Below are 137,724 nucleotides of genomic sequence, written 5' to 3'. Positions count from 1 at the left end.
TGTTTGGAATGTAAAGACAAGAAACTAAGATGCACTAAAAAGATAAAGAAAGACAGAACATTGTCATTTGATCCTCTACTTTGATACATTTTGCATTGTGTAGCAGGACAAGTGATGAGGTGGTGCAAGTCCAAAAAGAGCTGGGGTGCCAACCCTTCAAACCCTGTTTAATATGAACAAATAAAAAACAGAAAACAAAAAGCATGCACTTGATGGCACTATAATAAACTGCTGGCTTGATGCTTTCTAAGCGGCTCTGGCGGTGCTCTTAATGACTTTTCATCTGGTGTTGTCCCTGCTAGTCACACTGTCAGGTCCAAATGACCTGCCATCTTGCTGGTTGAAAAGTCTCCTTTTTGAACTGGATGGACCAAAAGCTTCGCTGGCTCTGTTGCCATCAAAGGACAATTTCTTGATATTGTGCGGGAAAAAAGGAGACAAGACTTACGTAGGTGGTACAACAAGGTGATTCCATGCTTAATGACTGGTGTAGATATCTTGGTTCTCACCACCTCATCTCCATTCATGGCTGAACTCCATGCATCTTCCTTCTATTTCTTAATTCTTCACTTTTTCATCAATCATTTTTTTCTTTTTGACTATTACTGCATTTTTTATACTTGATTAGTTTAATTCACTCACTAATTCCATTTCCTGAAACTTCAAACCAATATTCATATTTCCTTACCCTTTCCAATCATTGACTAATTATTAACACTTCTATCACAAGTCTTTGTGGTATATTCAAGTTGCTTATTAAATTCTGCAGTGCACATTAACAAAGTACAATGCTTTATTTTTTATTAATATAATAAAACACAGTGAAGTACAATTTATTCAAAGATGCAAATGAAACAGTACTACAGAGACTTTTTTTCATATAGGAGAGCCCAACCTGATGGCAACAGAAAAGGTTAGCAGCAACCTGACCTGCTTATTCTAGAACAACAATAATCAATATGCCAAATTTAAAAATCTAGAACTGTTTCTTACAAAGAGAGCTTAATTTCTTCCTGTTTTAGATAACTGAAATTGTCACTTTTCTCGTGAATTTTGGTAGGTGTGGTAGGATCCTTTCTGCTAAACAAAATGTGTTTTCGTGCAAGCAATGTAGTATAGGATGTCATTGTAGATTCTTTGTTGCCTAGTGTTATCCCGCCTGTTGTCACTCCAAATATTATTGTGACAGAATTCTTTTAGATCCAAGATTATTTGAGGAATATGAAACTATTTTGACCCAAAATGATTAAAGAATGGAACATTCTCAAAACACATGACCTAGTGAGGCAGGACCCTTGATTACTACCATTTGGATCTTGTCTCAAATGCTTTTCAAATAATTTTAAATGAGATTTGCAATATTTGCCATGCTTTGCACAGATTTGCACAGATTGAAGAACTTGTTTTATCAATGGCTGAATTTCATTCCTTATCTGAAATTCATTACAATGTTTTCTTAAACCACTACAAAAAATTGAATTATGTCCTTCATTTGTGACCTTTATTTTTAGTCCTCTTGCTTCTTTCTCTCTAATGATTTTCACATAGACCAAGTCTCTGTCTGACAAAATAATAAATACATGAATTTCACCTAAACAGTCTGAAGAAGGCCAGAAAAAGCAAGATTACGAAATGACCTTAAAACTTGATTCCATTGAAAGAACTCAATGGCAATGGGGACAGTACAATGAAAAGTTTCAGATATATCAGAAAGGTGGTAGAGCATCTTCAAATCCACAAGTGGTTTATAGAAAGTGTGACATAAGCTGGAGTCTCAGCTGGAATTCTACTACTTAAGTTTTCTCAAGTCAGAGTGTTGGAAACCTTTTTCAATAACATATCAAAATGTAGAGAAGGGTTTGTTGAATGTCTTATTAGAGAAAAAAGCATGTAGTGAGAAGTCAAACAAAATGACACCTTTTATTGGCTAACTAGAAAGATTACAATATGTAAGCTTTCAAGGCAACTCAGGCCCCTTCTTCAGGCAAAATGTAATACAGGAACTGAAGTTCCCTGTGTTTATATGCATACTAGAACAGGTATAACATTGGAAAACCTTTAAGTGAGAAATCTTAAATGTAAAAAATTAATAGACCTTTTCAAGCTAAGCTTGCCTGAAGAAGGGGCCTGATTTGCCTCGAAAGCTTGCATATTGTAATCTTTTTAGTTAGCCAATAAAAGGTGTCATTTTGCTTGACTTCTAAACTACATCCATAATGACTAACATAGTACAACATCCTAGTACTATAGAGAAAAAAGGCAAATATTGCAAGAAAAACAAAAGACAATGGTAAGTTTCATAATTTAGAATCTCTACCTCCAACTAAGAAAAAAGAACACCCGACTAAGTCTTGGCAGATGTGAACAACAGACAAAAAAATGATGGGAAACACATTATTTTTGTCCTATGTGTGAAGAAAAACCATCTCTTTGAGTGAAAAGTTGTTTAAATCATCATTCATAACATATAGTGTCAATATATTTGCATTAATGTTTGTTCTATTTCGCCAATAAATATTCTTTCTGTGATACCACGCTGATTTTTTATTCTTATTTCAGATGCCAGCTATCCTCTGTTTACATCTGCTACCCACCTGTATTTAGCACAAGATGATTTATGAGATAATTTGTAAGTGGCATCCATCTATTGATAGACTACTATGTGTTACCTTGTATTTAATAGTCAACATGTTAAATTCCACTATCTGTGTGCATCTGTTGCCACTTGTATTTTACCTGCATTGGAGCTGTTCATATTGTCACAGGAGGCTGGGGGCCAGACCCGGCTGGGACGCCTGGAAGGACTGGGAGGTGGTTTATATGTCCCCCGGGCCACGAGGGGATGACTGCCCTGGATGTTGAGGGGACCACGGGGAAGGAGCAAGGAGGCTCAAACCCACTGGGGCCCGTGGCCACCGCCAGGGACCCGAGCGTCGGGGAGCCCGGGAGATCGACACTTCCACCACACCTGGGAAAGTGGAGGAAGGACCTTCCAGGGACACCCGGAGTGCTTCCGGATGCAAGGGCAGAACTTCCGCCACACCAAGAAGTGCTGCCGGAAGAGTGTCATCAGGCACCTGGAGCACATCCGGGTGGAAATAAAAGGGGCCACCTTCCTACAATCGAGGAGCTAGAGTCGGGAGCAGGAGCAGGACGAAGCTCCCGAGAGGAGAGGAAAGGCAGCCCACGGAGACTGAGAGAGAAGCCCGTGAGGAGGGTGATTGGTGCTGGGAGCACTGTGTGCTGTGTGGAACTTTGCTTTAATAAACGTGTGTTTTGATAAAGAAGTAGTGTTTGTCTGATTATGTTTGGACCCAGGCTCACAATGTATATAATATTTTAACAATCCCTGACATGATAATAGTCACACACTGTCAATTGTGTACACATTGGGAACAGCTTAAGGGCTCTGGTGATTGTAATTCTCTGCTGTTCCAGGGGTTGTCGCTGTGTCCTAATGGCTTTTCTCCTCCTCCCTCTGCAGACCAGAAGATTAACAGCTGTAACACCCCTAACATCACTTCATGTGTCCGTCCTGCTTAGACCTGCCTTTTTGTGCTGGAAGGACTTAAGACCAGAAGATCCGCCATCATGAGACGGTTCAATTGGGAATGTGCATCTGGAAAGATGTTTCTACAATTATTGCGTATATACAGTATTTTGTGTTTAATGCACTTCAGTTATATGGGGTCACCAGGGTGGTGTCCCACTTCTTTATCATGGTCTGTCTACACCAAATGTAGTTAAGCTCCAAACCTGGCATACAAAAAATGTTTAAAGGTTAACATGCCTACTGCCCCTTTAAGGTTGTTACAAACCACAGGAAGCACCTACACAAACAACAAACACTGGTATGGACTAGTACCACGCTGATCCTGCATATGATTCCCCTGCAAACTAACAATCTAAAGATTCCCGTACTCCTGTACTAACTTCTACTTATTCTCTCCATGTGACAGCATCCAACGACCATCCTTCCTTCTCTCTAAGGCTCTCAAAAGAATTTCTTCCTCCTCTGCCAGTTCAGATTGCAGCCCTGGAAAAACAATCTGTTGACCGCTACAGTATCTACATGAAGAAGAACTGATTTAGTGCTCAATAAATGAGTTTTCAATTTTGTTTTCCTGTACTTTGTTGAGGTTTGCCTGTTTTTTGGAATTTGCTGTTTTTCTTTAATTTCTAGTTTTGGATGTGATTTTGTGTTTTTTTGCTCTCTAAGAAGACCTTACATAACCTCGTGTTTTGTTTGTTTTTAGCTGTTAAGATCTTGGCTTGGAAATAACTTTTTATAATTTGACACATAGCAGCTTACTATATGGCTAATCTCATGTAGAAAAGTGCTATAAACTGGTGGATTCAGGGAAAGTTGACATGGAAGGAAAGAATATTCTTTTTTCCTACAATCGGCTTGCTGAGTCCTCATCCTTGACCTCTTTTAGATAGACCACCAAGGGAAGCGCTGAAGTATTTTTTTACACTCTGTGATTAAAAATCTTTGCACACATGAGTTTGTATTATCACTTGTCAAGAGGCACATACAAGCTGACTAAACCACCCTTATAACTAGAAATGGAAGTTAACATGCAGGGTTTTCATTCATAAAAATATTTTTTCCGTAAGGATGTCCTAAAATAACCCAACAGAAGACCGATTTGTAGGACAATATGTTTAATTGGAGAAAAAACAGAATCCAAGAAAGACCCTTATCTATTTCATGACCTCAAGTATTAGTGACATCCACAGTGACAAAAGGGAGCAGCTGCTGCATTTCTGTGGAAATACTCTGTCAAGCTTTCATGACCTCATGGGTGGATTACAACAGTCATCTCTTTAAGTTCTGCTGCCAGAGGACTAAGACAGAGCAAATGCATCAACCATGTCACCTCTCAAATGGCCCATCTAAAACAGCTTTTGTCTGTTATGCAATCATTTTCAAAACTCTGCTACTGACATCCAAAGCTATAAATTCCAACAGAATATCCATTATCACAGCTTACCCCACATAAACATGAGAGACACAGTGCCTGAGATCTTCTGATTTGTGCATTCACATCATTCCTCCTTTAGATTTGCTCCCTGTGTGTATTTCTTTTTTTTTATTTTCTGGTTATCATAATAATGTCGACTCCACTGTCACATAAGTTTATGCAAACTAACCCTTAAAGGGACATCAGTAGAGCATACACTCACATTTGGATTTAGTCAGTCTGAGCCATTCATCAAACTAGTGTGTGCAATAATGGGATGTGGAACGAAACTGGAATAGCTGGCAAAAAGTATATATATACTGAAACAATGTGCAAGCTCCACTCCGCTCCACACCATTTCATGGACTGACCTGGGTGTCCTGAAGCTTTGAGGCAGCAGACCTAACAACTGCACTTTGATCCCGCCAGGCTATACAGTATATCAGATCAATCTATTTAATGTACATTCAGTTAGTTGTTTTATTAGGAACTGATAGCAGGACATTAGCCATTACCCAAATGTCTCCGCTTTTTACTGTTATTTATCTTACATTTGATTTTATTTACATTCTGCTTTCCTACTTTGTTAACTTGTACTGCTTGCCAATAATTGTTCTATGTTTTATTAATTAATGTGAAATTAATTAATTAGTGTGGAATGATCTGCCTGCTAACTTTAGAAATGCCTCTTTCATCTCAGCTTTTTCCAGGCTGAAGACGCACTACTTTAGTCTAGCATACCTTGACTAGAGCTGCTGATTAGCGGTGTATACTTCATTTCTGTTTGTTAGGCATTTGTACAGAAATGTAAGTACAGTAATCCCTCCTTCATCGCGGGGGTTGCGTTCCAGAGCCACCCGCGAAATAAGAAAATCCGCGAAGTAGAAACCATATGTTTATATGGTTATTTTTATATTGTCATGATTGGGTCACAGATTTGCGCAGAAACACAGGAGGTTGTAGAGAGACAGGAACGTTATTCAAACACTGCAAACAAACATTTGTCTCTTTTTCAAAAGTTTAAACTGTGCTCCATGACAAGACAGAGATGACAGTTCTGTCTCACAATTAAAAGAATGCAAACATATCTTCCTCTTCAAAGGAGTGCGCGTCAGGAGCAGAGTCTGTCAGAAAGACAGAGGAAAGAAAACAAATCAATAGGGCTGTTTGGCTTTTAAGTATGCGAAGCACCGCTGGTACAAAGCTGTTGAAGGCGGCAGCTCACACCCCCTCCGTCAGGAGCAGGGAGAGAGAGAGAGAGAGAGAGAGAGAGAGAGAGAGACAGAGAAAAACAAACAGTCAAAAATCAATACGTGCCCTTCGAGCTTTTAAGTATGCGAAGCACCGTGCAGCATGTCGCTTCAGGAAGCAGCTGCACAGAAGATAGCAACGTGAAGATAATCTTTCAACATTTTTAGACGAGCGTCCGTATCGTCTAAGTGTGCAAACAGCCCCCCTGCTCACACCCCCTACGTCAGGATCAGAGAAAGTCAGCGCAAGAGAGAGAGAGAGAAAAGTACGTTGGGTAGCTTCTCAGCCATCTGCCAATACCGTCCCTTGTATGAAATTAACTGGGCAAACCAACTGAGGAAGCATGTACCAGAAATTAAAAGACCCATTGTCCTCAGAAATCCGCGAACCAGCAAAAAATCCGCGATATATATTTAAATATGCTTACATATAAAATCCGCGATAGAGTGAAGCCGTGAAAGGTGAAGCGCGATATAGCGAGGGATCACTGTATCACAATATTTATAAACAATTACTAACTCTTCTCTATTCTTTTTCTGTTATTGGCATCTGGATGTTACACTTGGTGCCACTGCTCTACTGCCAGGCTGCTCTCCTGCATATGGAAAAGGCATTTCGGATAAAGGAGCGTTGGAATCATTAGATGGAAAGATTCTCTCAGCAGATTGGGCATCCAGCACAGACTCCATAATAGAAAACCCAAGAGCGGGTAAGGAGCCAATTGGCTGTGGTCTCCAGGACTGTAATGTTGTTTTTGACTTTCTATATTACAATTTTAATCTCCTTCATTGTCAACTGGCCATAGTTCATCTGTTAATAAATGGACAGATGTCATTGGTTTCCATTTATGATTAATTAATTTCTAACATGTTCCCCATGCATATTAACAAATCTGTATTTAAATGTGTACCAGTTCTTTATTTGGTAATTAGTATAATCTATACTTGTATGTTAACTGAGAATTGTTCACCACTTGCACTTAGTGAAGAATGCTATACATAAAGTAAGTTAAATTGTATTGTATTGTAATTGCTTTGTAATTGTGCTTTCTGGGTTATATGAAATTAATGTTGGCTAATTTATTGAGAGACTTTAAAACCAAATGTGATTGAAAGTGAGAAGGCAAGCATTCAGTATAAAGTTGCACAGACCACCATCTGATCAAAGTCCTGTGCAGCCACCTGTGATGAGAGCAGATACCCCAACTTATCACAACACAAACTGCATTGAAATACCCTAAGACGGACCCTAATAAAAAACATTAGAGAACTAATGGGTGGTCTTTTGACTGGGAACCACAGGGATATTTGTTTGCATTGTTAAAAGAAGTTTTTCCTTTTTTTTTCTGCCCAAATTGGTTATCTGACCTTATCATTGGATTGTCATTTGGAAACCTCAGCAGTCCTCTACGGATTTTCCTCTAAGGACTCTACTGTTAATTATATATCTTTCATTTGTAAGTGTACACAATTTATTTGTTGTATACTGTATATTTAATTTGGTTCTCTTTGCATATAACTACTTCTTTGACATTCTGTAAAGCACTACATCCTTGTCCAATATAAATACATGTTGCTATTGAATAATAATACTGATGACAAGATAACAAACACATAGAGTACAAGTTCAGGTTTATTGTCATGTGCACATAGTACAATGAAGTTATTACTTGTATGTCTCCTCAAAAAAGTGACGCTAATACAATACCAACAATATGACATTACATATACTGTATATACTATAGCATCAACAGCAAACAAAGATCTTTTCCTTTAGGAAGCCCACTTTTTTACAGCAAAACCTCTCACTTCAAATTGACATTCAAAATTTGCAAAAAACGTCGTATCTTAAATGGGTAGAGAAAGTTGAAACACTAGACTTGAGAGAGCAACTCAGAATTATGGCAACAAGAGAACTGAAGCTGTCATCCTTAGTGGTGGTTCGCTTTAGGAGAAAGCCAAGAAAATCATTACTTATAACTTTAACAAAAGCTGCTGTCCAAAGTGACTTACAAAAATCAGGTTACTTTAACTACAGGTTGACCCCAATGTGTAACTGAAGGTAGAAAATCACTGACTGAAATATCAGCCAATAAAGGCGCAGATGACCACCATCACAGGAAAGATGGGTCATTGGGACTGAAGCCAGCAATCAAGATGGGCTTAAACTTTCTCCAATCCCTTAGTCTTCAAATGAAACAATATTAGTTAGAGTACAGCAGAAGATCAAGATATTTAAACTCAGTTTGAGAAGTTTAAGAAGCCGAAGACTGTATTTGTGAGTTTTATCCCACTCTTTATGTCAAGTACCAGGTATGTCAAACATACTGGAATCTGCCACTGGATTGAACATGGAGACAAAAAGACACTAAGAATACCTGCGCAAGAAAACAAAGTGCGTATATATAGAACATACAGAAGCTACATTTAGCAGAGACTTTTATTCAAAGAAGCTCGTGATTCTTTAGCAAGAATAAAAACATCAAGTAAAAATAGGCATCATTGTAAACTGATCAGTAAAATAAAACTTTTAATAATGCTCTCTAATGCCCCTAACATCTGTGCTCTACAGTACTTCTTAGCTACTGCCCCTTGTGCCATTGTGCCACCCTACTTTCTTTTTTATAATCCAACCCATGATGCCTCTCGTAATATCAGTATGACAAACACAAATATTTGTATAAAATGCACAAGATGTGCTGGGAAAACAACCCCAACGTTTCATTAGAAGAAGAACTTGCATAATAATAACATTTCTTTAGTCATATGTTGAACGCGATAGCTAATAAATTAAATAATAAAAGATAAAACTCTTTCAAATGTCAGGCTTAAAATGAAACATCTGCATGTTCATGTAATGTTCTGCACTAATGTAGCTGTATCAATAACTTCCTGCACAGTTTGAACAGCTTGCTTATTCGCGCTGTCAACTTGTTATCCAACGAACGGTCATTTGAGATTGCCCATCTGACTTTCTGAAACCAGGAGCAGCTGGACATCGGTACGAGCAAGTGAACCAATGTTTAAACTTGAAAAAAACATCTGTTAAAGAAAAAAACTGGAATACGGTGGATACGGCCGCCAAATAAGAATAAACAAACTAAATCATAGATGACAGAAATGTAATAAATACCATTCAATCAAACAATATGGTGGTCTGTATTGTGTGATAATTATTCATTAGACATATGCTTTTTTTCTTTGTTTTCCTGCTAATTATACATAATAATATCACATTTTATTCTTTATGTCAAATGTTAATCCTTTCATTGGCCATATGATAGTTTCCCTTTAATGTTTTTTTTCAGTGCTTTTCAAATTCATTCACAGAGGCAAACTTGTACATATTAGTGTTATGCTATCTTGGTGACAAACATATGGGTATGTACAGTATAAATAGGCAAAAACTAAGAACCAGTCACCTATATAACAGGAAGACAATCATTTCTTGGAGCATTAAACTTTCAGACAGCGAATAAACTTATAAAGCCAAATAGGCCATTTATACGTTCTGCTTCTTTTGGATGTTTTACAGCCTTTGTGTTTTTGGCTAGAGCCCATTCTGTGCACAGTTTTCCAGTGTTAGAGTGGGACTTCTGTTTTCCCCCACAATTCAGGGTAGATGTGTGACTGGGGGGTTATGCATTTCATCACTGGTGTAGGTTTAAACTCTCAGGGATCCTGCACTACAAAAGTGAGTTATCCTTCTATAAAAATATATCAAAAACATGTTAACAGTTGATGGAAATATTTTGTAAAATTGTTAAGAAGAAAACAGATTTTGACCATGCTGCAGTAAATAAAAACAAATCTAAAAAGGCCATTACAAGCTGCGGCTAAGCCATTGTCATAATGAGAAAACAGAACCGATTGAAGCAGCAGCCTTTGGGAGTTCAATCAAGTAACTTAGCTACAGAGATGTGCTGCTTCCTCATTATCGATGTAAAAATCCTGTGACATATGCTTAGATTTTGTGTAAAACATGAAAACAAAATCAAACTAGACATTAAGTAGACCGCCAGGCATGACGATGACTTTAAAGAGCTGACATCAACCTCAACTGCCTTTGAATGAATGGCAAAGACCACACAACAGCACAATGAAGTATTAACAAAATGCAGACAGGCCCTCAAAGAAAAAAGGAGGAGAACCTACAAGACAAATTGGAAAGTGGTGGAAGATTTGGTTGATAAAACTTTTTACAATTTTTTTAAATCAATTAAAGATATCAAAATAAAGAAAACATGGTGAATAGCATTAATTTAACACATTTCCTTAAACCTTTCAAACCCAACTTACAACAAATGGACAAAATAATAACCGTGAATGGCAGCTGACAAGCTCCCTCCCAACAAAAGCGCAGTTGTCCTGATGATTTCTAATTAGTCACCATATCTCAATGGTAGATCCCTTCTGGAAAAATAACATTCCCAGCTCTTAGTCAGTTTCTTCTATTCTTTCCCACAATGAAAACTCTGTCAGGAACAAAGCTATATGTATATTCATTAAAAATGGTGCATGCCTGTACTCTGGGCAAACATTATCTCCTTCATGCACTTCAATTCCATCCTTGTACTTGCTGCATACTATCATACTTTGCTCTTTCTCCTGATGATGTTTAAGGAATGAGTGTAGGAAAACCCTTGAGCAACAGGTGAAGAACTCCAGATAACTCAAAACGTGTTCTTTTGTTTTCTTAGGAAAGGTAAGATAAGATTTCCAGAAGGACGTGATTAGTGTGGGAACCAGAGGTGCCTTTTAAGGTACCGGTAAGGTCATGGATAATTATAGGAGCCCTGATGGAGAGGCAGGGACCTGCATCATAAATAATACAGGAGGGTACTCCACGATTATTGAGTGTTTCACAACAAAAATGAATCCTAATGCTGCAAATGGGGAATCCTGTTACAAGCATCATCTATAGGCACCATTCTTAATATGGTCTGAGAGGTCCACAAAAATTCTTAAGGAAGCCCAGAGAGGCTGTAAGAGTTGTAATTTACTATGAGTTAAAGTAAGCTACAATGACACTGTTAAACTCTGTTAGAGTGATATGATTTGGTAAATCTTACTCATTGGGATGTTCATTTTTACTTAATTTAACCTACACTTTAATGATAAATCACTTTGTGTGTTTATGTTTGGATTAGAGTGTCTGACCTTAATCACGATACCCAAATTTTGCATTTACTTAGATGCTCCCATGTATCCATAACTCTGATCCCTGTATACCCTTAAGCCACACTGAAAATCCAGTACCTAATGGAATTATCCTGACAAATGGCTGTCATAGCCACTTTTATGAAAACTTACCTCCTCTTTCATGTAAAAACATTTGTATAAGTACACTTATTCCTGGTACTAAAGTATCCCTCACGTAAAAATACTAAAATATAAAGCAATTTATTGATTGGTCAGTTTCTTAGTCTACTGAAGGAAACTCTAATGGTTAAAAATAGTGTTGAGGACTCAGATGAACACTCACCATCACTCCCAGGTCTGTTTATCCACTGATCGTCAGGAACATTCCTTTGCCACTTTCACCACAGTATTTTAGACTAGTAAACTCTGCTAAATTATCTTTTCACAGCAAAAATGGCCCACTATCAGATTTATTTATTTATTTATTTATTTATAAAGCACTTTAAAAACAACATCAAGGCTGACCAAAGTGCTGTACATTAAAAACCCAACATATCAGACACACAATAACCAAAGGGTAAAAGAAACAGAAACACATAAACACATAAGAGCTGAAGAGATTCATAATAAAAAGTATACAGATAGCCAACATATCATACCTGGTTAAAGGCCAGGGAGTAAAAGTGTGTTTTTAAATAAGATTTAAAGACAGCTAGTGAAGGAGCCTGCCTAATGTGCAACAGCAAATCGTTCCAGAGTTTTGGAGCTGCAGCTGAAAAAGCCCGATCACCTCGGAGTTTGCATCGTGTCTTAGGAACTGGTCTGCTGACCTGAGAGAGCGAGATGGTACATAAGGGTGCAGCAGTTCCAACAAATAACATGGGGCACAACCATTAAAGGATTTAAAAACAAATACATGGACCTTAAAATGGATTTGAAAACAAACTGGAAGCCAGTGAAGGGAAGCCAAAATCGGGGTAATGTGCTCATGCTTTCTTGTATCAGTTAAAAATCGAGCAGCAGCATTTTGCACCAGCTGTAGGCGAGCAATGGAGGCCTGGCTAATTCCAAAAAGAAGCGCATTGCAGTAATCTAGACGAGAGGTTATAAAAGCATATATCACTGTTACAAGGTTGTGTTTAGACAAAACAGGCTTGATTTTTAACAGCCGCCTCAACTGGAAAAAGCAAGGTTTTACCACTGCGTTCACATGGCCATCAAGTTTTGAAGTGGAATCCGTTTTCACACCTAAATTTGTGATCATGGATTTCTTAAATTGAGCCAAAGTGGAAAGGTCGATGCAGGGGGGTCTCGCTGATGCCATTGGGTCTAAATAGCATGACTTCTGTCTTGTTCTCATTAAATTTAGAAAATTTAATGCCATCCAACTTCTTATGTCAATAAGGCAATCAAGCAGGGACTGGACAGAACATGGACGTTGGCGCTTCAGAGGGAAATAAACCTGACAGTCGTCTGCATAAAGATGAAAGGAAATACCACTAGGTGCTATTTTCCGGAAACACGGTAGTTATTCATGATGAGACAAGGTACTCTTTATCCGAACACACAACAATATACAGTAGTAGTGTAATTCATGTGCCACTTGAGATCCTTAACAGCTTAAAATGTTATCACTCTCATCATGTTGTGGCCACCCAGTCATTCACTGCCAAAAGACAGACTTGAAAACTCTTAAAATAAGTTCATTGGAAAAAGGACCAAACTTTATTACATCTGCCATAGTTACAACTACTTACAGTGCTTGATGATTTACCTTGTTTGACAACCCCTTTTTGTTTTCAGCTTCTAGTTTTTAAAGAGATGATTTTCACTTTTAATATTATATGTTATAATTGCAAAAATATTTAAGTGCCAACAATGTGGGAGTCACATGTTAGAAGCATTTTAGCTTCATCTTCTAGTTTAATGAGAATTAGGACTTCAGACCTGTTTGGCCAGCGTCCTTCACACACTACAAGAGATCAACAGAAGATGGCAGCATCACAAAAGAATTTAGAAATCCTAAACAGTACTTAAAATTGGTGCTTAAGGCAGCTTTAAACTTTTAGAAAACAACCTCTGTTAAAAAACAGACTGCAAATATAAGCAGTATATGAATCATAAAATATTCAGAAATTTATTATAAAGAAGGATAGTCATTCGTTCCCTGTGACTGTGACCTAGACTACTGGGTTTGAAAATAGATGGATGAATGCAATATCATAAAGAAATGAAACACTGTATGAGTATTTTCCTGGATATCCCAGTAACAATACACCAGTAAGCTTGATATGTATCACAGGTAAATTAATTGAAGAAATTATAAAGGAAAGGATCGAGTACTACATGTCTAGAACAGGAATCTTAGTGAACAGTCAACATGGCTTCAGACTGCGGGAGGCTGTGTTTTACTAATATGCTGGAATTCAATGAGAAAGTATAAAATGTATACGATCAAAGAGGGTCATATGAAATTATTTGTCATGATTTTCACAGAGCTTTTCAAAAGGTGCCACATGAAAGGCTTTGCATCAAATTGAAAGAAGTGGGAATTCAGAGTGCAATACGTAGGTGGGCGTACCACTGCCTCAAACACAGGAAGATCATATTTATAGAGATGGGGATTGTATCAAAATTAACAGCTATTAAAAGTGGTGACCCTCAGGGATCAATCCTGTGGCAATTTTCCTCTTTAATATATATAAATAATCTATATAGCAACAAAAATAACAGGCAGAAGATGACAAACTAGGTGACATGGCAGAAAGGGACAAAGGGATTTGGACAGCATAAAGACTTAAACAGATATATAGTATATAAGGTTTAATGAAAATACATGCAAGATTTAGGAAGTAGAAATGTTAGTTTTGAATACACAATGGACATCTGAAACTTGAAGTACTGTGCCTCTTTTGAGAAGGAATCATCACTATCTACACAGTGTACAGAAGCCATTAAGAAGGCTAAAAGAATGTTAGGTTTTAATAGCATGATGTGCAGAGTACAAGACAAAGGAGATTTTCCTTAAGTTTTATAACGCACTGGTGAGGCCTCTTCTGAACTACTGTGTACAGTTAGACCTCCACATTACAATAAAGACGTAACAGTGCTAGAGAAGCTTCAGCGATGAGTGACTAGCCTGAGAAATGAGGAATGACTGGAGGAGTTGAACCTTTTCAATTTAAGCAAACAGAGTGTAATGAGAAAAATGATTGAAGTTTTTAAAATTATGAAAGGAATTAATACAATGGATTCTGGCTGTTACCTAAGACTGCTATATCAGACAATTGTAACTGCAGCCCAGATGACCACAACACCTGAGCATTCTTGTCCAAGACAAAGCTCCATTCCTGCTTGCTTAGACCACAATTGAGAACAATGTTACTGGGGGGAAATACAAAAAACAGGGGGTGTTTTTCATTGTGTCTCTATGCAAGTCCTTAGTTGAGTTTTGTTCCTGGTGTTTAGTGCTTTGATCTTTTGTTTGTATCTTGAATTTTCCTCTTCTTCAGTGATTTTGGCATATGTATGTGTTTACTGTATATATCCTTTTTCATGGAATACTCTCTTTGGATTACAACTAATGAAAGATATTTTTGCCTTTCATCCCTGCTTAATGCGGCCTGCTCATCCAGTTCTGTTCTCACTCTTTGGCTTACATAGCCGTAACACGTAGTTGCTTTGCCCTTAAGCTTCATCAGTCTAGAGATACTGCTGACAAAACTGTTTAATGAGGTCAGCAGCATTCCATCTGTTAGAGCTGATATCATTATTATTTTGTAATTACCTCTGTTCTTATGTTAAAAATACTGTGATGCAAGTAATATCAAAAAAGCCTAATTTAGACCCTGATTGTAGGATAATTTTCAACTAATCTCCAGATTTCATTTGATGGTGAAGATCCTACAGTAATTTGTATCTAATCCATTCATTAAATGAATGAATTTAAATAAGTTGTTTGAAAAGTTCCAGTACATCAATATAATTGAGAAATTGCATTGACGAGGGTAAGAAATGATATTTGTTTGAAGATTTATGTAAATGAGTACCGTATTCTTATACTGTTTTCAATACTGTTGACCATCTTGAAGTCTTGTAGATATCTTTGGAGCAACACTACCCTGCTTTGTCTTACCTACATGAAAGTTCAGTTTCTATTGGTGAGACTTGATCTTATATTGTATTCGTTATGTTTGGTGCGCCTCAAGATTCAACTTTGGAACTTCTCTTGTTTTCTTTTTTAATGTTAACCATTGAGAAGCACAATCAATAATATAATTTTTATGCTGAGAGTATTTTATTAAACTTTATCTTTGACACTGGGTTTTAGATGGCAAGCAATTTTTAAAAAACTTAGTCACAGTAAGTCCAAGGTACTCATTATTGAGTATTGAGTTTGGATTAAGAGCCACAAGATGAATTTAGTAGGCCTGAAGTCAGCCACTCAAAATTTAGTAGTGAGCTTTGAGTTTGAATATATCTTTGTATATCATTTGAAAAGGGCTACTAACACTGCATTTTATCATTTATAATGATGATAGTAGTGATGTCTTTACTATCATTTATAGCAGGCAGAACAGCTAGTTCCTGCTTTCGTTACTAGTAGAATTAATTATTGCAATGCACTTTATAGTAGCCTGCCCAAAAATGTATAGAATATCTGAAAAATGAATCAAAATGCGGACACAGTGTTCTTGATGATGGTAAAGTGTATATCTGTACTATTCTGGAGAAATTACATTGGCTTACTGTGAATATTTCAATTGATTTTAAGTTATCCTCTTTAATAAAATCCCTTTGTGCGTCCAGGTGTCCGTGTGTGTGTGTCTTCTGGTGAAGTGCGCATGCGCGGAGCACGGTGTGATGTGTGATATTACTGTCAGAGAAAGTTACAGGTGTTTTACGGAAATACAAACCAGTATTACTGCAAGAGGAAATTAAAGGTACACAATACAGTGACGCATATTACAGCCACATACAAGTCAGTATTACTGTCAGAGGAGATTAAAGGCATATTACTGACGCGCACGCCTGTATTACCGCCAGAGAGTATTAAAGGTATATTACAGACGTAGAAGCCAGTGGACGTACAAGACAGTATTACTGTCACAGAAAATTAAAGACACACAATACACGGCGGAAGCCCATGAAGAACGGTCAGCTCAGCAAGTAAACATCAACAAAAGAAAGGCTGAAAGAAAGAAAAATACGACCAACAAAAAGAATGAGGTCAAAGTCCCTTGCCATTTAATATAGACTGTTCCTACTAATGTTTATGCACTACTGTTCTAGCTCCCGTTATTGTAATGGGCTAAATGACTAGTTAGATTATAAGTTCCTACATAGTTTACCTCCTGATTATAAGAAGGAAATTCAAAAAGTTTCCACACTTTTTTTTAACTCTATTTAAGATTTTCAAAAATAAATTACATCACTTTTCTACATAGTCACCTTTGTTTACGATGCATTTTTCCCAGCGTCATACCAACTTTTTAATACCCAATTACTACTCCTCCCACCTTCAATGTTTCCAATGAAAATATAAAAGTGTGGAAACTTTTTGAACATCCCTTGTATTAGAGATTGTCTAACTTAATGTTAACCAAAAACAAATATTCATTTTAGTTTAGTATCTTTTTAGCAGTCCCCTCAGTTCATTGAACATTTGTTATGCACCACGAATGTGGAATGCTTTGCCACAGCAGGTCAGAGATTCTCCAACATTTACTAGTTTTACGACTAATTTAAAAACTTACTTTTATTGAACAACTTTTTAATTAATTCAATTCAAATTTTTTTTTATTTTGTATATTTTATTTATTTATAATTTTTTGAACTCATTCTAAATATGTTATTGTTTTTATTGTCTGTGAAGCACCTTGTGATGCAATATACATTAGGATCAATTGAAAAAAAGTTTTTTTTAAATTAATACAGTGCAATTGATCTTGTGCTTTGCTAATTTTTCTAATAAAATAATTTCACAAAAAAGGTTCAGGCATCTGTTAAGTACCCAGAAAACAAAAAGCTGTAGACATATACTTAAATGTTAATAGTTATACTTACCAGAAAAATAAAAGCTGGTTTATGAACAACAATTAAAAAGTGGACAATTATATAAATAATCCTAGTTAAGAGTAGAATAGATAAACTTGTTACTTTAAATTATACTTGCTGTAGCATTAGACAGGACATATAACAAAGGTGAACTGATGAACCTTGAAGTCATAGTAATGATTTATGATATCCATCATGAGTGCATGTGGCATGGTGTATAAGAAATGTGCATGGTTTGTATAGTGTAGTTTAGAAATGTTCTAAGGTACTTTTTAAATATATGTAGTATCTCCCAGAACACTAGATGCCATCATGCATTTTCTAATGAAGTTCTATAGCATGCACTGTCACCACTAGTGGGCATACCAGCACCCTAAACCACCACCCCATGACTCAAGTCCAGGGTTTTATTATCACAAGTACCTCACAAAGGCTTCAAAAGTAACACAAACACAAGTCTTCTTCTCCTTTTTCTGTTCCCTCTCCTTCCACCCCTTCAGGGAAGCGTTGTCCTTCTTCCACCCAACTGCAGCTCACCTGGACACCTGGGAGTACTTTTGGTGCTGGAGCATAGCCTACTGGAAGCACTTCTGGGTCAAACAGAAGTCCCTGAAAGTAGAGTTTGAAAATCCCAAGAGCTCTCCCTGGCAGCCCCCATGGAATCCAACAGGATTGCCCCACAGAACTACAGGTCCCAGTAAGCACTGCAGGTGTCTGTGTCCCATTGTTTCTCACTGTCTTTCCATTGTGCTGACCACCCAGCCAGATAAATGTTCCTGTTTGATACCAATACCAATAACACACTTTCATATTTAGGGTATCACTTCACAATCTCCTGAAAATGTTCTGTTTCTCCTTCACTCTGGTTTCCCAGCCACGTAATGGACCAGTGACAATCCTGCAAGGGGTACCAGCCCATCAAAGCACACTTTTATAGTATATGGCAGAACATACAGTTTTAATTAGTATATTTTTAAATAGTACCGTGAGAAAAAGTAACACTCCCTAATGGGAATTTGTTTTTTCCAGATATGTGCAAATATCCTTACTTTAATTAGTGTGCTCTCACCGAACTTCTTATCCACATCCTTGCTGTAATGTTTAAACATAATAATAATAATAAATGTTATTTACATAATAACTTTCCAATACTCAAGGGAACATAATATTTTTGATATTCATAAAATAACTTAATAAGTCTGTTGCCCTTAGTAATTGACTTAATAAGAAATGTACCACTTGTTTAAAGACAAAACTAAACTTATTGAGTAGTCAACAACACTGATGGCTACAGTATTTAAAAACAGTGTACAAATAACTGCTAAAAGGCAGTGCATACCGTAAATTTATACCAGTGTTTCCCAAACTCAGTCCTGGGGAACCCCTGTGGCTGCAGGTTTTTGTTCCAACCGGATTCCTAATCAGTGACAACACCTGATAGCACTGAGCTCATTTAATTAGCTGGTATTATTTTTCTTTTATTCGACTTTCAGAAAAGCACAGCAGCATGATTTTTACATTTATAAGATATTTAGAAATATTTCTGCTTTTGCTATAGATTTAAATGCTTAACTCTCTTTTGTTGATTTCATTATACTTTGCCCTTTCTCTGTGCAGTTTTTCGCCCCTTTGTTGTATCCTAATAATGACAATTTAAAATGAGCAGAGCAGACACGCTGGCAAACAACACACTGAATAATCAAAGGCTGCAGCAACCGACCCACTAATGAGTAAACAATGGATTAATTAAACAATTAGAAGACCTAGAAAAGTAGAATGAAAATCAAGATGGAAATACTGTTAAAAAAAAAAAAAACATACATTATTCCTATATAACTGCTTGGTACATTTAAATTTTTTTTTTTTTTTTAGCAAACTTAGTTTTCTAATTTCTATATTGTTCCCTAAACACAGAACTTGGGAAATATCAGTTCACTTAATTAGCCCAGGAGTTCAATTAAAAACAGAAGCTGGTTGGAACAAAAACCTGCAGCCACAGGGGGTCCCCAGGACCAAGTTTGGGAAACACTGATTTATACAGACATGTACTTTTTGTTTTACATATAGATATTTTCATAGAGGGGGCTTGTGATAATATTTATAACTTTAAAGAATCATTATGGTCACCTGCATAGAGCTCAATGACATTCTTACTTCCATGTGCTAATCAACATGCAACACGCTGCCACTTTCTGGCTCCATGATAAGTGAGCAGATCTAACGTACCTTGAAACTTCAGCCTTTCATGTATTTAAGACATCAAGCACACCCCAGCAGGTGGTGCTGCTCCCACTACAGCTGAGTGAGATGGATGAAGATGGCCTGGAAAGATCAAGCCTGCTTCCTTGTTTCAAAGAATTCCACTAGTTTATCACGCTGGCATTGTAGATAACATCACTGCTGCATCATCATGGCCTGACTGAGGGCACTCGGTGTAAAGCCTCATTTATAATATATTTTTTTTGTAATTTTTGAAGTGCTAAAAATAAAACAGTGGTTATACTGTAAATGAGAAGAGTATACACACATATTCCACTAAGAAGCATTTTAAAGGGAATTACTAGATTTCATTTATAAAACACCTCTCACAAAAGGCACCACAAGAAATTGCTTTTAAAAGAAAGAAAAAAATCTACAAATAGTTTAGTTTCCATGAAACTGTTAAGAAGCAAGCAACTTTGGCCAACTAGCAAAGGCTTAGCCTAAGAACTGATTTAGGTCAGAAATTGACTTGCGACACTCAAAACTGAAAAAGTAAAAGTTAAGATCTGAACTGTTCACAGTTCAAATAAACAATTTAGAAACTAATAAAGAATGTTGAGATAAAATATTAAGAAGTTTCTAAAAATTGGCTTAGACAAAGTATCCAAAACCATAGGGATAAGTTCCTCTGTCATGAATTGTAATATTTTTGAAAGCTTTGGCAAAACCTCATTCTAGAAGCAATGGATGACATGTAAAATGTTCAACTTATTCTGCACACTAATAAATATTCCTGTGGATGCCAACGTGGCTGCACTTGCCAGAATTTACATAGTATGACAACATAATTTATTTGTAAAAGATGAGATATGTATGGCTAACTTTCATTACTCTTTCTATAATAATATCTGCATGTCAGCCTTTCTTATCTAGTGTGGCTAAATTACATGCTGCAGCTTGTGGCTCTGATTAAGAAATGTACATAGTAACTTAAAACTGAGCAGAAGGCTACAGGTTGTTCATATACCATGCAGCTTCATTATGAAATTTAGTCTTTGATTTCCTTATATTGAGATCAACACAGCGACTAGACCATGAAAATTCTACCCTTTTTCTGGATATATTATTTTGTTGCACCAGGTATTTATAAATATTTATGTATCAATATTATCCTTCCTGCAGTAAACTGATTTCAAGCTGGAACAGTAGCTAAAGCTTCTGACTTACAATTGCAAGGCCCTAAATTAGACAATTGATTCTATAACAGATGAGTAGCTTATTCTGATTGCTTTGCATTTATAAATATCATTTTTTCACTAATTCTCTCTGTGTTGCTTTGTGATTTACTTATATTTATACAATATTTCAATTGTATCTCTCTTCTTGTTGGTGTGTCTCAGTTGAGTAAATGAGTAAGATCCTCCCTTTAGCAGATTCAAAGGTGTTGAGTTTTCTTTGAGGTTCTGGTCCAGAAATTCATACAAGACTATAAAGACTTCAGCATTTAAACTCTACTTTAAATATCGAAGGAAGATGGTGTGGTCTTGGGGTTCCTTATTCTTCTCCAGTAATACTAATATCAGACTGACTCGAGTGCTCAAAGTAAGACTCTTTCAAAAGAAAACAATGAAATAATAGCATGTTTTTTGGATATTATTCAATCTTAAGGACACCAATGGACCAACAGGAAATAAAACGAGCTTCCAGTGAAAAAACGTTGAGTATTGTGGAAAAAGGTGGAAGATTTGGCAGGATTTACCTGAAATGACAAAGGAGGGAACACCGTAGTTTTATTACCCTGTGCTTCCCATAAGATATTATTATATTATATTATATTATATTATATTATATTATATTATATTATATTATATTATATTATACCAGTAACGGCATACTGCATGATAACATGCAGTGAATACACTTGACTTGAGCATTCTTAGTTTTCATCCTCTTTCTCTGTCTCTGTTTAGCATTCATTTGCTCAGAGGTTGATGCGCTTGCTGGTTCCTGAGCAGCTCTTCTTTACTCCACCCTAGCGGCCCGCTGCTTCTCTTCTTTCATCGTCATCTTTTCGTGTTAAAACTAATTAAGTTAGTTTTTGTGTTGCAATTACTTAGTACTTTTTCTTAATTTTTCACTTAAGCTGGCACTTAAGTGTTCAATCTGCCTCAGGAATGATTTAAGATATGAAGAGGTAGGGGAAGTGACCGCGAAGGTGGTGGGGAATGAGAACGGTGCACATACGCATGCACCACACAGCCGCCTTGCTGCGTGCTGCCGAGAGTTGATTCTACAATAAAATAAAATTAAAATAAAAAGAATAATAAAAATCATTACTCTGAAAGCGGGTAGTAGACATCACGTAGTATATATGTACCAAATTTCAGGACAATAGGTGAAACGGTTTGCGAGCTACAGGTGATTTAAAATCCTGGACAGACAAACGAACAGCCACGGTAGCGTATTATATAGAAAGATTATATTATATTATAAGCTACTTGCCACAAAAAGATACGATTTATACTTTATGTCTTTGTGCACATGTGTGATTGAGTGTGCATGATTAACTTCTCTATGTTGTTGATTATGCCTTCTGTATCTCAGTAGATATAATTTTACTCAATGTTCCTCCTACTGTAAGCAGTAAAATAATGTATATTTGCTCAAAGCAGGATAGAAGACTTTGTGAAGTTATTGATGTTCCCAGTTTTTACATACTAGCAGGGGCTAAATTAATTAAGGCTTTTATGCTTATTTACAGAGCATTTATATACACATTACATATAGTATGCAGAATTCACAAATTGAAATCTCTGGTATATGAAAAGCATTATACTGCGTCACACTTCCCAACCTAGTAAGTATTTGTTTGGGTGTACAACCTCTTCTTATGACTGTGTCGGCATTTCCTAGATATTCACAAGATGTACATGGTAGGTTACTTGACTAATCTTGTACGGTTGTCTATGGGACTGTACTTGTTTGTGCTTTCAAGGGATGAACTAGTTGGTTCTTGTCTTGTTTCCAGAGCTGATCAGTTAGGCTTCTGCTCCACATAATTCCAAAATGGATGAAGGGATTTTGTTGTGATTTATTTGTCATAATGCGTGAAACCTCATTGTTGTTTTGTCGTTGCTCCCCGGTAATGTTAGTGTCTAAGAGATTGTTGTCTGAGTGCTGCTAGATGCTTGCTAACAGCACCCTCATTTCAAACCTTTTTGAAAATGTTTTTGCTTTGTTTGTCTGTTTTTTTTAACTCTCTGAAATCCTTCTGACTTTTTGTCTCACGATTCCTGGCGTTGGTTAGTGATAGCTGTTCTCCTGGTTCTGCCCCTTGCTTTGGTTTTTTGACGTCTTTTTCTTCCAGTTGCTCTCTGAAATCCTGTGCCTGCTGGGCATAACAAGTTACATATGTTTACACCTACTTATTACATACTGTATATTGTGGAACACTATGAAACTATCACTATCATAAGCATATCACTGAAGAAACCAGGGAATGTGGTTTAAAAAGCAAATCATCCATTAAAGTGCATGTAGTGTTTTAATATGCTCTTATATTTTAAATATAAGAAAAGGGATGTACTAAAGTCAATTGCTGAGTTACCATAACATTTTTATAAAAGAAGCGTTGTTCTTTTAAGAATTTATGAATGTTATTAAAGGCAAAAAGAGTTAACAAATATTGTTCAGAATGTGTGTATAAAAGAAGGGAAGGTTGTTAAATAGATTCTTTCCTTGATGGCAGAAAAGAAGGGTACACTTTTCATAACAGTATTACAGAACTATAAGACCTAGTTTCTTCATTACTTATATGTTTATTACTGTATTTTACTGAGTCTATTTATTAGTGTTTTGTCCTGTCAGATCCTATGGTGACTCTATTTTACCCTTTATATTTTTTATTGTGTAGACCCTAATAAAATGTTTAAAATCCCATATACTTACCACTCTATGGTCAGGTACTTCAGCACTCTCCCCTCCTTCCCTTTTACATCTGTAAGATCAAATAATTAGGCAGAGTAAAGGAGCAGTCAATAGTTATGTTACACCTTTAATAATATATTATTGATAATATGACCAAAAAGGAAGCTCAATACTATGTGAATATTGTCAAACCACACCCTTACAGCCTAAGTATCAGTACATCTTGCATCCATTGGCAGCTTTCAACTTACCTTCAGCATAGCTTGCTTTGTTACAACAAGGCCTTTAAAAGAGTATTGAAACAGGCTCAATATGGATGCTGAGATAAAGTTGTCTTCATCATGGCCTTCTCTTCATGGCCAGATACTATGTAAGAGAGAGGTAAAGCCAAAACGACCAACTTTATACCATTCTTACCACCAAACAAGAAACAATGGGGTGTCAATGGCCTCCAAAACTGGTCATAAACAGCCATACTTTAGACCAGTAGAATTAGTTTACCTGTTACTCCCTGGGCCAGTTGCAAATGAAAGCGCTCAGATACAACTGATCCCCTAGTTGTTTCGTTTAAGCAGTTAATGGCCTTCCTGCAGTGGCTGGCTTCTGGGCTCTAAGCCAGGGGTCTCCAACTCTAGTCCTGGAGGGCTACTGTGGCTGCAGGTTTTCATTCTTTCATTCTTTTCGTAATTAGTGACCAGTTTTTGCCGCTAATGAACTATTTCCCTGTATTTTCATTGACTTTTCTCGAGACTCTGACTGCTGAATTGACTCTTTTTTCCTTAAGCAGCACCTAAACATAAATATGAAGTGAGCCAACAGATGAGCAACTAAGTTAGGGCCTCAAACTCCAACCAACTTCACTTCATTCAGTTTCTTAATTTGAAGCCAATTCTCTTTGCTAATTAAACCCGTTATTTAATTCCATGGTGATCATTCTGCCATGGCAGACATTTCCAAAACTGTTGATTTTCTTTTTTTAAGAGCGTTATCAAAATGTTTTGTGGACCTGAGCAGATCAACATTACTGAGGCCTTCACCTTTCTTTATTTTTCAGTCATTGTGTGATGGATGCAGGTTGTTGTTTATGTGTTGGTTCATTTGGTGTCTTAATATTATTTGATTGCTAATTAAGTAAAAAAGAAATAATTAAGGGGCCTGAGTCTTAAGATGTGCATCATTTAAAATTAAGACAAAGGGTTAATTAGCAGCAAAATCTGGTCACTAAGAAAGAAAAGGGTTAGAGTGAAAACCTGCAGCCACAGTAGCTCTCCAGGACTGGAGTTGGAGATCCCTGCTCTTAGTCCTAACACAGTCACCCTTGTCAAGCTGGTTTGATAGATGCTTTATCAAACGGCCATAAATTTCACAACTTGAGTCAGTCCTAAAGACTGGAGGTGTTGGTTAGGTAAACATCAAAGCACCGCTGTTATCAGTAAAACATGCCTTCTGAAACACCATTGAATATTACATTTGCTTTGTCTATGTTACAAATAAAGTTGTGTAAAATATTTATTAACTTATATGCTAGATATCACTCCACCACAATTAGATAAATTAGATTATTGTTTTACTTGGACTTTTATATTCAAATAAGAGAAATGTTTTGTAACATTACTGTAGCATTAAAGTTTAAATGGACACGGTGTCAACCTAGGACTTTATTAAGGGGTAAAAGCTGGGATAGGGGCAAAAGTTATTGGAAAACAGGGTCTTCAGGCCTACAAAAGATAACCAAATCTGTTAATCCCCAGTCTCTAGGTTTCAGGTTAAAAGGTCATGAGTGCCTGCAGATTCCCACCCGGTGCCTGGGAAAGGGAGATGGATAACCTAAGTGTTCCTGCAGGCTCTGCTCTAGAAACTGAGCTTGGAGAAAGGCCTTCAAAGAGGCTACAAAAAATTAGTCAGATTTAAACTTTTAACTTTCAGTACTAAACAACATTCTGATTAATTCCCTTCAGTATGACAGATTTTCTGTGTTTGAACTGCACATTTAAAGACTTATGTTTCATCTCCGGGCCATAGCTACTTATGCCCACATAGCCTGCTGTTCTCAGCAATGGCAGTGCAGGAACAATTCAAAGCTTTTTCAGAATTTGTCAATATTTTTTAAAATATTGTTTTAAGATATGTCTGCTTTGCTCTGTTTACTTTGTGATTTTATAATATATGTGAAAAACTATTTTACAATGAGCTTTAAATAGGGCATATGTGGTGTTTTAAGTGTTAATAAAGATATAATGCATCTTTATTTGCTTTTGAAAATGCTGTGTTGATTGTAGTTTTGAATAGACTGTGTTTTACCTACTGTCACTTAAGCATTAAGCTCAATAAACATTTTTTAAAAATAACAAAAAAGGTCTTATGACAAAACCAAAGTGGAATTCATTCTTCTTTTTTCTTACATCGAAAAGGTATGTTTTGCACAAAGCCAACCCATCTCATTATCCAACACACACAGTATCTACTGCCCAGTATGGTGGTGGTGTCAACATGCTATGGAGCTACTTCACTGGGTACAGAGCCTTAGGTCAGGAGAAAAGTAAGGAGTTCCAAATGACTTTATACTGTGGCACAATGTTTGTGGTCTTCTCCTCTGCCAGGAAACTGAAATTAAAGAAGAATTTAACCTAAAAAAAACCCCACAGTGATCTGATCTGATTTGATTAATGAGCGATCAGTTGACAGGGAGTCTACTATTAGGTGCTGTGGGAAGACTCACTGAGAGAAGAAGTGCAGTTAGGTCTGAAGACAGCAGAACAAGAACAGATAAGAAGTCATAGGTTATACCACATTTCAGCTGAACAAGTAGACAAATCACTGCACCTCGATATCATGTGGAAACAACACGTGTGGAGCTATTCCAGCAAATCAAAAGAGAAGAAGCACTGGAGCTTTGAAAAGTATGGAGAAGAGAACATTACTTAAAGCCATTGCTAGGATCCTTGCCATTTAAACAAGTCAGAGTGCAATTTCACAAAAGAGCTGGTAACATTTTTGGCTTAAGGACTGCAAAAATGCATTTGTTACTCATTTACTTCTATGAAACAAGACCTTAAGAAACACTTCTTTGGGTCTTTGTAAGACTTACAAAGCATTAATAAAAGGTTTATTCATCTCTGCATTGTGACCTACTAACAATACGTCACTTTGGAGTGGTCTGAGGTGGTTAACTGACACTCATTTCTCTTGATATTACACGTTTAGTATAAGACCTGTGAATCCTTGATGTTAACAAGTAGTTTTGCCATCTTGTCAATATGCCACACTGCATAGACATGTGTAAGCTATCTACTAATGTTTTATAAGTGTTAGGGGCACCAAAAGAAGCCTTTATTGAGGTCTTGTTACATACTGAAAGAGTAAATGAGTAACAGATATTTGCAATACCTAAACTAAAGTATGTTACCAAAGAGCTATCAGAGAACAGTGTTTTGAGATAGACATCTGTTTTTGAGGATGAACCCTGAAAGTTACCCCAGAGTGGGGTTTAAAAGGCAGTTTTTTTGTAAAAGTAACCTTAGACTGGAGAAAGCAACAGATCCTGAAAGTAGAAAAAGAGAGGAAGAATGTTTGGATGTGGCAAACTGTAGAAAATGCCAGTCACCAACTGTGACAGAGCAAGCAGGTCTGGAGCTAAGCTAGGTGGGCACATTTGTTAGCTGTTTAGCTATACATTAACTATTTATGAACTGTGATAAAGCTTAACCTTGTGTGTAACTATTGGTCTATAATATTCAATGTTCAGTGATTTGTCTGATTTATTTGTTTGAAGTATATTTATATGGTAAACTTATTCAGCACTGCAATTGCTTTTCTTTTTAAACTGTTAACATGCACTTTCTAAATGTTATGTTATCCCTGAAAAAAGTAAATAATTTAATATGTAAACAGCTTATAAGTACAACATTAGCAGTATATAATACAATGTTTTTACTAAACAGAGAGAGTGTCAACACTGAGTAAAGAAAGCCATTCAAATACCACTACTACAACTACTACTACAGAGCTCTCCTCATCAGTATGTAAGTATCTGCATTGAACAGTACCATGTATGTATTGATTCTAAATTTTAAACTGAGTGAAAAATTGATTCAATACAATTATACAAAGACCTATCCTGATATAAGCTAACATCAAATAATTCTCACTTGTCGACACACTCACAATGGCAGTGTGCTGACATCACACACAGTTAAGAGAACGACGTACTAAGCTTGCATACATTCTCGGAGTGAATACCTGCCAGAATATTCTAAAACATACAGCCAATCAGGCAGACACTCTTTATTGTATTTGTTATACATGAAGCTGCTCGTCTGTCTAACCCTAATAACTAAACCTTCAGCTTGTAAACCTTATGGCTGCTGATTCAGTTCCCACCCTTAGTTTGCTGTTATCTTGGTCTTGGAAGTTGCCTTGGGCAAAGGCACCTGTCATACAAACATGAATAACTGCAATTATTTACACTTGGGAAAAAGGAAAATTCAGTAATGAACCACTTGGAAAAAATTGATGGGCACTAGTAGTGGCATATCTTTGTAGCATAGTGTCATATTATTTGCCAATGTAATATAAATAAGCTATAATGCATCATTTTAACTGTTTTTAATTTTAAGTAAAATCTTCTCATCCTGTCCACTTCAGTCTGCTAATTACTGCACAGTATCATTTGTAATCTCCTTCGGCCTTTACCTTTCACTGTTATGTGTTTGTCTTTGAGTGTCTTGGGCATCTTCTGATTCTAACTCACTGTGAACCGCCATGATGAACTGTCTATGTGGTATCCTTTATCTCAGATGCCACACAGGCAAAGACGCTTCTCTCACTAGTGCAGCTTGACATGGAAAGCCAATTATCAGCTTCATACAGGAACTGTTTTAGCTGCACTGCTTTGTCTTTAAATACTTTTAATTGAGCAAGTAAATACAATATTATTAATACAGTAGGTCATAGTGTGAAGAAAGAACTATAAAGCAAAATGGAAAAACACTCAGCAACAGAATATTATAAACATCTTTGGATTTTATTCAGGTTCATCCCATATGTACTAAACTGCTGTTTTCTAAGGAAGATTTTTTCTATAACATTTTCCTATATATATGTTTATAAGACGATTAATGTGTTTAATCAGAAGTTCCGGATATTTTTGTGAGGCTTTTATAGAGTAACTTAAAGAAGAAAACATGCTCAATTATTTTCTGTTAAGCTTTATTTTAACTCAACACAGAAGACCACAGGATCACATATGCTGTATGGAGCCATATCAGAGTTTCACATTTAAAAAATGTATATGAAATGTGGTGTTATTGACCGCACCTTTATGACTTAATCTGTTTTCTAAAACTCACTTAAATATATATTTATACAGACTTATCAAATACAGAGAAAATGTATTTTTCTTAATTTAATATTTTTGTCTTTTTTCTTTTTGAAACATCAAAATGAAGCTCCAGAAAAAGTAAGTTTAATGAAAACTTCTGAATTAAATACCCGAGAGGCATGCAATTTCATTAGGACAACTATAAATCATGTATTACATGTTTAGACTTGTTATTTTTTAATATTGAGTTACAAAAGGCCAATTGTGTCTACAATGCAAACCAGCTACCTGCTTTGCTTAATTAAAATCTGTTAATATGGAATCCTACAGAAGATATTCATAAGCTGTATTAGATCTGGCAGCCTTTATGTTTGTTGAATGTTAAACAAAACAAAACATGGAACTTTCTTTGGCTTGGCATATCCAGTCAAAGTAATAAGAAAAGAAACAGTAAGATGGATAGACAGATTTATAGATTCTTGTCTTATTATTTCCTTCTTGGCACTTATAACATGTAAAAGTTAAATTCAGTACTCACGGTAATATCTCTCTGGGTGACATAGTCTCACAAAGGTTAGTTAGTCCAGTATTTTTATATCTGTTCATTGTTCATTGCATGTTCTATGTATCTGCATTGGTTTTCCTCCAGGTATTCTGCTTTTCTTTCCACTTCCCCATAGACAAGCAGATTAAACAGTGATTTCAAACTCACCCCTGTGCAAATTAGTGAGTGTGAACAGGTCCTGCGACAGATTAGCACCCTGTCATGGCTTGTTTCCCTGCCTTGTGTCCCGTACTTCTGGGGTAGTCTTTGGTTGCCACACTACTCAATTGCATTAAGTGGCTTTGGAAATGTTTTGTTATTTGGTTTTCCTCCAGGGGCTTCAGTTTCCACTCACAGTCCAAAGACAGACAGAATCTGTGACACTAAAATATCCCTACTGTGTGTGTGTGTGTTCACTCTGTAATGGACCGGTGCCCTGTGCAGCGATTGCTCCTGCCTTGGGATAGGTGCTATCATCCTGGAGTGGTGGCTCTGAGGCTAGGGATTTGCACTGGCAATCGGAAAGGTTGCCAGTTCGAGTCCTGAAAATGCCAAAAAAGGGACTCTGCTCTGTTGAGCAAGGCCCTTAACCTGCAATTGCTGAGCACTTTGAGTAGTGAGAAAAGTGCTATATAAATGCAAAGAATTATTATTATTATTATCCCTGCAACCCTGCTCAGGATAAGCAGGTTTAGAAACTGGATGGATGTTATGTTATGCTATTTATTAATGTCTTTATTTCTGCTTCCAGTTTACCTGCTACAGCTTGTTAACAAGGCCAGGTAAGATACACTTTAACTTGATTAATGGGCTAATAAAATAATTGTACCATGTGTCATCTACATATACTGTACAAACATAGAAATAACATTAAACACATAGTAAAACTGAGGAAATGTCAATCTAATGAATCTAAAATTATGATAAAAGAAATCCATTAATATTATTATTGTGATATGGCCAGTTGACAGCAGAAGAAAGAAGAACAAAAACTGCAGTTAACAGCATTCCTGTAGAACTTAATATCTGAAGAGTCCATGGTTAGTTAAAGCAGACAAAGCCATGGTCAAAGTGAGACAAAGCCACAGTTCTACTGACGTAAGGCCAACCTGCCACCCATTCTCACCTTCTATGAAACTAATGAAGCTTAAGATTCAGGGCCCCTAATCCTGCACATTTCTTCACAATTGTGGGTGTGTACTCTATGAGAAGGTGTTTTTGAAAAAATAATAATAATAACAGTGTAATTCAATGAAAAATAATATTTAAAATAATAATGAAATGGTAATTAAAGTTTCAATAAACATTTGTGGTGATCTGTTGTGGAACAATCGTATTGAAGAAGATAACAGTGGTTACCCAGACCTTGTTGCTGGTTGCAAAGGGGTCTCCATTACAGTTCAAGTTTCATGTCCCTAAAATGTAGGTCTGCCACTGCTGGGTATTCTAAGATATAAGTGCTTACTCTGGACAGTCAGATTTACCAAGAAATTGATATCTATATGCAACCTGATGTTATGAACTTATCCACATATATTTTAGCTTTTATTAATATAGACATACTTGTACAGTGCAAATAAATCCCACATGGATTTTTATGTGGATATTTTTACTCTCCAGATGCGTTACTGCATCCCAGTTTCTGTCAACCAAGTTCATGAGTGTTCGCGTCAACGTAGCCACTAGCAGTGTTGTCTTACTGAATACGAGATGAGCTTTTTAGTATCACCTTCTGAAGTACCTTACAGCACTTGGAAAATCTGAAAAATAGTGCGAAATAAACAAGCTACTACTACTACAAGCTACTACAAGCTACTACTATAGGAAATGTTATCCTTTTAAAGTTTTAAAAAGACTGAAGAATGTAGAAACTACATCTTTAACTTCCTTTCTTAGCAATACTGAAGCTCTCATACCAGCTCTGAAGCCATGATCTTATTAATAATGCCCAGTTTGTGTTAGACACTGATAGCAGCAAGTCAAGCAGCTCTTGTGGGAGCCAAAAAAAGTCTTTGATATTTCTTACTATTGTTTTGCAGTTGATTATTACAAATTCTCAGTTGTTGGATGTTTATTGTTGCCATGTTTTATTTAATAGCATGTTATTATACAGTGGAAATGTGCAGATTTTTCTTATTGCACAGTGAGTGTTTGTTGTAGGGGACACTCACTACCTCCATAATGAAGAGTGATAAAGTGCCAAATGTATATTCTGTTAGCTCAACAAGCTGACCACTATTTTTACATTGCTACCAAAATCAAAAAAGTACATGCAGAGCAAATAGGAATGAACATTTTACAATATTAAAGTTTAATGGTAGGTAAGATATGAAAGATAACTAGTAAGTTCTTTATATCATATTCAGTGTTATGATGAAGGATAAGACTTGAACCTTTTTTTATAGGTTGTGACACAATAAAAGTGAATGGAAATGTTCTACCTCTCACTTCAATTTATACATTTGTCACAAATCCCAGGATTGAAAATCTGCAAGTAAGTAGACTTCAAATTATATAGTTAGAAGTTGTGGTATCACACTGACTTATGGTTTTCATTGCCAATTGTTTTTAATGTCTTGGGACACAAGCCCACTGGTGTGCTTTCAGACTAACTCATTTGTTACCATTTTCTCAAAATATGACACTAATGTTTATTGTGTGTCTACAAGATGTAATTTTAATTTAACCTTTGTCAGTATGTCTAAACCTTTTGTCTCCACAAGAAGAACTTCAATTATTTATAACCAGAAGGGTGACACAAAATACCATTTATCAAAAATGAAATTTAGAATAAAGCATTGAATGAAAAAACAAACAATTCCATCAAATTCATCAATGTCAAAAAACCCTATAATGATATTCAGATCAATACTAGAGCCAGATAATAATCTGTAAATAATTCACAAAAAGTTCCAGTATCCTGATAAAAACAAATAGCATAAGGAACTAAAAAGTCTGGAAGGGCACACTTTATCTTAAAATGTCTTAGTAAATTAAGCTAAATTAAAGAAAATAAGACAAATAGAGTTTAATTTGCTTATCTGTCCCTTCTTAGACAGATGTTGGTGCCTGCCTGAGCTGACTATCTCCTAATGAGGAAACAAAGCAACACAGTACTAAGTAATGAACTGTCACAACTGCTTCACATATTCTTTCTATAAAATTTCAAAATAATTTCTTGCATCTCTATTAAAGATCAGAAAAGCTGATAATACTTTTAAATTTCCAATCCACTTTAATAAGGAAAACATTGCCACAGTAACAATGCCAATAACTCTACACTGGACTGTGGGTACCATCAGCAAATATCATAACAATACAAGAATCCCAGCAATGGCAGACACTAAACAATGGTGCAGCCATTCCAAAAACACCAGTATTCTGTGAGTCAGACAAATAGTAAGAAAAGTCAAACAGAACAATAAAAAATGTGCATAAAAATGAAAATACCGTCACTTAACTGTCAGTCCTAACAAGGGGTCAGTATAAAGCTATTCCATAAGATGTGAGGTAGTCAGTACAGCCCTTTGTGTATTATTGTCACTTTGAGCCCAGGTGCTGTAAAATTAGCTGTGAACCAGAGTAGGACATTGACTAACTGTATTCCTACTATGGCACTAATTATTAACTATTGTTATTCCTCTATAAAAGAAATGAATGATGTGCTGAAAAAATCACTTTGTTTGTACTGGTAATTCAAGAAGATAATTTGTTATAAAGTAGCATTTAAATTTCAAGATGTTTAGACAAATTAATCCATAATACGTACATACTGTGAGCAGCATTACTTCAATCAGTTGTTCAGTCAAACTCCAGTGATTTAAAGCAGGAGTGTCACAGCAGTGCAGTGTTTAGGCTGCTGTCTCCCAGCACCAGGAGCTTGGGGATGAATCCAAGCCTGGCCATTCTGTGAGTGGAAAATACAAGTTGTTCCTGTGTATTTGCTCTGTTTAATGCAAATAAACAATTGTGCTTTCGATAGTTTGTTAAATGCCATTTGTCATGTTTTATTTGTGTGAGTTTTTATTTTAGGATTATTTAGATATTACATTTGAGTGAATAAACAGGGAAAACTATTGTATGTTCTGTAACAGAAACAGGTGCAGTTCACTCATAGCTCACAAGAGGACCACTTGGCCAATGACTTATTGGATATTTGTTAAAAATTAGGTTGCTGTGGTGGAGAAGTATGCAAATAAGATGAGTGATTTGCAAAAGTAAAAGAAAATACTAAAAAGAGTCTTAATATACAGTCATATGAAAAAGTTTGGGAACCCCTCTTAATTCTTTGGATTTTTGTTTATCATTGGCTGAGCTTTCAAAGTAGCAACTTCCTTTTAATATATGACGTGCCTTATGGAAACAGTAGTATTTCAGCATTGACATTAAGTTTATTGGATTAACAGAAAATATGCAATATGCATCATAACAAAATTAGACCGGTACATAAATTTGGGCACCCCAACAGAGATATTACATCAATACTTAGTTGACCCTCCTTTTGCAAATATAACAGCCTCTGGACGCCACCTATAGCCTTTGATGAGTGTCTGGATTCTGGATGGAGGTATTTTTGACCATTCTTCTATACAAAATCTCTCCAGTTCAGTTAAATTTGATGGCTGCCAAGCATGGACAGTCTGCTTCAAATCATCCCATAGATTTTTGATGATATTCAAGTCGGGGGACTGTGATGGCCATTCCAGAACTTTGTACTTCTGCATGAATACCTTTTAGATTTCGAACTGTGTTTTGGGTCATTGTCTTGTTACAATATCCAACCCCTGCATAACTTCAACTTTGTGACTGATGCTTGAACATTATCCTGAAGAATTTGTTGATACTTGGTTGAATTCATCTGACCCTCGACTTAAACATGGGCCCCAGTCCCTGAACTAGCCACACAGCCCCACAGCATGATGGCACTTCCACCAAATTTGACAGTAGGTAGCAGGTGTTTTTCTTGGAATGCAGTGTTCTTCTTCCGCCATTCAAATCGCTTTTTAGATAGATAGATAGATAGATAGATAGATAGATAGATAGATAGATAGATAGATAGATAGATAGATAGATAGATAGATAGATAGATAGATAGATAGATAGATAGATAGATAGATAGATAATTAAAGAATGATAATAATGCAGGTGAAAAACAGACAATAACTATGTATAATGTTAAATATTAACGTTTACCCCCCCGGGTGGAATTAAAGAGTCGCATAGTTTGGGGGAGGAACGATCTCCTCAATCTGTCTGTGGAGCAGGACAGTGACAGCAGTCTGTTGCTGAAGCTGCTCCTCTGTCTGGAGATGATACTATTTAGTGGATGCAGTGGATTCTCCATAATTGATAGGAGCCTGCTGAGCGCCCTTCGCTCTGCCACAGATGTTAAACTGTCCAGCTCCATGCCAACAATAGAGCCTGCCTTCCTCACCAGTTTGTCCAGGCGTGAGGCGTCTTTCCTCTTAATGCTGCCTCCCCAGCACACCACTGCGTAGAAGAGGGCGCTCAGCACAACTGTTTGATAGAACATCTGCAGCATCTTATTGCAGATGTTGAAGGATGCCAGCCTTCTAAGGAAGTATAACCGGCTCTGTCCTTTCTTGCACAGCGCATCAGTATTGGCAGTCCAGTCTAATTTATCATCCAGCTGCACTCCCAGATATTTATAGGTCTGCACCATCTGCACACAGTCACCTTTGATGATCACTGGGTCTATGAGGGGTCTGGGCCTCCTAAAATCCACCACCAGTTCCTTGGTTTTGCTGGTGTTCAGGTGTAGGTGGTTTGAGTCGCACCATTTAACAAAGTCATTGATTAGGTCCCTATACTCCTCCTCCAGCCCATTCCTGATACAGACCACGATAGCAGTGTCATCAACGAACTTTTGCACTTGGCAGGACTCCGAGTTGTATTGGAAGTCCGATGTATATAGGCTGAACAGGACCAGAGAAAGTACAGTCCCCTGTGGCGCTCCTGTGTTGCTGACCACAATGTCAGAATTGCAGTTCCCAAGACGCACATACTGAGGTCTGTCTTGACCAAATAACTCAATTTTTGATACATTAGTCCAAAGCACTTTGTTCCAAAATGAATTTGCATACAACAAGCGAGTCTGTTTGTGGCGTGAGTGCAGAAAGGGCTTCTTTCTCATCACCCTGCCATACAGATGTTCTTTGTGCAAATTGCGCTGAATTATAGAGCAATGTACAGATACAGCATCTGCAGCAAGATGTTCTTGCAGGTCTTTTGAGATGATCTGTGGGTTGTCTGTAACCATTCTCACAATCCTGCCGCTCCTGTATTTTTCTTGGCCTGCCAGACCTGAGTTTAACAGCAACTGTGTCTGTGGCCTTCCGTTTCCTGATTACATTCCTTACAGTTGAAACTGACAGTTTAAACCTCTGAGATAGTTTTTTGTAGCTTTCCCCTAAACCATGATACTGAACAATTTTTGTTTTCAGATCTTTTGAGAATTGCTTTGAGGATCCCATGCTGTCACTCTTCAGAGGACAGTCAAAGGGAAGCACAACTTGCAACTGACCACCTTAAATACCTTTTCTCATGATTGGACACACCTGTCTATGAAGTTCAAGGCTTAACGAGCTAATCCAACCAATTTGGTGTTGCAAGTAATCAGTATTGAGCAGTTACATGCATTCAAATCAGCAAAATTACAAGGGGACCCACATTTTTGCACAGCCAGTTTTTCATATTTGATTTAATTTCATACAACTAAATACTGCTTCACTAAAAATCTTTGTTCGGAAAACACCCCAGTACTCAGATGTTCCTAGGAAATGAAAGACATAGCACTGTTATCTTTTTGTTGAAAGTAGAGTAAATTATTATGCAGGCTGAGAGGGGTTCCCAAACTTTTTCATGTGACTGTATTATCTTAATATATTATCTATGTATGTGTTTAAGTTCAGATAAAGTTACCAGTGTGTATATGCTCATAAGAAGAAGTGAAATAAGGACTTGGAACTTTGTAGTTGTAGTTAGCTAAAAGTAACTTCACTGATAAGTGACCAGAGCATAGAAATGTATGAGTCAGTTGTCCAATTTCAACTGATGCAAAATCTATATAAGCAGCCAGCAAGGCATTGTATTTAAGAAAGAGTTATGAGAGTACTTGAAGACACGTAACTTTTCATGAAAGAGGAAAGGGAGACAGAGAGATAGACGAGGCACAGTGTTTAGTATGAAAGTGAGAGGACATTGGAGATATGTGAGAGACACGGTTTTGAAGTATCATGCTGTCAGAAGATGAAAATAAAGTGTCACCTATAAAATAAAAAAGGTCCTAAATTTAGATGAGTATTAGTCATTAAAAGGCTGAGCAATGGGTTGTAGTTTTACAGGCTGTGTTCCCATCAGAAGTTAAAGAATATAGGTTTCTGGCCTTTGCTAAGTTCTCTCTGAAGCAGTCATCTCAAAGGAACTGAGGGATATAATTAACCAGCAGAGGTATTGTTAGAAATAGATTTTTGTATAATTTTTTAATGTACTTTTCTCCATTGTTTTAAGAGATCAAGTACTTGTTTGGGTTTTTTTCTAGTCACTGATCTCAATTCTGAATTCAGTTTTCAATTATTTGGTGTGTTTTTATTTTTGTTAAGATATTTTTGGTCCAGTTCGGCTGCCAATTTGTTTTTTCAGAGCTGGTTGTAATTCTTGCTCCCATTGTTAGGTTAGTGTCCTGTGATGTCAGGGACATGCCCTCCCAGGTCGTGACTCATGGAAATTGATGCAGTGGGTTAAATGGTCGCAACAGGGAATCTCAGTTTATTATGGTTACTATGAAGCCACTAGTGTGCATGAATTGTATTTTATCACGATCAGACTCTTTTGGTATTTCATAAAAAAAAAATGGAATGAAAGACTATTGGAGCAATTCAACATTATAGCTTGAACACTCAAACACGTCATATCAGGCTCATTTAGTTAAGCCCAATTACAAAAGCTACTGATGATTTTGATTAATTAGTGAAAGCAGAATAAGAAATGTAACAGAATAATGTATCTTTATGAAGTAACACACAATAAATAATTTAAATATTGCAACCAAGACTGGGTTTGTGTTGACTTATCTGTCCATAGATAAAACTACCCAACAGCCTAAGCTAAAGATCTTTGGAGTTAGCATTTCTGATATCTGTGGTGCACTGATGTCCTTAGATTATAGCAGACTTGCATGTTCAACACTGTTAACACAATAAATGCCATAGTTTAGGCATTACAAAATGCATCTATTACTTATTTACTATTTTGAAAAAAGACATTAAACACTTCTTTGGGTCTTTATAACACTTACAAAGCATCATTATAAAGTGTTTATTCATCTTTACAGTATCACCTGCTAATAAGTAGTTTTACCATCATGTCAATATTTCACACTGCACAGACATGAATAACCTATCTACTGATGTTTAATAAGTGTTAGGAAGACCAAAAGAAAGCTTTGTTAAGGTCTTGTTACATAACAGTAAATGAGTATTAGATGCATTTTTGCAGCACTAATGTGCTAGAAATTTGGTAAATTGGTGGAAGAAGTGGATGGTAGCACATGGAATAACCATACAGTTTAATACCTTCTTTTCACAGATGCAACATGTAAAAAATGTGAAAGTTAAAAATTACAAAGGAGATCTGTATACTGTAATGTGGTCCTACTCTGTTTGAATTTTTTTGGTAACCTACATCTACCAAAAATATTTTTCTGTATTTAAAAAATATAAATCACCAAATCTTTTCTATTTAGATGTTAATACAGCATTATCTGTTTTCCTTTGCTTAGTATAGCCTTGCCAATGTGGAGCCAGCGTCTGCATCATCCTTGTTTAATTTAACACAGTTTGGATCACTTCTGGTTGCATCCAGGGGCTTCACGGCAAAGGATTCAAATAAGGTATTATACTAATCAAATCAAATTTGCACAGTTACTGTATTAAATATACTCTATTTGTGACTGTCTTAAGAAGACTGTTCCTTACACAGTGTTACATAAAAAGCCATTTTACAGAAATTTTCTGATCTTTGCAATCTTTGCAATAATTGTTAAATTTAATATTTGCAAGTGACTTCAGTTCATTGAACTATTTTCTAACACTTTTATTCAACTGGGGGTTATGGAGATATTTTCTATCATGGCAGTGGTTTACACACTCTGGTTGGCATGCCAGCCCATTACAACTTTAATATAATAGATATGAAATGTCTTTTTAAAACAGATTTACAAGGTGAATGTCATTATTAAAGGAAAAGAAGACAGCTGCAAACAATGTCTACTTATCCGAGTGCAGCCAAGATACTTTGTAAACTTCACGTAAGTTTTAGATCATGTATTGCATTAAAAAATTGATAAATTAGACTTGATTTTTAAAATGTACTATATCAATTGTTAAGAACTTGCAACAAATGAACGTTTGGGTTGGGGCACAAGCCAGATTCCTTATTTATTGTAATTAGCTTGCAAACAATAAAGCTAGCACAGTTCTGGTAGCTGGTCTTGTGCCATCTCTGTAAATCTCTGGTACCACTGGAGTAATGGGGGCACCTTTTATTGATATAGAAATTCATGGTGTCAGGATTTTGATTAATTCTACTTTGTTGCCTGGAGTTGGAAGGTTGATGATAGGATAGACAGACACGTTACCTTACATGTCAGAGTGTTCACCAACTCCTGTGTACCCATTAAGTCGTCCCCTGTCATGGTGACCCTGTGATCGCACTCCTGGCATAATATTTAGCCTTTATTTGCCTCCATGCATTCTATAAGTTAGTCAGATGAGTAACAATTTCTTTAGCAAATGAATAATACACCTTTAATTTTTGCAAATTTGGATAATTTTTTGTTTAATGATGTTACTGTTTATATGAATACAACTACCGTTCTTGCCAAACAAACTTTCTTGCAAACATTTTCAATTTTTGCCATAGGTGCTTTCCGAAGGATTATCCTGGATAGGTTAAAATTTTACTGATATTGTAATTTGTTTTGCCAATGACAAATCTTACATAGGCAAGATGTAGTGACTATTAAGTGGTTAATGGCCACTAGGTGAGCATAATTGTGTGAATTAGAGCTTATGGCAAACTGTGTTATTTCTCCAAGCAACACTGTGTGAATCCCAAGTGACACATTTCTTTTTTTGTCAGCATTTATATAATAGTTTTAAAACACTGTTTTAAAAGAATGATGGACTATAAACATCGGTTTCAGAATAATCCAGTGAGTTTCAAAATTACCCATTAAATTTAAATTACGCTTGCATTTGTAAACTTGCTTGTTTGCACCAATCATGCACATATGATGATTATAAATAACAATTGTATTGCTTTGGAAGAAGAAAATTGGACAATATTTTGGATCCCAGTACAATTATAACTGCCATCATCACTAGCCCTAACCCTAAGCCTAACCCTAATCAATTTGTAAACCTTTCTTTAGTTCTGAAATTGTGCCTCGCTAGCTGTTCTTGAAGTTACTTACTTATGCCAGCATATCCAACACTTCCAGAACAATACATCTTACAGTAGCATGCTGTGCTTGCAGTATTTTTATTTTCTCGTTTATGGAATATGGGGAAAGTATTGTAATCGTCCAAATATTTGATATTGAGATTTTGATGAAATCTTGACATTTTAGACCTCCCTGAGTCCGATTTACTTTCTCGTAGGGAAAGTATTTTAATCGTCCAAAAATTCGATGTCGAGATTTTGATGAAATCTTGACATTTTAGACCTCCCTGAGTCCAAAAATACCATTTTTGGAATTATGTCTGTGTGTCTTTCTGTGTGTGTGTGTGTGTATGTATGTAAACACGATAGCTTGAGTATTCTTTCACTTAGGTCAACCAAATCTTGCATACAAGTTTTAGGTACAAAACGTAGATTTTGAGCTATTTCTGCTGACTGGAAGTGGTACTTTTTTATTCATGCAGCTGATTTATTCAACTTTTGTAATAATTTTTCAATGTATTATTAATTTGATTTCATTTGTTGTTGATGGTTCTTTAATGCACATAATATAAAAAATATAATCATTGTCTTGTAGTTAACTCCTCAAATATCCATCCCCATATCTGAGTATACAAGAAAGTTTTTTTGTTACAGAGGGGCAGCCGTGTTGTCTAGTAACCAGAACTCACTTAAAACTAAGTTGAGATACTACATCAGTGATTCTTAAATTTAGTGTTGGGATTCTGGTGCAAAATTTAGAGGATTCCAGGATGTCTGGGACATCATCCCCAATTAAACTATTTGAACTTCGTGAAAGCTTAAAAAAGCAAAGTCACCTTACAGATTGGAAGGGCAGGTCTCTTCAAACTCATGGCAGCACCCCCACCCAGCAATTAGTGATTTGCTTGTCTTCGTCTGAGTGATGCAGAACAGTGTGATGGTAGATAGCAGGAATTGATGAAGACTGCTGATACCATGACACTAAAAGTGTTCACGTTGTTGTTGAACGCTGCTGCATCCTCAGAATGACATGCCTTCGCTGCTCGGAACTATCTAGAGCTATCACCTTAAACCGCATGATGAAATAGTCATTTCAGCATTGCACACATGGGAATGTCTCATATAAAGTGTCTGTTCTGCACAATGCTGTACAAGGGGTTATTGTAATTTTATAGGATCATGAAACTAAAAAAAGTTTCACCTTAAAACACTAGGTCTAAAGGCTTCAAAGACGGTCTTGAAAGCCAGCAAGCCCCATCTCAAACTCTTCTCAGGCCAAATTATTTGCCAGAAAGGCAAGCCAAAGGTTAACGCATTTTAGTCCACAAACTAAAATGAAAATCTAAAAAAAACAAGAGCAAAGTTCATAAACTAGAGAATTCAAATAAGAATACAAAATCTCACAAGTTAAATTTTCAAAAAAGAGCTGAACAAACATGAGCAATCATCAATGCCTCACAGTATGGTACGGCAGCTGCACCATGGCAGACATGGAGAAGCTGCAGAGAGTAGTAAAGGCAGCACAGAAGATCATCAGCTGTCCTGTCCCCTCCCTGATGGACATTAACACCTCCCGCTGCCTCAGCAGAGCAAAAAACATCATCAAGGACAGCTCCCACCCTGGCTCTGATCTGTTTGACCTTTTGCCTTCAGGGAGGCTCTACAGGTGCATCACAACAAGGACAAACAGACTCAAGAACAGTTTTTTCCCAAAAGCTATAACCATTCTAAACTCACACATGTACTGACTACACAGTCTAACCCCCCAACCCCTGGACTTCCTTCTATCCATCAACTGTGCAATATTCAATATCTAAATGGTACTGATAATAACAGTGCAATATCTGTATACTGTACAATATCATTATTTTCAGGGTCCATCTTCACTGAAGGAGCTGCTTTTAATCTCATTGTACATGTGTATAGTGCCAATAAAAAGGCATTCTATTCTATTCTACTGGCCCAAGTCCCTTACATACTTAGATAAGCCTGGAGACAGCCGACAATACACCAAAACCAAGATGAATAAGACACAGAAGTAAAAAACACATAACTAACTTAATACATTAATAAAACGTAATAAAGAAATCAATATTCATTGAGAAATAATCAAAAGCAACCAGAAAAAAACACAAGAAGAATTTACAAAATAATATGTAAAAGACAAAAAGAGAATACATAAACATTTAAAAAGACACTTGAGCCAGGGGTGAAACTCTGGCTACTCAGTAACAGGCATTGTTTTATCTGCAAATTGTTATACTTAATTTATACAATATTCCAAGGTACTTGTGTAGGATTTCAGGGTTTAGTCAACACTGGACAACACAGGACCTCTCGATTAACACGATTAACATAACATGGCGAAGGCTGCAGGTTTTCATCCCAGCCAATGTCTTCTAATTGGATTAATTCCTTATTTAGCCAAACTTATATTTTCCTGTTTTTATGTTTTAATGTCAATCAAGAATTACAAAACTGGGTTTGCTACACGTTTATTTGAACATGTTAAGCAGTTAAATAGGGATAAGTTTTTGTTTTTCACATTTTTCACTCCACATTTCCAGTTGTTCAGATTATTTAAGATGTTACTTCTTATTGGAAACATTAATGAGTCTGATGCTGGAGTAGTTGCAGCCTGTAATCATTGTTTGCCTTTTCTCTGTGTGCCTGCTCTGCTCATGTCTAATTGTCATTATTTGGATACAGCTAAGGGAGCAAACTACATAGAAAAAGGGCAAATTAATAGGAAAATGACAAAGAAAGCTATAGAAAAACAGCAATATTTTAAAATTTCATATACAGGTAAATCTTGCACTACCATGAATTTCTGAGTACGGGTAACAGAAGGGAAGAAAAGGCCAGCCAATTGAAAAGAGATCAATTGGAAGTAAAAAAGACTCACTGATTGTGAAACTGGTTAACCTGCAGCCATAGGGAGCAGTCAGGACTGAATCGGAGAACCACTGGCCCATACTATTTATATTATAAGAAAGCTTTGGTTACCATCTAAAGCAAAACGCCTTGTCAGTAGAGCTAGTCTGATAAAGAGTGTACTTGTAAAGTGCTAAAGCGATATACAAAGAACAACAAGGGGAGTTACATTTGCTAAGAAAATAGTAGGGAAAATTCTGCATCTAAATCCATATCACACACTGGACACCTCTTCTTAAGCTTGTCAGTGGATTCCAAGCAGTGCTCCAGGAAATCCACTACATTAACGTATTGTGTCCACTGTTATGGCACCCTGTCATGGATTCACAAGTTCCTGTTCTGCAGTCATTGTGCCATTAGTCATACACAAGTCCCACTGGCTTTACTGTATTACAAGTTAATGCTGTCAGATTATATATTTTACTTATGGTCTAATTGATTTTCTCCTCTATACTTTACAGTTAAGTCAAATTATCATGGGAGGCTTATGTATGAGTGTATACTTTATAGTTCTACTCTTGAGCTTTCTCACTAATCCAAGTGAAGCTCTGACTAGCAGATTGCACTACAGGGATTAAACAACTGGGTGCAGATGATTTTTGGATGAATGATGTGCTGTTTCTTCCTAACAACTGCAATAGCACTTTAAATATTATAAAATGATCATCAATAATGTGTTTCTTTAAAAAAACAATGTATTAGAAATAGAACATGCATTAAATTAGTTATGTGAAAGCTTAATATACTCTGGCGAGCATGAAGATGGCAGTATTGACGCCTACACACTGAATGACTATCTAAAGAAGGGGTAGACAATATCAGTCCTGGTGGGCCACAGTGGCTGCAGGTTTTCATTCCAACTATTTTCTTAACTTGTGACTAGTTTTTGCTACTAATTAACTTCATTTAATGTATATGCAATTTAAGACTCAGCCCCTTTAAATCAGGGCTGAGCAATGTCTGTCCTGGAGGGCCGCAGTGGCTTCAGGTTTTCGTTCCAACCCAATTGCTTAATTAGAAGCCAGTCCTTGCCAATCTCAGATCTTCTTATTTAATTTTTTAGCCTGCAATGTTAGGTTCTTCCATCATAGATTTTTTCCTTTCCAAGGATATCATCTAAATGATGTGAAGCCTAAAATGGATCATTTTCAGTTTGTCACATTTTACTCATAAGTGTTTTATTAAACCAGATGTAAATGGAAAACCGTTAGATGGAGAACTGCTGGCTCCCTTGTCATTTGCATCTTACTGCTAACAAGGAGCAATTAAAACAGTGAATGTGGCTGTTTAAAATTAAAATAAATCAGTTAAGGGTTCAAAATCTTAACAAGCATGACAACTAAAATGAAACATCAAAATGTCAATTGAGCAACAAGTTCTTCATCAGCAGTAATTGACCTCTCATTAAGAAACAGGGTTGGAGCAAAAACCTGCAGTCACTGCGGCCCTCCAGGACTGACATTGTCTACCCTGATCTAAAGATATACCCAAATCCTACCAAATCTTACTTCATATTTTCATTGTTAAATGCCACAAAACAACAATTATGAATTGGGAAGAAGATGCTGCTAGCCTTGCACTGATCCCTATCAGCATGAACACTGCATACATCTCTCTCGTGTGCTCTCTCTTTTTCTATTGCTGTTGTCCACCATCATTGTCAAGCACACCTCTCAGCTTCTACATGGTCACAAAAAGGCCCTAAATTCTGCATGGGCTCTAATTCCTTCTTTTTTCTCTGAAAGTGTCTGTCATTTCCCAAGACTTGTCAAGGGAGTTGCTCCTCTTCCCATCCAGTCAGGCCTCTGTCACTAAAGCATGTAGCTCTGCTAGGTCTGAAGAGCTCACAGATTCACTGCCCAGTGCATGAAGAGCAGTCCTCCTACTACGATACAACACATGTGCTGATTGTGATGTCTGATAAGTTATTGGTATGATTTTCTCACAGTACTTTGAATAATGTGGTACAACAGGTCTAAAATTAAAAATAGTAAAGGTAATAAACAAAAGAAATGAATGAACAAAGACAGTAAATAGACCAAATTAAATGAAAGAAAACAGACAAAAAAATGGCCAACAGGAATCTCAACTTAAAATGACAAATCATTTATGACCCTTTCAATGTCCTACCATTTCAGTCTTTCACTTCTGATTTTGGATTGACTACCATATAACCCTTTCTGGAATGTACAGGAGTTCCCAAAGACTGGATGATATGGTGATTGATTGCTTTTTTTTTAAAGATGAATAATCCAGCAAAATCTCTTTCCTTTAAATGCAATAATGTTCCTCATCTAAACTGCTTGATGCATTCTTTTACGTAGCGTGTGATCTCCCGCTGCACCTAATGGCTTCTAAGCAAAGTTTAGTTGGAGTAATGCTGGAAGCTTTTGAATGTAAAATGATGTAAAGGCTGATGTGCTTGAATTGAATAGTTGTAAGGCTAAGGTTGAAATGGCGGGCATTAATAAATATTGTAGCTGATGAAGATTCCTGAGAAGAGCTCACTGACAGCCACCTCCATGCCTGCCTGCCTGCTTGCCTTTGAAGAGCAGTCATGCCAGAATGCTACACACATGCATTTACATGACGCATGAGAAGGAGATTAACAGTGGTGTCATGAAGTACAACTGAACGCAAAAGATGGCACCTTTGAGTCCCAATTGAAAAATTTGCACTCTGTTTGTTATGATGGGTAGAAAACATCCGATGAGAAATTAGGGGAAACTAACTCTTCAAAAGATTTCAGTCAGGGATTGGGAGGCAAGGAAACTGCAGCCTTTAGAAAGCACTCTGTTACGAGGGCTCACAGCCTTTCTTCCACACACATTGACCCTGGAAGCGACTTCAGGTTTGTTGTCTATGTTTGTGCTAGAATTTGTATAAATGACCAACTACGGTCACAGGCCATACAAGTTTAGAGTCAAGAGGTAGGATGGGAAGAAGGATTAATGGAAAGTAGTACAGTATGTCTAACAGTAAGCGAGAAATAGGAGAAATGAGAAAGGAAACTGGAGGAAAAATGGTAGCTATTGTGGTGTTTTCAAATGTGGAAAAGAGTTACTTAGCCAAAAAGTTGGAGAATACAAAACACTTGTGTAAGTATATTAAAATCAACATAAAAATAAATGCATGAACAGTGAAAAGAACTGCTATTACAGGTATGTTCTGAGATGTTCTCTTCCTTCTCCCTGGTGCTTCCTGCTGAGGCCTCAGCTTCATGCAATCTTGAACTGAAATAATCAGGAGCAGGACATGAATAGGGATTAGACATGAAATATAACAACTTTAATAATATTTCATATTGTTTTAGATTTTTTTCTCCCTTTGCAGTGTTTTATTTAGTTATTGACATTTTTGCCAGTGCAATCAGGCAAACAGAGGATGCTTTTCCTTTCTAATTGATTTAATGATCAGTTTAAGACAATGTGGCTTTATCAGCAGGAAATCAAAAAATAACATATACAGGGCAATTAATGATTTATTGTATTGATTCAGTAAGAAAAATGTAATTACATTTGTTCTCTCTCTTTCTTTGGAAGTTTCCAAATGATTACTTTTGCCTAAATGAATTTATCTCTCTTCAGAAACAGTACATATTATGCTCGGATTAATGCAAACACTGGCCCGTTATCATATGTCACCAACGTCACAGCAAAGGGTGTACAGGTGTTTTATGAGATAATAAATCCCAACCGAGCTTTTCAAATCAATCAAGGTAAGACCTTTAAACAAATGTTAACCGCAAGGTATTGTCTGCCTTTTCAGTGATACTGTTGCAAAGGCTCATGCGCAAAAGTGGGCAACATCTCAGTTAAGTGACTGCATTATTAGGCACCTATTAGGCATTTACAATAGTTATATATTGTAACATTAAGTAAATAAATGCAAAATAACAAAGGTATCATGTTATCATTGTATAAGTGATATTCTAAAAAATAAATTTACAGAAAATACACAGAACAAACGTGTAAGTTTGTTTCTTTTTAAACAATTTTAGTAAGCAGTTAGGACACATTTTCACATGAACTGCATATAATGAATGATCTCTTTAAAATCCAACTTAAATTACCAAAGTATATGATGCACAGTACATGCAGCTAAAGCATATAGGAGCTTGTTAAAGACGTATAACAGCAGTTGGCAAATATTGTAAAACTGATTGGTCTGAATTGAGACATCTTTGTGTAGCTCTCTACCTAAATGACTAAAGGGTTGTTTTGACTTTCATTATCTCTGAACCTAAAGAATAAGTTTGGTATTTATCAAGTCAAAGTTATTTCTTCACAATCATTATATATATTAAATTTCCATATGAAACAGTGTTATACAGTGAAACATTTCTTATAAATTTTAAAAATTCCTTGTCTGGTTTTGCAGCTTACAATGGGGCTGAAGGGTACCAGGGCCATATGTGAATGGAAAAGCCTTAATACCCACTAAATATGTCCTCTTTTAAGCAGCACAGATTTTTTTAAGAAAATACTAGGGGGCTCTGCCCCCTGCTCGCTTCACTTGCCCACCCCCGGGTTTGGTTTACTGGATATACAATTTAAAGAGATTGTTATTTTTATGGGAATTGTTACATATGTATTATTTTCACTTTTACTTTGAAACTTTTGTAAAAACAATACTGTACTTGTCCTTTATTTCTGGCCTCGGGCGTGGTTACATCTCTTTCTCACAGGACGTATAACGCTGCTCGCGTTGTGAAGGGGGTGGGGGGCCGGTGAACGCACACTAAGGAGAAGTGGTTGGATCACCTGCTGGCTTGCTGCTACTGTTGGTGAGCTGCGTATTCTACTTGTTGTGCTTTGCGCGTCAATCATTTAAAAGCCTGTACAGTAGCTGTCCTTTTGCCACTTTGCGTCTCTGCCGCGCGCGTTGTGAGGGGGGGGGGGGGGGGGGGGGGGGGTGGGTTTTGGCTGAACACATGCTAAAGAGAAGCGGTCGGATCATCTGCTGGCTTACTGCTGCTGGTAAGCTGTGTGTTCTGCTTGTTGCTTGTCATTGTTTTAAGAGCTGGGAGCACATGAAGTGTGTCTGCCAAAAGCATTCCAACAACTGCTAGGTTAGATGTCCGTGAAGTTCTTTTAAATGCTGTATCACTGCCTTGTCTCGTGTGATGTTAAAGTGTGTCTCGCGGGACGTCAGATTGTCTTCCGAGAAGATCACGTCTCGTCTCCATAGTCTCCCTTCCAATATTTTTTTTATAATAGAGAGATGTCTTTTGCGTTTATGAGGCATCCTTCTGAGAATGAAAGGAAACTAAAAACAAACATTTTATCACACATTGTTGAAACTATTTTTCACGAGGTAAGAATACATTTCCTGTTCGCTTGTCTGCTCACAGCTACCATTGTCAACCCCAACAAGCCTCCAGCTCCAAGCTATATTTTGTTTATAATCCTACTTTTGCTTCTGCAATTCTATTTTTTCAACAGTTATGTCCTACCATGGCTTATAATAACAGACTGATGTGCATGCAAATCATATAAATATTTTTCATGCTTACCTTTTGCCCACTGCATCCTGTGTTGTTATTTTACATTGCCTACTGAAGAAGTTTTACGCCGATCGATAGCACACTGAAAAGAGCAAATAAGAGTTTCATTATACTTTGTCCACATAACAATATTGTCTTGTAATTTCAATAAAAGACTAACATTATTGAAAGGGCTAAGCCACCTACCTACACGCTGCATTTCTCATGGTGTGTTTAGCACATGTACGATAATAATAATGAAAAAGGCAGAGTGTCCGACAGAGCAGAGTGAAATGCCACAACCCAATTATCTAATTTTTAAATGCATAATGAGGTGCTGTTGTTGAGGAGATGGTAATGTAAAGAACTTAGGACAATGTGTTTTAATGAATAAACTCAAAGACACTCACTCATATCAATCAATCCACAATTACACAGGGAGAACATGCAGACTGTGACGTTGTAAGGTGTGAATGATGGCCCTGCGCTATCTGGAGAAGCCAGCAAAAAAGAATAGTCTTTGGGTACATGTGCAGACTCAGCACTTAGAGAGCACTTCAATTGTGTCTCCTGGTGACTACAATCCATCAACTCTGATGCATAACTGCCAGCGGGGAGCCGAATGGAAGAGTGGCATATGGGTTGCCTCTGACCTTGGCTAAATGTGCATGAGCAGTCAAAAGGAAGAAGCAGCGGGGAGAGTGTGTCACTGCCGAAACATCTGGGAGGCGTGGTGGAAGAAACTGCTGAAGAAACCAAAAAGTCATTTTTAGGTCCACATCACCAGCAGTTGCTATAAAATGACTAATTCTATTCTTCTGTCTCTTGTACCCCCTTTCTCAATGAAGTCCAGGCACGCTTTATCAATCCAGTAACAGCAGGTAATATATTTGCAAAATAATGAACTAAGCTTCCATATAGTGAAAGAATGTAAGATTGTGTGTCTTTTTCAGTTATTATTTTACACTTGTCTTCAGAAGAGAGACAGCAATTCACATCTGTGCATCAACACTCAATGTCAATAATGGCACATGGCAACGACTTTCCAAAGTGAATCAATGCCCCTGGCCCCAAAAGACGCTGCAGAAAAAGACAAACAGTGGAGTATGACATGAATATGCTGTTTTGCAATATGCTGTATATACTGTATAAGCTAAAGACAGAAAGAGAGAGAGGTTGGGAGCATGAGCTGATAGCGTGTCACCGCACCCACCACACCACAAGCCACCACCTGAATTGGGACCCGAGTGCAAGGGGTGCAGATGCAGATCAATACTCTGTAACATTTTTGGCTTCAAAAATGGATGTATTCAGTAAAGTTTTCTTAATAATGGAACTCCAGTAGCCATAAGCTGCATTATTAAACGCAAGAACAAGTTATTTTTAACAACACATAAAATATGCTTCGCTTTAGAATGCAATGTCATGTGGCAAATAAATATATACGTATATCACGATTGTGAAGAAATAGCTTTGACTTGAAAAATACTTAAGTTATCCTTTAATACCTTGCTTTTAATATAATTATTGCCTCATGTTTCTATGTTTTTCTGAATAACTTGTGTAATGTATTACAAAATATGATCTGTTAGTCTGCTGTATAAAGATGTGTGTGTGCTGATTAACTGAGAGGTAACTGAATAAAGGGTCACCATTGCAACACTTGCTGTCAGCTGTGTTCTTGAGTGTTGATTCTGTAATCATATAATTGTGTTTTTACATATTATATTATCCAGGAAATACAGTAACAAATTGTATATCTGCAAAACATGAATTATAACATTTTAACTCACAAGCTTGAATACACAAAGGTTAGCATTTGTTTATTTTTGCTTCATTCATTTTTTGTAATTTCTTTTTACTTTTATTTCCAAATTTTGATTTTATTCTTTTTGCTTTCTCACTAGTAACTGGGACAATAAGAACAACATTCAACCTTGTTTTTGACTCAAATAAAAACCAAAACAAGAAGTATGCAGTGACATTACTAGTCCGAGCGTACAATAGAATACATGAAGTCAGTGCTACTGCCACCGTCAGCATCACCGTCTTGGAGGCCAATAACCTCCCTCCCATCTGTTCTCCAGACCTTGTTGAGTAAGAGCACAAGACTGAATAATTTCATTATAATATATTTTTTAACTGCTTTATTTAACTTTTATTAATATTTTTTTTGGTTCAGCCCAATCACCATCTGTGTTCAGTTTGCACATTATCTGTGTTTGCATGGGTTTCCTTAGATTCTGCAGTTGCCTCAGACAAAGATGTACATGTTGTGTGGATATGGCAGTGAGTGTTCCCAACAAGTCACTGATGTCCTATCCTGCTTTATGTCTAATGCTGCCAAGATAAGCTCTGACTGTTTTTATATTCTTTTTTAAACTAGTATGGTTAGTGCTGTACACATATCCAAATGCAAATAGCTAAAACATTACACAAAATATCATTACCAAAACATGAAACACCATGAAATATCTACATTGAAATATATACATATATGTGCAGCACATACTGTATATTAAATTCAATTTAATTGTTTTCAAGCATAATTCCATTCAATACAGATTCAAGAGAAGCTAAACCTCTGGTCCAGACAAATCTCTCTGAGACAGGCCCAGTGGCCACCCATTCTCTCCCTGGGCATTGGACAGTGTGTTAGAGAGCAGAATTGTGCCCATTATTTTGGTTGGTACAGTGGTATGTTCTTGTCAAGCCTAATGTTTACCATCTGCAGATTTAAGTTTAGGAGAGTTAACTTCAGAGTGACACTGATGTTAAAAACGTCTACAACATAAGGAGGAGAGAAGAGAATGAAAAAGAGAATAAAATCTGAACACAACTACAGTATTGTCCCAGTGATTACAAATTAATTGAACAGTGGAAATGGCAGCTCTAACAAGGGAGACTCCATGCTAGAATTTAATTGCTTCAGTCTTTTTTAAATGCTGAGACCAGTGACATATCTTGAATATCAGCAAACAGCTAATTCTCCAGTTTAGAGCTCCTATGGCAAAGGAATTTGCCTTTACTTCAAGTTTTAAATAACCTAGAAATTTAAAAAGGCTTGTGCTCTCAGTCAGTGGTGTTGAGTACAAGCTTTGCCACTTTTCTCTCTATTATAAAAAAAATCTTGCAACGAGACGTGATCTTTGGAAGAGAGATCTTTGGAAGACAGATCTTTTGAAGAGAGACAGAGAGACACTTTCACGTCCCACGAGACGAACAAGACACGTCATACTTACAACTTTTGGAAGCAAGTCCCGTGATACACATGCAGAGCGGGTTAGAGATAATGGAAGTTGGAAAATTCGAAAGTCTCAAAAAAATGAGAGTAAAGATCGCATTAGCACAAACAAACTGAAAATATTACTTGTTGAAATAATGGAACAGCGAAAAGAGATTGCATAGTGTTAAAAGGACAGGTGCTGCACAGGCTTTTAAATGTTCGAAGTGCCGCTCGAAATGCAGATCACGCGGCACAACAGCAGCAGCAGTAAGCGAGTAGCTGATCGAGCAAAGAGGAGGTAAAAAAAAAAGTTTTTGTTTCCCATTGTATCACCGTTTAAGAGGGGTTTCCGAGAAGCAGCCGCGTCTCGTTGGGGTGTGTTCAGCCCCCCTCTTCACAATGGCATGTAGAACTGGCGGAAGGGGAAAAGGATTTGGCGAGTGATGCGAGCAGGGGGCAAAGCCCCCTAGTATTTTGTTTACATTTAGTGATTTATGCAGTTTTTTTTTCATATTCACAGATTCACTAAATTCACTTTGATAGTTTTATTTAAGAGTTTTGAATTCTAAATTGCAGTAAATTATTAAGCATTATAAATAATAACCATAACTAAATAAACCTATGGCACAGGATCAAATGTGGGTGAATATCTACAATTTGGATGCATTTTATTTTATAAGTACCACCATTTTGTATGTCTGCTTGTTATGATACTATGTGGTTTCTACAGAAGGCACATAATAAATATACTGTAATGTTAGTGCTGAGCACCACAATGAATGGAATCTCTAATTCCTACATGGCTTGCTATTCTAAATAGGTCTATTCTCTTTTTGCTGCACTAATTGGAAAAGCATGCAACTTTTCAGGCTTTCTATTTACAGAATGTAGGCACCCCTGCCACCAGTGATTAATGCCAGCTCATACTTGGGTGACTCGCCCATTGCTAATGTAATGGGCTAGAATTCAGTATTCTAAAGAAAATGACATTTCTGTGTGTTGCTTAGTGTAATGGGCTATAAACCAGTGTTTTAAAGAAAAGGCAGAATTTCTGGAAAATTCTGCTACAGGTTATTGTTGATGGCTATCTACAGGACATAAATATTTACCTGACTTGCTATAGTCAGACTGCTTTGATTTAGTATCTCATCTACACACAATGTAGGGATACAGAACTGTCTGCTTCATTTGAAAATTAATGAGTTCTGGGGACATTGGTTTCTAATCAAGTACTCAAAGTAAATGTGTTTACACTATTTGTTATGCAGAGGAAATTGGCTTGCACCATTGTTTCACTGATTGCCATGTTGATCTATGCAGAAATTGAAGCATTTATATATTTCTGGGTAAAGGAGAATAAAACAGGACAGTTTTAGTCCACTTGGACACAATTCTGGGTTGAAACTAATCTGTCCTTTGATGAAGGACACCATGTCAGATATCCACTTAGTGGAAACTAATATGTCTAAAACCCAAATGAAGTCCAACCACAATATACTGCAGAGTTAACAGCATAATTTAAGGCCCCCTGCTGCTACCAACAGTGGATTTTAGAAGTCTTCATACCTATATTAAAAGTATAGGTTTTCTTGATGTAAAGGCTAAAATCAACATAAATTACATCAGACCTTCGTGCACCATAGTGGCATGGTGGTGCCATTGTAGCATTGCAATCTTACAGTAAGGACATCAGGATTCACTTCCTGGGTGCATCCTGCATGGAGCTTGCATGTTCCCCTTGTGTCTACATGGGTTTCCTCCATGTGCTCCAGGTTTCTGCCACAGACATGCACATTAGGTGAACTGACAATTCTAAATTGTCCCTAGTGTGTGTGTGTGTGCGCGCGTGTGTGTGCGTGTGTGTGTGTGTGTGTGTTAGGCTCCAGCTACACCAAGACTCTTACTTGGATAAGCAAATTAGAAAAATGAATAGATAAGGTCTTGTATACATCCACTTTATGTGAAAGCAAAATGATTATAAGAAATTAATAGTTTTTATTATTCAATAATGGAGATTATAATTTTATGTTTTTATTTTATTTTTTTTGTTTATCATTTTATTTTAAAGGAAAAGTGTTCCAGAGACGACACCGCTTCAGTCAGTGCTTTTCATCCTAAAATGCAAATGTTATGATGGATCAAATTCTTCACTCTCCTATCAAGTTGTAACTAATAAGAACTCTAAAGATAAATTCTCATTGGAGGATGGACTGTTTAAGGTGAATAATAATGAGTGTTAAGGTTTAAATGCATTACTGTGTTTTAAAGATTTTAGATTTGTATGTTCTCAAAAAGTCATGTGATTGGTGTTTTTGTATATATGATAAACTTGTGTGAACAATTCATTTCAATGGTCAAAACATAAAATGAAAGGTCTGGGTTGTGAAGCAGCTGTAGGCTCTAACTTGTGTATAAAGTATTTCAATGTAAATGTAGTATGAAACCAAATTTACATCTGGTGGAAAAGTGGTTTTAACTCCTTTTCTTCTTGTTTTGGTTTGTTTAAAATAATGCTGATATAAACAATGGTATATATATATTGTGAGGTTTTAGATCCTATTGTTATCACATCAGCATATAAAGATGGAAAGCTATCTTTGTTTTAACAGGTGAAAAATACCCTCACTTATGACTCTGCAGAAATGGCGAGTGTTAACTTTGAGTATACTGCCAGTATCATTGTAAAGGATGTTAGATATCCTGAACTGTCAGGTAAGTACTGCCATTCTTTTAGCATGCAAATTAAAATCATAGATTCATTTAATTATTTATCAGAATAAACTTTATCATTATAAATAGACACAAATACATTTCCTGAATAACCACTTAGAAAGTGTCACCCCAGTACTAATCCTTGTATTCCAGAATCTTAACCAGTATACCTCAGTGGCTCTAAAGTTCACTAAACACGGATTGATGTTCTTATGGCATGTGCTCCTGCAGACGAGAATAGAAAATGCAGATTTGGATTAATTAAAAACTAGTAAAGCTAAAATGTTATGATTTTGCATTGTTTCTGGGGGACATGGTAACACTGGGTGATCACATAACAGTTCTCAACAGGTTGAATCTTAATTTTTTCCTTGTTAAGACAGCGACCAGTCCAAATTTTAAGATTAAGATTTCCCACCATAGATTAAGGAAAGTGGATTTTGGCCAGAGGAGAATGTTTCCTGATAACTGGATTTGCTATATGCTATTGCCTTCTGAAAGCAGACTCATAAATGTCAGTGCCCAGGAGTGTGTAGTTTAATGGGTACTGCCAATGTGGGGTACACATGAAATAGCAGGACATGTTTTGTTTGTTTCATGTCCTTCAAGCCAATAGATAGAAGAAAGATTTACAGAAGAAAGCTATTGGAGCTGAGCCGTGGGTTGGGAGGTAGGCAGTGTGGCATAGTGGTTAAGGCTCTGGACCGTAAACTGTTAATTTGAGGGATCTAATCCCACTACTGACACTGTTTGAACATAAGCAAGTCACTTGACCTGCCTGAGATCCTGTTAGAAAACCAAAAAAGAAATGTAACTAATTGTAAATGTTGCAAGTCACATTGGATAAAGGTGTCAGCTGGGAGTGCAGGCAGCATGTCTGTTCCTTAAAAACGTATATTACTGTTCACAGATCAAAACTTCTATTATAGTCCCATAATATGCATTTCATGGACTTAATTTCATAAATACAGTATGACCTAAAATTGTCTTTCACTTTCTGTATAGTTTAATTTATACTAATTTACATGCTTAGTTTCCTCAAGGTCTAGATTCCTTTTTTATAATTAGCTGCTTTTCTATTTTTTCCTCATATACAATGTAATATTACAGAATCCTTTCCTGGGTATCCCAAGGCTGTGGTTACTCCGACTGCACATGGTCTACAGAATAATAAAATACACCAAATTCAGCCAGTCTCAGAATTGAGTCCAGTGCAGGGCTGAGAGGTGTTATAGTCTATTGGGACAGCTTGATGTGTAAACAGAAAACAATCCAGAATTGTTGGCGGTCTATAAGGGAGTACACTCACATACATACTCACATTTACTTATCTGACTAATTTAGCATTGCCAATTAAACTAACACTCATTTATTTTAGATGAAAAAGAGTGTCTGAAGAATGTTCAACCTCCACAATGGCAATAGCTCAGCCAAAAATCAAACCCAGATATCAGAAGCTATGGAACTACAGTAGCCCTTAAGTGCAAGTTTCTATAAAACTTTTCCCATATATAAAATTTGCTGCCACCATTTTTAATCATCTGTCACTCACACCTCAGTTCCATCATAATGGGACAACATAGCCTGACCACAGCATGTCTAAAATATGGCAAAACAACCAACACTGATTATTTTAAATAAGTTGCTAAAATCTGTATAATTTACATACATTTAGTATTCACACTAAATGTAAGGGATGTCTATCTGTCTTTTGCACAGTATGACTTGTTAAATAGTCTTATTCTCAATCAACAAAGAATACCACCAAACCAATCTAATTCCATATTTTATTTTGCCCACTGGGTGGCATGGTGGCACAGTGGTAGTGCTGCTACCTCGCAGTAAGGAGACAAAGGTACTTGCCCTGTGTCCTCCCTACATGAACTTCCCGTGTCCATGTGGGTTTCCTCGGGGATACTTTGCTTTCCTCTCAGTGTCCATAGACATGCAGGTTAGGTGAAATGGTGAATTGCTAAATGGATCCTAGTGTGTGTTCAGTATGTGTGTGTGTGGTGTTTTTGTCTGCCCTGCAATAGACTAGTGCTATGTCCAGGGTTTCTTTCAGCCTTGTGCCCTCTGCTGGCTGGGATAGACTCCAGACCCTGGTCTGGATTTAGCAGGGTTAGAAAATGACATGTTGCCCACTAATTTGGACAGAAGAAGGACATGCCAGCTTGAGGCTAATTACTCTATCTTTTTTTTGGGTCACTCCTTGTTTATATACCACTTTTCTATCCACAGTGCCACCCATGAAGTTTCATGTTGAGATTGAGATATTCCTGTTCATGTTATCTCATTTTCTAAACCAAATTACTAAAAAAAAAACCTCCTTTATTTATTTCAAGGCAATTAAATTTAAACCAATTTATTTTTGCATATAGTTTTATGATTAATTTCAGTATCATTGACACAAACAAATTACGACAATACAAACTCATTAATATTACAATTGAGATATGGCCATTTGACAATAGAAGAGAGAAAAATAAAAACTCTGATTAACAGCATTCCTCTAAGTATTAACTTCTAAGGTGGTCCACGGTTGGTTATTACAGATACGGTCAGTCAAAGTCAAAGTTCTGATGACCTTAACCAACAATCTGCACACATCTATGAGTATGTGCCAGACAGTTTAATAAGAAGACTAAATCTTTTCATTTTGGATCCCAACTCTCCCAGTATCCCTAGTGTCACTTCTCATAGTCAATATGGTAATATCTTCAATTGTATATAAAATCTGTCTCTATTATCTATCTTTAATAAAACCAAAAGCAAATATGTATAAAGTGGCCAAATGAAATCAATTTTAACTTAGCTAATTCCCTTGAAATGTAAGACGCAGAACTGTGAAGTTTTGATTAAAATGTTTGAAATATCTGATTATTATAGGATCGGCACAATTTGTTTTCTCAGTAATCTTTATCGATGTATTTCATAATAATCTACTGCTTTTCTTTTCGTAGCTGTTGTGAAAGTGTACATTACAGTGACACCAGTCAATCAGTACTATCCACAATGCCACCCTCCTTTCAGTCATAATATAAAAAAAAATTCCCCACTGAGTTATATAGTGGGGAGAGTGAATGCCACGGACCGTGACTGGAGATTTAATGATCTCCGCTACAGCATTATTGGAGGAAACCCCTTCCCACCACTGTTCATCATAGATCCACATCTGGGTGAGTTCTGCTTTATTTTTATCAATTCTGAAAGAAAACAGAATGCATGCAAGTATTGTGGAAGTAAAGTGAAAATGCAATGCAAATGTAATGCCCAGAGCTAAAACAATTATAAAAAATACCATTAAGTTTATTGGCTAATTCAACACCCTTACACTTTACCATCTTGTCTGGAAAGGTAAACATACCACTTCATTGACGGTGGAAAGTATCTACAGATGTGTGTGTGTGTGTGGGGGGGGCTTGTCTGTGGATATGAAGGGGTGTTTAGGGGGTAATTGTATGAATTCCAAGAAATACTGAAAGCAATCTTGGCATTTGGTAATTTTATAAAGACAGTTTAAAGTTGATTCATTCAAAGATAATAACTTCTACAAATCCAGACTCTCAATTAGCATTAAAGACTAAAATTGGTACTGTCTCATTATAGAGTGTGTTTGAATAAATACCTACAAACAAAAAATAAATAAAAGTTACTAATTACTCTTTTGCTCACTCAAAAGTACTGTTGTCTGTTGTTCTCTTTCTATAACATTCTGAAATACAGCATCACCAAATTAAAGCTGGTTGTTGACTGGTATTGAGAACATAAGGATGGAATACCAGAGAACACTTTCTCAAATTGCAATTCTATGCATTGATAAAAAAATGTTGTGTAATCCCATGTTCGTCAACCTTTTTGGTGTTGGGACACACTTTCTCTCCTAAATACATTGTGGATCACCAGGGTGCATACAGCTGCCCTAACCCGAAACAGACAGGCAGAGATACGAGTTGCCACACAACACATGTTTTATTTTCAGTTCTCAGTACACAATGCTCACGGGGCAAAGCACAACAGAGTTTGTTTTCCTTCTTCTTCTTCTGTTCCTTCTTTGCCATCTCCACTCCTTTCCCAGCAAGCTTTGTCTACCTCCTCCTGACTCTGGCTTTTCGAAAGGAGTGAGGTGGCCCCTTTATATCGGAACCCAGATTCTTCTTCCGGCAGCACTTCTGGGTGTGGTGGAAGTGCTGCAGCCCAGGGCTCATTAATTGTCCAGGTGCCACCTGGTGGAGGCCACAGGACCCAGCAGGGTTGAGTTTCTAAGCTCCAAACCCGTGGCCCTGTTGTGAGCCGGGGGGGTTGCCCTCTCATGTTCCAGAGAAGGTATTTTCCCGAGAATGTCCTCTCCCCCATTTACCGGGGTGTCCCAGCCATCTGCCAAGTCAAGTGAAGTCAAGTTGGGGAGCAGTGTGTTACCGTACCCACCACACGACAAAACAGCTCGGGATCCCGGTTGGCAACCCCCCAGGCAGACACGTGGTCCAGTCCCATCCTCTGGAAATGACCCTCTATCTGCTGCAGCCAGGAGTTACATGGGCGACCCCTTGGTCTGGTCCAGCCACTCTGGTCCCAAACAATGAGGATCTTACAAGCTGGATCACCCTCGGGGAAACACGCCACATGGCCGTAGTACCGTAAATGACACTCCCTCACAATGCAGGTAATGTGTCTCATTCGGGACTCCATGAGCAACCGCTCATTCAACACAAAGTCAAACCAGAAGTACACAAGGATTCTCCAAAGAGACAAAGAACCAAAGGAGTCCAGTCTTCATCTCAGGTCACTGGCCGTCCGCCACAACATTTTTTTTTTTCATGTAAGTCGTTTTAATGCTGTTTAAACCACTTTTCCCAAGAGGATCATACATCAAAATTAAAATAATTACATATTTTAATTATGATTTATTGAAATATTTAAACATTTCAATAAATATGTAAATGTGTGTAATATGAAATTGGGAAATTATTACCAAGAGGGAGGCATTACATCACCTTTAATATTTAAACATCATTGAGCCCGTTTATTTGTGTGCTGAACTTCTGTTTTCTCTAGTCCCTTTTGTTTATGCCCTCTCCAGCATATTTGTGGTCCATTAAAAATACTATGTGATTTATTTGTAATTCCGGATGGAATTCAAATGTTCTACAAAATCACATCATTCACCATTACACCACTGCCATCAGATTTCATTGTTCACCCCTTACCAGGATGAAGCCCACCCATCCATCCATTTTCCAACCCGCTGAATCCGAACACAGGGTCACGGGGGTCTGCTGGAGCCAATCCCAGCCAACACAGGGCACAAGGCAGGAACCAATCCCGGGCAGGGTGCCAACCCACCGCAGCAGGATGAAGCCATCATGTCCTAATATTTCCATTAAAGGAAATATGAGGTTATTCATCAAACCAGCCTTGTTTTTGCTGTCTTTACGGTTGAGTATTTGTATTAATTACGCCACTGAAACTACACCTTCTTTTTTTCACAGATAAAGGTGGAATTCAGGTGTGTCACCAGCTGTCATATTTCATCCCTAATGCAGTCTGCGTTGACCCCTTTTACCCCACCATTGAAGTCAGACACTAATTGTCTGACCATTGGCATTTTGCATGTCAGCCTCAATCAACCCACTCCAGATACATTTATGACACTGTTTTGTGGGAAGGGCTGTTTGTTGTTCATGTGTAGTTGCAGTCATCCTCTTTTTGAACTGCATACACTTGTGATTCATTTGTCATCAAATTACCGTCAAATTCTATATGCAGCATGGGCAGACATGACTGAGAAGGTGGCCATTTGGTGTACCTCAGTCATTGTGCTATAAAAATAAAGAATTCAGACTGCTAGTTAACTCAAAAATGCAAATGAATAAAAAAATGTCAATTTCGACGTATTTTTGTATTGCACTCTTTGTTGAATATGGGCCATAAAAAGTTTCTAGGCAAAAAAAAAACCAAAAAGAAATTATAGGCTATAAAAATCCCATAATGCACGAAGATAATATTTCACACTGATTAATATGAACTCAACAATGTATGCCCATTAATCATTGAGATATGGCCAGTCGAAAACACTCGACAAACAGCATACCTGGAGAAAATAAACCTTTGATGACTTTTATACATTTTATATGTATGTTATACAATTATAACATAAGTCACAGACACAGTCACAGTGCTGGGGACCAAGGCCAACTCGTCATCCACCTCCTCCCACGCTTCCTACAGTACTTTATAGGAATATACTGGGCAGTTTAATCAGAAGATTAAATCATTTCATCCTTGGATTCAAAAGTTCCCAGTATCTTTGGTGTCTTACCCATGAGCAGCAGAAGAGCATGACACAAAGGGCATGACCAAATGAATGCAATAAATAATTAAATAATTCAATTCCACTTATAATAAACATAGAAATATCCAGTGGACCATATTACAGGTAAATTGCTGCTGCTCAGCTTGACTCATGATACTGTTTCACTGTTTCCACAAGTGACTTGAAGGGTTCACACTGACTTATGGGATATTATTAAGTGCCTTCTAATGGACTGCTCATCGCTGATTATCGACATATAGTTTAGCAGTTATATTTATTTTAGCTTCTCCGTGTATTGGGTAATATGCTGAAGTTGTGCAAGTGCTCGTGTCTGTCAGAGATGATTCTAGACGGGTTTATAGAAGTGGTCTGCTGCATTTCATTTCAATATAATATTGAAGCATGTGCATTAATGCATACAGAAAATTTCCTGTACTTCTTTGATAATCCTCTACTACTAATATTTTACTAGTATCACATTAAAAAATGTGTGAGGTATCAAATTGCTAAATTTAAAAAGTCTGCATACTTATTAGTCCCCCACTCTACCACCCATGGTATTACTTAAAATGTGTATTCTAATAGTGATATTTGCTTCATTGTAAAAAAAAAACCTTTTGGCACATGCACTTTATAACATTAATGGAATCAGACCTCCAGTATTTCCACTCATGCAGCTCCCTTTTAAGCCATAAGTGCTGCACAGCTTCATTACAGAAAGTGTTTAATTCAAACTCTGCCTCCAGAGGTTGACTACATTCCTGTTCATGTCTGTAAGTAATCACAATACAAGAAAGATGAACTTCAGCTTCACCGTCCTCTGGTCATTGTTGCGTGTAATTTGTGTAATGTGAACTTGCTACACCTTCATAGGGTGGAGTGGTGGCTCTGAGGCTAAGGATCTCTGCCGGTATCCAGAAGGTTGCCGGTTCGATTCTCCGTCACTGCCAAAATAGATCCTACTCTGCTGGGCCCTCGAGCAAGACCCTTAAACTGTAATTGTTCCAGGAGTGCTGTACAACGGCTAACCCTGCGTTCTGACCCCAAGGGGTCTGTGAAAACTAACAAATCCTTAATACAAGAAATTGTATAAGGTGATATAAAGAACAAAAAAACTGAAGCAGAACTTTTTTAACTTACCTTTTCGTTCATTTTACTTAACATCTGCAGGTTTTATTCAGCTCATCAATACCCTTCAATACGAGAAACGTTCTGTTTATAAGCTGGAAATTCTTATTGTGGATGTGAATCAGGATATAATTCCAGATCCTATAAATCAGAAAACGACTAATTGCACCATCACTGTGAATGTAGAGGTAATTACTTTATAGCATTTGAGTAACAAATATTATGTAATTAAGCCTTTTTTTGGTAATTAGTTTAATAAATGTAAATAGCAAGAAATGTTCATTATTATTTGCTTATAAATCAGTGTATATTTTTAAATTACATTCTGTTCACTTTTAAGACATCAGTGGCCTCTGTATTTCCTTGGACAACCATTTATATAAACTATAGTATGCAGTATAAATAATATTGTAAATGGATGAAACCACCTTACATTATGACCATTCAAGTCAATTTTATTTTGATACTGTTAACATTAAAATTTCTAAAACATAACTTCCCTAAACAGGAACAAAGATTCATGAATACTAGTAATAGTAGTAGGCTTTAAAGAAGGCTATTAGTAAAACAGATAGATAGACAGACAGACAGACAGACAGATTGATAGATAGATAAAATTTTATTTGTCCACAGAGGGTAAATTTGGCAATTTTCAGAAGATCTTTAAATAAATAAATACATATATTGACTGATAAATAAATAACACAGAAATAATACTATTTTCAGGCTTCAGAATAAAGTACAGCCTTTCTTATTTTGTTCTTGATATCTTAGGACACCTCCATCACATGTTATCCATGGTATATAAGGACAACCATTTGCTCTACATTGCCTACACGTAGTTCAGTGGCAAATCTTAATTGCAAATCTTGGAATTCAGATTTCTCGTATGAAATCACTGGTGGTAAGTCTGCTAAATACTGAACTCTGGTTTTAAACTTAAATGCTATTTTTTTTGTTCCAAATTTTTTCCTCCTGGAAACTTTATTTAGTGGCACAACCTGCTGAAGTTCAAACCGAGCAACAGAATGGGGAAGAAAGGTGATTTAAGTGACTTTGAACCTGGCATGTTGTTGGTGCCAGACGGGCTGATCTGATTATTTCAGAAACTGCTGATCTACTGGGTTTTCATGCACAACCATCTCTAGGGTTTACAGAGAATGTTCAAAAAAAGGGAAATATCCAGTTCTCTGGATAAAAATGCCTTGTTGATGCCATAGGTCAGAGGAATATGGCCAGACTGGTTCAAACTGATAGAAAGATAATAGTACCTCAAAAAACCACTCGATACAACCGAGGTATGCAGAAGAACATCTCTGAATGCACAACATGTCAAACCTTGAAGCAGATGGGCCACAGCAGCAGGAGACCACACCGGGGGCCACTCCTGTCAGCTAAGAACAGGCAACTGAGGCTACAATTCACACAGGCTCACCAAAATTGGACAACAGAAGATTGGAAAAATGTTGCCTAGTCTGATGAGTCTCGATTTCTGCTGTGGCATTCAGATGGAAGGGTCAGAATTTGGCGTCAACAACATGAAAGCATGGATCCATCCTGCCTTGTATCAACAGTTCAGATTGGTGGTGGTGGATATTTTCTTGACACACTTTGGGCCCCCTGGTACCAACTGAGCATCATATGAATGCCACAGCCTACCTGAGTCTTGCTGCTGACCATGTCCATCCCTTTATGCCCGCAGTGTACCCATCTTTTGACGGCTACTTCCAGCAGAATAACGCGCCATGTTACAAAGCCCAAATCATCTTAAACTGATTTATTGAACATGACAATGAGTTCACTGTACTCAAATAGCCTCCTCATTTACCAGATCTCAATCCAATAGCGCACCATTGGGATGTGGTGGAACAGGAGATTCACATCATATGTGCAGCTGACAAATATGCAGCAACTACGCAATGCTATTGTGTCAATTTGGACCAAAATCCCTGAGGAATGTTTCCAGCACATTGTTGAATCTATCCATCCATCCATCCATTTTCCAACCCGCTGAATCCGAACACAGGGTCACGGGGGTCTGCTGGAGCCAATCCCAGCCAACACAGGGCACAAGGCAGGGAACAATCCTGGGCAGGGTGCCAACCCACCGCAGTTGTTGAATCTATGTCACAAAGAATTATGGCAGATCTAAAGGCAAAAGGGGGTCCAACCCAGTATTAGTAAGGTGTACCTAATAAAGTGGCCAGTGAGTGTATATGGCTAAATATAAATGTATTTAGAACTTAAATCTAAATTTTGTCCAATGTAAATTCAGAGCTGTAGTCTCTACCACATCAAAAGCATAATGCTTAGTTTTTCTTTTTTTTCATCAATAGGCAACACAGATCAAATGTTCCTTGTTGACCAAGGAAACATCTTTACAAAGAAGACTTTCAATTTTCTCTATCCTGGTATCATCACTCCTCCAAACTATGAGGTCCTCGTAGTGGTGTCAGATAACTCACAGCCATACACCTCTGCAACAGCAACAGTGGCGATCCAAGTGGTGTACTGCACCACCACGACTGTGACAACTACACACACGACCACGGTATGATTTCTCAAGATGCACTTTTGCACAGAGAGATGGAAGACACCTATTTTTGGAGATCAGTTGCCTTTTGCTTGTTGTCTTTTTAATATAGTTTATATTATTATTGATCAATTACAGAGAAAAACCCTAAAAGTGAAACTATGTTCGAAATTGATTCATAATTCAATCAATGAGTTTAGTCCTTCTTTTCTAGCTTATGTAAATGTTCATCCATCTTTCCATGTCTTAACCCATTTAATGCATTAATTCTGATGGAGTGCTGAACTATTGTGGCAAATACAGTATATGCAATAATTAGTCCAAGTTATCCTGAGGATTTCTGGGATGAAGCCTTTTGAGCTGGACACTGCCTGATTATGTCAGAGATTCCAGCAGGGCTGTTGCTTTCATTTTAAATGCTGAATGATATTGTAATTTTACTATTAAAACAGAAAAACTCCAATAAAAGTAAACATCTGCCAATAGGAGAAAATGTCTTGCTGTTCTTGTTCTCAGATTCTCTTTTCCTTCCATAACATCAGAACATTTTTTTCCAATGAATGTTAATATTAAAACTCCTTTTTTTAATTGAAATTAGTAAATTTGTAATTTATATTCCTGTCATCCAGCACACCACCAGAACAACCCGAATTGCAACAATGGTGGATTACTACTGGGCTCCAGACCCATGGTTTGTTGCTTTGATGACAGTGACTGGAGTGCTTCTCCTATTGCTCCTGCTCTTCATTATCTTAAAGTTGCTCAGAAGGTAAATAATCAGATATTACTTACTTTGGGATTTGTTTACTAGTAATTTTAATCATACCATAAACCTCTGTCCATTTATAACATCAAATGCTGACTTTATTGGAAGCAACCTGTTGTGACAAACAAATTTTCCCCGTCACCGCAGAAAGCACGTTGCTGGAAAATTTTGTAAATATCTCAGTAATTAAAAACCACCAACGTATCCACATTATCATTAACAGTAGGGTAAACAATGCACTGTCTTGGCGTTGCTCAGTAGGCAATATGTCATATTTTTAAAAGTACAACAGATTTGTATTTGTGAAATAATAGCTGCACACTTTGAGTTAAGATGTGGCGTGTATTTTTGAGGCTGGATTTCAAAGTCACCATTTTCTCCTTTTTGCAGATGTTCACTGACATACAGTAGCTCTGTATTCTGTTCATTACGGGTGAGCGCAAGCACAGAAGCAGAGCAGGCATGTTAGGAAGCATTTCTTTACAAAGAAATCAGTAATGGTGTAATTGACAGAAGCATTTTGAAAACTTTACTTAAGGATATTTTAGAAATGTTGATATGTAAATTCAAAGCAAGCTGTGGTGAACTAAAAACCCTATTCACATCAAAACATTTATTATGTTCATACCTTACAAATGAGATTAGCATCCTGTATAGAGAGTAATTATGTTTTCTTGTGATTCTATTAATTTGTTATGATGTTGTGTCTAATTATTTGACCCTGGAGTATTTGGACCTTTGTATGTTTCACTTAGTTAGGCTCCTAACAGGCACATGAAAACAGAATGACATCACTCCAGTCTTCTCTTCACCGGCTCCCTGTTTGCTACAGGACTGAGTTTAAAGGTTTACTGTTTGTTTTTAAGTCCCTAATTGGTTTAGCCCCCTTTTATCTTACTGATCTCTTACACCTTTACTCTCCTTCACCAAAACAGATGTCCTCTGACCAGAAGTTTTTGGTTGTGCCAAATTCTAGACTTAAGCTTAGAGGGTACAGTACTTTTGCAGTAGCTGCCCCCAAGCTTTGGAACAGTCTACCTTTTTTATATTAGGTCAGCACCAACTTTGGTCACTTTTAAATCCTGCCTGTTTTTGACTTAGCTTTCTAAACTTGTATGTGAGTATTTATTTATGAAGTATATATATATATATATATATATATATATATATATATGTATATATATCCATCCATCCATCCATTCTCCAACCCGCTGAATCCAAGCACAGGGTCACGGGGGTCTGCTGGAGCCAATCCCAGCCAACACAGGGCACAAGGCAGGAACCAATCCCGGGCAGGGTGCCAACCCACCGCAGGACACACACAAACACACCCACACACCAAGCACACACTAGGGCCAATTTAGAATCGCCAATCCACCTAACCTGCATGTCTTTGGATTGTGGGAGGAAACCGGAGCACCCGGAGGAAACCCACGCAGACACGGGGAGAACATGCAAACTCCACGCAGGGAGGACCCGGGAAGCGAACCCGGGTCCCCAGGTCTCCCAACTGCGAGGCAGCAGCGCTACCCACTGCGCCACCATGCCGCCCTATGTATATATATATAGTCAATGTGCATATGTCATTTTCCATGCAAATGTTAGGATTTATAAAAGAAAACTTGATAGGAGAATATGCATACATTTAAGGCAACTCTGATGCATCTGTATACATTTTAGAGAATCTGGGAAACTGCAACACTTTTGGTCAAGTAGGGAAATGCAGCAAAACCAGCTAAATGATGACTCACATCTATATCAATTCATATCACTGAGCCATTATTAGAATGTGTATTGACGTGAAAAACATAATACATCTCAAAGTGATAATTATGACGGATAGACTGCATTTTAGTTCCCTTTAAAAGGGCCAATGGCACTACATCTAGTTTTCGTATTGTGTGGGTACACACACATAAAATAGAACATGTTTTGCCAACTTAAAAAGGCAATTTGCAGCAGTGTTCTGCCAATGTATTCTGAGCAATTTACTACACTCATGTTTCTATAAGGGAATCTAGTGAGAATGATGCTGTTTTTGTTAGGCGTGAACAGTTACATTCTGTTACCACACAAGTCATCTGTGATGCCCAGATGAGATTGACAAACATCGTAGCTCAGTTGCCTGTGTCGACTCACAATTCATATATTTTGAGGCAAAGTAGCTTTGGCAAACATGATGTTACATGCTGGTGGGCTTGTTGGTAAGGTAACTGGCTTAAATCTCATTTTTTCATATAGCCAGATAATATTGGATATCTGCTCAGACACTGGCAACCCGCAGAACACAGAAAAGAGATGCTAGTAGCAGAAGCGGTCAAGATGAAGTTGAGGATTAAAACACAACTGAACAATGCTGCACATCCTCTCCCTGACACACTAATACTGAGGACTGTCAGCCAATGAATTATTCAGCAGAAGTGGGTCAAAAAACACTACTGGGGCTCCTTTATACCAAAAGCAATATGTCTACATAGTGCCTCACTAGAACTGTGACAGTCATGTCAGTTTTCTTTTCTTTTTTAAAAAAGTTTTTCTTCCTTTTACGTATTATGTTGTGTGTTTAGACCAAATTATATGTGTATTTGTTTATTTATCAAACTATATGTATTTATTGATTTAAAGACCATCTGAAAATCGCCAAATTTACCCTCTGTGTCTATCTATCTATCTATCTATCTATCTATCTATCTATCTATCTATCTATCTATCTATCTATCTATCTATCTATCTATCTATCTATCTATCTATCTATCTATCTATCTATCTATCTATCTATCTATAGCCATATTGTTGATGGTTGCAACTGTGTACGATCACTTAGACAAGACAGCAGGTGTGGTCATATAGCAGCTTTATTTTCTCATCATCACAGTAAGCAGGTTTCAGAAAAACAGGCAATCAATATTACTTGACAGCGCCAGGGCTCTTCTGAATAACTGTTTTTTGGGTGGGGCAAAGTTCTTATACCCCTAGAATGCATGATTTAATATTCATTATGAAAATGCAACAGTCAACACTTTATTATACACAATCCTTGAGCCCCTTCAATGCTCTTTGTGCAACTTGATTCCTTGGCTCCTTGTTATGGCGTTCAGATGTAAACTAAGGGAAAAGTGATAAGGCAGTCTCAGTGTGGAATGCTTAGACCTTGAGTCCTTTGAACAAATATTTTTTCTGTTTGCTCAGCAAAGCATGTTTTTAAAGCTTACTTCCGCTTAACTCCTTAGACAAGGATTAGTACAAGGGAACGAAGAGAACATTCATCTTCCACACAACCACTTTACTACCATGAGATTTGTTCTTATGTGCTGGTGTCACCTTATTTAGATTTGCCAGCACGCCATTTCAAGTATTCATGTATTAGGTCAAAGACAAGGCCTTTTTTCCATGATTATTGTTTGTGTTAGGAATTTGGGAAAGGCTATTAGACAACCTTTGATTTTTGCTTGTTTTGCAGTTTTAGAAATACATTTTTTATGTTTTGTGATGCATGATTGTTAAATGACTAGTTTTTGTCTCATCCCTTGAAAGAATTTTCATTCCACAGACTTTTCACTGTCTGTAATTTCCTCTGCCCAGACATTATAACAGGAGGCTTTTGAGAGTCGGGCCTTAAGTGCTAGAGGTGCTGCCAAGAAGTACACGAAAAAGAATGGATAATTGTAATTTATAATTAAAGAAAAGTGGAATCAAAACTCTAAATAAAGCTGAGGTCGAAGAGTAAAAGAATGTTCTGTGCAGAGTTTACTCCAGCTTTATTGAAGAAAACTTCAATATCTCCTGTGGCTACACTCACTTTATCTCGTTGATATGTTATGCCGTTAAAAGAATGTTAAAATGCAAAAACCCAAAACTTTGAATATTATCTTCAGTATTTAAGCATATTTTAATGGTTACAAGTTAATATTAAATAATGCATCTATCTTTAGTTTATATAAAACTTTTGCACAATACAATTTACAACATATCTATAAAATTAACTGGAGTTCCCAAAACCATTCAATAACATATATCCTGCATTAATTTCAGTTTATCTCTTTCTTTTTCAAAATGTTTGCTAAATTAAATACAGTAATATGACAATATAAAATAGCACAGCTACACACTGAGTTATTGATTACAATGTCATATTCATGGATGACTGGAGAGAATTTTCACTTTTATTTTAAAGGTATGGCCTCTGTCTGCCACCTCCTGATGAAGCATGTAAACCTCTGCTTCAAGAAAAGTAAGTTCACTCTTTACATTCCATATTTAGTTTTTTATAAAAAAAAACTGTTATTGGTGAAAGCTGCAGCAATACATTTAATAGAACATTTTTTCAAGTAAGTAGCATCCAGCTTTTTGTCTGTTACAATCTTATTTATTACAACTGCGATTCTCCCGTTCAAAACTTTTTCTCAGCATGTGGCACTTTTAACCATGAACTATAACATATTTATTGTATACATACAATATGCAGGCGATATAATATCTTTATCAAACCTTTGGATAATTACAGAGCAAGCAGACAAATAGCAGAGCAACATATTAGTTTGAACTTTTAACACATCTGGAATAGTTTTTGGAGCCACATTCTTATCAAGTCAGCCTTGGATATAGCTTACATTAATTATTCAGATAATTATTACTGTATCCGAAATAAATTTCTTTTTTAATGCCTAATCATGCCTATTTTCTATGCAATTCATTTCTTGTCTTTTAATAACAGTTCATTCACTATTATAAGAAATGAACCAAAAATTGAAAGCAATGAGTCCATTGAAACAGGGGTACTTCAGACAATTGAGGATGAAACAACGATGATAGTAAACCAGATTCCCACGGTAAGAGCTACTCTTCCAGCCTGCTGTTATCTGACGTATGACTAGTTTATAATTTTTTTCAGGTACAAGAAATTTTTAATAACAAACTAGAGTGTAGTTGTTTTGGGTTTGTTTATTGGCAGAGGGTAGCCAAGAAAATGTTACTTGACAAGCGGTGATATTTTCTCTTGTGTTCTGTCCTGTAATCCCTTCCCAAGTCACCTTCTAACTCATTGGCAGGGAGTGGCCTTTAATCCTTACCCCTGAGGTATTTCTGGGACAAGACCGTATCCCTTTATTCCTTTAAATCTGGGGTAAGGAGGAACTTCTGAAAATCATGAGGCTTTCTCTACAGAGTTCCCTCTGGTGAATCCAGATACCCCTGCTTTGCTAGGTCCCAAAGAACGGCTAAAAGGCAAAGCACCTTTAAAACACTGCCAAGTTGAACGCAGTATAATATATAAGCACCTGCACCCTCTTCCTATGCAGCAATGTCTTTTAATGTGTGCAGAATGTAGTTTGTATTGTCTTACTGAAATACTCATGGGCTTCCATGGGCAACATATATTGCTACAAAATCTGTGTGCACTTTGCAGCATTAACGGTGCCTTATACCATCACAGACATTGGCTTCTGGACTTATATCTGGTAACATTCTGGATTGTCCTTTTCTTCTTTCATCTGGAGAACACGACATGCATTTCTTCCCAAAAAAGACCTGAAATATTGATTTGTCCAATCACAGTGTACGTTTCCACTGTGTGATGATCTATCCCAGGTATTTCAGGGCATGAGAAGTTAACTGTGCTTTCACTGTTAACATGCTGCTTCATTTTTGCCCAGTACAGTTATAATTGGCATTTGTGGATGTAACTATGTATTGTGTTAACTGATAAAGGTTTGCCAAAGTACCCCAAGCCCATGTTGTTATATCACTGTAAAACAAAGTGGGCATTACCCATTCTGCTAAGCTTTAGTGGCACACCAATTCTGTTAAGAAAGAAGATTTAACAGGGATGCAGACATCCACCTGCACAAAACCCCTACTTGCATTTCAAACTAAGTGATTGAACTCTAGCCTGTACCAGGATCTGCCTGGAATTCATCTGATAAGAAAGGTGTAAATCAGAGGTGACCTGACATCTCTCCAGAGGCCCCTCTGCAGACCTCTTGAGCTAGAAGGAGTGAAATGGACTCAAGAAAGAACAAACACCTTTAATTCAAGGAATGAGAACTAAGATTGACAGATGAACCCATCTATTACAAGACACTGATTTATTTTTAACTGGGAGTGACTTTAATCCAGTCAGAAGAAGGTTGAACCTTCATTTAAAACCACATACACCATCCTGAAGAAGTCCTCTCTGTGTTAATCGCTGGACACTCACTGAACTCCCTGGAGATTCTCTTGGGGCACTTTCTCTGGGATTCTCTAGGGGAGGAAGAACTCTCCCAAATGACTGAAAACATCTGAATCTGACCTCTAAACCTAAAAGCTGTAAGCCACTTCCTTGGAGAGCTGAAGCTGACAAACTCTACCCTTTGTGAGTCTGACCGCTGACATCCAATCTTCCAAGCTAAGCACTGAGCTCTGTCGGCTTAGGAGCAACCATTACTTCAAGAAGGGGAGTTCATCATCTAAACTCTTGGGCCAGAATGAGTAATGCCTTTTCTCTATGAAGTGGCAAAAGACGAGCTGAGGAAGGAGTAATACAGCACTGACAAGGATCACGCTGTAAAGAGAAAGAGTGTACTCCAACGCATCTTTCACTTGAACCAGGAGCAACAAAAAAGCAACAACTCCTCACAATATTGGACATCATCCATAAAGACCTGGTATAATAAAACTATTTATCTGTGCCAAGATAAAGTAGAACTCTAAATAATTAATCAGCAGCCAGCATATATGTTGCATGTTTGTCTAGTCTGTTTGCGATCAATCTTATATGTCTATATATATGTATTTATTATATTTCTATAATTGTTGTGTTTATCTATAAATTGTAAAATTCTGTTTCTTAAAATGAGTGGGCTTCAGTTACCCTGGTATAAGTCTAAAGACTGAATACCTGCATCCAACAAAGGAGAAAAGTAAGGTAAATAAAGTTGTAGCCTTGCTGAATTATCTGACTAATTACCAGTATTGTTGAAGGCAAAACTGATAATTACTTAACCAAGTTAAAAAATTATTTTTCAAATCTCACATTATTATGGCATCCTCCTGGATGGACATTTTATTAGTCATGCAAAATTCCTATATCACTTATTGATGGATGATGGTTTTTGATGTAGCGCCATCTGAGGGATTGGAGATCATGAGCAGTCAGCTTAGGCTAATGCACTTGCCATTTATGTACCAAAATTTCTCCATATTCGTTGAATCCTTTAATTATATTATACCCGCTGAGGGTGAAATACCTAATTCCTTATTATTTGTCATTGAGAAACACTGTTTTTAAACTCTTGAATGTTTTTTTTTTATGGATTTGTGAGCCAATTGGTGACCCTTATCCCATCTTTGCTCCTAAAGGACTAGGCCTTTCCTGGATGCAACTTTTACACCAAAGCATAATTGCAGTCACCTAACTCATTACTGTCCCTAAAAGTATTTTTAGGATGTGTTGCAGGCCCTTAACTGGAAGAATATTTATGAATCAATGAAGTTAACCAAACTAAACTTCAAGTATCTTGGCTCTATACTGTCTGTAATGGATTACATGTAAAAGTGATTTATGAAATTACTGGAGTGGAGAAATGTTCTACCCACCAAAATATTCTCCTACAGCCTTTCTCTCTTTTTGGTGCCCACAAATCACTTACTTCCAGCACTTTCTTCAACTAAACATGTTACTCCACCCCGGTAGTACTTTGCTTTTAGTTTTATGTATTTTTATGATGGTATGCATTGCCGCTGGCAGTGTCTCTGTGTCTAGATAGATAGATAGATAGATAGATAGATAGATAGATAGATAGATAGATAGATAGATAGATAGATAGATACTTTATTAATCCCAAGGGGATATTCACAAGTCTATCTAAGTCTATGCTTACCTGGGTAGAACTTCTGCCTGTGTCACCTTTTCTTGGATGTAATACCCTGGCCACCCAGTATAATATTATAATGTGTTTCTTGTGAATTTTTTTCTACCATTGGCAGGACAAGTCTTTTCAAGCAGTAATAAATATTATACTTTCTTCTTAAAGTTCATTGAACAAGCAGTGATGTAGTTTAAATAATTTGAAGAATTTTTGCTTTAATTCATCAGTTAAAATAAAAAGCAAGGAAAAATAATAATTTTCTCAGTCACCTCAGCCTGCTAACATAACTAAATGCCAAACATTTTCTGTATTTTAGATCTTGATCAGCTTTTCTCTTTAACTTAGTGATCAGTTACTGCATTCATTTCTGTTACTGTTAACAAAAAACGTAAATTGCAGCAGATGCTACTAAAGTAATTTGAAGTTAAGAAATAATCTAAAAAGTTGGAGTGGACTGTTTCTGTATGTTGTAGCAGATACTGTTAATTTTAATCATAATAATGGCACCACTTTTTTTTTCTTTAGGAATTTGATGGAAAAGCAGTTGACCCTCGTAAGTACTTAATGTTTTGTAACCTCTTAGTGTGCTACTCCTCTTCACTTATGTGCAAACATAAAAAATACCTCTTTTTAAATGCAGAAATATTCATAATATAACAGAATATCATATTCAAAAACCCTTTTAATAAGTTCAGGGTCCCTCTGGCTGTCCTGGTAGCATCTGAAACAAGACATACACCAACCTTGGTCATGGTGCCATTCCATCACAGGGCGCACTTACACATGCTGTACATGACCAGTTTAGAATAACACAATAATCCAAAACACATGTTTTTGAGCTATGGGAACTAAAATCAAGAATACTTGGGAAGAAAATTTAAACATCAAACAGACATGACACAGGCATGGGATTCAAGCTGCTCTGTCTGTCCCAGCACCTCACAGGCTTGTCTGTCTTTCCCTTTCTTTTATGTATCTTACCTATCAGTTTTCTCAGTTTGATTGTTTGGGGTGGTGGTGGTGGTATCATAGGGAATATTCATTATGGTTTGTACCATACGAATGAAAGCTGTCTGTGATGCATCAATAAATAGTAAATAAATACGTGTAGTGTACTAAACAGAAGGTGTTATATCACCAGTTCCAAAATGTATGCTTGGATGAATGAGGCTAGTTTTACTTCACACTCATGTGGCGACCCCCAGTTTAAGAATCAGTGACTTAAAGTGCACACATGAACACAATCCTGCCATGTATACATTTTAATGGTTACTTCAACACTTAGAGAGTTAGTTTAATGCTGGAGATTGTGCTGTACTGGATGCCTGATCCATGATGTTTTTGTGCTAACAACCACGTCGCTGCACTGCCGTGTATGGACTGACAGTATAAAGTTATTATACTAATCCTCAATTTTAATTTAAATCTGTAAGATTAAAATAAAGTATATTTATTACAACCTATTAGTGAGTACATTTTAAAAGGTTGTAATTGCTGCAGAATATTAGTTGACCTGTTTGTGAGGATTTTATTTGAAGTGTGTAGTAAACTTTAAGCTGATCAGACACAAATGTGAATGAAAGTTTTGTAAAAGACTCTTAACATGTTGCATGGCTGTTTAGTCAAAAGCACAAACGTGTAAACGCACTGGCCATTTTAGAAATGAACACAGTTCTAAGATTCAGTTATTCATTCTGATTTATATGACTGTACATTTGTTCTGCACTTTTTCTGTTATTCCATATTTGATAAAGTTTTAATGAAACTAGGCACATTCTTCAGTACTAGCATAGCATCTCATCAACACTAAATTGTCCAGCATTTCATTAGACTTCTCTAACCCTAAGCCTAACACCTAATCCTAACCTTAAACATAACAAAGAAAACTAGCAGCCATACTCTACCGGATCCTCCATTGGTCAGCAGTTAACTTGTTACAGTAATGGTAAGGTTTGATGGAGTCAGAAATAAAAGCTTTCCATGAAGAGCTGAACGACATAGAATTGAGCCAAGGAGATCTGAAAATGGACGTACCACACGGGGCTCATTGACAGACACCAGTTTAACAGACACGTCTTTGGAGGTGAGAAGGTCGAGATTTCACACATGGGATTTGAACCCAGCATTACCAACCACTCTGTCAATGTGTCTGTCTTTTATCAGAAGGGAGTAAAATAGTAGATTTTCATCATTTTAACACGTTTGTATATTTTTAAGTTACAGGAAAAGAGTATCTCTACAATTCAGTTACTGGAGAGCGTCGCTGGATTTAAATATACAGCTTTTTTTTTTTTTTTAATTGCTTATTACTGATATAATTTGTCATATAAATATCCATGTGTGTTTTTAAGAAATGCCAAGCAACAGTTGTCATTTATTTAATTTATTTTTGAATTGGTTTTGATCTATTTCCCTAAATAAATGTATATTCATTGGCATGAACGTATCATTTTATGTGGATGAAGAACAATCAAGTAAAAGAAGCCAAACTGCCAATAAAATGCATTGCTCTGCATCTGATTCTTAAACAAAAATGAGTACATTTGACTCTTAATAGACTTTAAATTAAAAACACTTGATCCAGGCTGAAGTATTATAATTGAGCAATTTTTTTCTTGTTAACTCATTTCTGCAGAAATTTAGAACAAATATTACTATATACTGTTTTCTTTTTATTTTAGTACAAACTCTATTTTAATCTTCAATAACAACAATCATGTTTCTTTTATTTTTATTGCAATAAACAGTCATTACATTTTGGTGAAATATCAGAAGTTGGAAATTATTTTTTTTCCACACAGGAAGTATTCCTTTGACACATTTTTTTTGTTTTTTGACATTTTTAAGATTAAAGAATTCACTGATTTTATTAGTATTCATGGAATGACCTATGGGATGGTGACATGGTCTGAAGAATTTTCTTTTCAAAATTACAGTTTATTTATGGAACTTTTTAAGTTCTCATGTTATAACTATAGGAAATTCTATACCAGTGCCACTATGACTATTACTGTTTATTCTGCTTTTTGAAAATGAAAAAAAAGGGTAGGGTTGGAGTTAAAATATTTCCTTTAATTTGCCATGTTTAACCTTAAATTGAAATCAAAATTTCAAATGAACTTTGTTAATACCCTTTAAACTGTTAACTAACTAAACAGGTTTGGTGAACTGAACTTTAGTAATTTTTAATTTGTAATTACCTTGAACCTTTCTACATTCTCACCATGGTTAATTCATCTACTATGTACTTACATCTTTGTCTGTGATTCCCAAGTTTGTAAACTGTTATGAGACAATTAAAAAAACGGTTTACATTTCAGATGACATGCACATTTTATAAGGTTAGTTTAACTTTAAAGTGTGCCTGCAGTATGCTGCGTCTACTGATATGGTGTTAGCAGTTGTCCTAATGGTGGGTGTGCTGGTGCTTGATGTAATAGAAGGTGTGTGTCACACTTTGTCACAGAGTCCTTCCTTACTGTGTTATCTACAAATCTCTAGGCTATGGTCACAAGAAATCCTATAAGAACACGCTGAACATACAGCATCTGTTCTTACTTGTTTGGCTAAACAATCTTATCAATGTTTCTGTCTTGATAACATCTTGTTGGTGCTTTAAACAAATATTACCAACACAGTAACAACTTCTTTACAAATTGGAACTGTTTAATATATGAAAAAATATTCTACATGAAACCTAGAATATGCCAAATAAATACAAAACAAACTGTATGCTTTCAGTATTTGTTTTTCCTGTATATTTAATAGTATTGCATTGTGCTATGACTTGTCTTTTCAAGACTTTTTATTTACCATTATATGGGTTGCTGATTTCAATTCTGATATTAATTTTCTTGCTTTGAAGCTGTTTTAGTGTAGTTACAATTTGTTCACATCTTTTTCAATGTCGTTTTATTTGTTTATATATTTTGTATTGCTCAGAATTCCAGGTTTTGACCCTTTTGCTTTGGCTTTGGCATTTGCCATACAGTAATTGACTGCCTGGTTGTGACGTCTGGCCGTGTTTCACCTTTTGGTCACAAATCAATCCCAAGCTGCCTCCTGGTTTCTCTAGGCTGGACAGTCCAAAACTTTTGAAAAGGTGCTGGACTTTCCTGTCTGAAAAGTCATTTTGGTCCACAAAAAACAAATTTTATTCACAAAAGTCTCTTCAATGCATTTAATTTTCAATACCCTTTGAACAGCCATGAGTACCTGGAGTCCATCCATGCCCCACTGGGCACAAAGCAAAAGCAGCGTTAGACGTGGTGGTGGTGGTCCATGGCTGGTCACACTCATGCACACACAAACACTCTCACTCACACCTGACCAATTTAGGTAATTAAAAATGCCAATAATGTTAATTGCCTGCCAAGCATGTGACCTGTGATCTCAGTCCTTTATTCTTCTGTCAAATTTGTGAACAAAAGAATAAGATTGTGCCTGACCACGTAAACATAATTTCTGAAATAATTGTAAGATATTCAGAAATAAGACCTAGTTTCAAAAGGCACGTGAGAACCTTTGGGGATACATGTTAAAATATTTTTTACGTGAAATAAAATTAGTTTATGCATCATAAATATAACTGATAAAATTCTGTATTGGATATTCAAGACAATAGAAATATTAAAAATAATGAAAAAAAGGTTATAACAATAAAAAGTTAGCCAAGTATACAAGATTATTAAGAAACCTCTTAGGAATATTTCAAATTTTGTGCAAAATCATTACATTTTTATCTACTGGTTACACTAAAAAAGTCTTCTGAGAGAACTTAAGGACCTAAGTATGAGTTGCTTTAAACAGAGTGTGGTCATGCGAGGTACAACAACAGTCCAAAGGATAAATATTGGGGTGATACTGGGTGTCCCCTTTTTATAGTGCTGTAATAATCACTAACATGAACAAGTGCATGATGGCACTAAAGCAGAACAAGGAATTCTAGGCTGCACGGCCTTCTCAATAACTGTACGTAAGCTCACGTGAGTGGTCTGGCTTTATTTAAGAGCTCTCTTCTTCAGCTGGCCCAAATCCAAAATGAGACGCCACCTTCCAGGAGCGCTTTGGCTTTATAGTCCCCTGGCTGGAAGGGGCAGAGTCAGTTGCCATCATTGGGCATCTTCTCTGAGCTGTGGATGGAAGAAGAGACGATTCTGTTAGCGACAGTGACCCCTCGTGTCCCGGAGTGGTATTGCTTACCTCGGATGAGCCAAGAAGGTAACCCTCTGACATGTATGCGTGACAAGTGCAAACAAAGCTACAAATGTGCAGAGTCATGATGTCTGCTCCTTCTGCCTCACTTTTGAAAAGAGAGTGTAGATGGATGATTCTTAAACACCTTAAAGTTTTTAAAAAGAAAACTTGGGTAAATTAGTATAAATTTGTATTACACTGTTAATATAAAATATAGCATGGGTACTGGGTATATGGCAGATTACAAAAATACTCTTCTCTTAGCATGGTTTGGTTACCGAAAAAAGTTTGCAGGTTTGAAATTACTACTTGCATGTGTACTGCAAATCAATTTACCCCCGAAATGACTATACCACCTACATCCTGTACAAAATAATGTTATCTTCAGAACTCTGCCACAAACTTAAAAAGGAATTGTCTGTAATCTTTATGTTGTATTTTATCAACCTGCCAGATATTCACGGTTCTCCATTGCAGGCCTTTTCAATACTCCGAAGGCTTATTATGCAACAAGCCCACTTATCCCACTGTTTGAAACTCTTTCTAGGCCTTTCTATGAGGCTCTGCAAATAGTTTAAATTCAAATCACACCTAAAAGTTCACCTTCTTTCTCTCGCATTGCACTCGCCTGTGGCTGGTGCTGCTTTCTTTGATTGACTCTTTTGTGCTGTCAAGCCATATCAGCCTACTCCCATATCAGTTCATGTTAACTGATGGGGACTCTTCAAAGATTGTTTCCTTGTAATTTATCATTTATTGACTAATCTTGTAGTGCACATTATCTTGACATTTTCAAATATACTTCTGTTTGCTTTGTAAAGTATCTTGTGGTGGTGTGTGCTGTGAAAATTAAGGAATGTGAAATCGATTCTTCTTCAAGTTTTATGTGAGAAAATGACTAATTCTTCTTTATTGCAATTAAAACTATGGAGTAACAGTTTCCAAGCAATGATGTTTAAAACAGCTCTTATGCTCTTTTAAAAAAACTCTTTGGTCAGAAAATCTTTACAGGAAAGTCTTCTGTCAAGATAATGGCAGGTCATAAAGAACAAACAAAAGGAGCAGGAGATGAAAAAATGAAATGTTTATCAGAAGCAAGCTGAAGCCTAAACGGAAAAGTCAAAAGTTCATTTCACCAGAATCCAATTCCTTAACCAAACTCAAAGGCAAACACAAAAAATACACAAAACATTTTAGATTGCCTGAAATGTTTAACACTACCTGCACACACAAGATGTTTCAAATATCCACAAACGTGGACACTGAAAATAGAGAGCCAGCATCTTCTATAGATGGTAAAATGTCAAGTGCCAACCATCAACAACATGGTTGGAGCAATGCAAAAACACACAACATGTTAAGTGTTTCTGGAAATAAACCAAAAACCAAATGCGAACACAATAACATTATGGTAATAAGGAGAAAAAAAATAAAAGTTCCAAATCAAAATTTGAGAGAGAGGGAGAGGTTGGGAGCACACGCTGATTACAGCCCACCATGAACCTCCAGGTGGGACCCAAGAGAAACTCTGCAACAGGTGACACCTCAGCACCACACTGGCACAGTGTGAGGTTTTTACAGTGGCTGGAGTGCCAGTCCTGCCACCTACCACTGAGTTTTCCCTGCAATTTGGAGGACCTGCTTTCAGGGCTGGATGCAGTAAATGTGTGTGTTGGGTCTCAGGCAAGGTAACTCTACGAATGGCAGCACTCACGAGAAAAAATCAACGGGAGTCTGCATCCCAGTTGATAACTGCTTTATTTCAAACATGGACTTCAATATATATAAGAACAGTCTGATGCAATCTAATTAACATTGGATAGATGTCTTACTTTTATACAGATATCCTTCACACCAAAGTCTGGTATAGAACTGGAATGAACAACACTTTTATTGCCTAAATACAAGTACCTTTTAAAACTGGCAAAATAACAAGTAAGTCTTAACCAAAAGTGAACTGAACTTTGAACTGAATTTAGCATTCCACACTGCCATGACACTTTATATCTTCATCATACTGGCTAACCCACCAAAATACCTTGAAAAGAATCGCATTCTTCTGCCTCACTCCTTATTTTTATTATTATTATTATTATTATTTTTTTCTCCAGCCTTCTGGAGTTTTTTTTTTTTTTTTCTGTCCACTCTGGCCATCGGACCTTACTCCTTTCTATGTTAATTAATGTTGTCTTATTTTAATTTCTTATTTTGTCTTTTATTTTTCTTCTCTTCATTATGTAAAGCACTTTGAGCTGCTTTTTGTATGAAAATGTGCTATATAAATAAATGTTGTTGTTGTTATTTTTAACCTAGCACAGCAGTGCAGTCACCTCACAAGCCCGTTTGTCTCTCCCTTTCTTATACTGTATGTATCTGTCATCTCAGTTTGATTGTTATACAGCTAAAAAATAAGTATAGAAATAAATTCAATTCATATGAAAACCCTAAAAATCACAACAAAGCTGTCTTTGTCATATGCAATGTCCTGAAGCTTATGAACGTCTGACTTTCTCTGGGGCCAAAGATGGAATTGTCTCAAAATGCACGAATATGATCATCATAACAAGCAACTCAATGGTGATCCTCCATGCCATAACCACACCAGTAGATGATGAAATGCACTTTAGAACTACAGTATGTTGCTAATAGTCTAAAATATTTAAATTCAGGCTCTCCATCCACCAGGACTGGTGGAGAAATTTTTCTGCTCTAGGAATTAAAACGAAGAGGTTATAGTTTAAGAATGGATTTTAAAATGAGAAGAAAGGCCAGTTTGTATGTTACTAGACCAATTTGTTTGATGATAGATTAAGAGCCAGTCCTGGAACTGTTTTGTTGATTGTGCTACAAATCACATCTTCAGTCTCAAGGAAAAACTCGGCACCACTTAATGAGGTCTCCGCCATCTCCAGAGTTTCCTAGTTAGTCTGTGTTACATAACCTAGGAAGGAGCTCTGCCAATCCATGCACCAAACACGATACTAATGAAAAATCTAACAAGGAAGGTTTAAAAGAACAGAAATGTTTAAATGGTGACATTCTGATGGCCAAATTATTTAATGGTGGCAGAATTAACTTCAAATTTTTTTGAAATGTGTGTGCCTTAAATCTCTATTGACTCATTCTGTCTGCCCATTAATCTTGGAATAGTTTCCAGAAGATAAGTTGAGTTTAAATCCATCTCTCATATAAAAAATAGCCAGAAATCAGAAATAAATTGGGGGGATTCTACCTGAAATGTTAGTTCTCAGAACACCTTGGTGATGAGAAATCTTTGCAATAAATATGTCCACTAATTCAATAGCCGTGAGTATATTTTTCAAAGGTAAAAAATGTACAGCTTTGTAAGGCAGACAAAGGCATCAGTACAATACTGAGATGAAATGAGATCAGTTATGAAATCCATGGTAATAACCTGAAATGGTCTACTAGAAGAAGAAACTGTTGACCCTAAAGGAACCTTTGAGAAGATCTGGCTCTACAGCAAACCTCACAAGGCTGATTTCCTGATGTCATGAATTTGGGTGGTAGAATCTATTTTTGCTCATTTTTTTTTTCTTTCTTAAAATATTTATCTTTTATATCATTGTCTACAATGTTGAGGTTTTACTTTTATTTTGCTTACTTTTCACAAATGAAACATTATACAGTATTTTACTTCCATTTTGTTCACTATTCATGTATGACAAATTATATTTGATAATTTATTATTTAGCATGCTTGCCATCATTTGTCAAATTTTTTCTAAGTTGCTGCAAGTAAAGCCATCCACTAAATTAACAGTTATAATGGGGAAGATTCATACCCCCACAATGAAAATGAAAACTTCAGGCTGCACCCATCCACACCTAAGCAAAGGTTTGCTGAGAACGCTGCTGTGTCCAAAGGTCGGCCCAAGCAACCCAACAATAGGCTAAAGGCAACAGACACAATCAACACTTCACATACATTCACGCATAGCTTTCTAGATAAGAAATTAGAAAAAAGCACATCACGATTACTAAGCTGAATCTGCTATAAATATTTTAACTATACAGTATATTCAATTATTGAGGAGAATTTACTCTTTATTATTTTTTGGCTCAACAGTGCCATCTACATGGAGTTGGTGGAGCAGTGTCCCACTTGCTCAAAATGCGCTGATGCCAATGCACTTAGAGCTTCTACTGGGCATTACAGTATGACTTAGCGAAGGCTCTGACTGTTTTTCAGTCTTTAATGAATAGTATTGTGAAATCTTGGGGGTGTATTTCCTTCTTTACACTGGTAACATTTCATTTTTTCAATAGACGTGGAAAAACCATATCACTCATGCAAGATTCATATTCAATTGCATCAAAAGAAGCCACACTGCAAATTAGAGAAATGGGAGTTTCATTAACCGTCTTATCAGATATTGTTTAAATATGTACCAACCTATAGTTAATTTAGTTTTAGACTGGAAAAAAACAAATCTTGGTTAAAGAGGTGCAATGCTTTTGGGTTTCACAAATTATTCATAATTAAAGGAATCCTTCACTTAAGCCCCAGTTATCCATCATTTCAATCCTTCTCTGCAGTTTGAGTTTTAAGGTAACACAGTTTTTTTATTTTATTTTCCAAAACCAGAACATAACAGTGGCATTGAACAGACTGAACATATTATTCATATGTCTAATACTGGGGTTGAAGTAATATTATTTTTCCCTGACACTGGAAAATTTACCCCCTCCTTTAACCGTCACCTTATCGTGGTGGAGGGGTTTGCGTGTCCCAATGATCCTAGGAGCTCTGTTGTCCGGGGCTTTATGCCCCTGGTAGGGCCACCCAAGGCAAACTGGTCCTAGGTGAGCGGTTAAACAAATCTCCTATGAAGAAAAACCATTTTGGACGGCGTTTTCCCTTGCCCGGACGCGGGTCACCGGGGCCCCACTCTGGAGCCAGGCCTGGAGGTGGGGCTCGATGGCAAGCGCCTGGTGGCCGGGCCTGCACCCATAGGGCTCGGCCGGGCACAGCCCGAAGAGGCAACGTGGGTCCCCCTTCCCATGGGCTCACCACCTATGGGAGGGGCCAAGGAGGTCGGGTGCAGTGTGAGTTGGGTGGTGGCCGAAGGCGGGGACCTTGGCGGTCCGATCCTCGGCTACAGAAACTGGCTCTTGGGACGTGGAATGTCACCTCTCTGAAGGGGAAGGAGCCTGAGCTAGTGCGCGAAGTTGAGAGGTTCCGGCTAGATATAGTCGGGCTCACCTCGACGCACAGCTTGGACTCTGGAACCAATCTCCTTGAGAGGGGCTGGACTCTCTACCACTCTGGAGTTGCCCCCGGTGAGAGGCGCCGAGCAGGTGTGGGTATACTTATTGCCCCCCAACTTGGAGCCTGTACATTGGGGTTTACCCCGGTGGACGAGAGGGTAGCCTCCCTTCGCCTTCGGGTGGGGGGACGGGTCCTAACTGTTGTTTGTGCGTATGCACCGAACAGCAGTTCGGAGTACCCACCCTTTTTGGAGTCCCTGGAGGGGGTGCTAGAGGGCATACCTTCTGGGGACTCCCTCGTTCTGCTGGGAGACTTCAATGCTCACGTGGGCAATTACAGTGAGACCTGGAAGGGCGTGATTGGGAGGAATGGCCCCCCTGATCTGAACCCGAGCGGTGTTTTGTTATTGGACTTCTGTGCTCGTCACGGATTGTCCATAACGAACACCATGTTCAAGCATAGGGGTGTTCATATGTGCACTTGGCACCAGGACACCCTAGGCCTCAGTTCGATGATCGACTTTGTGGTCGTGTCGTCGGACTTGCGGCCACATGTCTTGGACACTCGGGTGAAGAGAGGGGCGGAGCTGTCAACTGATCACCACCTGGTGGTGAGTTGGCTTCGATGGTGGGGGAGGATGCCGGTCAGGCGTGGTAGGCCCAAACGTGTTGTGAGGGTCTGCTGGGAACGTCTGGCAGAGCCCCCTGTCAGAAGTAGCTTCAACTCCCACCTCCGGCAGAACTTCGACCACATCCCGAGGGAGGTGGGGGACATTGAGTCCGAATGGGCCATGTTCCGTGCCTCTATTGTTGAGGCAGCTGACCGGAGCTGTGGCCGTAAGGTGGTCGGTGCCTGTCGTGGCGGCAATCCCCGAACCCGCTGGTGGACACCGGCGGTGAAGGATGCCGTCAAGCTGAAGAAGGAGTCCTACGGGACCCTTTTGTCCTGTGGGACCCCGGAGGCAGCTGATAGGTACCGGCAGGCCAAGCGGAATGCGGCTTTGGTGGTTGCTGAGGCAAAAACTCGGGCGTGGGAGGAGTTTGGGGAGGCCATGGAGAATGACTTTCGGACGGCTTCGAGGAGATTCTGGTCCACCATCCGGCGTCTCAGGAAGGGGAAACAGTGCAGTGTCAACACTGTATATGGTGGGGATGGTGCACTGCTGACCTCGACTCGGGACGTTGTGGGTCGGTGGGGGGAATACTTCGAAGACCTCCTCAATCCCATTAACATGCCTTCCAATGAGGAAGCAGAGTCTGGGGACTCAGAGGTGGGCTCCCCCATCTCTGGGACTGAGGTCACCGAGGTGGTCAAAAAACTCCTTGGTGGCAGGGCCCCGGGGGTGGATGAGATACGCCCGGAGTTCCTCAAGGCTCTGGATGTTGTAGGACTGTCTTGGCTGACACGCCTCTGCAACATCGCATGGACATCAGGGACAGTGCCTCTGGATTGGCAGACCGGGGTGGTGGTCCCCCTCTTTAAGAAGGGGGATCGGAGGGTGTGTTCCAACTACAGAGGGATCACACTCCTCAGCCTCCCTGGAAAAGTCTATTCAGGGGTCCTGGAGAGGAGGGTCCGTCGGATAGTCGAGCCTCGGATTCAGGAGGAACAGTGTGGTTTTCGTCCTGGTCGCGGAACAGTGGACCAGCTCTATACCCTTAGCAGGGTCCTGGAGGGTGCATGGGAGTTTGCCCAACCAGTCTACATGTGTTTTGTGGACTTAGAAAAGGCATTCGACCGTGTCCCTCGGGGAATCCTGTGGGGGGTACTCCGAGAGTATGGGGTACCGGCCCCCCTGATAAGGGCTGTTCAGTCCCTGTACAACCGGTGTCAGAGCTTGGTCCGCATTGCCGGCAGTAAGTCGAACCCGTTTCCAGTGAGAGTTGGACTCCGCCAGGGCTGCCCTTTGTCACCGATTCTGTTCATAACTTTTATGGACAGAATTTCTAGGCGCAGCCAGGGTGTTGAGGGGGTCTGGTTTGGTGGGCTCAGGATTGGGTCACTGCTTTTTGCAGATGATGTTGTCCTGTTTGCTTCATCAGGCCGTGATCTTCAGCTCTCTCTGGATCGGTTCGCAGCCAAGTGTGAAGCGGCTGGGATGAGAATCAGCACCTCCAAATCCGAGACCATGGTCCTCAACCGGAAAAGGGTGGAGTGCCCTCTCAGGGTTGGTAGCGAGATCCTGCCCCAAGTGGAGGAGTTCAAGTATCTCGGGGTCTTGTTCACGAGTGAGGGAAGAATGGAGCGTGAGATCGACAGGCGGATCGGTGCGGCATCCGCAGTAATGCGGGCATTGCATCGGTCTGTCGTGGTGAAAAAGGAGCTGAGCCGCAAGGCGAAGCTCTCAATTTACCAGTCGATCTATGTTCCTACCCTCACCTATGGTCATGAGCTATGGGTAGTGACCGAAAGAACGAGATCGCGAATACAAGCGGCTGAAATGAGTTTCCTCCGCAGGGTGTCTGGGCTTTCCCTTAAAGATAGGGTGAGAAGCTCAGTCATCTGGGAGGGGCTCAGAGTAGAGCCGCTGCTCCTCCGCATCGAGAGGAGTCAGATGAGGTGGCTCGGGCATCTGATCAGGATGCCTCCTGGACGCCTCCCTGCTGAGGTGTTCCAGACACGTCCAACCGGGAGGAGGCCCCGGGGAAGACCCAGGACACGCTGGAGGGACTATGTCTCTCGACTGGCCTGGGAACGCCTTGGGATTCTCCCGGAAGAGCTAGAAGAAGTGGCCAGGGAGAGGGAAGTCTGGGCATCTCTGCTCAAGCTGCTGCCCCCGCGACCCGACCTCGGATAAGCGGGAGACAATGGATGGATGGATGGAAAATTTACATCCATGTGTCTTCCATTTTAAACAATAACAGAACGATGATGTTTGAAATATTATTAGGTGGTGGAAAATTTTAGTTATTAAGCTAGCAAAAGTTTGTGAAAGTAGACATAGCCATTTTTGAGCAATCTTTGATTTTTTGTATTGGTTTCCCATCCCTCACACAAAAACACACAGACATCCTGTCCTCCCGCCATCGTTTCAATCAAATAACTGACAAGAAATGTCACCACATCTCCAGATTATATAGAAGTTTTATCTTTGTGCCATCACAGACCCCATCCCATTTCAATCCTGCCTCTTGGTGAAATGTCTGTAAGGCCTTAAAGTCGAGACCTTAAATTTATAGGAACAGTCATATGCACACAAAATTTCATTAATTGTGTCCCTGTATTCTTGATGAACTCATTTTAAAATAACAGTCTCATTCCACTGTACTAATTTCCATCATAATTTAAAAAACTTTAATCATGTCTCTTTTTAATCTTTTTTTGCTTAAACTGAAAAGGCTCATCATACATTTTGGAGTAATACATTTTTTCCTCCTTCCCTACAACCACACCTCCATGATTACATTTTTGAAACACCATTTTGCCTGGGTGTTCAGTTTTATTATTTTTATTTTTATTAAAGAATATTTTATACTTCATGGTGTCCCCAAGGGTAACATAACACACATTGTGTATAAATACATAATAGTTCCAAATGCATGTTATATACGGTACTGTGCAAAAGTTTTAGGCAGGTGTGAAAAAATGTAGTAATTTCATTGTACTCTGTAAACATAACAATAAACTTGATTTGTTATAATTTATGACCCTGCTTCTCAGTACATTTAAAAATGTTGCCTCTGTTTTTTTGCACAAATAGTTAGCCAGTTTCTCTTTACTTCTAGATATTTTCTGGGAAACCAATGGTCTATCTGAAAAAATCAATGTAGATCTTGAACAACATTGAAGGTGCTTTATTAATTCCAGCCCCTCGGATTCATGTGACCTTCTTCCTCTTGCTGAGAACCTAGGTATGGGTTAACCACTATTGCTAAAACGTTACCATTTGAATGTTTATTTGAAGCTGGTCAGGTAATGTGACATACCCAGCGACTCACTCCAACATGTCCATGACTTGCTCTGATAAAACTGAACAGGTTTGATTTGGTCTTTACTTGCGGAGGTGAGCTCTGTGTGCATGAGAGCTGACAATCAAAGAATGCTCATCTGGAAGTAATGAACATAATTCAGTGATGAGGAATGGGGAATGGGGCTTTGAACCTCAGAAACTGAAGAAAACTTGTCTGCCTGAAACCTTATGTTTTATGTACCAGGGCAGAATGGAAAAAAGAAAAACAAGGGCTGAGATTGCGGCCATACTCGCCATAACTGTTACTCCATCGTACATTAACTCCATCTGGCAGCACATTATTGGCTGTCAGCATGCACAACTGTGCTCGAAGGTCTCCACATAGTCATTAAATTAGACATGCTTGAAATGAGATTTTCACTTTTTTTCAAATGTTTTTAGTTTATGAAAGCCAGAGCTTGATTGCTGCTGAGAAATAATCTACTGAAAGCACCAAGTGTGAACCTGGTCAAACTTATAATACTGACACGGGTGTTTTATCTCTGTATTTCAGTAGTAACCACTCCCAGTCATTATTTTAATTTTAGATTACATATATACTGTATATAATATATTAGATCCAAATCTATTTGTGCAGGCAAATAAAAAAACAAAAAAAAATTGAATTAATGGATTCTGAATTGAAGTGGGCAAAGTCCAAAACTCTGGCTTGATTGGCCATGGCATTAAATCACATTAAGTCTCAGTCATTATATTCATAACTTACTGTAGGTGCCAGTTTAAGATCTGACACGCATTTGTGTTGATGGTAGGCACTTTTATGACGTGGCACAGCTTGTGAATAAGATAAAGAAAGGTACACAGTAACATGAAAACAAAATCAGGTCTGTTTCCTTAGGCGAGACACAATCTGGAATGGAAATTATACTTATTTGTGCCCGCTGACTTTAACACAGTTCACAAGCTATGGCGCTCCCTGTGCTAGTAAATGCATGTATTCTTCTATGGCTGCAGAATATGGCCCAGCAAGGTACTGTATTTATCAGTTTCATTTAGATAATGCTTTTATTACTTTGTGGAGGGTTTTGTTTTGATGATTATGGACAAATTTATGAAACATAATGGGGTTCTTTCAGTATTCCTCTGCCATGAAGAGGTCAGGCATAATTCACATCTTTGGGTCCTTCTTGCTCCCAGGACTTGGGATACCTTAGCAATATAATAGTGCATGTTATAAAATAGATTTTAAGCCTTTTTAACATGATATAAAACAAAACAAAATAACAACAATATAATTCAAGACTCTTATTATTTGTAATAAATATACATTATTGTTAACTGAATGATTAAAAAAGAGAGTGAAGGACTGCATTTGCAGAAGGAAAAAGGTAAAGGTTATTTCAACGCTATAAAAAGAAGGAAAAAGGCTGATGATGCTGTACAGCCAACAAATTGTGTCTCTCACCTTTTATCATTGTTGAAATACCCTTCACCTCTAATTAATAAAATGTTTGTACACATTTATCCTGTTTATCATGGATTTGTAAACCAAAGTGTTAGAATGTACAGATCTTTGTCTCTCTTTGATGGCAAATATTTGACATATATAGGAAATGCCTCATATGATAATGATAATACTGTATATTCAGTGTATATGACAAATGTCTCATATACACAGCATGTCAAATCTCCAATTTTTATGATGTTAATAAAGTTATTTGACATATAAGTAAGACACTTTCCCTATAAACTGTATAAGTGCTTTGAAGGATGGACTGGCACCCCAGCTGGGACAGAGAGTGATTCCTTACCAAGCTGGGAGACCGTAATGGAAAGATTACATGGATGGAGGCACAACCCAGCCAGGATAGTTTGCAGTTCATATCCCACCTGGGATGAAAAGATAATGGATGGACTGTGGGTGATGTTCTATCAAAAGCAATCCATCCTCCAGCACCAAAGATGGCAGTGTTCCCCTGGCTTGGTCCCAGTTTGGACCCCAGGAGGTGCCGGAGGGCATCCCTGTTGGGGTCTTTGGGTGTTACCGGGGGAATTGTGAGAAGAGGACTCCCCTGTTTTCTGCAGTTTCTGTGTAACCCAGAAGTGCTTCCGTCGTGCAACTCCATGGCACTGGAAGTATTCCTGGGTCTGACTTAAAAGCAGTTTAAGTTTAAGTTCCCCCTCATTTCAGCGAGTCAGAGATGGTAGGCTAAAGACAAAATTCACCGGAGGAACAGAACTTTAATCAACCATGGTGAGTAAACTTTGGGCTGTGATTATCTATTTAGTGAAGATACTGTGTAAATGAACAAACTTGATTTGAACCTGTAACTTGTGCCTGAGGTTTGGGCCTCAGTGGTTCCCCCTTGTGGACACAACTGAATGTCTGCCATTTAGGTTGAACATTTACTATAAAAGTAACAATAATAATAATAATTCATTACATTTATATAGAGCACATGGTGAGTGGAGAGCCACTTCAGCCACCACTAATGTGCAGCATCCACCTGGGTGATACAACAGCAGCCATTTGGCCCCAGTATGATTGCTACACATTAGCTGTTAGGTGGTGAAGTGGTGAGAGATAGTTAGCCAATTAGAGACAGTTGATGATTAGGGAGCCAGAATGACTAGTCATGGAGGGCAATTTAGCAAGTACATCATAATACACACCTTTATGAAGGATGCCCAGGGAAATTTTGTGATGACAGAGAATCAGTTTTTATGTCTCATGCACTACTCACACACAAACTGTACCTGCACACACTCTGAATACTGACTGGAACATGCATCTGCACTTTATGGAATATGCATCTGTACTTATAAAACATTATCTGTGCAATAACTGTCATTTGTACTTGCTGCTCATTCAGCTCATATTGCTCTATAACTTCTTTTAAAGCATACACATTTTATTTTATATGGCTAGTCTATTTTTAACCTGTAATTTTTTAAAATTATTTTTTAGCTTTATTGGATCTAGGCTGAGTGACTTGTTTCTCTTGTCATACACATTTCATTGTATGTTGACCCTGTGTTAACTTATATATGACAAATAAACCTAAACCTAACCTAAACCTAACCTAACCTCATCCGAAGGATGCCACCATTTTAACAGCACAATGTCCTGTAGCTTCACTGGGGCATTGGGATCCACACACAGACCACAGACCCTGCTGGCCTCATCAACACATCTTCCAGCAGCAACCCAAACTTTCATGGGTGGTTTCCCATCCAAGTACTGGCCAGGGCAGAACACACTTAGCTTCAGGTGGATGAAAGGTTTCCACCAGGTTTAAAGGGATGACCAAATGAGGAAATAAACGTCAATAAACTAAACATCAGTCCTATCAAATCTAAATCTAAACCCAAAAATCATAGGGAGAAAAATCAGAGAAAAAGTCATAACCGGGATATCTCAATAGCACAACTGACACGCACACACACAGATAGCCTTTTCTTTGATATCAGCAAACTCAGATAGTGACACATAAGACATGCAAGATCTTGTTAATGACGCCAACCACGTAAGTTCTGGGATCGCATACCATAGTGACCGTTGTCATATGTCATGATAATGGCTACACAACAAGGCAGTGACAAGGAGAAAAGAAAAAGGTGACAAAAATGTAGCAAAATAATTTCTAATAACTATTAACAATTTTTTATAGGAAAAAAATACAAAAATCAGATTCATAACCTCACAAAACCAAAACTAGGAAATAACCATTAATAAATAGTAATAATCAAACATACAAAAATATGTGAACATAAAGAATCCTAACAGTAACTATCACATTTCCGATACAAATGTGATATTTTGCACAAAAAAGCACAATTAACTAGACCATGGGTGTCAAACTCCAGTCCAGGAGAGCCGCAGTGGCTGCAGGTTTTCATTCTAACCATCTTCTTCATTAGTGACCAGTTTTTGCTGCTAATTAACTTATTTTGCATTCATTTTAATTAACTTGAATTAGCAGCCAAACAATAACGAGACACAAAATGAGCTGCCACATGACCAGCTCACCAGTACCCATCATGCAATTATCTGAAAATAAAGAAAGGTGAAGGTCTCAGTAAGTTTGATCTCTCAGGTCACCAAAACATCTTGACAGTATCCTTAGAAAAAACAGAAAATCAACAGTTTTGGAAATGTCTGCTGTGGCAAAATGAGAGGAGCTACAAGCCATGGAATTAAATAACGAGTTTAATTAACAGCAAGAATTGGCCTCTCATTAAGAGATTGGTTGGAGTTTGAAATCCCAGTTTAGCTGGTCATCTGTTGGCTCATTTCATGTCTCATTTCTGTTTGGCTGTCATTTAATGAAGAAAAGAATCAATTCAGAGGACCGAATCCTTAAAACAATGAAGGGAAAAGGAATGAATTAGCAGTAAAAACTGGTCACTGATTAGGAAAAGGGTTAGAATGAAAACCTGCAGCCACTGTGGCCCTCCAGGCCCGGGGTTTGACACCCCTCGACTAGACGGATCTTTTTACATTTGGAATTCTCTAACAATGAGTGCATCATTTTATAAACAGCACCCCACATTCAAAATACCAGCCTTAGCTCATAACCTCAGTGACCATTCATGATTTACTTTGAGTTTCCTTTTACTCTAATAAATAGGAAAACGGGGCATGGTGTTGAATCTAAAGAGCATCAGTCGTGATTTATTGCTTTTATAAACATGTTCATATGCATTAAAGGTTTGGTAAAAAATGAACGTTCATCAATGTCTGAAACACAAAGTTTGGAAGCATTTTACTGTACGCTCACTTTTTTATTCTGAGATCTTGATTTTTAATTTATTCATATTCTGACTCCATGGATAGTGTAAGCAGTACTCTATATTTTAGATAATATATATAATAATTTGATTTAATACATGTAAAGTATAGATACAAATAATTGATTGCGGTATTCAATTCAGTTCAATTCTTTGTGATCTCTTAGTTGATTGCTTTTTTTGTTGGAGGGGGAAAATGTATTAGTTAGGGTTGGAAAGGGTGAAAAGGGGAGAGAGGTGGAGAAATAAAATTGATGCACACTCCATGCACAAGAAAAGAAAAGGAAAGGCTGAAAAGGAACTCGTGGCTTCAGCGTCTTTACTTATCTTGTACAAGTCTTATAATAATACTGCCAAGCAAACTTTGTGAGGTTTTTTTTTTTTGCTTATTTGTTGTAAAGGAAACAAAAATGTAATCTTGCTAAAAGCAAATAGTACATTGCTATATATGTACATGGAATTTTAAAAACTATGGTTTGAGGCATTTGAATAAATAGTGTGTATCCAGTTGTACCAGACATATGTGGAGTGTCTTTTTCAGGTATATTTTATGAATACACTTAACTTATTGAAAGGGAGCCAAAGCCTAGTCTAGCAGCATCTTCTGAAAAGCAGTAATGAACTCTCATAGAACACTAGTTAACATCACCTACACATCTTTGTGATATCAGAAGAACCGGAGAACCTGGAGAAAGCCGACATGGACAAGCTGAGAGGTGACTCAAGTCCCCAGAGCACTGCTATCCAGCATGCCACCGTGCCACTTTGTATTTAAAATGGCCTATGATCAAAATATTTCAATCATTCCAGTTCCTGTGATTACGAAGAAACACCCTCTATTTATATGCCACCTTAAATAACATAACATTCTCAGACCTGCTCAGGGGCCACAAACTATCTCAGAAACACTGAACACAAGAAAAGAAACAGTCCTGGAACATGTGAGTCCATCACCAGGCTCACTCACTCACAGGCCAGGTTTCAATCATCTGTTAACCTAACCGGCATGTCTTTGGTGACATGGGGAGCACAAGCAAGCGGCACACTGACGACAACCAGCAAACCCAGGGTGCTGGATCTGCGTAGCAGCAGCACTAACCAGTGTGCCATCGAGTGCCTTTCTCTATTTGTATAACAGCTTTCTGAGGTGAATACTAAAGTGTTGTTTGCACAAATTTAAATCATTGGTTTATGAACATTTTATCACAGAGGATCAAAATGTGATTAACTGATGTTCTTACTATCCCAAAGTGAGTTAACGGAAAAGACTAAACACCTTGTGTTTTATGGTCATTTTCAAATTTATTTAGTACTTTCAAGAATAAAAAGGAAATCCCGGCTTAAATGAAACACAATGTAAGATTCATAGCACCACCTGGTGTCACAAATTCACAACAACTAAAAAAAACAACTAAACATATCCATAGAAACAATATAAATAAACAAGGTGAGACAATCTAGAAATTATAGCATGATTAGACATAAATAGGTGAGGGAAAATGAAACCACAGTCAATCAGCAAGAAATAAAACCAAACAGCATTGCAGTGAAACGAACTTCAAACATCATCAACACTATGATGGATAGAGAGACAGGCAAAGAGATAGTTAAATAGGTGCATTTGTAATTATTAATGTATCTCCAAACATGTAATTCTTAAAATGTTAAACACATGACTCTGATAGCATCATGTTTAAAGATTACTTTTAATTTGTCTTTTATTAATGTTTAATACTGCATTTTTTGTTTATACAGGTCAAAATACAGCCTATTCCCAAAAGGTAAGAATTATTTATCCATTCGTCCATCTGTTTTCAGTGCTTATGTTGTCTAATTCATGGTCATGATGTGGCAACACCAGGTAGGTAGGAATCAGCATTAAATGGGGCACCAGTCCATCGTAAGTCGCATTAATCTACTCATCCACACTTACTCACAAGTCACCAATCAGCCTAACCTGCACATTTTTGGGATTTTGGAAGAAAACTAGAAGGTTAAAGAAAAACACACTAAGACACGAGCAAACCGACATGGTCACTGTGTATCAGAACTCCAAAATCTCAAGAGGCATGAGACCACAATAGATCTGCGTAGCTATAAATTGCTATGCTTAATAATGAAAGATGGGATTTTAAGGCCAAGATTACCCCAACATTGCAATGAAATGCACTTAACCTCCCATTCATAAAATAGTTCATAAAGGAAAAGGTTTGAATTCTGATTATATTGTCAGAACACCCAAATACATGCAGTATTTACAATACTCCAAATAAAACACCAAGACAAAATCACATTTACAAAGTCCCAAATAAGTCTTTAAGTGTAAACGGTGAAAATCAACCCAGATACGATTTATCAATAAATGCTGAAGATGGTGGCCTGTGTTGCCCCGGCATGAAAGCTTTCCTAAAAATAAACAGCAGTCCACCATTTCCAAAGTCTGATTGTACTTCACAGAAGAAGAGTATCAATGGACAGGTAAAGCAGTAAAGAGCGCACCCTAGTGTTCTTCTATCACTGTAGCAGGTCTCGTTTTTGGCACTGGACTGATGGTTTACCTGGTGGTAGTCTTTTCTATTACTTTTATCCATCCATCCATTATCCAACCCACTATATCCTAACTACAGGGTCACGGGGGTCTGCTGGAGCCAATCCCAGCCAACACAGGGCACAAGGCAGGAAACAAACCCCGGGCAGGGCGCCAGACCACTGCAGGGCGCGCGCACACACACACACCAAGCACACACTAAGGACAATTTAGGATCGCCAATTCACCTAACCTGCATGTCTTTGGACTGTGGGAGGAAACCCACGCAGACACGGGGAGAACATGCAAACTCCACGCAGGCACGGGGAGAACATGCAAACTCCACGCAGGGAGGGAAGCAAACCCAGGTCTCCTAACTGCGAGGCAGCAGTGCTACCACTGCGCCACCGTGCCACCTCTGTTACTTTTAGTTGGAAATAAAAAGCAAAACCCAGCAGACATCCCAGTCAATTTATATGGCATAACAAATAAATGGATGATAAATTAGACTGGACTGCCAATACTGATGCGCTGTGCAAGAAAGCACAAAGCCGGTTATACTTCCTTAGAAGGCTGGCTTCCTTCAACATCTGCAATAAGATGCTGCAGATGTTCTATCAAACAGTTGTGGCGAGCGCCCTCTTCTACGCAGTGGTGTGCTGGGGAGGCAGCATTAAGAGGAAAGACGCCTCACGCCTGGACAAACTGGTGAGGAAGGCAGGCTCTATTGTTGGCATGGAGCTGGACAGTTTAACATCTGTGGCAGAGCGAAGGGCGCTCAGCAGGCTCCTATCAATTATGGAGAATCCACTGCATCCACTAAATAATGTCATCTCCAGACAGAAGAGCAGCTTCAGCGACAGACTGCTGTCACTGTCCTGCTCCACTGACAGACTGAGGAGATCGTTCCTCCCCCAAACTATGCGACTCTTTAATTCCACCAGGGGGGGTAAACGTTAACATTTAACATTATACAAAGTTATTGTCTGTTTTTTTTTTTCACCTGTATTATTATCATTCTTTAATTTAATATTATTTATTGTATCAGTATGCTGCTGCTGAAGAATGTGAATTTCCCATTGGGATTAATAAAGTATCTATCTATCTATCTATCTATCTATCTATCTATCTAAACTGCAATGTCCACACAGTCCATGCCACATGCCACAATTTCTTGCTTAAAGAAATAGACCTCAATTTTTTTGGACATCTGTTTTTTTCAGTGTCTCATGACAAACATTAACCTTACAACAGGACATACAGAAATGAAATCAACTGTATATGTGGCACCACTTCATGTGACCTGGCCGGGATTCAGCTCAGTGGTGTAAAGCAGTGGTGGTTTATCCATATACAGTAAATTAAAGTAAAATTGTGTCTATTTTTTGTCTTTAAGTGTTTCACTTCAGAATGGGTGTAAAGGTTTTTGATTAAATATTAAATATTTTTAGACAGCCCTATCTGGAGGATACGCTACAAAAGTCAAGTTCCCCAATTGAAACAAAGTAGCAGTCCTAAATTCACAACGATGCACAATGTCAGATTGTCAAGCACTTGACAAGACTTCTTCCCTATTATGTAATGGTATCCAACTTTTGTTAAAACAATACTTCAAAATGTGAGAAAGGCCACACTTTCAATAGGAAGCAGTAAATGGAAATGAGCATTCGCCCCTCAAATTCTTTTCACACAAAATGCTCATTCCAATTCCAATGCCACCAGTTCACTGTCACTATTTGCTTTGCCATGACATTCAATAAGGCAGAAGTCCAGAGATTCGGATTTTTGGTGTCTTGTGACCAGCTTTATTTTGCATTATAAAGGAAAATGGTGTGCCTTGGCGATCATAACCTCCTTGGACTTGTACTCCACACATCGTGCTATATAACCTAACATTCTGTTAGCCTTCTTAATGGCTTCTGAACACTGTTGGGAAGTCAATAGCGTTGAGTCCACTATGGCTCCTAAATCCTTCATATAAGGTGTACTCTCGATTATCAGATCTCCCATTGTGTATTCAGACCTAATATTTTTACTTCCTACATGTAATATTTTATATTTACTGACATTAAATTTCATATTCCACAAATCTCCTCAAACCTGAATGCTGTCCAAGTCCATCTGTAATGATTTAACAGATTCCAAATTATCTGACAATCCAGCTTGTTACTTATATTCCTATCTAAATAATTTATATACTGAATGTTAAAATAGCAGTACCCTAGCTAGCACTGACCCATGTGGAACACCACTTTTAACATCACCATTTTCAGATAAGGGTCCTCACACCATCACCACCTGCTTCCTGTGTCTCAACCAATTCTGCACCCATCTACAAACATCACCCTTAACTCCCACTTCTTGTAGTTTGATGAACAACATCTCATGTTTCACCTTATCAAAGGCTTTCTGAAAGCCCACTTTGATCACACCCTTTTGTTGCTTCCTCACAGGACTTCAGCATGTTGGTAAAACAGGATGTCTCTTGTCTGATCCCATGTTGACTGTTCAGTAAAACGTCTGTTCTTGCCATGTGTTGCTCCATCTTATCCTTGATAATTCTTTCTATTAACTTTCCTGCGATGCACTTTAAAGTTACCGGCCTATAGTTGTTTTTTATACTGCCTGGTCACCCTGTTTATATAACGGGATAATATTTTCCAAGCATCAAGGGTTTATATATGTACTTGCTAACCTTCTTAAGAACTTAAAAATAAATATTATCTGGTCCTGGTGATTTCTACAGTATATACTTTACATTTGGTATGTGCTTTAATTTACAATGCTGACTTACTTGTTTCATTTTCAGCTAAACTGCTTCAATATTTTCACCAGACCAGGTAATCTGTTTTCCACATAATTAATGTTTACCAGTACATTTTTATTTTAAGCAGCTTATTGCATTCCTAACATTTAAGGATCAAAGCATGAATGAGGGGACATTACATGTGTTGGGTCAAATTTATTCTGATCTGATCCTGATTGCAGGTGTATCAAATGAGGCCACATGATCAATCAATCAATCAATCAATCAATCAATCAATCAATCAATCAATCAATCAATCAATCAATCAACTCTTGTGAATCCTTCTGCATTTACTTCAGTCCTTCTTTTAGCTTCAGTCTTTACTCTGGATCATGTGAGACAGCACACATTTTAAGTTTATGCGCTCTGTTGGAGAAGAGGGTGTTTTCTATTTTTTTTCATTTTCTAAAATTTTGCTTGTTCCATTAATTGGGTTCAATGAGTCACTGTAGTGGTTGTGTATAGTGGACAATGGAAGTGCACAGCAAAAAGATATAAATGATTATTACTTGATTGGTGTGGTTTTAGATAGTTACATACATCAGTAGGTGCAGAATTGTGATGGTAGGAGGGCTGTTTGGGTTTGGGTTCAAGTTAATGGGGCCTTAGATTTAGATATTTCTCTTCTTATTGCAATAAAAAAACAAATTGTCAAATATAAAATATTAATTGAGACTTCAAATGTGCCCTGAGGCTATTAATAGTTTTCTTCAAAGTAAAACTCAAAAAGAGACTCTCTCTATAGTTGTTATCTAAGGGCCAGACCTACTCACTCATACTGACTCAATTAAGAAGTAGTACTTAACCTAACACGCATGTCTTTGGCGTGCAGGACCAAACCTGAAGATCTCTAGAAAAGCCTCATAGATCCAAGAACACCTCATGAACTTCAACAGGTGACCAGGCTGAACATGGGCACTACTAGCTTCACTGTTCTGAATAAATGTCAGTCGTTTGGTAGACAATCATTTGTCTTTTTCTTCAAGTGTATTAAATTTTTTTAGAATTTTGGAGACTCTAGCAGTAGATCAGGAAACTTATAACATGAGATGGAAATGTTTAAGCAATACTAGAATCAGAGAGAGCAACTGTTAAAACTCTATTTTGTATAAATTACTAGGGGGCTTTGCCCCTGCATGCTTCACTTGCCAACCCCTCCCCCCCCCCCCCGACTGCGCTTTGCGCCATGGTGAAGAGGGGTGCTGAACGCTGCCCAATGAGACGCGTCCGCTTCACTGAAAGCATGCTTAAACGGTGATACAATGGGATACAAATAATTTTTTTAACTCCTCTTTGCTCAATCAGCTGTTGGCTTGCTGCTGCTGTTTTGCCGCATGATCTGCACTTCGTTCACATACCAATCCCCAAACCCCCCCCCACCCCCAATGCCATGCACCGTTGTGAAGAGTGTGGCTGAATGTACACCAAGGTGACATGGTCGCTCTTCTGAAACCCCTCTTAAATGGTGATACATTGAGAAACAAGTAACAGTTGTTTTTTTTTACCTCCTCTTTGCTTAATCAGCTACTGGCTTGCTGCTGCTTTCGTTCCGTGTGATCGGCATTTCGGGCTGCGCTTCGAAGGTTTTAAAGCCTGTACAGCACCTGTCCTTTTGTCCTCAAACACTATGTGATCTCTTTTCACTTTTCCGTTATTTCACCGAGTAATATTTCCCGTTTGTTTGTGCTAATGTGATCTTTTCACTCATTTTTTTGAGACTTTCGAATTTTCCTACATCCATTATCTCTAACCTGCTCTGCATGTGTATCATGGGACTTGTTTACAAAGGTTGTAAGTATGACATGACATGCCTGTCTCACAGGATGTGAAAGTGTCTCTTTTCAAAAGTGTATCTCTGTCTCTCTTCAAAACATCACGTCTCGTCGCCGGAAAAAAGTCTCATCCCAAGATTTTATATAATAGAGAGATATCATTTTTCCTATGATTATGGGGTGTCACTTATTTTGATAAAGATGTTTTAAGTCAAAGCTTAGATACTGTATTTGCTGTTTTTCTTTTTAGGTGGTAAAATGGTAGAGATATATGAAAATGCAAGGCTCGGCAGTGTATTTCATGCCTTTAATCTAGGGCATGATTCAAAACTGGATGTAAGTATGATATGGTATGCCTTCCTTTTACAGTTGGTGTAAATTAGACATTTAGTGATTAACAAATTTTTATTTTGTACACAGTGGTGTAAAGAGTTAAGCTCACACCATGAAAATATTTGTCTTTACATTTTTGCACAAAAGGATACAACATATTGATAAATAAAGTTGATCTGATTTTTAAAAATAGCACTGAGAAAGATATTTTACAGTCATTTATAGTATTTAATTCAATAGAAATGCTACTCATTGTGTGGAACCACTTAATATTTCAAATGCTTAAAACAGAGTCAGGTCCTCCCAAACGGGAGAAAACAATTAGAAAGTCACTCGGTATTAATTCTGCCTTATATAAACATAAGAAAGCTGTGGTGTGGTTTGGTGTTGGCAACTGAGGTGCGTGGCTACGCCATGCCAAGTTCAAATGTCCCCCAGAAGAAATAGACAAATGAATAAATCCATTCTTGGTTTTAAGTTGTTTGTACCTTAACACTTAAGGTACTTTAAATATGCTAATTATAATACAGTTTTTCTGAGATTTTTTGTACAAGGTTTTAAGAATGGACAGGAGTGATTTTATTTTTAATTGGTTAAAAGTAATTTATGTGTTTTAATACATTCTTATTCTGGTGGAAGGGATGATTTAAGGGATGAAGTGTAGTTTTCTTGAAATCAATTTTGTGCCCTGATACAGTTTCATAACAGTTAAATAATTTATGGGTGTGAGGCATTACCATGGAAAATGAAAATGAAAATGTTATCAGCACACAATCACAGTTTTAGAGAACACCATGTTCATAGACAGTAGATATTGGGTCCTATCTATGGAAGTAGATAGCCAAGGTTTCCAGAGAGTGGTTTTCTAGAAGAAGTATTTTTAGTAAGGATAGCATTTGGGAGGAATAAAGGGTTTTAATCCTAATAATGAATTCTGTTTAAAATCCCAAAGGGATGTCTAGTTCAAGTGGTCAAAGACCTTATTGCCATTTAAGCAGAGAAGCAGAACAGGTAAAGACTGGTGTAACAAGACCTGATAAAGCTGGTCTGATCTGTGTGTACAAGTTCATTTATTACCATTTTGTGGAAGTAGACAAGACATATTTCAAATATTGGCCGTAATTCAACCATTCATAGGGAGCTTCATCCTGTTATGGAACTCGAAGAATAGACAGATACCCAGCTTCTTTCAAAATGTGGAAAGAACTTCATGAAGATTGCACCAGGGTTTGGGCATTCCTGTTTGCACAGGGAATCCAAAGGATGCTTAAGCTCACTCAGGGAGAGGGGTGAATGTAGAAAAGATGCATTTACTTTAGTAAGAGTAGAGTAGAGAAGAGTAGAAACACATTCCCTAATTTTTTTCTAAATTATCTGGAAATATTTCAGAATGTGGTTGTTAGAACTATTTTTAATCTAAGTGGATCTGTAAGTGGTAGCACCTTATTTAAGGATGGAAAAGTAAGCAAAAGACTCACATTTATACAACTCAACTGCTAATAGTTTTCTAGGTTTAGGCACAAAACAGTAATATGAAGCACATACGCTGAACTTTAAATTTAACAGAACTTAGTTCTTGTCTAATAGTTGTTTCATAATTATAATCTATCACAGTGTTTGTCAACCTTTGTGGTCTTACATGCCAGCAGAGATCGGGAGGTACCCCTTCATGAAACATGCTCAGATACAAGCAGCAATAAATATCGCACAGCACTGTCAATCGCTAAGGTGACCCACTAGTGCACTCAATGGTGGATATTCGTGACCCAACTGTTGGAAAGCACTGATCTATCGCAAAAGCCCTACCAAAGAGGAGAGATATACCTTAAATTCATCTACTATATTCTTTGTCATGTTGAACGTACAATGTTGTTTGCAAAAAATATAGCAGAATTAAAAGTAGATTCTTTATAGCTAGCCATAAGTATGCAGGCTCATTTACTGAGGCTTGTTTAAATGAAACAGATTCATTCAGATAAGGAGAAGTCAGCATTTCGGAGTGGCAAAGCATTAAGATGCCAGCATGCAGCACAAAAGAGAAACAATGGAAAATGTAACTTCGAGAAAACACACTTATGATTCGTCAAAGTTTTAGAAAACATACTAGCATTTAGAGCAAAGGGGGAAAGCAAAGCGGACTAAAGAATATATAGTCAAGTCTGAAATGACAGTGGGGAGGAGGGAAAAGATTATTCCTTTGCAGTAGGATTTAATAGTCAATATTACTTGAGTAGATTGAGATCAGAAGCAAATTTGTAAATAGCGTGAAAGGAAGGGGAAACGTACGGATGAATATTGTAGGGGGATTAAGTAGAAGGAGGGTCCTAATAGCCAAGAATTATTTCAAAGTCTTTAAACTTTAAAAATGCTACTAACTAGAAACAGCCAAAAGGACAACTGACATTGCCCCCAGGAGCATGATTCCTGACAGGGGACATCAGACTTTAAGAGTTTACCATCTTGGAGAAAAGTAACATCTATTCTCTTGTGCCAGAGAAAGTTAAAAATGTTAAATCTTTTCATATTTGATCCAAGCCCCTGCACATTCAGAAAAGCAAAATTAAGGTCAGCCATTGATTGACAGACAGAGTAAGAGAGAGAATAAGAGAAGTGAGAGCCCAAATCCAAATAACAAATGACAACTAACAGCCCACTGAACTGCGCAGTATCAGGGTGATGGCATGTCATTCTTCATGTGAGTAAATTGCATCAATTATATAAAGCTCACAGTGTTTGAGAGATGACCCATATCTTGTGGCAGAAAAAATGCTCATATGTCAAGGCACTGAAAGCCATATTTCAAATAAGACTAAAGGTTTTCATGATTGGTAGTTACATTAGCCTTTATCAAAACTTTTTTCATATCAAAATGAAGGTTTGTGGATAATTGAAATAAAACAATGCTCATGGAATTCTATTATGCATTGTTCCATATTGTCAATTATAAATTTCATTAACATTTTTTAGATCACTATTACAAATTCTGAACCACCATCTGCATCATCTTTATTTAAAATGACAAATGAAGGCGATGTCATGGTTTTATCTGGTGGCCTCTCTTCAAACAAGGTACTTTCCATATGGTTAAGGTAGAGCGACATTTATTATAATTTTATCTTGAAATGTAAATGTGTAAATATGTTAACATGTTTTCTTTAATAATTTAAATAAACAGTAATATTAAGTATGCTTAGATAATTATCTAAGAAACACACAGTTGTTCTTGCAAATAAAACTTTCACAAGTAATTTAGAACTTTGTTCAAGGATGGCAGCGCCAGTTAGTTATTACAGACAGAAGCTGAGTTAAAGTACTCAAATAATGACTGCACTTACAAAGGTTACTTGTTTGACTATGAAAATGGACAGACACTGGGAAGAAATAAATAATTATACAGGAGTCTTCCAAACAATAGGTGGCAGCAGGGAATAGGCTTATTTTTATTATATGCTACCCGCTGTTATCCATTGGGCAGATGACATGGTATTTTGCCAGAACATCTACAGTACATAGCATACAGGACCCTTGAAAACTACTGGGGTTTAAAGCCACCCCTTTACTGTAGGTACAGTGAAGAGTCTGGGGGACAGTGTGCAAAGGTTCAGCTGGTTGAAGAAAGCCAGAGTTAGAGGTTGAAGTAGTATTATACATTACCTTTACAGGTTTGGGGATATTTGTTTTTTGAGATTTATTTTACTTTTCCTACCATTTGCTTATGAGATAATGAATCACATCACATGAATGTGACCGGCAGATGTTCTACTATAAATATGTTGACAGCTCCATGTAGCCTTGTCCTTTATGGATAAAACTTAAAATCTTTACCAGTAGTTAGTTTGCTTATCAAGCAGTTGTCAAGTAGACGAGTTGTAGGTTTTATTCAAAGTTTTGTTCTGCTTTTTGACTTTGATTTTTGGCTTGCCCCAGTGCTTTATACTCTCATGTATTTTTATGATCTCCAGATTTGGTCTTTAATTCTTTCCTTGCATTAATATCACTCAGTCCTTTTCTTTCACTTGCAATAATCCCAGGGCACACTGTCTCAAAACAGAGGTGAGAAGAGATTTTAAGGTACGTTGCTTGGATAGCTGCAATAGGAGCACTTCCTAATGCACAGAGACTAGAGAATAAGGTTGTATAACATCTGAACGTGGCAAGAATGCTACCAAAATGCATTAACATACCTTGGCACAGGTGAAGGAGCAGTTGCTCTATTAGAATTTTAAAAATATGCAAATAAAACTGTAACAAATGACAACTTTTCTGATATTCTTGAAAAGACCCTTCAGACTCTGGGACCTTAAACTGTAGCTTGTTTAGCTTACATCTAAATCTGGCACTGTTGAACCCACTTAATAAATTGTGTGATTGAGAAGAGGACCTTATAAAATGACCTTGTTATTGTAGATGAACAAAAAGGGTCATTTTAGTTTACACATATAATTATAAAAAGCTTATTGATTAAATACATTTTTTTCTACAGATTTACAAACTTACTATTGCTATCCATGGGTTTGATCAACTCTGTAAAGGTGATCTTTTTATCAAAGTCCTGCCAATACACTTTGTTAATTTCACGTATGTACTGTATTAAATATTATTTCAATACAATTGTATTTTTTTGTACTATAGTTTGGTGTTTAATCATTTCTTAATACAAAAATCTTGTTTCATCAAATGTACAGATTATTTTCCTGTAGAATACAGTTATATGCTACACCTTTTGCTGCTACTTCCATTTCCCAAATTTCCCTTTGGGGATTAATAAAGTGGTATCTTATCTTATTAGTCAATTCTTATACTTCACAACCTTTAGGAATATACTCTTCACAGTGACAATTCACTTGTTTCTAGGACTATGGTTCACTATCTTCACCAGGGCATGGCTGTCTCTGCAGCTTATTTCTTAAGAGCATTGTCTCTCCTCTATCATTGAACTGACCTAGCTATTCCCAGCCCTCAAGACACAAATAGAGCCAAATATACATGAAGGCAAATAGGCTTGATAAGTTTTATTCAAATATCTAGTGCCATAAACAAAAGCAAATAAAAGGTGGTATTTCATACCAGACAACCTAGATTGTCCTGTAGGCCTGAAAGCAAGCAAAGTTTATTTATAAATCACATTTAAAAACATCATTGTGTAACCAAAGTGCTGTACATATAAAAGATAAAATGGTAGGAAAAGGACAAGAAATTTGCAAAGCACATGATCATTAGCACAGATGCAATAAGACAAAAAAGCAAAAGTATAAAAATGTAGACTTGAAAGCTAATGGAAAAAGGTGTGTTTTGAGTCTACATTTAAAAATAGTAATAGAAGGAGCTTCTGTAATATTGAGGTGTAAACTGTTTCACAATCTTGAGGCAGCTACTGCGAAAGCATGATACCCCTTACAAAAGCAGATGAAGATTATAAACACAAGTGCTTCAGCAGTAACTTGAAGTGTTTTGGTTGACTCACTGCTCTCCCTCAGAAATTCCTCTCTCTGTCTCTCTCTTTCTCTCTCTCTCTATCTATCTCTTTTCTCTTTTTCCAGCCAGCTTATTGTCTGATGTTATACAGCTTACTTCCTAGTTGGCAGCTCAGCTCCAGTACCTCTAGCCTTGAGCCCTCTGCGCTCTAGAAACTCCAAACACAAGGTTTGGGACATCTACATGCACTGCATGACATCAAAATCTGCATAAAATATTTTGTTTCTAAAATTTTTTATAATGTTTACTTAAACAAAGTTTATTCCACAGATATTATATAAACTTTATAAAGATAGCCTAGTTAACATTACCTCTATCTGTTTTTTGATTAGCTGATGTGAAAAAGAAAAAAGCATACCACCACTAGAAACCACACATAGCCAGATAAGTGCAGTGAAAAAACGTAGTTCTGGTGCAGCAGGCATGGATGTGGACAGGGAGGTTGAGAAATAAAGACTTCAGGAGTAGGACAGCGGGGAAGAATGTGTTCCACACACATGATTACAGACTGCAGGACAATGTAAGACTGCATGATTTCCAAGTGAAATACTGATTTATGCATATAAGTATACAAGTTAGCAGCGCTGATTTCATACTGCATATTTTTTAGGTTAATGACATAATTACATGTTAACAGCACTGTGCTCTGGTGTCCAAATTACTGTAGTTGTCACATCCTTGTTCCACTCTCAGGCAGCAACACTATGAGCTCCTAATCATGTACAAGTTAAGTACTGTTTATTGGCCCTGTTCCAGTCCCATTTGTCCAAACTCCTAAATCTAAACCCTTCCATCCCCATTCCTTATTCACCGATCTTTCTTCCTCTAGAGGGAAGGGGTCCTAAAATGCCCTTGGTCTCCAAACTTCAACCTTCAGAACACGTAGGGTACTTGCATTCAAAAGCAGTAATGTATACGTACAGATGCAAATTGGGGGTGAGGTGGAATGATACTCTTGTTAAACCATAAAGTGTAACAAGTCTTAGCTGTGAAAACACACATTCCTAAAAGCTTTGGGGAAAGTTTTATAGGGAATCGCACCTACAATTCTTGTCAGCACTTCAAAGACATTGTGTAGACAATTATCACAAATTCTAGATGTTACAAATACACAGCAATGAAGTGAAACAACATCAAAAGAACACTAACCAAGCAAGTTTGAGAAAACACCTGCATTTTGTGCATCCTTGGTTCTGTTTGTTTCTCTTCATTGCTGAGTTTAATTTTAGACCCTACTAAATGTGTTAGAGAAACTTTTTTTTACTCAGAATGAAAAATTACGTTTTTTTAATTAAAAAAAAATTCTACATCCAGACATCATTCATTAAAATAAATCATGATATATCAAAAACATGTATTTTGTTCATACATATGAAAAAAGTCCTAAAAAGTTTAAAGCTTATTTAATTGTTTTCTTTAAATGAAGAAAGACCTGTTTCTCGGTAGTAAGGAAATTGTTTGATTTGTTAGAAAATCAAAATCTTTTCTAAGCACTGAACACAGCATTTTACTAGTATATTGATTTTTGAGGCCACTGACTAAGAAGCGAAGGCTAATTAACAGGGACCTGAACATCCTAGTCATTTTATAATGGTTAGCCATACATCAGCCACTGGAGGGTGTGCCACTACTTAGCAAAGAAAATGTTTTTTTTTATTTTTTATTTTATTCTGATTTTCTAGAAGCTGTCAATCATAACAGTTTCTCCAATACACAAAGACATATCAGCATCTAATCATCTTCAGTTAAAAAATTAACAGGAAACTGTTACTTATTCCCATTCATACAGGATACAGCCCTCTACTCACATAGACTGCACACTCAGCAGGGTGGGGTGTCTTCTTCAAATGCTGAAGGAAAACAAATCTTTATTTTTCTAGGCTGTCATTTTGTCCTGATTTCTTGACAGGGGTGGATCTCTCATGCGCTCTCATGACTTCACTGGGTGGGTCTTTGCTCCTGAATCTCCCAGTGGCCCTCCTGGGCACGTCTTGGCCTTGATTTTTAATTGTTTGGAACAGAAACAAGAGGAGAACAAGCTCTGGGTATTAAAAGGTTCCTTAGATATTTCACTCAGTTTTCACTGGGCTCCTACCTTTACATTACCAGGAGGAGTGAATGGTGACAATATACTGTACAGTACATACAGAACATACACATGGGGGTATGCTACATAGAGTGTGCATTTGTTTTAACTTTATATATTCAAACTGTATTCCATATGTAGTCAATCTGATTTAATATACACACAAACTAGCTCAATAACGTAGCAATTTTTCTCTATAGGCCTATAGGACAATAACAAACAAGATTTTTGTGATTTCTAAGTCTTTTAATTTTCTGATTTTATTACTAATAATATATCTCATACTGATACTTTAAATAATTAAGAGATCCTTTTCTTGATCTATAAAATTATTTTAAACAAATATACTGTATTTTAATTATTATCTAGAGTTAACATGCATTAATGTGTTGATTATCAGAATTATTAAAAAGGAGGTATCCAGTATTACTTTAATAACTTTTATCAATGTGTTTATCCTTCAAGAAAACCAACGTATTTTGCAACAGTGCATGCAAATTCAGGACCTCTGGCACATGTAATAACACTTGATGTTGTGAAGACTGAGGGTATGCTCGTGTTCTTTACCATACTAACAAAGCAGGATTCCTTTCAGATCACACACGGTAAGGCTTTATAAAAAGACTCCCCAAGCCTTTGAGTTTAAAGGTTTTTCTATAAAAAATTTAAACTTTCCAATATTATTTAAAGCTTTGATTGAAAATCAAAGATCTTTATTTACAAACATAGGGTATAGCAAGTCAAAAAAGCTTACTGTACTCAGTATGAACTAAGTAATTCTGTAACAAAATATTCCACAGAAAAATAAAAGATCTTAAAAGATTACACAATGATTATTGAACAGCACAGGTACAGCTTTTATATGAAAATATTGTTCTTGTACAATTTATTGTTTGGGTTCAAAAAATCCTGAACACAGTGATTTGGAGATATAAGTATAATACTGAAGGTGTTGGCTTTAGTTTGAAGTATGAATTCTGCACATAGTTTGTTCGTGTTCTGCTAAAAGGAGCTGAATCTGATGCATATAGTTGTAGCAAAGTAAAAAAAGAAAAATAAATATTTAAGGAATTATATCTTGAAGGTCACACAATGGCGCATTCAAAGACTTGATCAATTACATAACTGTCTAGGTGATGTATATTTATATTTTCATACAAATAAAAGTTTTACAGTATTAATATAAATGACACTTTATTGTCTAAATTCTCTTTTTATTATTTTATATTTTATTAATATGATATGATTCTTAATAATTTTGTATTGTTTTATATGCCTATTAGACACTGGTGAAATGACAACTACTTACAATTTTGACAACCAATCGCCCGTGAACAAGCGTCATTTTTTATTAAACGTCACAGTGTGCAACATGGCCTATCAAGTCAATGACACAGCCTTGGTCAACATTACTGTCTTGAACGTCAAGGACATCCCTCCTTCATGCAATCCAGCAGTCATTATGTAAGAATGCACTATACTTTTTTTTAAATGTAATGACTTTTTAATCGAATAAAACACAATGCATGTGATCAAGAAAAACATTTTATCAGATCTTATTCAAAAAAAATCAGACTAATGTTATTTTTTAATTTTATTAAAATTACATACCAGCCATTTTTGGAACTTACCAAATAGTTCATAGGGTCACAAGTAGCCAGGGGTGATCCAAGTGGCACCAAATACAAGGCAAGAGCCAACCTTGGACTGAATGCCAGAGTCACTATTTATACTAACATGGATGCATCTTGGAGGACACTGGACTACAATGAGAAAAATCATACAGACATGGAGATCATGTAAAAATTTAAAACAAACAGCATGTCCATTGTCCAGTATTGCTGCCCTAAATATAGCTAAATATTTGATTAACCTATAAGTTGTAATTATACTAAATTATTAATACAGTAGCCTAAAGAGTCATTGATTTACCTGAAATAATATTTTTCTTGATGCCAAGGTATCTATTAATGCAAAAAACAAAGAAATTTGATATAATGGATTATACCACCACTCCTCCATACATCTGATGATGACAACAAGTTTGTTTTTGCAAAACTACCACTTTTCTGTCTACATGCAAATGCTGTTAGCCCATTTGCGTCTAGCTTTCCTTCCTTCTTCTTACTAATGAGACTTTTCTTCAAATGACTTATGTCATTAGTTAGCGGTGAATTGTCCCTGAAAAACCTTTAGTGAGGGAAAAGAACTGATTCAAAACACTACAATGAGATTGTACCAGCCTTAATATACATACTTGTACATCATGCCCACAAGACCCAAATTACTATTTCTCAGTACAGAAATTGACAGAATTTCTTGCCCTCAATGTTTCTAAGACAAACAGTATGGCAATTCGTTTCTCCACTGGAATTTCTAGGAACACATGGTAACTGATGGAATCCCAGAGGCACAGAACTCCTTAAAAAACAATATTAATCCCTTGACTGGAAAAGGGAATTGTGGAAGGAGTCTAGCCCAACAGCCACTATTTGCATCTCAGTGGGATTTTTATTGATTACCTTTGAGAATAAAGATCTGTGCAGTGAAGCATAACTATGATGTTGAGATGATTTTCAAAGACTGGCTCAGTGCTGTCTAGGATCGGTAAATAAAGTCAGTTTTATATGAGTAGTCAATGGATTCCAGCTAACATAAAATAAAAACACAAGGAACACAAAACTGAGGTGCCCAGTGTCTGCTTTGTTGTAATCTGTAGATTTGAAGAAAGCACTGAATGGTGGGTTTCATTTTAGTTAGATCTAATCTGTTGCCTGATCTAATAGATGAGTACATTACAGCCCAACAAAGACAGTTATATTCTAAAAGCTGCGAGGAACTAAAGCAGTAAACAATATTTTTCGTACAAAGAATTATCCTTGATGACATTGTGGTCAGTGATCTTTTGTACCCAGATAAGCAGCCAGCATATTGGTAACTCAGATGAGCCAATTATTAGAGTTCTGTCAGTTTAAATTGTTTAGGCCAAGTCATTGTGCTGGAAGGTTAGCTATTCTTTGTTAAAATTTATACAGTATAACTCAGTAAAAATAATAAAAAAATATACATTTGTACATGGTTATTCTTTTCAGGTCCACCAGTCAGTTGTTTTACTGTCAGCTTCACAGCTTTGGTGTCACCAGTAGATAGATAGATAGATAAACAGAAAGCTAGATAGATTCAACTTTATTTGCCTCCTGGGGAAAAATGGCTTTTTATAGAAGCTCTTTTAATAAATAAATACATAAATAGATAAATTAAAATATTTACAAATGCACAATGGTCTGAAAACACACCATAATGACTAAAAAGGAAGAACAATTTAAAAAGAAATAAAAGTACTACTGTATATACTTGTTTAGATTTTCTTTAATTCTTATGAAACAAATCTGTAAATTGCATAATTTTGACAAAAGCAAAGATGTGAATGTAAAATTTGAGTAGTAACCTTTATTTTATATGGGAAATTATATCCTAGTTAGGAGACCTGGATTTGCTTCCCGGGTCCTCCCTGCGTGGAGTTTGCATGTTCTCCCCGTGTCTGCGTGGGTTTCCTCCGGGTGCTCTGGTTTCCTCCCACAGTCCAAAGACATGCAGGTTAGGTACTTAGGCGAACCTAAATTGGCCCTAGTGTGTGCTTGGTGTGTGTGTGTGTGTGTGTGTGCCCTGCGGTGTGCTGGCACCCTGCCCGGGGTTTGTTTCCTGCCTTGCGTCCTGTGTTGGCTGGGATTGGCTCTGGCAGACCCCCGTGACCCTGTAGTTAGGATATAGCGGGTTGGATAATGGATGGATGGAAGTTATATCCTTCTCTGCATAAAATCAACAATAAAGAAAGTCATTTTTATTATGCTCATGTAACACTAAAATAGTCAAATAGTATTCCAAATTCATAATTTATTAGGATCTCAAAATAGGCATGGTTGGGTCTTGCTTTATGTACAAAGCTGCCAGGATCGGCTTCAGTCCCCTGTAACCTCAAATCAAGATAAGTCAGTTTGGGAATGTAACAAGATTCAAAATGTTAAAAAGAATAAAAAATCCTGCCCTGTTTTTAATACACAGGAGGACTGTCACAGAGCAGCAATCTTTACATTTTAACTTGAACTGTACTGCTTATGATGGGACAAAAAAGAATCTGTGCTACAAGATTGTCTCCGAAACGAGCTCAGCCATCACTTTCAAAATGGACAAAGAAAACGTTGAGGTGAAAATCTTTGAAAATTGTATATTACAGATTTGTTTATTTGTGAAATGTCAGTAAGTTATTTTTTTAATAATTGTTTCAATGCTTGATTAAATTTGAAAATAATATTTCTGATGTGTGTTTTATTTATGGTCACAATTTTCTGAATACATTGTTGAACACACTCAGTGGGATGCTTATACTGATTGTTTTTTCTTCATTAAAATTAGAGTAAAATGTTTTGTAGCAACACTTCCAGAAAGCTCGGGTTTTGAGTTTTATTTGTGGGGCATGTCCAAAGTTGGTGAGAAAATGATGTAAAGTTAATCAGGGTATGTAAGAAAAACAAAATAGAGCAAGTTTAGCTAATAATAATGATGCCATCCCTCAGGCAGCAGTGAAGTATATTGGGAACATGGATGATTTTTTTCAAGGAGAAACGAGTGTTGAATTTTCCACAACTGCCAAGAACTACTTCAGACTTATACTATCCTGATAACTGTTTTCACATCTGTGCCTCTCTTATTTCTAATGTGTGTTCCACTTCTGGCTGACAACACTTGTTAGCACTGCTTCTTCTCAGCTCCAGAGCAGATCTCAGTCAGCTCGGTGTCAATGAGGAGTTTGCTCCGGGTACTCAGGTTTCCTCTCACATTACAAAGATGTGCTTCATAGGTTAAATAGCATGCCAAATTGTCTCTTTGTTAGTAAGAGTTCTCTGTGATTGAATAGCGTGCCATCCATTAGTGCTTCCCATGACAGGTGCTACACTGTGGCCCTGTAGTGGAATAAGTAGGCTTGGAAATTAACTGAACAAATCAATGCACATTCTCCTCATTAACCTTATTGCCATATCACCTTTAACCATCATCCAATTTCAGTGCAGCAAGACATGGAATAATGCACAAATTAGTTAATCACAAACACTTTTTTCAATTAAAGAGTAACGGAAACATCTGGAAGTCAATACAGCTGACAACATTTTTCATTTTAGTTGTTTTGTCCACATAATTCACATGTTGTGTCCCCACAATCTTTTCTTTTGACTATATTCTGTGCACATAAAATGGGAAATGTTAGGTTACTTCATAGGTGTCCTTATATACCCAAACAAATATGGAGATGGTAGCTGTGAATTTTGCAAATCTATGAATGCTTTCAGCACAAAAACACTTGTGGTTCATACATCTGTTGCCTTTCATCAAAGGCAGTATTTAAACACACTAGATAGTGGGATGGAAATGGCAAGTGTTGCAATTTTAAATAAAGATTAAATGATTTTAAGACTAAGTTATCTGTCAAATTTCTTTTAATTTTAGCTTTTGAGTGCACTTCTAAAAAGACCTGTTTTCATACACGATGGAGCCAAAGCAAAGAGACCAAAACAACAGAACAAGTGCCAGACATTATCAGCAAGTTCTCTTGCACATTGTTTTCCTTCTTTTGCATGACTAACAGTTACTAATGTCTGATGCAGAGTCCCTTATAGTTGATATGACTAGTAAGAGCAATGGACTGGTGAGACCAAAATACCACACCTGTAGAAGAGCTGTAGAAAATTCTACCATGAAACAAATGAAGACATGTTTGGCCTTCTGTATTTTGGTTTTGATTCTCAATTTGGCCTAGTCTTTTTTATTTTATTTGTCCTTGTGTAATTATTTATATTTAGGTTTGATTCATTTGGATTAGTGATTTTTTTGTAATTTTGATTCTTTTGTTGCTTTTTTTGTGTTTTCTTTTTATATAAAGTTTTGTTATGTATACAAGGGGTTTTGGTGGATTCCCTCTCCCTTTCAGGAGCTTTTGATTATTCAGGGTTTTTGAGTGTTTTAGACTTTAGGTATTCTTTGAGAGTATGTGCCCCAGGCTTTTCATTTAGTAATAGGTGATGACATCTCATGCAATGTCTGTAAGACACTTGTTTGGAAATGATTGCATAAATGTTTTTGTTAAATAGGGAAAGACAATGTAAACATGCATATATTCTTCCATATTGACTTTCCCCTTTCAGTTATAGCTGTCGAATGTTCCATAGTAAGCTGCTTAGTGGGTTTTTGTTAAATCTTATAATTTCATTCTTCTCCTACCTTTTACTTTTTGTGTCATGTGTTGGTCTTATTTGTAGAACAGGACAAATAAAACTTTAGTACAGAGGGGTAGAAGCATTGTGCAAGAACTTTGTAATATTTTGGCAGTAGTTGCATAATTTATTACTACAGCTACAAAGATGACAGAATATAAGCAGCCTCCATTTTCCACTTTAAACTTTTATATTTTTTACATAATAAAAAGCTGTCTCATTCCTCTTTGTACAATTAGTGCATTTCTATCTGTCTAACGGCTTCCATCTTTTTCAGGTAAATACTGCCATTCAGTGTCATTTTCCAGAAAATCGTAACACAACTTACGTTTATTCAGCTGTAATTATTGTAAATGATACTCGAAATCCAGCACTTTCAAGTAAGTTTAGACAATTACTTGGTTAAGATGTGCTTATATAAATCTAGTAATAATAGCTGTTATAAGAAAACAATATGTGCATAGAGTGCTTTTCAGAATCACTCAGATTATTGATCAGTTCTCTAATTTAGCTGAATAGCAACTTGTGGTTTCTTTACTTTTATTTCAGTGCACTGAAACATAATTTTTTTAATGTGATGTTAGAAAAAAAATAACAGGAAGAAATAAATCCTGGTGCTTCATTAAGTATGCAATCCTCACTCTTAAATATTTTCTAGAGCGACGGTTTGCAGTAGTAAGGTCTCTAAATGTCTTGGGACAAGCATGTGCCAGCTTTCCATGCTGTTCTGGAGTGGCTTTGGCCCATTCCTCCAGGTTGTTCTGGTTTGTTGATGAATGTGCATTGCAATTTTCAAACTGTGCCATAGATTCTCCATGAGATCAAGGTTTTGACGGGGCCATTCTAAGACATTCTCTATTTTGGTCTTGAGCAGCTCTAAAGTCATTTTGGACTTGTGTTTGGGAACACAGTCCAGCTGAAAGATTAATTTTCAACCACACTTCAGCCAGGTGTACAATATCTACATCTAGAGACAACCATGAGTGAGTTCTGCTTAAAACTGGGTGGGGGCAATTAGACCGCTCACTGAATGTCACATATCTAAACCAATCCAATGCCTCATGAAGGTGGTGCTCAAAGTAGGGGCATTGATTTTGAACTGACAGACAGCAAGCTTCTGATTATGGTGAGCCATCAACAGTCAAAAAGTCTCCTAAAAAAACCCTTCTTCTTCTTCTTCTTTTGCCTGTTCCTGTTAGGGGTTGCCACGGCGGATCATCTTCTTCCATATCTTTCTGTCCTCTGCATCTTGTTCTGTTACACCCATCACCTGCATGTCCTCTCTCACCACATCCATAAACCTTCTCTTAGGCCTTCTTCTTTTCCTCTTCCCTGGCAGCTCTGTCCTTAGCATCCTTCTCCCAATATACCCAGCATCTCTCCTCTGCACATGTCCAAACCAATGCAATCTCGCCCCTCTGACTTTGTCTCCCAACCGTCCAACTTGAGCTGACCCTCTAATGTACTCATTTCTAATCTTATCCATCCTCGTCACACCCAGTGCAAATCTTAGCATCTTTAACTCTGATACCTCCAGTTCTGTCTCCTGCTTTCTGGTCAGTGCCACTGTCTCCAACCCATATAACATAGCTGGCCTCACGACTGTCCTGTAGACCTTCCCTTTCACTCTTGCTGATACCCGTGTAGACATATAATTATGTGCCATTTGTGCAGAAAGCTCATTGCACGTTTTAAAAAGAAACATAACCTGATGCAAGAGAAAAACATTTCTGCATTTATGTAACATCATAATATGCATTGGCAGTCAAGGGCTTCATTGGATGAATGGTAAACTTGAATGATATGTTGTCGCTGGGGCTGTGTTTGCTCTCTTTTGTTCAACGTTACAGTGCAGGACCATTAATTCAATGTAATCTTGAAATAACTGGCAGCTATATTTCTGAAAATATGAACTGCAAAATGTGCATTTTAAGTTAAACAATGTGTCACACTCCATAAGGACTGCTGTTAAGAGGGGTGATAACGAAATGCCACAGAAGATGCAGATTTCAGTACTCCAAACACCAGAATAAAAAAATTTGCCTAACGACACCAGTAAAGCATGGAGAAGGCATCACAGCACCCACCTTATGACTGTACGTCTAAGTGAATAACTAAAGGAAGTTAATGTTACTGTCTAATTGGAAATGCAAACATGCCATGCTAGAGCATAGCCATGGCATCTTAAAATGTTCTGTAGCCATAGACCACAATGCTTATCTAAACACTATTTGTTGTTGTTATGTCATATAGTGATACAATAGGTATAATGACAGAAAGATGTTGTAGCAGACAGAAGCACTTCTGTGGAGCCCAATAGCTGCAATGGTCCATGGGTTTCTGTCTGTCTCTTCTGACACAGCACTCATTACAACAAGCAAATTAATTATTAAGCTTCAGTTACCTTGTGCTACTGAGCTCCTGAATGGATTACAGCAAGTTTAGCCACTTATATTTTCTCTGCATCAAGTCTTTTGTCCAGTATCTTTTGCTCGCTCCGTGAAACCCTGATGTTGGTGTAAAATGCGCAGACTGGAGAAATTACAAAGAAGCCCTATGGGTGTAAGCATTTACAGCTACAGATTTTTTTATTCACTACAAACCTTTTAATGGGTTGTCCACAGACATGTGTTCTTGTTTCAGAATCACATATGGCCCTGCGAGACTAAAAACTGAGAAAGCAGAACAGTTCTGTTCAAAGGAGCGATGTCCCTCTTTTGCCTCCCTGAGGCACCAGGCCTGTAGGTACATCTTTACTTCAGACTTAAGTCCTGAACTCTGCAGCTTCTTTTTAAGAGACAGCCTTTTCTGGGCAGTATTTGGGTATTTTAACATCCTTTCCACTTCTTGATAATTGAACCAGCAGGGCCCACTGGGATATCCAAACTCTTAGAAATTATTGCCTTTGGATTATTTATCTCTAACTTCTTTGGAGATCACTTCGGTCTTTTTTAAGATTCACAGCCTGAATACTAACCCCTTAACTCTGTGGGTTTTATTTTAACGATTGACTGGCCAGTTGTACTACACTTGTGTCTCAGTTAGGCAGTTTTCCACAGCAAAAGGATTGAATATTTATGTGATCAACTTTGTTTTCATTCCTAAGATTTTTTTTTCTAATATAAGATAATTTTACATTAAAAACTCAAAATTTTTAGTGCTTTCCCAGCAAACAAAATTAAAGGACTGATCACTGCTCTGAATACTTGGCTTAATGTATTTCCTGGAGTATCAGTTGATGTAACAGTTCTTACTCTAAAGTTATAACTCCAAGAGACTGCTTTTAAAAAATGAGAGTTTAAAAATGTCATTCATTGATGTATCGGTGTATTTAGAGACAATACCTGTACTGGTAGCTTATGAGTGATGTAGTAATAATCTTCCTTTCTTATTTACAGCCTATGTTAAAGTGTACATTTCTGTAATACCTGTTCAGCATCAACTTCAGTGTATTACTTCAAATATTAAAGTTCAAAGGACAACTCTCATGGGTACCGTAGTGGATAGGGTGAATGTAACAGATGTAACAAACCATCACTGTGTATTAAACAGAATGTGGTTTAGAGTCATCAACAAAACTCCATCACCTTCTGCATTCTTCATAGATCCTCGAACTGGTGAGTCCAGAGTTTTGTTACAATTTATACTTTTCACTTAAAAGTAAAAAAATACCAATAATAATAAAAGGAAATTAGCTAACAAACTTTAGAAACTGTTAATAACTCCTCTCATTGTTTTCGTTGTAGTCATGCATTGATATTTTTTAAAAAAAGGAAATTTTATTGTATATATGCATTTTCTGGTAATGATCTGCAGGAAACACAGAAACATTAATCTGCTCATTTTTGAATTAGCTAATCCCACTGAAGGGTCGCGGAGTGATGGAGCCTCTCCTTCAGACAGTTTCAGTACATACCAGCCTGGGCCATGGCAGGACATACCCACTCACACCGAACCAATTTAGAGTTTCCAATAAATCTAACCTTCATGTCTTTCTGATGCAGAAGAAAGATGAAAACCACACAGACACAGGACGTATGTGCAACCCCCTCAAAGACAAAGACCACAGTGGAAATCAAAACCAGGTTACTAGAGCTGTGAAGCAGTGGTGTTAATCACTGCACTACCATAGTTGCCATTAGGGGAATCACTCATGTTAAATGTATTATATTATAACGAACTCTGGTTCCACACCTTGGATGGCCATGCTCCTCAAGTGGAGGTGGACTATGTTAGGGTACTGGAATACGAGGGGGAATCAAGCTAAACTTAGAAAATGTGATTTATCAGAAAATAGAACAACCTTAACAAAACTGATAATGTCATTTCTTTATGTCGTCTCCACCTTTCTCAATGCACTTGCACCACCTGCTTGAAAGTGCCTGGATTCCAGCAGAATAAAAGGTTTTGTCTTGTCCTCGCAACAACTTGTGCACCCGAGTTATTGTTGAACATTACATGCTGAGAGGTACACTTAATCTTAGCACCTGGATAAAGACACACACTGAGGAGAACATGCCAACTCCACACTGGCAGTGACTGGGATGGAAATTAAGCTGCTCTTTATATTTTATATTAACATTGAAGGCAAATGTACTTTTACCCCAATTGTGTTATAAGGATTGGAATGGGACTGTCTCAGTACATTTTCTGATTATTTAATTTTTTTTCATCCTTTGTAGGGTTTATTCATCTCATGAATAATTTGGAACATGAAACACAAACTGTTTTCAGCCTGACACTTCATGTTTCAGTGTACAGGAATACGCCCAATGTATCCATCTGTACCATCACTATTCTAGTGGAGGTAAATATTAATGGAGTATATTTGTATTGTGAAGGGCAGGTCACTCCTTAAGTCCAAATAAAAAAGGAGAAGCAAATTGTACTTTTTTATCATGCATTCTCATATACACATAACTGAAATCATCTTAATAAAAATAAAAAAAAATTTCAATTGAAGAAAATAAATACAAATGCACTGTATATTGTGTTTTGCAATGCCATTTAAAAATATATACTCTTTGAACATCCTACTTAATAATTTTACCTCTCTCCCCTTTACGGATGCTGTTGTCGGAACTCTTCTGAATATAATGGGAGATGGACATGGACAGGGAGACACTATTAAAGGCCTCTCTAGGCTCCACTGCTTGTCTTGTCACACGTTTAGCCAAACGATGTATCCTGGGGTCTCTGAATAGCCTGAGGCTGCCTGCCTCATATCTACAAATCTTTTAATAATAATAATAATAATAAATAATAATAATGATAATAATACATTTTATTTATATAGCACCTTTATCATGCTCTCTAGACTCTTAAAAATGATACAAATAGTTCCTGCATACAACAATAAACAAATAAACACAGGATATACAAAGGCAGAATAAAAGAAAGAATAAACCAGTGCTGTTTAGACAGTCATAGCCATATACTAAATACTAAATTCAATACTAAAAGAAATGCCTGAAAAAAATCACATAATTTTTGATATAACACACACACAAATCATCCTCAGCATCTGGACAGGTGGTAAGGTAAGTTAAACGCTTTCCAGAACAGATGAGTTTTAAGTTATTTTTTAAAAGAATGGAGTCATCTGATCTAATTAATTTCAGGAGGTCATTCCATAGTCTTAGCATTATACAGTTGAAAGTCCTGTCACCCATAGAGTGCAGGTTAGTGTGAGGCACAACAAGATTGGCAGAATCAGAGGACCTCAGTGGGCAAGAGGAGCACAGTGATGGAGAAGGTCACTGATGTAGTCCGGTGCAAGGCTATTTAAAGCTTTGTAGGTTGCTAAAAGAATTTTATTGTTGTTTCTGTGAGACAGAGGGAGCCAGTGAAGAGAAGTAAGATGAGTCTGATGTGCTTGCTGTTGTTGGTTTGTGTAAGGACCGTTTAAACTCTACTGTGGCCTGCCTCCTTAGCATACCTGGTTTCCCAGATTTCCAAATTTAGGTGTGTCTGCAGCCATGTGTTGGGAATTGAAATAAATGTTTAACTTTATTTATGAAGGGAATTAGTAGAGTGGATCGAGACTGCTATTTTAAAATGAGTTCAACAAGAACACAGGGACACAGTTGAAAACTTGTTAAGGGTAAATTTTGCACAATCATTAGGAAGTTTTCCTTTACACAGTGAACCATAGACACATGGAATAAGCTACCAAGTAGAGTGGTAGACAATAAGACTTTAGGGACTTTCAAATGTTAGCACAGTCCAGCTGTATTGGGCTGAACAGCCTGTTCACATCTAGATTGTTGTAATGTTCTATTGTTCTAATTTGGCCCAAGGACTCCTGATTGTTTATATGGTAGTGGAAACTGAACTTTACTTATAATTAAGGCACCTCATTTTTCCTGCTTCCTAAAGCCACCATTTTTTGTAAATCCATAGTAGTCTAAGGTGCATGTCCTTGAAACATTTAACTTGAGTGGCAATAAGATAACTCCACAAGTGTGGCCAAGTAGTCAGTGCAGTTTGCCACTAGGATGTTGTGAGTATGTGATGTAATATAACTGTCTTTCTTCTGTCTGGCATATTGAGGCAAGGAGGTGGAGAGTAGTAAGTGTTAGGCTTGTGGTAGGGGGTTTGGTTGGAAAGGTGTAAAATAGACTGAAAGAAGGGAACAGGGAGAGAGACTGACTGAAAAAGTGGAGGCGAATCAGTTACTTATGTTAACACTTACTTGGAAAAAAATGCAAAGCCTAAAGCAAAAGCAAACCATCTGCTTTTAGGTATAGTTTGGGTATCGGACATGTGGTTGGCCGCATCAGTATTTGGCACATACATGTTTATAGTTTCCTTTATACATTTAGATCTTTTTAATATATAAATAGCATTTACCGTAGGTCAACAGATATCTTTAAGTCTGTGTTGGAGTTGTGGTTGGAGCAAAGCAAGGCATAAAATAATACTCATCAGAATAAAAATATTTCACTTACATTCCAATAATGTTAAAATTTTCTCTTTTAAACAGTAACTGAGCTGAGACTGCAACCAAAGAATTATTTTGTATGCAAAGCAAAGACCAAGAAAAAATGCAAAGAGCAGAAAAAGAAACCTTCACAAGTAGTTAACATATAAAGTTGTCCTATAGTTACTGGATGATATTATTCTTATTTTAAGTGACTGTCTGCGAAGATGATGTTTTTATTATTATTATTATTATTATTATTATTATTATTGTGAATTTCCCATTGGGATTAATAAAGTATCTATCTATCTATCTATCTATCTATCTATCTATCTATCTATCTATCTATCTATCTGTCTGTCTGTCTGTCTGTCTGTCTGTCTGTCTATCTATCTATCTATCTATCTATCTATCTATCTATCTATTATTATTATTATTATTATTATTATTATGTTGTATATTAAATAATAAACATTGCTGTTTTTCTTAAGGAAACTCTCTTGCAGTGCAATTCTTTGAATACCTATAGTATCCTGTCAACAACTCCACCAGGCACACTTGTGTTTACACCTCATTGTTCTTCACCATCCACTTTGTCCTTTCATATTGTGGGAGGTAAGATGTTCTCTTTATGACATGCACTGTGTTTTGACATATTTTATATTTCTCTGTCTTCATGTCCGGTGTGAAATAATAATAGGGAGCATAACTAAAGAGTGCCATTTATTATCTGATTACTGCTCCCACACCTTATGAAATAACATTTATGAAACCAGTACGATTTCCTTTATCAGCTTGCCTTTTAACATTATGCTAAAATTATACACTTAAACAATTCTTGGCTTTTTTCTAGGTTTTCTAATCAATACATTATTCATTGTTTTCATGTTATACTCTATATGTTAAAACCAATTGTCATTTTTTTCCTAACCAGCAATGTAAATAAAATGTATTCGATGTATCAAAGTCATTGGGTTCATACAGTGTGGTGTTACTTCTCTATTATAAAGAGAACCCCACCTTTACCCCCATATATTGTAGAAAAATGTTTAAGATGTGAAATTGAATTCAAGAACTGGTTGACGTTAATCCATCAGTTAATTATTTATCAGTTTTGCTTTTGGCAATTACAGTAATTAATGTTTAGCATGAGCGGCAATAAGATCACTCCACAAGTGTGGAGTTTGCTACTATTAGTGAGTATGTGACATAATTTAAATGTATTTCTTCTGTCTGGCACATTAAGGCAGGGAGGTGATGGGCAGTAAGTGGTTGTTTTAAGAAACAGAATAATACAATTTATTGATAAACATGATAATTATAGAAATACGATAATAATTCTTTGCATTTATATAGCACTTTTCTCACTACTGAAAGCGCTCAGCAATTGCAGGTTAAGGGCCTTGCTCAAGGGCCCAACAGAGCAGAGTCCCTATTGGCATTTACGGGATTCGAACCGTCAACCTTCCGATTGCCAGTACAGATCCCTAGCCTCAGAGCCACCACTCCACCAATTTATGACTGAAAATATATTGTTATATTAGACAGGATGCAAGACAGACAAACATATAATATAGTAGAGGCTAGCTGTTTACTGGCTATTTAGAATTCTAATTTATCTTGGCACAAATAAACACTTTTACGATACCGAGTCTTTAACACTTTGAATGCGAATTGTGAGTTAACTTGTATCTCATTGAGCCTGTCAAGATGCAACATACGAGAAAACTTCTATCTCAGTATGTAGTCACTGTTGATGCAGACAGCTTGCTGGCGATATTTGCTGCTGCATCTCATTTACGTATTACAGTGCTGCCCATGTAGTGGAAAGCCATAGAAATATTTTTTTTGGTGGCAAAAGCTTACTGAAAATAGTGTTCTAAATATACAGTCCGTAGTTTTGTTGTCATGAAAAATGTATAAAGCTGCTGATGTTTTGAACCAAGTAGATTTTGGTAAAATACATATTTTGATTATAATGACATCTCTGTAGGTTCTGGAACTGATGTGGCCACGACTGTCAAGACAGCACTACATGGACATTCTGTTGTCCTCTGAATGCAAACAGTCACCAATGTAGACAGTGCAAGGAAACATGTTATATTTGTGGCACAAGTGCTTCTAAGCCTGCACTTTGTATGGCGCCATGCTTCTAGGGCTTTCATTCAAACAGAGACATTTACATGATGCTGGTGGTCCTAGTTAAAGTTAAAGTAAACAGTTTCTGTACACTTTTGACAGAGTTACCATTGCATTCTAATTCATTTGTTTACATTCTTTACAATTTTTGATAAAGTTCAGAATTTATCATATATCTATAGATCTGTTCTGCAGCATTCTGGTAATAAATGGTCCACCGTTCAGTGTGTTAAGGATGATGTCTGGAGTGGAGTTGTAAGTCATTGCTCCGCATTCAAGAGGACACTTCTTGTATTGGAGTGCACTCTAGTCTTTTGTTACATGGTCTTTTGCCCGTGGAGTGAGTGTGGTGCTGCTGTCCTCAGCCTGCCGTTAGATTCTTTGCTATGCCCTCTGAAACTTCATAGGGAAAAGCATTACTCTTTTTGGCACAAGTGTGTTGCTTCCAAAGTTCCCTTCTTGAAGTAATGTCTGCTTCTCAGACTGAGCTTTGTCACTGGCACAGAGCTTGGCTTGGCAGAGTGGATCTTAGAAGTAGTCCAGGGTGTCCAACTCCAAAGCTAGTTTCCAGGCCAAAGAAAGTTTGTGAGCTTTTTGTTCTGCAGAGAGTGGGTAGCTTCTCAACCCCAAAAGAGAGTAGTTTGTCAGCTTTCAGCTCCCCTCCAAAGAGCCAGAATAGATTAATGCAGCTAGTTTTGAAGGAAGATGTAACCTCTGGTGATTGGAACAAAGTCACTACCGGTTGCAGAACCAGTGCCTGCTTATGGGTGCCTTATTTTGACCATCACATCCAGTCAGAGTTTAGTTTACAGTGTGAGATATGGCCGGCCATTCATCCCGGCCAATACCCCCAGGCCGCTAGATGGAGCCCTCCCTGTAGCATGGAAGTGCCCCGACACCGTGGGGCCCATCAGAGGACGCTGCAGGGAGGCTCAAGGACTCTTACATGCCCACATGATCACATGACAAGAAGAAACAACGTGCTTCCGGGTTGAGGAAAAGGACTTTTACCCTGACCCGGAAGTCATAAGGACTTGTGGATTGTTGGACAGGAACACCTCTGGTTCAGGGGGTATAAAGGACTCTTGGAAACACCAGACGAGTGAGCTGAGCTGGGTGGAAGGGTGGCAACGTGTCTGGAAGAGGAGGATTGGTTTATTGTATTGATTATTTATGAGTATTGTGGAGAGAAGGGTGCTTGGTGCACATTATTATTATAATAAATTCAATATTTGGACTTTTATCTGGTGTCTGACGTCTGGTCTGAGGGTTCAAGGGGTCACGGAAACCTTAATCTTTCACAACAGTTACAAGCCTAAAAGAAATGTACATTTGGGCCCCTTTTTGGCTGAAGGAGTCTCTGCCTTACACCTTCATTATCAGATGAAGTACAAAGCAGACCAAAGTGTTGGTAGAGCCCCAATTCAGGCATTCACTCAGGAGTGTATGTGGGGTGCAAACGGCTTTCTGCATCCCTGATAAATCTGCTGTCTTAACAGGCCTTGTGTGCCACTAAAAGCAAAATTGGCAATGTCTACTTTGTTCTATAAAAGACAGACATATTTGAGCTGTTGCCTTATTAAAAGAGTAACTTTTTCCCACTTAAGGACTGAAACCAAGACAAGAGAAAAATAAATGCTTCAAAATATTAATAATGGTTTCATAAGACCTTTAATCTTTCTAACTGGTGCAAGGATCCTTCATTTGTGTAATAGTTGTAAAATCCTCAAAAAGTAAAAAGTAACTAGCCCTTTTTATTTTTTCAATTTTTTTAACATGTAATGGGTGGAACTCCAAGAGTTGGGGCCATCACAACATCAATGCTTAGGGACCAGCCTCAGCGTTTATATTTGAGCTGAGGAGTTAGGTCCCTCAGAGCACTATTGGTTGATTGTTGTGGTGTAAGGATCATTATAATAAGTGTCCAGGAAATATTTTATTTTATTTATTTACTTTCATACTTTCATGGTTTGTGTTTGTGGGTACAGGCCACTTGTTTCTTTCAATGCAAGCGCTCTTTCATAAGGAACCTACAACAATAATGGGCCAAAAGTCTTATGATCTCAAAAAAAGACGTCTGACAAACAAGAGAAGATCATTCAGTTCATCAAGCTTGTTTGTTTAGCTAATAGTAAAGTCCCAATATCTCATCTAGATGCTTTTCAAAAGCTACATGACTAGGTATTTTTTTTCCAGAAACTCTTTTTGTGTGATACGCTTCCTGCATTCCATGTAAAATGCACTTTCTCTCTTAATATCCACTGGTGTCATAGAGTATGTCATTTATTTACTATTTCATCCATCCATCCATCCATTTTCCAACCCGCTGAATCCGAACACAGGGTCACGGGGGTCTGCTGGAGCCAATCCCAGACAACACAGGGTACAAGGCAGGAAACAATCCTGGGCAGTGTGCCAACCCACCGCAGTACTATTTCATTTAAATGATTATATTGGATGCCCTTTAGGAATGATGTGATGAATTTTGTTTAGTACACTCAAGTTTCAGATAACTTTGAGTTAGGACAGAAAGTTTGTGAATTAAGCACCTCCTTGTTCATTTCCATGTGTTATCCTGGTCATCATTACAACACCATGAGGTTTGTCCATGCCCTCACAATATGCACCTCTCTGTCAACTCGATGGTATGCATTATCATCTAATACTGTCTCACTGCACTTAACAGTTTAGTGTATCGAAGAAATAAATTGATAAATATGAGGGTTTCATGCACAAATGAAAGTTCCCCAGGAAGATAGTACAATGGAAATGAAGAACCACTGTTGCTTTGCATGACTAAGGAATGTTTAAAGAAATTGAAATATTTAATGAAGTGTTTTCCTCATGTTCTGGTCTATCAGTAATACAATGCAGATTTGCATACAGAGAAATATAAATTACAAGATATAAGGTGTTGTTTTTAAAAAAGATTATTTTATGAAAGTAGAATAAATATTTGCATTTCCCTGCTCTAATTGACAGGGAATATCAACGAGAAGTTCTATATTCTACCTATAACAGATGGAACAATATACACAACGAGTCCATTTTCTTATGACTTACCTGGAGTGATTGACCCCACCTCATTTGAACTCCTGGTCCAGGTGAAGGAAGAAGAATTTCCACACCGCTCTGTTACTTTGACAGTCATTATTCATGTGACACTCAGCCATGTCACTACAGTTACAACTACACAAACCACAAAGGTAAACTCTATTAGCCTATTTGTTTTAACAGATTAAACAACCTCTCCCTTTTATTATCAAGACTTTTATTTCTCCACAGGCAACAAGTGACAAAAAGTTGATTTTAGAGTATTGTTATGATCATAATGGATTTATCAATCTCTTCAGTAATTTAGAATCATTTTATGAATATGTTTTATTTGATTGCAAACAAGCATTTATTTTATTAAAATATTTAAAATTGTAAGCTTTAGGAAAAATGTGTTTGTTCTAAAGTTCTTATTCTTGGTGGATGACAGTTTCTATCCGATTACTATCGTCAAGGTTTAGTGGTGCATATTTTTACACAAGAATTAGAAATACATATAAACTATTTACAGAGAAAGGCAACACAAACTCTGAACAGAATTTCAGAAGAGAGCAGAAGTAATTGCATTCAGCTAAAGATTTAACAAAACATAATATTCTCAGAATAAATTAACTATAATAATTCAAAACTGAATACTATGGGGTTATGAAGGGTCAGATGTTAAAAGGAGTTAACCCTGGACTGGACACCAGTCTGCTACAGGGCCCACTCAAACTGGCCAATGTTCAAAGTCACATGAAAATTAACATTCAACAATTAACTCTGGGATAGGAAAGGAAAACTGGCAGGAAATACCTGCAGAACAAACCACCAAGACTCAGGGACAATATTCAGACTCCACACAGACAGTGACCTGGCTTGGATTCATACAGCAGCAGCACTAACCACTGCACCCCTAACCAGAGGTTTGTTTAATTAAATGAATGTCTGTAGTCTGCAACCTTTATTGTTTTCATAACAATATTGAAAACCATGACAAATAGGCTGTTTGTGGCAGCAGACATGGCTATGACATGTGATGGGAATGATAGTTCATTTAAAAATTTAATCCAATCATTTTTTCTATGAACAATTGAGATGTCTTGATTTTCTGAAACTTGTGTGGAATTAATCATTATTAATGCTGTATTATTTTATTTTATGGGCACTATCATTTTATGCTGTTTTCCTATTGATATAGCTGTGTTGCTTACTTTTGCAATCCCGCTCGCTGTCACATCACCCGTGTTGTATTGTGTATTGATGCTTTTAGGATGGTGTGGTATAGCGGGTCTACAGCTCAGATCAAAGGCCACTTTTTAAATGAATAATCACCACTTAGAGAGGGGACGTGGTAGTGTGGCCAGAGCGGTTCCCGAGTGAATTTGTGATGCGGACGATCCTTGCTTAAGTGCACAGGTGAGGAGTCGTCCGCATCCGAAATTGTTGCTGGGAGCTGCTGATTGCCACACCTGATCCATGTCCCCGGAGCATATAATAGAAGCGTCAGGAGGTCAGGAGGTGGAGAAGAAAAAAAGAAGGAAAAAAAGAAGAAGAAGAACAACAACAGCCACAACATTTATTTATATAGCACATTTTCACACAAAAAATGTAGCTCAAAGTGCTTTACAAAATGAAGAAAAGAAAAATAAAAGACAAAGTAAGAAATTAAAATAAGACAACATTAAGAGTAAGGTCTAATGGCCAGGGAGGACAGAAAAAGCAAAAGAAAACTCCAGACAGCTGGAGAAAAAAATAAAATCTGTAGGGGTTCCAGGCCATGAGACCACCCAGTCCCCTCTGGGCATTCTACCTAACAAAAATGAAATAGTCCTCTTTTTATTTAGGGTTCTCACGGAAGGACTTGATGATGATGGTCATGCAGACTTCTGGCTTTTAATCCATCAATGTTGGAACATCATGTTGTTTTGATTAGGTGGTGGTGGCGCAGGCTGCCACCACAAAGAAACCGGAAAAAGAAACAGAAGAGAGAGTAGGGGTTAGTACGGATTTTAGAGCCACCATGAATAGTTACTTGTAATGAATTGAATATGCAGAGTATCAGGATTAAATTAAAGTGAAGTTATAAGAAGGCCATGTTAAAATAATGTGTTTTTAGCAGTTTTTTGAAGTGCTCCACTGTATTAGCCTGGCGAATTCCTATTGGCAGGCTATTCCAGATTTTAGGTGCATAACAGCAGAAGGCCACCTCACCACTTCTTTTAAGTTTTGCTCTTGGAATTCTAAGGAGACACTCATTTGAGGATCTAAGGTTACGATTTGGAATATAAGATGTCAGACATTCCGATATATAAGATGGGGCGAGATTATTTAAGGCTTTATAAACCATACGCAGAATTTTAAAGTCAATCCTGAATGACACAGGTAACCAGTGTAGTGACATCAAAACTGGAGAAATGTGCTCGGATTTTCCTTTACTAGTTAGGATTCTAGCAGCTGCATTCTGCACTAGTTGCAAACGATTTATGTCTGTTTTGGGTATTCCTGAGAGGAGTGTGTTACAGTAATCTAGTCAACTGAAAATAAAAGTTTGAACTAATTTCTCGGCATCTTTCAATGATATAAGAGGTCTAACTTTTGCTATGTTTCTTAAGTGAAAAAATGCTGTCCTAGTGGTCTAATGAATATGCGATTTAAAATTCAGGTTACAGTCAACAGTTATCCCTAAGCTTTTTACCTCCGTCTTGACTTTTAATCCTAATGCATCAAGTTTATTTCTAATAACCTCATTGTATCCATTATTGCCAATCACTAAGATTTCAGTTTTCTCTTTATTTAGCTTGAGAAAATTACTATTCATCCATTTAGTAATACAAGTTAGACATTGTGTTAGTGAATCAAGAGAATCGGGGTCATCAGGTGCTATTGATAAATACAGCTGTGTGTCATCAGCATAGCTGTGGTAGCTCACGTTGTGTCCTGAGATAATCTGACCTAACGGAAGCATGTAGATTGAGAAGAGCAGTGGACCCAGGATAGAGCCTTCTGGAACACCATATAGAATATCATGTGTCCTCAAAGTATAATTACCACAACTAACAAAGAATTTTCCACCCATTAAGTATGACTCAAACCAATTTAAGGCCCAGAGAGACCCAACCACTGACTAAGGCAATTTATAAGAATACTGTGAAAATTGTATCAAATGCGGCACTCAGATCTAAGAGGATGAGAAGAGATAAACAGCCTCTGTCTGCATTAACCCGCAAGTCATTTACTACTTTAACGAGTGAAGTTTCTGTACAATAGAATGTTTATTCAAGTGATCATTTAGCTGTGTAATGACTGCCTTATCTTAAGAAAGGCAGGTTAGAAATAGGTGTAAAATTGTCATAAACAGAGGAGTCGAGATTATTTTTCTTAAGCAGGGGTTTAACAATAGCAGTCTTAAGACAGTCTGGGAAGACCCCCATATCTAATGATGAATTTACTATGTCAAGCACACTATCAATTAGAACATTGGATACTTCTTTGAAAAGACTTGTTGGTATTGGGTCGAGGACACTGATGGAGGGTCTCAGTTGAAAAATTATTCTTTATAGATCAGGTAAATCTATGCTGGTAAAAGAACCCCAAGTTTTTAAAAGGAGTAACTTTAACAACTCATATTTCATTAGGAGGTGAATCCCTGAGGCTTGTTTATGTGGCACGCACAACTTTAGGTTCTTTTGATCAATTTTTCAAAGGGGACTTATTGGTTTACCCTTTAGCATAAGGGTGTAATTTCCTGCACAAACTATTGTCCAAAGATAGTCTAAAAAAAACCGTTTTCAGGTGTTGAGGGGCAAATTTTGGCAGGAACCCCAAAAAGGTCAACATCTTGCATAACTAAATTTTAATTCATATGCGGGGACTATCTTGTACCGATGATATAGAAAGGTGATAAACAAATAAAATCGAAGTGATTCTTTTAAACACAAAAAGACCCAGAAGAGGAACTTTAACTTTTTAATACATTCCCTAAAGAATTAGTGAATTTGAAAAATAATGACATAAAGCATAGAAGGAAGAAGAAGAGAGAATGAAGGGGAGGGCAAAAAGACTCATTCATAATCAACACCCCTGCAATCTGACAAGGTTTTGAATGGAGTTTACTGTAAATAGGACAGTTTTAGATGACTGCCCAAACAATAGCAAACCTTCATAAACCAGGGGGCTTAAGTAGTTCTTTATTGTTTTTAAGCTTTGCCCTAGAAGATTCATCAACAGTTGGAGTGCTCAGATGCCTTCCAACATCACAGGTGGCACAGTATTTAGATCAGATGGCAGTAGCACAAAGGACCACCACAGAAACTGGAATAGAAAACAGAGAAAATTAGTGGTTAATAACAACAGCATTTATTTATATAGCACATTTTCATTCTAATAATGTAGTTCAAAGTGCTTTACAAGATGAAATAAAAAGGAAGTTAACATAAAACATAAACAAGATTAGGTAAAAAGATTATACATTATATAACGAAGAAAAAGGTGAGGTTGGATGGCTAGGAGGACAGAAGAAACAAAAAAAAAACCCTCCAGTTAGGCTGGAGAAATAAAAAAACAAAATCTGCAGGGGTTCCAAGGCAAAAAGACCGCCCAGCCCCCACCGGGCATTCTGCCTAACACAGATGTTCTAAATCAATCCTCATGGTTTTCAGGCTTCATATGGAAGCATTTCATAATGATAGTCATTTGGACATCTGGGACACCCTCAATTCAATCCATAAACACAGGGGGCAGCATGGTACCTTTATCAAGTGGTGGCCACGATAGAAGAACCAGAAAAGACAGCGAAGAATAGTACAGATTAGTACAGAATTGCAGAACCTGGAGGAAAATGATAATTCAGTGCCCATATGGTGTAGAAGGGATACAACTAAAATGTAGCTATGAAAAAGCTATTTTAAAATAAAGGGTTTTTAGCAGTTCTTTAAATTGTTCTACAGTATTAGTCTGGTAAATTTATATTGTGTACCTCTGCCAAGCTTCTGTTTAGAGATGAGAACAATTCTTACTAGTGTTTATCCTGAATATTGACCATATTGACAATATTGAGTATTGGCTACTTTTCACAATATTTCTTTATTATGAACTAGATAACCACACGAACAACTGAAATCATCACATTATTGGAATATTACTGGTTACCTGATACCTGGTTTATCATTGTTATGATTGTGTTTGGAGTGCTCCTACTGCTCATGCTGTTCATAATCTGGAAAGCCTCCAGAAGGTAGGCATTCAAATTTTCAATCTCTATCAGTCAGGTACATTGTGTTTACTATACTCTTTTATGTAACATCAAAGAAAAAATATAATCTATTTTTACTTGCCATTTATTGCAGTCAAAGTCGACTTGACACTTTACATCACAATCTTTAAGTGTATTTCCTTTCAGCCTGTGACCAGAGACACGAGAAGTGAAAAAAGCTGCAATTGAAATAATTCATCAATAGACATGATGAAGAAGGCTTTTGAAATAAAGCATAACAAAATTGTCAGTGACATTTTTTTTATTTATAAAGATAATTCTAATGGTTTCTCATATGAAAAGGGTTTACAAGAGGGGCTGTAAGGCAGAAAGAGTAGGATATGACGGGCAGCATATTAGAAAAGAAAACTCACAGGAGAGTCAATGAAATTAGGAAACAAAAATGACAGTCAATGGCATAGGCATTACAAAATGCTAGGGTCTTTGAGGGATATGAAACAAACCAGACTACATTCCTTAAACCGCTAGGTGTAACGAGACTTCATCACCGAGGAGTACTGTGAGTGACAAAAGGACTAGGAGACTAAAACAAGATGCTGAATCAGTGAAAACCAGAAACAAATGTAATTACAAACACTATAGAACCAGGCCACCAAAGCAAACAGTGAAAACTGGGAAACACAAGTCAAGATCGAAGAGGGGTTTTCAAATAACCTAATGGAACCTAACACTAGGCCTACTTTGTTTGAAGAAAGTAACTACCACTAATGTTTTTGTTAACTAACTGAGGAGTTTGGCTACAAGGAACTGCTGCTACATTACAGCGATGTGTCTGCTGATGTCACTGATTGCTGTGGGGTCACGTGATAAGATTCCTTTGTCACATAAATATATAACAAAATAAAAAAAAAAATGTAAAATGAGATTGAAATAGTGGAAAATTCCTTGAAGTTGATTCTCTAAAGTAAAAAAAAACCTTGCAATAAGCCAAAATACACATATATGAACATATAATAATGAGACAAAGGGTCTCCTGTTAAGGTTCTGGTACTGTTGGGTTGTTGTTTCTGGAACAACATTAGAGTTGTTGCTGCGGGACTGTCATTCACCTTCAACCAACTAGTTTTAAACTTAGCCTCTGACATCATACAGGAAGGAGTTTATGCTCAAAGACACTTGAGCTCACATTTTTTGTAATAGTACATTACAAAATAGATAGTGGCAGATATTTTTATTGCAAGTACAGAAGGTTCTGCATACACATATATGACTAATATCAAAAGGGTCTTTTTTAATTTAAATGGGGATTTTTGTAAGATGTTATTGTATGAAAATAAGCAAACGTTAACATTATTCAAAGTTATTGTCTGTTTTTACCTGCATTTTTATTACTCTTTAATTTAATATTGTTTTTTGTATCAGTATGCTGCTGCTGGAGTATGTGAATTTCCCCTTTCTATCTATCTATCTATCTATCTATCTATCTATCTATCTATCTATCTATCTATCTATCTATCTATCTATCTATCTATCTATCTATCTATCTATCTATCTATCTATCTATCTATCTATCTATCTATCTATCTATCTATCTATCTATCTATCTAAACCCATAACATACTTGGTTAGTTCCACTATCCCCATCATAAAACTCTTAGGTTGTCTGCAAATAGCTAATAATTTCTTGTCAGCTAGTCAGTGAAGCAATCAAGGCCATGTAGCTTTATATTATACTAGCCATTCCCTGCGGCTCCGCCCACGTGGTAGTGAAACAGGACAGTGAGGAGGGTCCTGCCCGGCTCTCTACTCCTGACGTCACTTTTCTCCCCTTCCCCTCGGCCCACAGCCTCTGTCTCGGATTAGTGCGAATATATCACTCCTGCAAGCGAACTATGATTCTTAGCACGATGAGAGAAGTTTCAAAATCAACTGGAATGTTCAAGCAAATTATAGAAAAAAAACAGATCTAAATCTGTTAAGTAGTTCTCTTGTTCGCTAGCTAAGCGAAGGTAAGGTATGCCCTGAAGCAGACATGTGAATGAGGAGGGCCCCTCCCCTTGGCCTGCGTGTCTCTAAGATTTGCTCAAATAAATCGGTACCGCAAGTGAACTATGATTCTTAGCGCAATGAGAGAGGTCGCAAAATCAACTGGAATGTTCAAGCAAATTATAGAAAAAAACACAATCTAAATCTGTTAAGTAGTTCTCTCATGAAAAGTGGACAGACAGACAGACAGATGTTGCATTTTATATATATCTTCCTCTTCTTTTGGCTGCTCCCATTAGGGGTTGCAACAGCAGATCATCTTCTTCCATATCTTTCTGTCCTCTGCATCTTGTTCTATTATATTATATTATATTATATTATATTATATTATATTATATTATATTATATTATATTATATTATATTATATTATATTATATTATATTATATCATCATTACCTAATTTAAGTGATACACAAAGACATATAATTGTGACTGGTAGTATTTGCATCATAATTGTCAACTACACCACTAAGATCATTGTTAGTAGTGATTTTAATTGTCTTCACTGAAATGTCCTGAAGTAATTTATGTGAATAGTTTACAATTAGGCAACCTAATATTTACTAATAGATTACACTATTATAGAAGTCATAATCTGGCAAAACACAACATAAGCATCTTTTTTTCTTGTAGCCTTTTAGGTCATATGATAAATAAGAAAGTAAATAGGAAAAGCAAACACGAGAAGACCAAAGATATGATGATGAAAGAAGATGAAGCTGTTTTGAATCTCTAGAAGGTAAGACTATTTAATGTTCTGTAAAACAAATTAAGTTTTATAATTAACTCTGAAAATTTTTCAGTAGTTTTCTTCATTGCTAATATTTCAAAGCTCCAATAATAACCACACTAAAGAGTCTGTTAAAGAATTTTCTTATTATCTAAACGTTAATACAACAAGAGCCATGAATTAAAGAAATTAAGGCTAAATGTAGCATTTTTTTAGTTCCAGTTATCAGTTTATTATACTTAGAGCTTTTATAAATATAGATTCTTAGTGATGCTATGTACAAATGGTTCATTAAAAAGCAAAAGCAGTGTCTTCATATGATCTTTTACCACCTTAAAAAAGAAACAGTTTTAAGTGGGGCGGCACGGTGGCACAGTGGTAGCATTAGGAGACCTGGGCTCGCTTCCCGGGTCCTCCCTGCATGGAGTTTGCATGTTCTCCCCGTGTCTGCGTGGGTTTCCTCCGGGTGCTCCAGTTTCCTCCCACAGTCCAAAGATCCTAAATTGTGCTTTGTGTGTGTGTGGGCTGGTGCCCTGCCCAGGATTTGTTCCTGCCTTGCCCCTGTGTTAGGATATAGCGGGTTGGACAATGACTGACTGACTGACAGTTTTAAGTGATTACTGTTCTGCTAAAACAGCTGATTTACTGAGGTTCTTAGAGTTAGAGTTAATACCTACCACAATTAACATTAAATAAATAAATAGTTTAAGCCACACATTCTTATTATGTTTTTGTGGTTTGGTGTGCAATGGTGTACCACTCTTGCCTTAAAACCTACAAAAACCTGGAAAAATATCAATAAAGAGTTTCTTGTTAAGGAGTACATGTATGATTACAAACTTTAAGTTAGTGGCCTTCAGATGAAGTTCAGGAACATTTTAAATTTATATGTAACTTTCTTCACACTTTATAATGTGTAGTTACCTTAATTTTTTACAATGGTATCAAGCTACCGTAGCCACTTTCTTAAAACGTACGCGTACCACCCAGGACCCTTTTTTTAATTACTGACTTACATGGGTGCCACATTTGGTCCAGTCTTGCTGAATGTTGGTGAGGTGCACAAGCAAGAGAGACAGTACATCAAAACAGTGGGTCCTTCTTGCTGAAGACAGAAGTTGACTGGTAACCATCAGCTTTATGTCAGCAAAATGGAACCACTGAGTGTGAAATTCAAAAGACTGTAAGTGCAGTGCAGTCAGCAACCTCAAAGTGTGTCTAAAAACAAGAGAGAAGAGAAAAGCATCGGGCTAAAGAAGAATAAATTGCTGTCAGTGCTGTCTGACATCTATCAGAGATGAACTCTCTGTGGACACTCAGGGAAACAGGATAAAACATCCCCTCTATCCCTGTAACGACAGGAATCACACAGACAAGCAGACTTTACATTTTGTTTCTAAAACTGCATTGGTTGTTACTTTGTAGTTAGGGTAAAGGTGGCAAACATATTAACATATACATTTATAATCATATATGGTTATTACTATTACTTTAATGAAAGTAATAACCAATTTAATGTGAACATAAGTTAGCAGCTGTTGAAAGTTTCTCCTTTTAAATTTAATAGAAAAGCTAAAGTAACTTTTCATTTTTACAGAGCAGCGTCAGTTACGTAGCAGTTTTAAACTATTTGTGGTACACAAATACATCATAACTGTATATCAATATATTTGCAAAAATCTCATTGTTTTAGTTTGTTTGCTGTCAAAGCTGTATTTACTACCTTTTACTTTAAATGTCAACAAAATGTCCAAATTTTGTCATAGTGCTGTATTTCTTGATTAATATCCATACAGTAAACTTTATCATGTATTTAATGGATGCCCCCCTTCCTGAGAGTGCCTGCTTTTATGGCGTCCAAATGGAAGGGAGAGAGCCTTCAATGAGTGGAGCTAGGCATCCTGCTTGGATGTGTTCTCAGAACTGCAGACAAAGGAGAAGATACAGATCATGACAGCGCCCCCTCTTGATCCGGAGTGGTATCACTTACCTTAGCAGAACCAGGAAGGTGATTCCCAGGCATACATGCATGACTGTTTATATATAATCTTCCACTCATATGGAAATCCAATAAAAAGGCTTGGTTCACTGCCTCATTTTTTGAACATTAGTGATTTCATCATTTCATCCTCGAGATAAATTTTTATTGTGAGAGAAAAAAAAATCCCTTCCATGTCCTTTTAATTTTGCAGACACGAGACAATTGAAATACAGTAATCCCTCCTCCATCGCGGGGGCTGCGTTTCAGAGTCACCCGCGAAATAAGAAAATCCGCGAAGTAGAAACCATATGTTTATATGGTTATTTTTATATTGTCATGCTTGGGTCACAGATTTGCACAGAAACACAGGAGGTTGTAGAGAGACAGGAACGTTATTCAAACACTGCAAACAAACATTTGTCTCTTTTTCAAAAGTTTAAACTGTGCTCCATGACAAGACAGAGATGACAGTTCTGTCTCACAATTAAAAGAATGCAAACATATCTTCATCTTCAAAGGAAACAGAGAGGAAAGCAAACAAATCAATAGGGCTGTTTTAAGTATGCGAAGCACCGCCGGTACAAAGCTGTTGAAGGCGGCAGCTCACACCCCCTCCGTCAGGAGCAGACAAAGATACAGTGAGAGAGAGAGAGAGACAGAGAAAAACAAAACAGTGAAAAATCAATACGTGCCCTTTGAGCTTTTAAGTATGTGAAGCACCGTGCAGCATGTCGCTTCACGAAGCAGCTGCACACAGAAGGTAGCAACGTGAAGATAATCTTTCAGCATTTTTAGACGAGCGTCCGTATCGTCTAGGTGTGCGAACAGCCCCCCTGCTCACACCCCCTACGTCAGGATCAGAGAAAGTCAGCGCAAGAGAGAGAGAAAGAAAAGTAAGTTGGGTAGCTTCTCAGCCATCTGCCAATAGCGTCCCTTGTATGAAATCAACTGGGCAAACCAACTGAGGAAGCATGTACCAGAAATTAAAAGACCCATTGTCCTCAGAAATCCACGAACCAGCAAAAAATCAGCGATATTTATTTAAATATGCTTACATATAAAATCCGCGATAGAGTGAAGCCGCGAAAGGCGAAGCGCGATATAGCGAGGGATCACTGTAATTCATCAATGGATGTGATGAAGAAGGCCCTTTGAAATACAGCATAACAAAATTGTCAGTGACATTGTTTTATTTTATAAAGATAATTCTAAGGGTTCCTAATATGACAAAGGTCACCCACCTGCTCTGCCAAACCACCATCCAAATGTGAAAATTACTTTGTTTACCCCCCCATTATAACCTCAATCCTCCAGCAAATGAACTAAGGTATTCTAGAAAATTTCAAGGCATTTTATTTGTGTGAAATGTTTGAAACTCTCTTTAAAGTCATGGATACAGCGGAGCTCCACCTTTTTAAGGATTTTGGAAAAACTTTATTGTTTTAGATGCATTCAACATAACGAGGCATACTTGGAACAGAATTCCAGAGAAAACTATGACCGGCGTTTGGCGAAAACTTTGTCCCAGCTTAATTGCTGATTTTGAAGGATTCGAAGAACCTGAGGATACAGGTATTAAACTAAAGAAATTGTCCATATTGCTGAAGAGTTAAATGTTGGAGCTTCAACACATGACATAACAGATCTGCTTGAAGCACACAATGACCAGCTCACTAATGAGGAGTTACTCGAAAGGGAAGGTCATGAAAATGTAAAGCAATATAAAGAAGAAGAAATTCCTGCACCCAACTTTACACTCATGGGATTCAAAAAGGTTTATGAACACATTGAAAAAGCCTTTCAAATTTTTGCCTCATGAGATCCAAATGATGAGCGAAATAGAAAAGTAACATCAGATTTGAAAAATTCTTTTACTTGTTATCCGCAAATTTATGTAGAAAGAAAAAGCAGAGTCACAAACAGACAACTCCGGAAGCATTCCTGAAGAAAAATAAACCCCATCTGCTGAAAATCAAAGTGACCAAAATAGAATCTTGCAATTTTAGCAAAGAAGTGTTTGTTTATCTCAATGATTTTTTTGTTTAAATGTGTGTTTAGTTTTGATAACACATTAATTCTAATGATACCTTTGTGTTTCCTTTGTTTATTTGGCAAAATGTTATGATAGAATTTTTTGTCTGGAACCAAAGTCATCAATTTTATAACATTTCTGTGGGAAAATACTGTATCTTCCACTGTAAGAGTCCTCAATTAATGAGTAATAATTTGGAATGAATTACCTCGTAGTGTCGAGAACTACCTGTATATATAAATAGACATATAGATATGGAGAAGGGGTGCGGCTTCAGAGATTGGTGGGGCATCATCTGGCCGTGGATGGAAAGACAAGATTGTGAGCAATGGCGCTCCCTCTCGTCTCAATGTGGTAGCACTTACCTTCTTAGGACTGTGAAGGAGCCCCCTGTAGCCAAACATGTGTGACTAT

At 37.3% G+C, this 137,724-nt stretch overlaps 2 protein-coding genes across 2 annotated transcripts in view; both read left to right on the top strand.

Annotated features, from left to right (window-relative positions):
- The first annotated feature begins 30,166 nt into the window (after positions 1 to 30,166).
- LOC114642859 (cadherin-related family member 4-like) lies at positions 30,167 to 75,682 on the top strand. The gene is made up of 17 exons (XM_051922814.1): positions 30,167 to 30,191; positions 31,815 to 31,903; positions 38,210 to 38,320; positions 38,643 to 38,737; positions 46,395 to 46,525; positions 50,200 to 50,389; positions 53,587 to 53,737; positions 54,128 to 54,230; positions 57,194 to 57,409; positions 61,714 to 61,859; positions 62,446 to 62,575; positions 64,008 to 64,222; positions 64,834 to 64,973; positions 69,145 to 69,201; positions 69,685 to 69,799; positions 73,343 to 73,370; positions 75,035 to 75,682. Exons 8-17 carry the CDS (start codon positions 54,161 to 54,163, stop codon positions 75,088 to 75,090), a joined length of 1,173 nt encoding a protein of 390 aa, XP_051778774.1. The 5' UTR covers positions 30,167 to 30,191; positions 31,815 to 31,903; positions 38,210 to 38,320; positions 38,643 to 38,737; positions 46,395 to 46,525; positions 50,200 to 50,389; positions 53,587 to 53,737; positions 54,128 to 54,160; the 3' UTR covers positions 75,091 to 75,682.
- Positions 75,683 to 102,357: 26,675 nt separating this feature from the next.
- Positions 102,358 to 137,724, top strand: part of LOC127526683 (cadherin-related family member 4-like) — a 65,479-nt gene continuing 30,112 nt past the window's right edge. Inside the window, exons 1-12 of the mRNA XM_051922810.1 lie at positions 102,358 to 102,453; positions 103,868 to 103,962; positions 107,411 to 107,550; positions 108,229 to 108,409; positions 111,008 to 111,149; positions 113,489 to 113,591; positions 116,610 to 116,828; positions 117,894 to 118,018; positions 120,625 to 120,748; positions 125,255 to 125,478; positions 130,405 to 130,541; positions 133,201 to 133,306. Coding sequence (XP_051778770.1) covers positions 102,400 to 102,453; positions 103,868 to 103,962; positions 107,411 to 107,550; positions 108,229 to 108,409; positions 111,008 to 111,149; positions 113,489 to 113,591; positions 116,610 to 116,828; positions 117,894 to 118,018; positions 120,625 to 120,748; positions 125,255 to 125,478; positions 130,405 to 130,541; positions 133,201 to 133,303 — 1,647 coding nt within the window. The 5' untranslated portion in view covers positions 102,358 to 102,399 and the 3' untranslated portion in view covers positions 133,304 to 133,306. The remainder of the gene's footprint in view (positions 102,454 to 103,867; positions 103,963 to 107,410; positions 107,551 to 108,228; positions 108,410 to 111,007; positions 111,150 to 113,488; positions 113,592 to 116,609; positions 116,829 to 117,893; positions 118,019 to 120,624; positions 120,749 to 125,254; positions 125,479 to 130,404; positions 130,542 to 133,200; positions 133,307 to 137,724) is intronic.

This window comes from Erpetoichthys calabaricus, chromosome 2 (assembly GCF_900747795.2).
Source record: "Erpetoichthys calabaricus chromosome 2, fErpCal1.3, whole genome shotgun sequence".
NCBI classification, from domain to species: Eukaryota; Metazoa; Chordata; class Cladistia; order Polypteriformes; family Polypteridae; genus Erpetoichthys; species Erpetoichthys calabaricus.
This window is presented reverse-complemented; position numbering and strand designations above follow the sequence as displayed.

Bases quoted from the DNA above. Each gene is read 5' to 3' on its own strand.
- LOC114642859 (XM_051922814.1), top strand. From the start codon at position 54,161: ATGGCGAGTGTTAACTTTGAGTATACTGCCAGTATCATTGTAAAGGAT. The intron at 61,860-62,445 runs GTAATTACTTTA...TTGATATCTTAG, and splicing joins CCATCACTGTGAATGTAGAG to GACACCTCCATCACATGTTA. The intron at 73,371-75,034 runs GTAAGTACTTAA...TATATTTTTAAG, and splicing joins TGGAAAAGCAGTTGACCCTC to TTACAGGAAAAGAGTATCTC.